The sequence below is a fragment of the Cryptomeria japonica genome, chromosome 8 (assembly GCF_030272615.1).
Source record: "Cryptomeria japonica chromosome 8, Sugi_1.0, whole genome shotgun sequence".
NCBI lineage: Eukaryota > Viridiplantae > Streptophyta > Pinopsida > Cupressales > Cupressaceae > Cryptomeria > Cryptomeria japonica.
The window spans coordinates 76,260,225-76,404,403 of NC_081412.1; the positions used below are offsets into that span (position 1 = coordinate 76,260,225).

General features: G+C 37.3%; 2 protein-coding genes across 2 annotated transcripts; one reads left to right on the top strand and one right to left on the bottom strand.

The window, feature by feature from the left end:
- The first annotated feature begins 5,863 nt into the window (after positions 1-5,863).
- Positions 5,864-112,728, top strand: LOC131046347 (pre-rRNA-processing protein ESF1). The gene is made up of 7 exons (XM_057980072.2): positions 5,864-7,499; positions 13,935-14,006; positions 54,156-54,370; positions 89,589-89,751; positions 109,870-109,998; positions 111,292-112,046; positions 112,213-112,728. The coding sequence occupies exons 1-7, from the start codon at positions 5,991-5,993 to the stop codon at positions 112,400-112,402; spliced, it is 3,033 nt and encodes a 1,010-aa protein (XP_057836055.2). The 5' UTR covers positions 5,864-5,990; the 3' UTR covers positions 112,403-112,728.
- Positions 70,774-71,882, bottom strand: LOC131055533 (uncharacterized). The gene is made up of 2 exons (XM_059209533.1): positions 71,605-71,882; positions 70,774-71,505 (listed from the first exon to the last, which is right to left on the bottom strand). Exons 1-2 carry the CDS (start codon positions 71,732-71,734, stop codon positions 70,907-70,909), a joined length of 729 nt encoding a protein of 242 aa, XP_059065516.1. The 5' UTR covers positions 71,735-71,882; the 3' UTR covers positions 70,774-70,906.
- Positions 112,729-144,179: the final 31,451 nt, after the last annotated feature.

Below are 144,179 nucleotides of genomic sequence, written 5' to 3' on the forward strand. Positions count from 1 at the left end.
TTTTCTTCCTGCATTTCACATAATGGGCATCTGTTGGGGCCCTCAAATCCTAGTTTTCTGAAGGTTTTATTGGTGAGAAGCCGGTTTTGAATTGCCAACCATGCAAACAGGCCAGCCTTCGGAAGGCACCTTTTATCCCAACAAAGTGTTAGGGGCAGGTTGGTGCTTGGGTTATTTTTCTTGATTAACGGGTGTTTATATCCCTCCTTAGTTTCATACATCCCCTTCTTAGATCCTGTCCACATCAACTTATCTTTTTTAGAGTTTAGTACAAGGTTTCTTGAGGCTAGGATACTTGCTAAGAGGGATCTTTCCTGGTCCGGTAGGTCTAAATTATTCAGTGATTTCCATCTCCATTGTTTGAGGCCCCCAATGCAGTATTCTTCCACATAGTCTTTTACTTTATCACCCCATTGCTCTTCAAGGATGGGTATAATTTTGTTGAAGTTATGAAGACTATTGATGGCAGTTTGAGCCCCCCAGGAGTCTCTCCAGAATAGGGCATCCTCCCCATTTCCTAGATGCCATGTTAGCTTGTCCATTATGATATCTATACAATCCATCATAAAGTTCCAAAATCTGGAGCCTTTATGTGGATGGGTTGTCCTAAAGATGCTTGTGGGATCCAAGTTACGAAGGTATTTGTTAAACAGGATCCTCGTCCATTTGAAGTTAGGGTTATTGTACATCCTCCAAACAAGCTTAGCTCCTAGAGCCTTGCTTTGAATTTTTAGGTCCTTGATACCTAAACCCCCAAGGTCTTTAGGCATGCATATCTTATCCCATGCTATCAATGGTAGTCTGAATTTGTCTTCAGAGCCTTGCCAGAAGAATGTCCTTATATGTTTTGTGATTTCCTTTCTCTTAGTTGAGGGTAGATCCATACAAGAGAGTTGGTATATTGGCATTGCTGAGAGAACCGCCTTAATCATGGTGGTCTTTCCAGCAAAGGATAACCATTTCCCTTTCCAAGAGGAGATCCTTTTTGTAATTTTGGAGACCATTTGATCCCATAATTTGGATGATCTTATACCTTTGTCTAAGGGAAGTCCCAGGTACTTACATGGTAATTCTCCTATATTGTATTTAAGAATATTTAAGATTTTCCTTTGGAGTTCTTTATTTGTGTTAAAAAAGATAACGTTGGATTTCGAAGTGTTGATTTCTTGTCCAGAAATCATAGTATAGTTGTCTAAGATTTTTTTAAGTGTTTTTGCTTCTGTTGTATTGCTCAGTCCAAACAACATGGTGTCATCAACAAATTGTTGATGGGTAATTGGTTGCATGTTTGAAGTAATTTTAATACCCTTCAGCTGTTGTGTTTCACTTTCCTTATTGATCATCCTTCCCAAAGATTCTACCATGATGATAAAAAGAAAGGGGGAGAGGGGATCCCCCTGTCTGAGGCCTCTTAAGATTTCAAAAAAACCTTCTGAGGCCCCATTGACTAAGATTGAAACTCTAGGTGTTGCAATGCATTCAAAGACCAGATTGATCCATTGCTTTTTGAACCTGAATGATTCAAGACATTTGCATAAAAAGTGTCAGTCTACTTTATCATAAGACTTTTTAATATCTAATTTTATCATCATGCTCAGTTCTTTATTATTTTGTACTGAATGGATTGCTTCTTGAGCAATGATTATGCCATCATAAATAGATATGCCTGGCACAAAATCAGTCTGTTCCTCACTAATGATTATGGGGAGAAGTTTGTGAAGTCTATTTGCAATTATTTTTGTGAGTAGTTTATAAAGGGTATTGCATAATGCTATTGGTCAGAAATCCTCAAAACAGTCCACTATTTCCTTTTTTGGAATTAAAGCTATGAATATGTTATTTAGTTCTCTTAGAATCTTTCCTGAGTTTCTCATCCCCTCTAGTGCTTCTGTAATTTCTTTCCCCATGAAGCTCCAGCATTTTTGAAAAAAGTGAGCTGGGAACCCATCAGGGCCAGGAGCCTTATCCAGTCCCATATGAAATAAAGTTGTTTCTACTTCTTCCAGAGATAGTTTTTTATTAAGCATCGTGTTGTGTTCTTTAGAGATTAATCTAGGAATGCACTTTAGAAATTCACTCTCTTTTGTCCTCCTAGAACCTTCTTTATTATTAAGGATATTTTCAAAATACTCTACTGCTTCCCTAGCTATACTATCAGGGTCCTCACTGAAGTCTCCTGAATTTAATTTTATTCTGTTGATTCTATTTATAGCTCTTCTTTGTTTTGTGTTGTTGTGGAAGAAGCTTGTATTTCTATCCTCAACTTCCAGCCAATGTTCTGTGGATTTTTGTTTCCAATATATTTCTTCTCTTGTGAGGATTTCCTCATACTGGGCCAGATTGGTTTTTTCCTTTTGATATAGTCTGTTATCCATCCCATGCCTAATTACCTCCTCATTAGTTCTTTCCGTTTCTATCTCAATTTCCCTTTTTTGTGTGAAGATGTTTCCAAAGTGCATTTTGTTCCATAGTGTTAACTGTTGTTTTATCTTTTTTAGTTTGGTAACTACTTTGAAAGTTTTGGATCCTATAACTTTTGTTTCATTCCACCATTTTTCTATTAGTTTTATTAGATTTTCATCCCTTAGCCACATTTTTTCAAAGCGGAAGGGGGTTTTGGTTGGCTTTAGTTCTTCTGATATGGTTAATTGGACCGGGAAATGGTCCGATCCTGAGAAAGGCAGAACTAAGGATTCATAAGACTGTGTGGGATTTCCACAAAGGAATAATCTATCCAGTTTTTCTGCAATGTTGCAGAAACCTTGTCTTCTATTATTCCAAGTGAAGGCTTCATTTTTTGTCTTGATTATTCCATCAAGTTACACTCATGAGTCCATTCCTTAAAGTCTTGGCTTGTTTGGGTCATTTTTTTTATTATCTCCCCATTTTTCCTTGGGATCTAAGATGACATTGAAATCCCCACCTATTATGTATGTTTGATCCGTGTCACTTGAAAGGAAATCCTCAATTTCATTCCACACTTGTCTTTTTACTTGTGTTTGGATGGGTCCATAAACATTAATTATAATAAATTTTAAGTTGCTTTTGATGCTTATAGCCCAACCACACATCTAGTTTGGGCTTTTGCTTATAAGTTTAAAGGATATTAGCCTAGGATCCCATATGATGGCCAGTCCACCTGAGGCTCCAAAAGCAGTTTGTCCTTCTATTTCTCTGATACCTAATTTTTTGTTGAGGTTTGTCATCTCAGTGTCATTTAATTTAGATTCCTGTATTAAGGCTATCTCTGGATTGAATTTAGCTATGCAACATTTAAAGATACGTTGCTTGTTAGGGGCATTTAGGCCCTTAACATTCCACGTAAGGAGTTTCATAACACCATGGGAAGGTCCTTCCCCTTCCCTACCTCAAAAAGGTTTGTGATTTTAATCTGGCCAACAACACATCCTGCTTTGGTTAATAATTCCACAGTTGATTTTCTCCCGAGCTTTTTTTTAGTTCAGTAGCATAATCCGGGGGTAAGCAGGTTTCTATAGTTTTAGCTATTCCCAGGTTGTCCATCTTATCCATTATTACATAATGTTTATGGTCCTGTAATTCTCCCTTGGTTACATTAAGTTTGCATAATTTTCTTGTTAACAATGCTTTTTGTAATGCCAGTTCTTCCTCATTTGCTATTTCATTAATGAATAGTTCAATGAGGTCATTTGTAACTTCATTGCCAACATACTCAAGGATACATTTGTTTTCTCTTTCCATCCTTTCTTCCCTTTCAATACTGATGTTATTGTTGGAGTTCTTTTTCTTTTTCTTTTTTTCCTTTTTTGTTCTTGTTCTTTTTCTTTTTTTAAGAGCATCTTGCCTTCTCTGTTGCGTGTGTTGTTGGATGGGTTTCTAATTCCTCATTGATATCCCCCATATAATCGATGTCTCCTATTGTTTCCTCCTGGTTGTCAGTATTAACTCCATTCATCAGGGAGCTATATTCTTTTTCATTATCATCGCTCTGTTCCTTTGAGTCATTGTTTATTAATGGTGTTGCTCCATGCTTATAGCTTTCTTTGTTCTCTATATCATTCCCTCTTTGTTCATTCACTGGTTCTTTAAGTGTGTTTTCAATCTCTATTTTATCTTTCTCATATTCAACCATTTTTTGATTGTTATCTAGTTCCTTAGCCCTAGGGTTTTGTTTGTGGAACAGAAATCCGCCTTTTGGGTCGAATTTTATGTTTATACCCTTCTCCGTTCCAGAAACTTTTTTAGTTTTAATACTTTTTCTCTCAATATTCTAAATAGGGGAGATAACTTCCTTGGCTGAGATATTACCCGTAAGGATCTCTGGATGAATCTGGTATATCGAATGGTTTGTAATGATTTTGATGGGTTCAAATTTCAGTTTGTCTATCTCCAGTCTGACTAATATTTTTATGTCAGAGGAGTCCATATAATTATCCTCTATACCCTCAAAACCTCCCAAAAAATCCCCTATTTTTTTAGGGTATGAATGTGGATTAATTCAACCGACATTGTAGGGACCCGAATCCATTTGGGCACCCTAAGCTTATCAAAATCTTTAGGCGAGAAATTAGGTTTCCAATTAAAATTTTTGAAACAATAACCTTTAAAGAATCTGTGATTATTCCTAAGTAAATGATTTTTAAGTTGACTTGAATTGCATTTAATAAACAAAAAATCATTCTCCAAACAAGTAATACTTATTTATTTTTTCGTGGCAGACTTCAACCACTGGAGGACATCAGAGGTCGACGCTCCAAATCCAAACCACTTGCCAAAGAGCCCAAGTTCATTGTAACAATCCCACAATTCATTTGTGTGATCGTTGCTTATTATCATTATATTATTCGTGCTCATGCCCGACGGCTTCTGGGTGTTGTTTAAGCATTGTTTAGGGTTGAATCCCTCCATGCCCCTGGTTTGAACGATTGACTTAGAGCCAGTCGCGGTGGGTCTTCTTAACCCTAATTTTATTCTGTTAGCCCTTGAAGCAACATCGTTTCGGGCTCGAGAGAATCTCTCCGCATGGATGTATGGTAAATATGAAATCCTACCATTGTTAGGGTACCTTTTGTCTTGAGAAGCCTTTGAGATTGAATGAAGATCCCCTTTCTGTTGTGTTAAAGGATTTGCTTGATTTTTTAATGGTGCCCTAGGGTTCCGTTGTGTCCATCTCCCAACCGGCTTTGCAATAATTGAGGAAGAATCACCTGTGTTCTTCTGGCCGGATGGGGGACCCTTTGGAACCCCGACAACTCTTTTGCATATATCATTAAGCTGTAAACAAGTCAAATTTGCTCTTGTGGCGCATGATTGAGAGGCATTCAGAGCTACAAATCTGTTTGAGGTGCCCACCGCATTTTTATGGATCCTCTGTAAATTAAATCCGCTTTGCCATATCCCATTATTCCTCCCCTGCCTTCGAGGATGTTTCGAGGATTTTGTAGAAATGTTTCTGCTTATCGCAATGTCATCTGCAGTTCGCATTTTCGCATTTTCGCATTTTGACATCTAGTCATTGTTATTAAGGTCATATTATTTTATAAACAATAAATATTAGTGTCTTATAGTGTGAAAATTACATTTCTGCGAGTATTATAGATGTTCAAAGAGAACCAAAGATAAGATTTAAGAGTTTCCTATTTTTGATAAGATTGCAAAATGAAGTACATCAAATTTGAAAAGTATATTAATCTATTCTAATTGATTAATTAATCATCATATTCATTAAACCTATTTTAATGAAGGAATCGAGTTGTTCTAGCTACAACTTCTTATGAGAGTTGGATGGCGGTTTTGTTTTATTTTTATCGGAAAATTAAGGTATCCAAAAATAAAAAAAAAGAATTTGAATTCGTATGTCGGATTTACTGTAACAGTCATGTTTTATTTTTTTTTAAGATAAAACGAGCTCTCTTGTTTTGCCGAGGGTGTAGAGGTTAAACATAGATTAGGGTTTTAACAGGGCGCAGAGTTTTAGCAATATCCCGAGCTTGCAGAAGAAGAAGAAGAATATGGCGAAGGAGAATCCGGCAAAAGAGGGCATGGATGGTGTCATAACAGACAAGCGATTTTCGCGTCTTCATTCAGACCCTCGTTTCATGCGTCTTCCTAGGAACAAATTCAAGGTACAAATCGACTCCAGGTTTCAGCGTATGTTCTCTGATAAGAAATTCTCTGAGTCTTTAGCGTTTGACAAGAGAGGCAAACGGAAGAAAAATAAAGATAAGAATAAGTTACTTGAGTATTATTATCATCAAGATCAGGAGGAGGAGGAGGAGGAGGAGGAGGAGGAGGAGGAAGAAAATGCGAATAAACATTCCCTACAAAATAACGAAGATAAACCTAATGAACAGATTGGTGAAATGGGTATAGTGCCCTGTGTCAATTCATTTGACAAAATCCAAAAGAAAAAGAATAAAAGCAAGGGGAATCATGAAAACTTTCGTACCGTATGCGGGGATGATCATGTTGTTTCTGATGATTATAATTTGGGAAATGTAACCGGCATTTCCGATTCCCATATGAAGAAAAAGAAAAAGAACAAGAAAAAGGAGCGCGAAACGGTTGACAATTCTGGTTGCTTGGGTAAGACAACGGGTAAGTGCATAGACGGTGGTGATGAGGAAATCCAGGAGATGCAGTTGATGAAGATGGAAAGCAAAAAGAAAAAGAAAATCCAAGGGATTCAGTTGATGAAGACAGAAGCCAAAAATAAAAATACGAGTGACAAGCTGTTTGATTCAAATGAAGATGTATATGCAGAAACATGTACTGACAAACGAGGTCTCGGGTCAATCAAGAAGAAGGAAAAGAAGAAAAAAAGGTCTAAATTGGTTGATTTGGATGATAATTTGTACGCAGATGAAGGAGATAATAATGGTAAACAGCCAGTTGAGTCCATTAAGGAGGAGACAAAGGAGATTAGCAGCGACTTAGATGAAAACATGTTTATAGAGGAGGCTCAGGAGAATAATAGGGATGTAAAATTGAAGAATAAAAAGAAAAAGAAGAATGCCAATAATGATCTTGATGATTCAGACAGAAAAAATTGCACATTCAAAAATGGTTTAGGAACTCAAGGTTTGGAGCAGTTTAAAGGGGATCACGAGCAATTGGGAACACAACCAGAGATTTCTGGGGATTTGGATGGATATAAGGCTAACAGTAATTTATCTGAGAAACTCAAGAGTAAAGGCAGGCTTAAGGGCATTAGAGAGAATCCGAATGCCATAGACGCATCACATTTTGTGAAAGGAACACAAACAAAGACAGAGAGCGAGGATGTTGAGAAGAAAATAGCAAAGCGGAGTTCTGTGTTTGAATCAGGAAAGAAGGAAAACAATACAGTAGAAGGGTTTTTAGGAAAGCATCACGAGAGTGAGGAGGACCAGGAATTAAGCGAATCCGAATCTTCTTCAGGCAAGGATGTGGATATTTCAGAAAGTGAAGAAAGTGATACATCTACATCCTCTGATGATGATGAAGACGACTATCAAATAGAGACTGATTACCCAGAGGAGGTATTGCGAAGTCTTTGCTTTTGTTTTCTATGCATTCAGTATCTATATGTTTGGTTTAACGCAATACTTACCCCAAGCTTATATGGCTTACAATTCAAGTTGGATTCCCAGGATTTTGCTTCTAGTGAATAAGTTATAATTATTTAAGTTCTCTAGAGTTGAATTGGATTGTTCTCTTTTAATACATGGAAATCGTCAAACCTTGGTAAAATTGCCAGATACAATAGGGACTATAATTTCATGGGACTGATGAACCGAAGCACAACAAACTGCTAACTCTATGCCAGTGTTCCATAAGGATGCGCCTCCATGAGTTCGGGGACGTTTTGAATGTTCTGGATGTCCCAAGGACTTCTGGACTTGGTGGGGATGGCCCCTCCTTGCCCCAGTATTTTTGAAAGTTTGGGAATGTCCCCCCTTTTTGTTAGAATCTTTGAATTGCTCAAATTATGTTCTGGGTGTGGCAGAGCAGCATGTTAAAAAAAATCAAATTATAGCTCACTGATTTTTTCTTAAATATGAATAACTAGAGTGAATCAAAAGATATAAAATTCATTTTAGAAAAGAACATTGCATTTAAGGTCATAGATGAGTACCAATAAGCTAGTAGTGTATGGCACATGTGTCCATTTAATTGTACAGAGAATGAAAGTTTATGGAACCGATTTCAGTCACAAAGAGATCAACAATCTAATCGAAGTCACATTGAAACTATCAATGTACAATTCTTCTAAGGTGCTGTAGAAGGTTTCCTGTTAACTAATGGTTAAGGAAACCTTCATACAAACCCCCATGTTGACCATGTTTCCATCACATGTAAAAATAATGTTGACTCTAAGAAAGCTCCCTATTCACACAGGGATCAAGACTGTATTTAGCTTTCCTAACAGCCTCAATATGGCTAGGGTCGTCTACCGACACTTCTAAGTGACATTTTGACATAAGCAAACCATGCTTTCAATCATTAAAACTGTTAGTTATTCAACATAATTATATCGTGTTTCATTCATACCATCGTTAACCTAGTGAATAATAATAAGGTAATGTACAAGATTGATTCATCAATTGCTTCTTATTTGAATGAAAGTAATTCTTGGTTAAATTGAACTCCAAACACACCATTACAACATGTATGATATCAAAAAAAAAGAAGAACAGGTGGAAATTAGACCTTGAAAACTTAAAAACTCACTTACAATAATACACATACTACATAAATGAACAAAATTTCTTTGTAGTAACAAAGATTCAATAAAAACTAACTTTGCTTGAGGACAAGCAAATATGGGAAGGGTGGACTGTCATGTCCCCACCATGACACCCCTAAAATGCACATATGTCAATAAGAGAAAGTTGTCTTGGAACAAGACTTCACAATTTCGGAAAGTCAAATTGAACTAAGCACCAGTCTGATCCTATGTAAATGTAAATAGTGGTACATGCACAGCGATCAAGGCATATATATGAGGAACGATCTTATTATTAATTAAGGCATCAACCTCATTATTGGTTAAAATTGCGATCTCAACCTTAGAGAAAGTAGCAATTTTTATTAATCTATAATTGCATGACATTGGTAAAGAGACATAAGCATAGGGAAACAATTTTATTGAGTTAATTGTGCTCAGACGGTTAAATCAAAGGCAAACACATTTAACTAAAAGATGCCACCCTTTGAAGCAAGATGACTGATGGAAAGACATAGCCTTCCATCCCATCGAGGAGATATTTATATACAACACATCATTCATTCAGGGATCATCATTGAAGGAGAAAAAGAATAAAAGACGTGGAGTCTGCATAAAGAGGAAATCAGGATTAAAATATTATCAGCAGCAGAGCAACAGACTGGTATGCTGTATTGTACTCATGATCATATGCTGGTTTACATTTATGTTATGTTATGTCGGCATTCTATCAAGAACAATGAGCATATATATAAATATAATATAAGTTGTTATAGATTCTGGTATAAATATATATAAGAGAAGTATTGTCAATAAGATTTGCATTTGTTAATAACCAGTTTGTTGGTATGGCAAAATTTTGAAATGGGGTTTGGGTTTGCTATATATATATATATATATATATATATAAAGCATGAATTAAGATTAGAATGTCACATAATATCATATAAACAACAAAAACACCATAAACTTGTAATCATAGCATCATGATCATACCATCATAGCATCATATACTTCAAGTTCAACATCAAAATATTAAAATGATAACATCAAGTTCAAGTATCATTATTTCAAAAGTCAACTTGCAATAATTGGAACTTTATACTAAGTTTAAATCATCTAATGGATTCTTCTTCATCATCATCATCATCATCATCATCTTCAATGGCATTAGTTGATTCACAAATACTGCCAAGGCCAATGGGATCGGCTGCACCGATAACATTCTGCTGTCCAAATCCTCCGATGCAGCAATTGCAAGCTGAGAAGTGGAAGCATCCAAGTCTGTATTATCTGCATTCATATCCCACATCTTTGACTCTCCTTCTTTGTATTCATTCTGCTTGTGCGAAAGGAGATGCAAGTTGGAATGGACATATACTAAGTTCTCTGCTCTTTTTGATTGCAACCTATTTCGCTTTACTGAGTGGATGAAAGAATATGTGCTCCAATTTCTTTCTGATGTAGATGAACAAGCAACCTATGAAGACAAGACTGAGTAAACAATTAAAACTAAATTATTAAAGTTATAAAATTACTAGCAACTTATGAAGACAAAATAAATTAAAATTATAAATATAACTTACTTGTGATATAATTTTGATTGTGAGGGGCTGCAACAATTGGGAATCGTTGGCCATGGAGGTACCACCAACTACGAGCATCCTTCTTAAATCGATGACGAAGAGCGTCAATACTGAGACCTCTTGCATTCACAAACTCTATGAACTCATCTGAAATCGAATCTCGCGTATCATCATTAGGAAAGAGTCTAAGGAATGCTGCTTTGTACCCATCAGACACTTATAAATCTCTATATGGTGGAAGCTTTCCTAGCATGTTAAGATATTGTTTGCCATAATATTTTGGTCTCAATGCATAGGCAAGAAGATGTAGAGGAGTGGTCATCTTGTTCCAGGTCTTGCTCTTTGCCATTTATGATTTTCTTCATCTTCTCAAGCATTGGGTTGATGCCGTCATACTACTCTCCAATGCAAGGCCTATCCATGTCAGTGTAGCAAAGCAAGCCCATAATGGGCTTGGTGAAGCGAGGAGATACTCCACATTTTCCCACCATGAGTCATCCTATATTCTTAGCCTAAGTTTTGCTGCCCTCTGAGTGCTGCTTTGCTTCCATATAGACCGATTATTGCTGATCACCATATTGCAAAGTGCTGCTTTCGCTTTCACAAGTCGTCTCAAGAGGATTAAGTTAGATGCAAGATGGGTCTCAACAACCTGTAATAGAAATTAAAGCAAAAAAATACAATTAAATAGAGACAAACACGTAAAATGAATACACATTACACAATCAAATTATGAAAATCAGAAAATGTAAACTTCTAATTTTAATTTTTTTTAATTAAATTGCTACTTCAAGTTCATTTACCTTCAATAGTTCCAAATCTGAGAATAAACTGAAAATCCCTTGAGACATGTGGTGGTTTGTGATGAACATCTGGATGTCCTCAGCCTCTACATACACCTCTTTGATCCACCCAATTTTATTTCCAATCTTTTGTAGCATAAGTGATTGGACCACACAAAGTGTCCAAAAGATATGCGGATATCGCTCTTCAACTTAACAAACCAACAGCTCTACAATTCTTTGCGTTGTCTGTTATGACTTGAACAACATTTGTAGGTCCCACTGTCTCAAAGTCAGAGATGAGAATATCAGCCACAATTTGCCCATCTTTTAGTTGCCCCTCACTATCCATAGGTTCAAAAACATTACCCCTTTAGGGGATAGTGCTATGACATTGATCAAAGGAAGGTTTCTTGAATCTTTCCACCCATTTGAAACAATGGATACCCCTATCTCAATCCATGAATCCCTTATAGGCTTCAATGCATCCTCGACCCCCTTGACCTCTCTTTCCAACAAGGTGTTGTGTATCTTCTCATAACTGAGGCCTTTATACCCTTTTGGAGCTTCATCGACACTTTTCAACATCTTCGAGTATGGGGAGCGAACAACAGTGAAAGGCAACTCATTTGCATAAATGCATCTTGCTATATCTTGGTCGACAATGTCTTGACTCTCATTTTGAAATAAAGTTTTCAAAGGTCCCTTCCTTTTGCGTGGAATGGGTGCTTGAGTTTCAGTGTCAAGCTCAGCTACGGTAGTATTAAAGGGGTGGTCTTCTATCACAATATTCAAAGATGAGGGTTGCATTCCCTTTGATTTCTTTTTAATGGGCATATTTTGTCTACGTGCTTCTATCTCCGCTTCTTCATGTTCCATGATATATTTTAATACTGTATCATTTGGTATAGGAGCTTTTTTTTTTTAGGGCATTTCTTGTCTCCTCTTCTAGGTATTCCACACTAATGGCCTGCCACCCAAAAAATATGAACTATTCCTTTCTTTATCACAACTTTGACATTTCCAACAGATTCCCCCCACCTCTTGGAAGGGGTCTTATAATATCAACATACTTCCACAAAGGAGAATCAGAATTTGGTTGCTGTTCATTATTGCCTATGGAACAAGAGGTAGATGCCATTGTAGTTCCTATGGCAAGAAATTTTATACACATTCAAAATAAAAACAAGAGAATGGAAAAAAAATAGGTAGATCTTTTGGACAATTATGAATTAAAGAGAAATGAAAAAATTGAAAAAACTTAAATAAAAACAAAATAAAATGAAAAAAAACTTACCTCTTTCACCCAATAGGAGCTTGCAAAGGTGTAGGAATGAAGCACAAACACTTGATCAATCTTCACAAATCAATCTTCCAACTCCCTCTTGCTCAACCAAACTTTTGCTCAACCACCTATTTGCTCCAGTGCAAGAGAAAACAATCTATTTGCACACCAAATGAGACATAAAACCCAACATAATTCATTTTAAAACCATTTTCTAGGGTTGTGGATGTCAAATTTTTATTAAAATTGCAAAAAAAATTGTGTTTGCTGGCACTTTTCTTGCTGGGTTCGCATGTGGTCTGTCGGAACAGGTCTGGCTTGGGTTCGAACCTGGTCCATCCAGTTTGAACCGACCTGTAGGTGGACCGGCCTTGGACCTGGACCCAGTTTGGACCGGACCAGTATCAGGGGGCCAGAGGGCCAAACCAAATCTCCTAGATAATAATAGATCAGATTTATACTTAATTTCATTTATGTACATTTACATTCATAATACATGAAAGACTATTATATTAATGGCCTAGTGTTTAATATTTCACTATTGCCTTTGAGAGGATAAGTTGGTGTGCGTAAGGAGAGGCAGAGTAAATCCTCACAAGATAGGTAAGCCCAAGATGGCGTATGGATGGAGTCCTGAAACCTTGAGGGAGCCTACTTGTAGACTGGTTTCCAAGCGCCCTATGACAGTAAATCCCCGTGCTCCATTAGGGTTAGGAAAGAAGTAAGGATGGGGCCTAAATTTAGTAATTATTGATTGTATTATGAATAATGAATTGATCTCTAGTTTTAATAATTTAATTGAAGGCATGATAAGTATGGTGATATACAGTTTTATTATGGAAACAGGCTTACTCCCAGTAGGGGACATTACACATGTATACATGCTCAAGTCATTGATGCATGATGAGACCAACTTGACTCAATTAATTTTATACTTCATCATAGGTAACCTTTGAGGCTAATGACATACAATGAAAAGTAAATCCAATATTATACAAGATCTAACAGTGACAAGCAGTTCCTTATCATTTACTTTATTTTGGCTCTGTATTAACATATTTATTTTGAATACAAGAGAAAGAACACTTCTTTTGGAGTTCGTCAATGATTATGTTGCGTTTTCTTCTTTTATCTTACATCATTAGTTTTGAATAGAATTAAAACCATAAAAGGCAAATGAAAAGCTTTGTGGATAGCAGGTCTCTCTCACATAAGCAGGTCAGGTGTAGCCAGAATGCTTAAGATGATGCTTCTTATGAGGCATAGACCTCTATCAGTCTTCTTTTTCAATCATTTTTACCAATGCTATGGGGACATCACATCTGGTGTACTATAAATTTTGAAGGATTTTAAAAATCGAATGTGTGCCAGGGATTATATTCTGATCTTGGCTTTCTTTTATTTGTAATCGATTACTCTTTTATTGTTTTTTGAATTTATTGTCTGAATTTCAGTAGTTAGGTACATTAAACACTCAAAAGGCTGTTTTGTTACATGTTTTTCTTCTGGCTTTGCTCTTGGAATATGATGGTTGTTCATTAATTGGAGCAGTTGAGCCAAAAGTCTACCTCTCAGCTTCATCTCTTTTGTTATAGGAAAATGTGCCAACTGTGGATAGTGTGACTCGAAGATTAGCTGTTGTCAACATGGACTGGAATCATATTAAGGTATGTCTTCATCTCCGCTATAATACTGCTGGATCTTTTGCCACATGGTGCAAAAGTATATTTTATAGGAGATTTGGAGTGCTCTATTTATTATTTGCTTGGAAATGATGAGGACATAACTGTGCTTTTTTGTCAATTCTTGGGACTGCATTTTAACTATTTGACCTGAAAACAATTTTTCAAATGTTTTGTATGTTTGATAACTCAAGATTTGAAAGGAATACAGGTGTTTTGGTGGCGTATGCATCTGCCAAATTGACCAGACTTTATGGAAATGGGAATTTGTGTTGGATAAGTCTTGCCAAACTTGCTAAATGCTATCATAAGCATCAAGATTTTTTTTTCAAATTTCCAACTGTCTTTTGTGGTTGCTCTCTTTGTCTCTCTATCTGTGATTGCTTTTCTGGATATATTCATTTGAAGAACACATGATTTATGATAAATTTTAAAAAAATATTATCAAAAAGAGGAAACAAGTCCCAAATTAGAAAGGTCACTTGAGACAAAACCAAACATGTAGAGAAGTAGCTACCTTCTAAAACAAAAACCTAAAACAGTAGGTCTGCATGTAGGAATTACCAAGTATGTAAAAGGCAAAGGAAACTTTCTAAAAAAGTTAGTTAAAAAGCCAGCATGTAGAAAATACTAGCAACACACGTGTTTCAGGAGGGATGCAATCTGTTCATATACATGCATGCAAAAAGCAAAAAGCATGCAACATCATCTAGAGCTTTAAAAAGCAAAAGGCATGCAACATCATCTAGGGATGCAATCTGTTCATATACATGTATGCCAAAAGCAAAAAGCATGAATAAAAAGTGACGCAAGTATGAAAATCAGTGCATACATGCAAAAAGCATAGATGCGCAAACACTATGCATGCATGCATGAGTGAGGAAGGGCCTGAACCATTTTCTTATGATCCAAATTAATTTCCTTTAGAGAAAATACTAGGAAACAGCTCTCTAGAAGGTGCCAAAGCAGAGGATTCATGTAGGGGGAGTTAAGTCCCCATAAGTCCCATGAAAACAGCTTCACCGATCATCATTGGATTTCATGGCACCCACCAAGACATATTTGATATTTTAGAAGAGATTGGTGCCAGGTGCAACATTATTTAAAGCTGTAATTTGTAGAGCTGCATACCTATTTGGTCGTCTAGCTTTATTGCTTCCCAAAACACTTTTTATCTTATAAGGAGGTGACTGCACACCTATTTCAAAGGAAATCGAGTTTCCTTTGCTACCTTGTCATTAGCTTAATTATTTTGTTTGCCAATTGTGACCTGGCTTCCAATAGATCCTGGATTCTTGTTTCTAGTTGTCTGTTTCTTCTTCAGTTTTATGAAACCCTCTATATATCCTTTTATTCTCTTCAACTTCCTTTTTATAATTCTTGGTCTTCTTTTAAAAAATGGGACATTCATGAATGAGATGACCATATTCATGGCATCCCCTGCATCTAAAGGCAATACTTTCATAATGCAGGGCTTGAGACCATTCAGAATCTTTGACTTTCATGGTTATACTTTTTGGAAGTGGGGAGGTTAGATGAAGTTATACACAGATCTGAGCATAAATCGAGAGGCCTTATCCACAATAGGGTTAAGAGACATCAATGGCCACCTTCAAAGATTTGGCAATAGTACCCTTCAGGCGAGTTGCTCTCCAGAATCATCAACATTTGCCTTGTCAATAAGACCATGTTTCCCCTTGTAAAGAGAAAGATGATTTCTCACATTGTCAACAAGAATGTGTTTCGTTCGGTTACTTGTGCAAACAAAGAAACACATGTATTAGAAGCAGACACATGGAAAACTAATGTAGCTTTCTTGAATGCATGGTATTGCCCATAAACAATGATAACAAATTGCGTGAATAGTCAAGGATTCCTCTCCATGTCCAAATATTTTATTTACGTAATGCATAAGGTAAAATGCTGCATCTGCATCATTCTATGGTGCCTTCTTATTTGTCTGTTGTGTATCATACGGATACCACTTCAAATTTATTACACAGCTGCTTACGAAGGTGCATTGAGGTGATTCCACCTGTATTGTCTCTCTTCTTTTCTCTGCATCTGCTAATACTGTGCAAGGTCTCTTCTATCTGCAATTATTTTACCCTAACATACATGGAATGAATGGTCTTATAAACTACATCAAACTAGGAGAACTTGTATTTGCACCCTAATATGTGTTAAATTTTTTATCAGATTTATATATATATGGTATTTTAAAAATTTTATTGTCACTTTAGATTTAATCCAATATTATATTTCTATATGTTTCAATTTACAGAATATAATTGTATTACTGATATTTTGATTAATCTCTGATTTTGAATTATTCACAGTAATATCTATACATATATTTCAGCATTTACTTTAATGCTGATCACACTATATATATCTGCAGAATATCGATTGCACTTGTAATAATATCAATCAATAATATTGACAGCAACTATATTGATCTTCACCTTTGTATATCAACTGCACCTTATCGTATCGACTGTTGTATCTATCTACCACCAAATGTGATAGTGCCGATATATCTATGCTTTTGCGGACCGCATAGAGTCACGGCTCTATGTGGAACTGACATAGTTCCACATAGAGTCGTGACTCCTATGTGGAGCCATGTCAATCAATAGCGATAAAAAATAAGTGACATTTAACCACAATTTGCAATCGGTATAATTAGTTAACCGATAACATGTAATGATAACAATATTAATCATAGCACATACAGATTGATATATATAAATGCAATTGGTGCTATGTATAATTATTTATATAAAGCTATTACTAATTATACATAGGATCGATAGCATGTATGATTCGATAGTTATATAGATGATTAAATTGATCATCATACAATATATTGATCTATGATCAGAATGCAAGGATAGAAGAGAAAGATTAATCATGCAAATATCTAAGGCCGTAAGGCCAATTAGACATTTTAATGGTTAGGGTCATCCGACTGTTGCTACCTAACTTCAACACTCCCTCTTAGCTAGGGAGGAATCCATCTATCCTTCAATAAGTTACACCACCTCATGGTGATGATAAAACATAATAGCTTCCACTATATGTGTGAGAGAAAATACCACCTCACTGTGATATCAAGTGTTATGGCATGTCCACAGATATCATGTCGCATGATATCCACCATAATTCTCTTAATGTAATATCCACCATTATGGCTTGTCCACGGATATCACGTCTCATGATATACACCATTATGGCATATCTAAAGATATTACTTCATGGCATGTCCACGGATTTCATGTCACATGAAATCCACCATGAATATCTCCCTATATAATATCCACCATTATGGCTTATCCATGGATATCATGTCTCGTGATATCCACCATTATGGCATTTTAAGGATATTAGATCATGGCGTGTCCACGGATATTACGTCACATAATATCCACCATGAATATCTCTTTATGTAATATCATCCATCATGGCTTATCCACGGATATCACGTCTCATGATATCCACCATCAGCAGATGTTACTTCAAGAGATATCAACCATCATGACATATCCATAGATATCATGTCTCATGATATCCATCATGATGGTAAAATCAATATTGTAAGATCGTCACCTTACAATAAAGATCACATATACAAGTGTTCATCATTGAGAGATTGTCACCTCCCAATAATGTTCACAGGGGCCCATCAAGCACTGAACCAATGAAGTCATGGAGTCACACACATGACGATAATCATGAACCATATCAGATTACACATTAAACATCTTAGAGAATACATTAGTACTATTGAAAACAAATCAATGTTGCTGAGACTCAATCTCAACTAGGGCTACATTTTCTGCCATACCAAGCTTACCTCAAAAGTATGCAAACTTTATTCTAGAGAGAGGCTTGGTGAGGGCATCTGTAGTTTGTTCATCTGTACTAATATATCTCAATTGAATAACATACCTTTCTGCTTGATCTCCGCATGCCTTGACCTTTCATGAAATACAAGGTTGGAGTCTGCATCACTCTTGGTGTATTCCAAGCTCACCAAGTCTCCATCTATCCAGGAACCTTATGGCCTAGGAGTCAATGTAAAGGCTTTCCAACCTATATATATGAGACTCCATCTCATGAAGCATAGTCTTCTGATTGATCACTAGAGAAATTAACTCGACATAGTCCACTCCCTTTGAATCAATATGATCAAGATCCTCGGATATCAATCGAAGCATATTCTCTTAGCTACTCCCTCTGTCATGGAAGCATCCCCTGCTCACATGGTCCCAATCATGGAAGATATCTTGCTTCAGGAGACTCTCATCATTTGGTATGATCTTCATACAGTTGGAAGTGTTAGATCCACAACCACCATGGATCTACTGTCATAAGATTGAGCCCTAGGCAAGAATATGACCATACTGAGATTTAGAACAAAATCTCCTTGCAGTATGCTCCCTCTCATTGGGAAAGCCTTCTTGTCTCAACTTGCTTTGTAACCCTAGATGCTATCATCATCTACATAAATGCCTCCATGGCTTTCACAAGTAAACTGTTGCACTTTTGCAGTTAAATATTTGTTTTATAAAAAAAAGGAAATACGATATCTCAGAATCTCCACTAAAGTCCTTTGTATATTCCTCCTGAATTTCAATCTCTTCATCTCAAATATAACTTCAAAACTCTATAACCTCTTCCAAGTCAGAATATGAATCCATCTGAATCCTTTTGCGGAAGAGTCTCACCAACATCTGCAATGGAAGCTTGAGACTTGGTCTTGGTTGGACATTGCATTGCATAGTGCCCATATTTGTCACATCTAAAACATTGGATTTCTGAAATATCCTTCCTTCTTTTGAATGTAGGAGCACTATTGGATTCCTCATCTTTCTTCCTTTTGAAATATCCTTTTTAAGCTTTCATCTTTGAGGAGTGTGAGGCAAGAACATGAATATCTTCATTTATGGAGCTTTGGCCAATACCTCTTATCGCCAATCTAGACTCTTCTTGAATGCAATCAGTTTTTAGACAATCAAACTTAGGAAGTTTAGATCGTGCACTTATCCCTTGAATGAATGATTCCCAAGAAGAAGGGAGACCATTGAGGGCTAACATGGTTAACTCTTTACTTTCAATTGTGTGACCAATGGTGGAGAGTTGGTCTCTCAGTTCTGTTATCCTCATGAAGTATGAGGTGATAGATTTGCCCTTGATCATTTTAACATGATGGAGTTGTTGCTTTAGGGCAAGAGCTCGGCTTGTGTTGTTTATCTCATACATGTTCTCTAATGATTTAAACAGGTCATAGGCAGTATAAATCTAGGAGATAATTGGCACGATATGATCTTTCACTGAGTCAACTAACATTTTCATGGCTTTATTGTTCTTTCTCATCCATTGAAGCTTTTTATCTTCTTCTTCTGATTCCGGTATAGCTTTCTTTACGAATTCATCTAATTCGTTTTCTCTTAAGGCAAGCATGATCCTAAACTTCCAAGATACAAAGTTGGAAGCTCCTTCAAGTCTATCCTCAAATCTAACACCGTTCACCATTTTGATGTATAGAGGATAGACTTGCCTATATAAATCTGATCTGATCTTTTTCCTATGCTGGCTCTGATACTATGTTAAATTTTTTATCAGATATATATATATATATATATATATATATGGTATTTTAAAATTTTTATTGTCACTTTAGATTTAATCCAATATTATATTTCTATATGTTTCAATTTACAGAATATAATTGTATTACTGATATTTTGATTAATCTCTGATTTTGAATTATTCACAGTAATATCTATACATATATTTCAGCATTTACTTTAATGCTGATCACACTATATATCTGCAGAATATCGATTGCACTTGTAATAATATCAATCAATAATATTGACAGCAATTATATTGATCTTCACCTTTGTATATCGACTGCACCTTATCGTATCGACTGTTGTATCTATCTACCACCAAATGTGATAGTGCCGATATATCTATGCTTTTGCGGACCGCATAGAGTCACGGCTCTATGTGGAACCGACATAGTTCCACATAGAGTCGTGACTCCTATGTGGAGCCATGTCAATCAATAGCGATAAAAAATAAGTGACATTTAACCACAATTTGCAATCGGTATAATTAGTTAACCGATAACATGTAATGATAACAATATTAATTATAGCACATACGGATTGATATATATAAATGCAATGGGTCCTATGTATAATTATTTATATAAAGCTATTACTAATTATACATAGGATCGATAGCATGTATGATTCGATAGTTATATAGATGATTAAATCGATCATCATACAGTATATTGATCTATGATCAGAATGCAAGGATGGAAGAGAAAGATTAATCATGCAAATGTCTAAGGCCGTAAGGCCAATTAGACATTTTAATGGTTAGGGTCATCTGACCGTTGCTACCTAACTTCAACAATATGTACCATGGATTTCACAATTCATCAATCAACTGTAATACAATCCAAAATGCATCATCCATAATTAATTTTTTGACACTCATGGGAAACATATCATACAAAAACTTCTCGATAGCCCACAGTTCATTAGTACTTATGACAGCTACTGCAAAGTCATGCAGGTAGAATGCAAAATCCAGCAAAATGTTTATCAATATAGTATACCCAATGCATAGTTTACTCCAGCTATCAATATAGTATATCTAATGCATAGTTTACATTTAATGGTGATTACCTATGAACTTTTGAATTTTTCTTCCATATGCAGTGGAAGGAGCAACCCAGTCAAATTTTGAAAACTTGTTCAGTGCATTGTATCTCACATGAACACAAGAAGTAAACCAAAAAATATGCTTGTATGTCAAATGGACAAGCGAATCTACAATGGCCCCTAAAGTATTACAAGGGTTAACATCCTCTATTGCTTCGTGCAACCATTGACTATAAATGCCTTTGATCTCAAGAGCAGTGCAACCAATAGACCTTAAGAAATATGGTCCAGAAGGACAAGAAACCATGATGTTGAATAAAAGTTCCTTATAATTCCAGATTCTATTCATGGTAATGATTGGACATTGCCTTAAATTGGCTCAAGGGATTTGTTAAAATTTTATTTCCCTTTGTTCCACAGAGATGTTTGACATTCAAAGGAATGGCAATTATATAACAAGGACTGGGCAATGTAACAATCTTTTTGCTCACTGTTGTCTTTGTCAAAGATTTTAATGAAGACAACTAGGAGTTTGAGTTGCAGTTGTAATTGGGAACAGTAGGTTTCTTACATTGTATTTCTCTCATGATGAGTGACCATTCATTTATTTTGTTGGCAAATTTTCACACTGTAACTTTTAAAAGACAAGAACTGAATTTTTAACTTGGGTAACACAAACCCATCACTTAATCACAAAACAAAGCAGTTTCATTAATTTTATACACCATTTTTTGACGTTCATGTATTCTTATATACACCTAATAATGGGTTATTTGTTGCATTTATTGGTAATTATCGGGGTTGAGGGGAAATATACTCATCTAAATGACCAAGCCTTGTTGTTCTCTGTAATGTCCCCTCTTGGAATCTCCCTAATTTAAACCCTAGAATAATGATTTCAGTTCAAGTCTAAGAAGGTAATTTATTTTGAATTTTATACAAATTATCAAATGTAATACATGGTTCAAAGTAATCCTAGTTTAAGTCCTATAATAATCATTTAGAAAGTCAGAAGTTACAATAATATTTTTAAATTTATAAGTATTAACATTAATCCCCAATTTCCATGATTTCATATAACAATGTAATGTCGTCAGCAAGTGGATACCTAATTTTTGCTGTAAATAGAGTAGAATGAGATTCAAAGATACCTGGTATTCTGAATGAAGCCATGTAGACAAGATAGGAGTTATAAAATTATAAAATACATGATTATAACAGATCCTAAGAACTTATTGAGTAAAGCATGAATTCATTTTAAAAGAATTTAGTCATAGAATAGGAATAGGATAGGATGACCAAGTGTGGTGCCCAAGAGATCCTCTATCCTAGGCTCAAGGGCATCTTAAACCCTTAGACCTCATGTGGCCCATGCCATCAATGAGGTGGCCTACCTAGTGAGGCGTCCTACCACTGTTCCTCCACTTGTCATACCTGTCCTATAACCCATGGTTTACATATTCATTCAGCATGATAGAAGGTATGAGGGCTGTTACAGTAAGGTGCCCAGGAAGTCTATTCCTCACAGGCCCAAGGGCAGCACCATTGTACCCCCTTGGCCTCACGGGACTTCCCAGTCTTAAACCATGAGGTGGTGTGCCTGTAATTTTATACCCTAGGTTCGTTAAACAGATTTATATGTTTGATTATGCCCTAGATTGTAATCAGATTTGTAGTATTTTAATGAGCCAACATTCAGTAAAATCAGAAATGAAGTAAATAAACAGGAGACAAACACACATACCCTGGGAAAACCTCCAAGGAGGAAAAACTCAGCATTAAAGACCCACAGGTCAGATTATATATTCTCCTCTAAAATCATAAGTACAATACTTAGCTTGCTTTTCTGAATCTGATCTTTACATATCAGATCTGCACCTTTTGCATGCTTCAAGACTGCATCAAAATACCCTATGTCCTCTTGGACAATTTCGCACAAGTCTAGATAGGTTCGCACCCTTCCTTGAGAATTAAGTTCGCACCCTTCTTTGAGAATTTGCACTTTAGCAGCAGAGCTAATTCACTTTAGCTTGAGATTGAATTGATGATTTTGACTTGTGAAATGTCCTTTATTTATATGCACCTTTAACCCTTGTTTGCAAGTCGGCCTCCTTTAAGTTTTGGCGCCAATATTATTGTGGTGTGAGTTATTTAGAATAGCGTGAGAGATAGGGCTGGGCCTAGGCTTGGGGTCACGTTACCCTTTAGGGCCCAGACCTAAAAGGGTTCGGATGTTGCCTTAAGGCAATCCGAACCCTATATAACCCTAGTTACGAACAACACTTCCTCTTAACTAGGGAAGAGGAGAATACATAATCTGAACCTTTAGAGTTCCATCTAGCACACAAGCATAGAATGGATCTAGCACACAAGCATAGAATTACATCTTCCACCTAGCACACAAGCATAGAAAGTGTAATACACAAGTGGGTCTTTACATAATTACAATCATCCATCTAGCACACAAGCATAGATTGGACATAGTTCATTCTTGCACACAAGCAAAGGATGATTCAAAGTGCTGTAGATAGAGTCACTGAGATTGCAGCTCCCTCTCAATCAGGGTTCTGTTTTCCACAACACCAAGTCTGTCTTTGAAGTACTCGAACTTCACTTTGGATAAAGGTTTGGTAAGGATGTCCGCAATCTGTTCATCTGTGCTAATGTACTTTAGATGAATGGCGCCTCTTTGCACCATGACCCGAATGAAATGATAGTGTGTTTCCACATGTTTGGACCGATCATGGAATACAGGATTTACTGACATCTTTATACAGCTTTGATTATCACAATGAATGGTGGTAGGATCACTAGCTTGACCAAATGCACAGAAATACTTATGAAAATAGTGATATATTACATTTGCTAATGTGCATAAGTTTATTATAGACATGATTGCACCATAGGAAATTCGTACTAGGTTTGTGTGACCAGGTTACTGTCTGAAGTCTACCTTTTTTTCTTTCTTTATTCCATCTGATCTTCTTCTCAGATATTTCTCCTTTTTGAGATCTTTATATCTCCTCTTTGGGAGTTGATGAGTTACACCCTTTGCTTTATTAGAATATTTAATTATATTTTAGTCACCTATATTTAGTTCCTTGTTTAATGGTCATTTAGCTTTTTAGTTAATTAGCTTTTAAGCTTTATTTAACATTTAGCTTTTTCTTTTTAGTTAATTAGCTTTTAAGCTTAATTTATCTTTTAGCTCTTTAATCTTTTACTTTAACGTTATGTTCTAATTATCGAACATCGTCTTGTAACCTCTATATATACGTGTGTATATCTTTCAATGTAATCATCCGATTATTGAATCATTTATTCAATTTATTTTTCATGGTTTAGAGCTGGAAATTAAAAATTTCGAAATTTTTTGTTATTAAAATTTTTCGAAGTTTTTTATTGAAGAGATTCTTTTTCTAAAACTGTTTTTTTTTTTAAAGAGCAGATTTTTTCTCTTCCTGGACAAATTTTTTTTGCAGGTTGAAAATTTTCCTAGGGTTTCTGCAATTTTCGACTAGGGTTTTGACCCTTCAGTTCAAGTCAAAATTTTATTTTGGTTGCAGATTCTTGGTGGGTTTTTGAGACCTCAATTGGGTCATCGTCAAATTTTTTTGGGTGCATCGTTTTCCGTGCCTCGATTTTTGAGCCGTCGGATCTGCATTCTGTTTTCAGATTCTCGGTGGGTTTTTCAAGAGCTTTTCTGGGTTGGTCTCAGATTTTTCTGGGTGCCTCGTTTTCCACACCTCGAATTTTGTGCCTGCAAATTTTCCTTGGAATTTAAAAACAATTCACAATTTCGGCTATTTCTGTGGACGTTGGGATTTTTGCTTTTTTTTTGGGCACCATTTATGTTGTTTTAAGTGTGTAGAAAATTTTAATTTTTGGGTTTCTTCCAAACCTTGAAATTCATGCTAGAATTCTCCTATAGGGTTTTAGTTTTTTCAGCAGCTGCTTCTATTATGATTTAAAAAAAAATCAAATTCTTTTGTCTCTTGCTTTCACTTAGTTGACCTTGATCAACTTCGATTTCCTTGATGGCATCATTAACCAACATCATGTTGGAACACAGTCAGAAGTTCAACGGCCACAACTACAACACTTGGAAACAACGTATGCTTACCATCTTTGAGTATCATTGCCTTGATTAGCTTGTTTTGGGCAAGGAATCTCTTCCTACAACAACAGGTGAAGATCAAGACAAACATGATGTGAAGAATCGAGAGGCTGTCATGCTTATCAAACTCTCTGTCACAGATGATCAACTCCCACAGGTGCCTTTAGGTAAAACAACAAAAGAGATTTGGGATCTTTTGAAGGATCTTCATAAAATGTCCGACAAGAGTCGAGCTTTCTTTCTGAAGAATATGTTGTTTTCTATCATGATGGATGAGAAGTCATCTATTTAGGCACATCTTACGAAGATTAAGGACATCCGTGATTAGTTAGAAACTATAGGCCGAACCATGGTGGAAGAGGATATGGTAGTGATCACGCTGAAAAGCCTTCCCAAATCCTATGAGCATTTCATTGATACTCTCAATATCTCCTCTACTAGTGTTGATTTGAAGTTTCCTGATCTTTGCAACAAGCTGCTACAACAGGATCGATGGAAGCAGTAGTTTGGAAGTAGCGCTAGTTCATCCACTGAACAGGTTTTCACAGCCTCAGCTTCACATAAGTACAAGGGTAAAGCTCCGTCCTTCCAGCAGAAAGGACAAGGACAAGGTCAACCTCAACAATCTTCAAAAAAGAAGAGCTTACAGTGTTCCTATTGTCATATATACGGCCATTTGGTGAAAGGTTGTCGGAAATTGATAGCATCCCAACAATCCAAACAGGGAGGGTCCAAGCAGAAAGCCAATTCTGCCACGCATCCTAATCAGAAGGAATCTGCCTTCTATGCGTTCATGGCTCAAACCTCCTCTGATGATGTTCAATCATCAGCGTGATACATTGACTCTGGAGCCTCTCGACATTTCACACATCGTCGGGATTGGTTTACAGAGTACATGCCTTTCATTGATTCAGTGATGTGATCTTTGGTGGAGGCGAAGAGTATATTGTTGTCAGCAAGGGCAACGTTCAGATTTCATCTGGTGGGAGGGATTTAATATTCCTCAACGTATACTTTGTACCTGGTATGAAGCTCAATCTACTGTCAGTCAGTCAGATTATGCAGCATTCACCACAACTGGATGTCGTCTTCGGGTTGCACAAGTGCAACACTGTTGACTGGGAGACTCGCACTACAGTTGCAGTTGGTATTGAGGATCATGGCTTTTATAGACTTGTTGATTCTACTGGTTCTCAGGAGCTCGCCATGGCAGCTAGGAGTACTTCCATCAGCACTCTTTGGCATCAACGATATGGGCATCTCAATGTCCACTATCTCTCTTAGTTGGTTCGAGAGGATCTAGTCGTAGGATTACCTGAGATTCAAACTCAAAATCATGGAGTTTGTGGAGTGTGTCAAGCAGGAAAGTAGCATAGGACTTCGTTTTCAGATGGAGACGCTTGGAGAGCATCCAAGGTCTTGTAGCTCGTTCATGCGGACATTTGTGGTCCCATGAACACTCCATTAGTCACTGGATGCAGGTATTTTCTATTATTTGTTAATGATTTCAGCAGATGCATGTGGGTTTATTTTCTTAAGCAGAAATCAGAGGTGTTCACCATGTTTCAGACGTTTAAGGCCTTAGTGGAAAAAGAGTCTAGCTGTCAGATAGTCACTCTTCGGTCTGACAATGGAGGGGAATTTTGTTCTACAGAGTTCACCAACTTTTGTGCATCACATGGCATTAAGCATCAACTTACCACACCTTACACCCCACAACAGAACAATGTTGTTGAGCGCAAGAACCATACAGTCACTGAGATGGCTCGATCTATGTTGGAGCATAGAAATGTTCCAAAACACTTTTGGGCGGAAGTGGTCTTCACTGCAGTCTACCTTCTGAACCGGTCTCCCACAAAGGCCGTTAAGAAGATGACTCCAAAGGAAGCTTGGTCTGACAGGAAGCCCAAAATCAGTCATTTGAAAGTTTTTGGCTCTACAACTTATGTTTGGATTCCAGATGCCACGCGCACCAAACTGGATCCAAAGAGTCAGAAATTGATGTTCATCAGCTACAGTGACAACCACAAGGCATATCGGTTGGTTGATATAGACACTAATCACCTCATATTCAGTCGAGATGTAGTATTTGATGAAGAAAGAGGGCCTTTTCGGCCAGCCTAGTAAGTATGGGTGTTCGTCTTCCCTTAGCTCCACCCGATGGGAGGGATTTAGTTGACTCTGAAGTTGTGGGGTCTCCTAGGCATGACATTGCACCCCCCTGACTTTCCTTCGGATCTTCTCGATCCACATCCAGAGGAGCTTGCTCCAGATATTCCAGACACTCTTCATCCTGCAGCAGATGTTGGTACTTCTACTCTTCGGCCTAAGTGGTGGGCCAAGACCATTGGTGATCTTCATGATGATGAGCTCATTGAGGGTAGATCCGTTAGAGGTAAGAGCCAGCAACACACAGATTATTTTGCTCTTATGGCAAACATTCACAGTATTTATGAGCCTCAAACATATACAGAGGCTAAAGGTGTACCTGAATGGGAAAAGGCTATGGCAGCAGAGCAACATAGTCTTCTGAAAAACAACACTTGGGTATTGTCTGATCTTCCTCCAGAAAAGAAGCCCATTGGCTGCAAATGGGTGTTTAAAGTAAGTATAAAGCTGATGGAAGTCTTGATAAGTACAAGGCTCGGTTGGTGGCAAAAGGGTTTTCACAAAAGGAGGGCATCGACTATGAGGAGACATTTGCTCCCACAGCCAAGATGAGTACCATTAGGCTTGTCCTCGCTCTGTGAGCTCAATTTGGATGGAAAGTCCATCAAATGGACGTCAAGAGTGCCTTTTTCAATGGTGATTTGCAGGAAGAAGTCTACATGACATAGCCTCTAGGTTTCAAGGTTGCCGGTAAGGAACACCAAGTATGTAGACTAGTCAAAGCACTCTATGGCCTCAAACAGGCTTGTCGTGCATGGTACATCAAAATTGATAAGTACTTGATTGATCAAGGCTTTCAGAGGAGTCCTTTAGATCCCAATTTGTATGTCAAACATACTAGTGATGCTATTCTATTTCTAGTAGTCTATGTTGATTATCTCATCATTACTGGCAATGCAACACATTTGATCATGCAGGTCAAACAAAATTTGTGTCAGCATTTTGATATGACAGATTTGGGACTTCTCCATTATTGTCTCGGTATAGAGGTTTGGCAGACTGATAGCCACATATTCATTTCTCAGTCAAAGTATGCCAAGAGCCTACTAGATAAGTTTCAAATGCAAGATTGTAAACTTGCATTTACACCTATGGAGATAGAGCTCAAATTATCAGCCAAATCAAATTCACCTGTAGTGGATAAGTCTTCATTCAGGCTACTAGTGAACAGCCTCATCTATCTCACCGCCACTAGACCTGACATCAGTTATGCTGTGAGCTATATTTCTCACTTCATGTCAGCCCCAAAAGTTGAACATTGGGTTGCAGCGAAGCATGTGCTTAGATATGTGAAGGGCACTCCTGATTTTGGCATTCTGTACAGCAGAAGCAAAGATCCTAGGCTGGTTGGTTTCACAGACTCAGATTGGGCAGGTTGTGTTGATGACAGAAAGTCAACTTTTGGGTATGTTTTCAGCTTGGGTACAGGTGCAGTCACATGGACCAGCAAGAAGCAACATGCAATAGCTCTTTCCTCGACTGAAGCAGAGTATCGGGGAACTGTTAAGGCAGCATGTGAGGCAATTTGGCTACATAGGATGCTTGCAGACATGCAAATGTCTCAACAAGGACCTACTCCCTTGTTTTGTGATAATCAAGGGGTTCTAAAATTAGCCAAAAATCCAGTCTTCCATGAGCGGACAAAGCATGTGGAGCTTCATTGTCATTTCATCCGCCAGCATGTTGAAGATGGATCAGTGATAGTGCAGTACATTCCTACAGAAGATCAGATTGCAGATATCTTCACCAAGTCCTTTAGCCCGACAAAGTTTCTCAAATTTAGAGGGCAGCTAGGTGTGATAGATAGCATGACCATTAAGGGAGGGTATTAGAATATTTAATTATATTTTAGTCACCTATATTTAGTTCCTTGTTTAATGGTCATTTAGCTTTTTAGTTAATTAGCTTTTAAGCTTTATTTAGCATTTAGCTTTTTCCTTTTAGTTAATTAGCTTTTAAGCTTTATTTAGCATTTAGCTTTTTCTTTTTAGTTAATTAGCTTTTAAGCTTAATTTAGCTTTTAGCTCTTTAATCTTTTACTTTAACGTTATGTTCTAATTATAGAACATCGTCTTGTAACCTCTATATATACGTGTGTATATCTTTCAATGTAATCATCTGATCATTGAATCATTCATTCAATTTATTTTTCATGCTTATGGATGTCTTGAGTTGTTAAGGAAGTGTCCTTTGCTGATCAGTGCCTCCTCTTAAATAATTAGTTAATCCTTGCATTTCACCTTCTCAATCATATTTCATTATTAATGAAACTGCTGTCAATAGGCATCGATCATTATGTATAATTACCTCCTATCCCACCTAACTTGCTAATAGTTTGAAGACGTCATATCTAGGGCCGATATCTGAGGGGAATTGTGAAGCCTTACGTTGTAAGACAATTCCCAAAATGATCAAGGTTGACTGGCATCATGACTGGGACATGACAGTCCCCATGCATACCACCAAGAAGAAGGGTGTTACTGCCTGTATCTTAATAACAATTCTGATCTGATCTGATCTGATCGATTGTGATCCCACTAGATGATTTTGATTCCTTTCCTTTATATCTCTCAATGTGAGGGAGGGGTCACACCTCTTCATGATGTATGCTGTTTGGCAAGAGACACACTCTTTCACTATTGGCACCCTTTGAAAGAGTGCAACTCTTCATTATTTCCGCCCTTTGAAAGGGGCACAACCTTTCACAATCAGATCTGCCCTTCTTATTTAAATCAGATCTGGACTTCTGATTCCCATAATTACCCCCCCCTTCGAATGAGTTTTCTTCTCCCTTTTATACCTCATATTTGGGGGAGTCACAACTTATCATTTCATGCCTTTTGACCATTCATTAACTTAATTAAACTTTAATTATATTTAGTTATATTCTTCTATATTTTAATTTTAATTTTATTTTTATTCTTTTTTATTTTAATTTTATTATTATTATTAATTATTACATTCTATTAGCAGAGTGGGGACATTACATTCTCATAAGAATAAGCTCTCCAAAACTTCCCACGGCACTAAAATATTCCACAAGCTTCTCAAAACTCAAAACATCACTCTTCAAGAAGATCACAACACCACCATTTTCCAGAGTTGGAAAATATCCCCAAGAGCTTAAAATAATAGTATATAATAATACCAAGAAAGTTTTTTATAATGTTCCCAATTTTGATAAAGTGACATTAATTAAATTAATTAATTAAGTTTTTAAATTATTCCAAATGGATAACTTAATATTAATTAATTTAGTTAAAAAAATAATAAAAATGAATAAAATAATATCTAGTTGTCACTTTATTTAATAATGTTTATCTTAGCCCCAAGCAACGAAAGGTCGGCCTATCTTCTAGAAGGCTCATGGGAGTCTTTATAAGGAAGGGTTTGTGAACGAATTGAAGATGTTCATTTGGGTGATGAATACTGGAATCTTGTCTTCAGAATTGCCAGGACGAAACCCTTGGTGATTTACTCAATGGGACGGAAACCCAACTTGACTTTTGAGGTGGATTCACGACAGAATTTACATTTGGGCAAATTTGTGAAGTCTCATCTTGGGACAATTTTGCAGAAGTTGGAGAATATTGTTAATTGATAAAGAGAGCAGCTTGGTTTCCTGGTTGAAGTGGTAATATTATTTAGAAGCTGGAAAGAATGTCTTTTTAAATATCTGTATTATTGGCATGGATTTAATTATTTGTGGTGGGCAGCTACCTTCTATCTTTTTGGCATAAGTTGCAGGGAGCAGCTGATATTATTATGGGCCCAATTCTTAGTCTTGGGATACGATTACTCATTTTCTAGTGTGAGTTTGGGTATATTATTTAGAAGCTGGAAAGATTGTCATTTTAAAATATCTGTATTATTGGCATGGATATAATTATTTGTGGTGGGCTGCTACCTTCTATCTATTTGGTATAAGTTACAGGGAGCAGCTGATATTATTATGGGCCTGATTCTTATTCTTGGGATACGATTACTCATTTTCTAGTGCGAGCTTGGGTATCCTGGGTTTTGTGGGAAATAAATTAAAAATGGTATGCACTTGAACATAGCGTGGGGTGAATTCAACAGTCATCTTCTATCCTTGTTTGGGTGTGGAAGTCTTATTTGTATTTGCGGTTCTCTATAGTTAGGCATAAGGAGGATTCAACAATATCAAATCATAATAGTTGCATTGGTTCTTATTATCTGTGTCAGTGGCTTATTGGGGGAAATTATATCTTGTCGAACTGCACATTCAATGCTGGTGGCCATTGTGGCTCTTGGCTTGGGGTGCAATCACACTGCAGGGTCGTGGCTTCTTTCTGCATTGCAGCAACCCTTATCATTGGTGGTTGGTTGCTATTAGCGTGGAAGATTACCAAGTGAGAACCTACACAACAGAGGCATCCCAGTCAGATACAACTTCCTCTTGTTGTAGCCTGAGCTTATATCCACCCCACTGCTATAGGACTGGAGTCTTCAGTTGATCATGGCACCTAGCCATGTCTTGTGAGTTGTGAGTGACTTCCCTTATCAGGCACTGTTTATATATATTAATGTTTGTGAATTCTGAGATGCTAAACATTAATAGTATCTTGTATCTGCTATCTGTGCATTATGGTTGCTTCAAATAAGAGGGCAAATTCATTTTAGTCCTGAAATTTTGATTTTCTATTGTTCGATATGTCTCTGTTCTTCTTTATACATTGAATGACATTTACCTGATTCATTATTGTAAGCATCAAATAAACAAACATAACAAACTTTGCAATCTGAAGCAAATTGGCAATGAATTGGAATTAAAGCATAAACAAACCGGAAGGTTTTCTAGTGTGAAATTTAAGGGAACTATTGTGGGGGGACATCTTAGTGGAATCAGAGCCGGAATCTTGCCAGCCTGTGAATCAATTTTGCCATGCAGATATAAATTCAAACAAAGGAGTGAGGAAATCATGGATAAGCAAGGAAAAAAGGCAGATCTTATGTTTGTCATTAGCCATGGAAACAGGGAGTCGGTTAGAGAGTTCCAATCATTATGAGAGAGTCTTGCACAGAAACAGTTCAAATCTTTAGGGAAATGAAACATCAAATGAATGCCCGTAGACCGAGTTGGAATATGGCAGATTGAAGCAATTCAAGAAATGAGAGAAACTTGGTCAATCTTCCTACAAAGACAATCAAAGCCAAATTTTTGCAAAAGGAAGAAGGTCTAGTTGAGGGGGAGCCACAACTATCATCTTTCTTTAAAGATGAAATGGTTAGGTATCAAGCACAATATAATGCTTTAAGTTGAGCAATTCATAATGATTTATCCTCTGCAAGGAGCTCAAGATTAGGAAGAAGAAGGGAGTTGAAGAAAAGGGAAGTTGCTAAGATAAAAAACCTGAGTCCAAGAATGAGGAAGACCAGTCAAAACATAAACCTGACAGTGATGAAGTCTGGGTGGAGCAAACGTTGCTTATTGAACATGAAGAGGCCAAAATAGGAATGAATGTTCCAATCCATTAATCATCCACTAATTTTTCAAAAGGTGTACCGTTACAGCAGGAAATTAAATTGCAGATTTCTCATGTTAAGGAGGATGTCTTAGTTGATTCTAATGCCGAGATTATAAGCCACAAGGATGATTGTGTTGGAGTGAATCTCCCAAAAGCATCTAACTCTAAATCTACTTGGTGCTGCAGCTCCTGAATCACATTCAGACAAGGAATGCTCAGTTGCTGATTCCATTGAAGACACAACTAGATACGCTGTAATGCCTACCTCATTAGATGAGAAATCTGGTTATGAAAATCGGATATTTGACTCTACTGATGTATTAACCAAGGAAAATGTGCTTGGGAATAATTCTCTTCCATTCGAGATGTTGCAGATTAGCCTTCAGGTGATAAAGATGAAATAATAGGAGACCTTGAAAAGTAAACCAGCCTGCAACTTCGGGTAAAAGATTCAGATGACAGTAAGGTGAAGAAAATGCAGTCAAAAACATTTCTTTGACATTTCAAAATAGTGTTGAATTTGATTCTTTTGAGGACAAACGAGGTACTTAATCCTCTTCAGAGGAGGAACTTTTAGACCTATTCAAATTAAATGAAACTTCTGACAAATTACTTACTGTGGAAGTTTCTGCGTTGGATTCAAATAGAGATACTCAATGTTTAGGGGAGGATTTTGCTTATAAATTGAGAACTTCAATATTTGAACTTGAAAAGTTTGTTGAAGTGGGTGAAATGAAGGTACTTCTAACGGAGAATTTGATTGGAGTGTTTTAGTATCATATGAACAATGTTTTGGTGAGGTTTCTGCAAATAGTTGTCGAACTTCAAATGTGCATATCTTCCATGGAGGCGAGGATGCAGCGATTTCAGCTTCAAAACAAATATCAGTAGCTGAAAAGAGTATGGTTGGTGAAGACCTCACAGAATCCATTGGTGAGGAATCTAAACTTCATGTGAAATCTCAGTATGTAAATGAAGCTAATAGGCAAGACAATGATGTCTCAAATGCAATGGCAGATTTTTTAGATAAGATAAATAATGAAACTGAAATTCCAATCATAGTACATGCAAGGTGTCAGATCCAACAAGTGATTTACATTTGTATCAGCAAAAGCAGGAGGTTGAGAATTCAGTTTTGAACTTTGGTAAGGTGTCAAATTCAACGTCAAATATCGAACTCGATTTGTGTGAGGCAAATACTGAAAGTCCCAATTGCAGGTTGGAACAGACATCAAATATAGAACCACATAAAATTTCATTAACTTCAAAGTTGGATTCTGATCTGGACTAGCCTAATGTTATGAAAAAGTTTTTGAGTTCAACATTTGAGCCCAATGCTGAGCAACTTAAGTATGAATTTGAGGGAACTATCTCTAGCTCAGCAAAGATGGTGATGGTGAAAAATTTGGAGGCGACAACATATTCTTATGAGTCTTCATTTTCTTCTTGGGAGAACATGACTCATGAGGTTGACATTGGTATGTTGAACTCGCCAAACTTTGTGTTATTGAGTACAACTGATTTCACAAGTTGGTGTTAGTGGGAGTTGGAGCATCAAAAGCATAGATCTTTCCTACAATGTTTGAGACGTCAAAAGATTATTATTTTGACGTTCCTAATTAAGAAAATCTATTCTATGAATTGTTATAAATGCTTTCTAACCTGTTTGCAGGGTCTCAATCAGGTAAGTGATATTACTAGTTCTATTCCATTTCATATTTTACTTGGAAATTGTGATTTAGGGTAGAAACTATGGCATTCACAAAAAGGGGACATTACATAGAGAGCACATTGCAAAGTTGTAGAGATAATAGAGAAAACATATGCATTCTCCTTGCCCAAATCTTGCTATATTTTCAATTTCCTTTTTGACCTGTCAACTTGAGCACCAAATAGTCTGTTCAGAGCTCAGACATTGTATAAGGTACAAGTCAATCTAGACATTCCTATTTTTAAAGGAAAATAGATGTATATACTCTGGATAACCGGCTTAACTTCATTTGCTCAGACTCTGCAGTGGAGCACTTTCCTTATCGAGAAAAAACTTCCTCTGTGCTTTTGATAGATTCTTTGTTTGTAAAGCAATAGTAGAATAGCTTCTGTACCTATGAGGATTTCATTACAACTGTAGATACTGCAATACCTAAACTGACTCTTTGAAAGAAATCTATTACTGTGTTATGAATTTTGAGGATCAATACTTAACTGCACCAAGATCATGATTAGTCTGTTCAAGAGTATACTGATATTTTCCACAGTTTGACTTCCAAGTTGGATACTGATGAATCCAAGCAAAATTTCATTTTGAAATATTGGTTATGTTGGAATTGTTTGCCGTTGGGCCAAAAGCTGAAACCGTCAATGCCTGGTACAAACGCCAAATTTAACCTGACCCACGAGAGACAGTTAAGCCATGTCGTGAGTCCCCAAGGAGGTGCTGACCACTAAGTCAACAATCTCCCCCTTAGCACCGACTGAGCCTTTAGCACCTACTGAAGGGAGACTTGAACTTGTGACCCAAGGCTCTGATACCAATTTTTGAAATTGTTTGCCGTTGCGCCAAAAGCTTGAATTGTCAATGCCCGATACAAACGCCAAATTTAACCTGACCCATGGGAGGCAGTTAAGCCATGTCACGAGTACCCAAGGAGGTGCTGACCACCAAGTCAACAAGTTATGCCTGAGACCTTATATTGAGACATATTTGTTCCTTGGGAGAGGCAGACATATATTCTTACAAATTTAAATTGAAAGCGAAGTAAATTCTATGAATGAAGATTCTAAGTCCGAGGATGAATTGTAGAATAAGAGTTCTAACTCTTGAGCCAAACAAAACTTTAATAAGGAAAATGACCTTCATGTCAACCTCAGAAGATTAGCACTTGATTTGAAGATCAAAAGAAGCAATCAAAGACAAGCAAACTTTACATGGTAAAGCTCTTCTAGTGGACATTTCAATTAGGATTCTCGTGCTTAAAATCTTTGCCTGATAAAGTTAGAAAAATAATGGACATGATGGGAGCATCTAAATCTACCACAGCAATTCAAGATAAAGGTAGACAAATAATGAACTGCGAGTCGAGTGCCCTTGTAATGATTGCCAACGTTTCCTCAACTTTCAAATAAAATCTAGAAGAAGCATGACACTTGTTTAATTCTAATATTTCTTCAATGGATAACCTGTTTGCTTATTGCAAATAACAGTAACTTACATTAACTTTGAAAGCAGAAGTAATAGAATTACACTCTATTATGCTAGCATGTATAAGCCAGCAATACCATAATTGATACACGAGCAAACAAATCATCCAGGTGCAACAAGCCATCCATCTTCAACCTTGCTAAAACAACTATCAGTTTGCATAATATCCTTAGATGTCCAATACCATCCATTTATCCCCTTAATTAATAAAGAAGGCATAATTCTAAGTTTATCTTCGAATATAACAAATTTATCTTGGCCAAGAGTCATTATTTGAGCATCTGTTCCTCTGTAGAAACATATTCATTATCAAACAATTGTTGGGTATAATGATGATGAGCATCAATATGTTTGGTTTGGCATGATAACCACTTTTCTTCACCACCTTGGGCATACTTTGATTGTTACAGAAAAGCTAAGTTTGAATTTCGACATATATCCTCTGCAACTGCATTGCCTCACAACTCTACAGACAAATGCCTAATATTTTGCCTCAGTGGAAGATAGGGTGTGATGCCCCTTTTGTAATCCATAGCACTGAGTTACTTTCAGCAGTCTCTTTAGCAGTTAGACAGGATTGTAAGCACTTTCAGTTTGGAAAGTGAACCGATAGAATAAGTCATTTGTCTTAGTTAGGAATAACCGAGTCTTTAGTTAGGATGAGGTTGAGTCCTTCAGTTCTGGCTAGTTTGTCCCTTCAATTGCTGGATGGACGTAATAGTTAGTTACCACAGTTTAAAAATTAAGGGATAAGTTGCCTATGATTGTGGATCGTAGGATTGTATGAGTATAGGAAGTGCTGGAAGGAGAATTGAAAACACTTCTGAAATTTAAAACTTTCAAATTGCATTTCCAAGAAAGTGACATTGCTACAGCAGCTGAGTGCTTTGAGATGAAATAGTACAGGTGTAAAAACCTGATCATCTTGTGGATGGAATCCCTAAGGAGTAGCATGACAAATGGATTTTTCGATCACCAACAAATTCAGATTTGCAGACTGCAGAGTGCTTAAGATTGTCAAAGGCTGTCAATGGTGTATGGTGCATGTGCCCAGTAAATTTTTTAGATTAGAAGATTTAATTTGTTTGTAATATGTATGTATATAACTAAAAAATAACCAAAAAAAAAGATGTTTATATTTAAATAGCTGTTGATTAGAGTAGTTTCAGTTCTGTTATTCTATATGTTCTCATTTCAGTGGGTCTCATGCCGATTTCCTTCCAGCCTGTGAACCATTGAAAGAAACGGTATAATTTTGATGGATGAATCTATCAAAAATCAGTTAAGCCCATGTTTATACAAAAGAGGGAAAAATCAGTTTTAGAGATAGTTACCATAGAGGAGTTAAAGACACTTTTTATGGAGTATCAAAGGAAATCAAAAGACCTCAGAATGATGGTAACTTTTGATAATTTCCTGGAGATCATTGGGAAGAAATATCAAAGCAGAAACCAATGCCAGCAATCGAAAGGATGACATGAGATATTTGCAACATAAAGTGAGGCAATTTAATGTTCCTATCTCTGATGGCAGTAGCAATATCTACAAGTTTTTGCACTAGGGAGGTATTTCTCTCAATGAACTTAATGAAAAATTGGCATTGCATGTTGAATGCAAAGGTCAAATACTAAAGAGATATTCTAGTGGCGTCTAGCATTGTGCAAGGAACATTTGTCAAGAATTCAAGCCTTGAAAAGATGGAAGCATTGCTAAGAGAGATTGATTTACAAATTAGCTATGTTGATGGGCATGGACTTGTGAAGGATGCTTCACTTGGTTTGTTTTCCATTAATAATTTTCATTTCATGAATTTTGGTAACCACTTTGATTACCTGTTGGATTAAACTTCAAAAGATTAAGGAAAAGATTAGTGACAAAGATCTGTTACACATAATGTAAAAAAGGATACAGTAGAGTACAAACACATTCTTTGGAAAGGAGGGAAGTGCTTATTGACGAAGATTCAGAACTCAGATCAGTTAGGTACACTAGCCTGAGCATAGGCTCGTGCAGACTTCATCTAATTGCTTTGATTAGAAGATGAAGGGTATGATTTGTGAAAAATGGCGCAGAGCCCTTTTCTCTTAAGTCCAAAATGACTGCTCTTGTATGGTAGTTTGGTATCTTGGTCATGGCAATTGTGCTGTATCCTAAGAACTCAAAATCAAAGACATTATGAGGCACTTGAAGGCTTCTGGAGCAACAAAAACTTATCCACAAAAGGCATTAGAAACATTTGCTATAGCAGCTCATCAGACAAATGGTGGTAAATTATCTTTATGCCCCTACTCTTCACTTTCTGGGAAGAATGTGGATTTCTCAGTTAAAGGAGAATAGAGTTTTTGACTCTTTACTTTCGGGAAACAATTAAATTTCTCAGTTGAAAGGGGATAGAGTTTTTGATGTTAATACTTGTCAAATAACTCTTCCTATTTCAAAACTAGTATTGTCAATTGAAAGTATAGGTTCAGCTTCCCTACTGGTTGGCATGAAACTCAAGTCAGGTTTGCATGGGACTCACTTTAAGTCAGTTTTCAGGATTTGTTATCAGGAGGTACTATATGGGCTGATGGTTCATCTCCACTCCAAGGTGTTATAAAGGTCACCAAGAGATCTTAATCAAATAAAATGTAGTACTATAGGTGGAATATGTATAATGCATACGTCCAGTTTCCAAAACTTTAGCTGAGCATTTAGATGGATTTTGCTGCTACTGTTTTGATACATGATGCAGAAAGATGAAATATAGGGATATTATAAACACCCTATGTGCAGTTTCACATGATCTTGGACTCAGCGATCCCGGTTTCGAGATTTAGAAGGATGTGGTTGCAGATGGTGACATATCTTTTGCACATGCTGAATGATCATCTGTTTATAGTGCAAGTATAGACCAACTTGATAGTGACAGAAATGGAATTATAGAAAATGAAGGTTTTTTCAAATCAAACATATGATGCATGGTCTCTATCATAGTTCGCAAACTCTGTGAGTACCCCCTAAGTTGCTGAGTACTCTCTTTTTTTTTTACTGTGTGAGTTTTTACAAATTTAACTTACAAGTGTTTACAGGCACAAGAAAAACACCAGTAAAAACACCTATGTGGGGAAAACACTGGTTAAAATGTGCTTTTCACGCTTTTTTGGCTCTAAAACCATGTATTTTCTCTTCACCCCCCGACTGTCAAGGTTCTTCAAAATCTACCAACCCTTCCTTATGGTTCCTGGTTTTCAAAATCTGCCTACCCTTCCTCATGGTTCTTGTTTTTCAAAATCTGCTAACCCTTTCTCATGGTTTAAGATACTGATTTTTTGCTGAGTAAAAAAATTTGGGCTTGCCAAGTACTCTCTGAGTCTGAGTCTGCAAACTATGGTTTGTATCTGGTGTCAATGTCTATTGTGGCAAGCTTTGCTCGATAGCACTTCAGGTTGTAATAGCAGATAAAGTTGATGACCAAACTTCTGACCACAATAGCTTGAAATTCTTCTTTGGCCAGTGTGATTTGAATGATTGCCAACAAAAGTGGACTTGTAAAAGATGCTGTTTTCAGTTTTGCTACAAAAGCAGGCTCAAGATGGCAATTCAATAGGTTTAAATATTTGCCTGGAAAGAGTGTTTGTCAGCACATACATTTTAAGTTTAAATGGAAGACGGTTATCTGTATGGAAACATTTTTTGACTGAAAATACTATTGCTCTGAAATATGAAGATGCTTCAATGAAAAGAACTATCAAAGAAGATTTAAAAAATTTAGTGGTGCTGAATGTGGAATCATCCTTGGCTTCACATAAAGCCCATCTACAGTACAGATATACATATCATTTACAACAAAACTAGGCAGTTGAGAAGCATGAAGGAAGCCTTGATGAATTTTCTCAAGGGGAAAGGGTACCTGTTGCTCAGGAAGCTCAACTTATTGGAGATTTTAATGGTTGGAATGGATCTGATTATCAAATAGAAAGGGATCAGTTTGGTGTTGGCTCAATTTATATTCTAGGTAAAGATGGGTAGCCTGCTATCCTATTTACTCAAGACCGAATTCCGAATGAAAACTGCTGATGGAATATGAGTTAATAGGGTACCAGCCTGGATCAGGTATGCAACTGTGGATTCTAGCACCTTTGGTGCAGCATATAATGGAATTTATTGGGATCCACCACCTTCTAAGAGGTATGAGTTCAAATATTATCAAATACGAGGGCCTGGGGTGCCAAGCGTTTATGAGGCTGATGTAGCAAAGTGGTCCAGAACCATGTGTGGCATCATATTTTGAAATTTGTAGAAAGTGTACTCCCTTGCATAAAAGCAAATAACTATAACACAATTTAGTAGATGGCTGTAATGAAGCACTCTCACTAGGGACCATTTGGATATGACGTGACAAACTTTTTTGCTGCAAGTAGTAGATTGGGATTACCAGAGAGCTTGTAAGTATTTATTGATGAAGCACAGGTCACAAGGGAACTATAATACTTATATGATTTAAAATTTGGAGATGGATTGCATGCACTCTTTGTTGTTTCAACAAGAGCAAATGAAATTATCAAGGAGACAGATGTTTTGGAAGCCATTTCCATGAAAGGAGTTGTCACTTTTCTCTGTGTCGATACATTTGCTGCAGATTGCTTGTAATTTCTCCTTCTCTGAAATTAAGGCAAGTTGAAACCTAACATGGCCATCATATATTTTCCCTGGGGGTTTGAAAATTTTGCACCAAGGAAATGGAATTAAAAATTATTATAAAGAGGGCCTCAAGTAAAGTTAAAATATAAAATAATGTCTCTTATAATTAAAGTTTATTTTAAATAATTCCTCTCTAATATCAATCAAGGATGATGAAGGAAATTTGAAGAGAATGTCTTTTCGGGAGAAACTCTATTTGAGAGCTGCCAAGCAAGGAGGAGGAGACATATTGATAAGCCATTCTATTTTCTGTTCTACTCTTTGTTGAAGTATTGGACTTTAGTTCAATTAACCTGAGGATGAAAATCCTCTAGGTCTGGAATTGTGTCTCTGGTAATTAAGTCAGATTTTTATTTATCCTTACTGCTGTTTTGTTAAATTCTGCCATACAATATAGAAGAAGGGTATTTGGTCAAAGAGATTTTTTAGCCAATTCAATATACACTTGTTACCTTTTGATCCCAGCCACTTCATATCCTATGACTGTTGTATCTATTCCAATATGCTGAAGTCTTGAAGGCATTACATTAGTTGGTGTTGCTATTGTCTAGGGGACAAACTTTGACAAATGTTTACGTAGCATATTTTATGATATATCTCTTCCATTGATATTTAATAGCAGGTATAATAGCTTGCCATACCAACTGAAGACTAATCGCCTATGTTACACGGGGACGCGTCCCCGGTATTTTTTCAGCCGTCCCCGTCCCGGGGACAGGGGACTCCTAGGGGACGTCCCCATAAATTCTGCATATAGACAATGAATTCTATAAGCAATTTGACATTGACTCTCAATTTAACTCAAATTTGCCATAAGAACTCTACTAGTTCTTATATGTTAAGGTTCTCTAATGGATATGTGCATGTTTTATCCATGTTTTCATATGAATATTTTAAATTTCATTATTTATTTTAATTTTCCCTACCTTTATATAGCCGTCCCCTAGCCATCCCCAAAATTGGCAAAAAAAATCATCGTCCCGGAAAGGCGTACCCCCGTCCCCTGCCGTCCCCGTCCCGGAAACTTGGGGTAACATAGCTAATCGCAGCTGGGAAGGGTTTGATAAACTTTGAAAGGAAAGCTGTTTTATTATTTGCTACCAATACATGATTTAATGGTGATTAGAACATATTGAGATCAGTAGCTACTGTACTATGTCAAGCTGGGGTTAAACTATGTTGTAGAAAATTAAAATATATGAGTAAGGGTTGAAGGGATATTTGTATTCAAGTGTAATATTTCACATTCTCCTTAGTGTTACCAATTGTGGGTGCCATTATTTAACTTTGCAGTTCATTAAGTGTTTAAGGGTCTAAACAAGTTGAATGTTTAATGGCAGACCAAACAATTGTCTCGTGATATTGCGAAGAGATTTTTGGTGACTTTGTGGCAGATTTATTTCATAATCTTGCCATTCAAAGAGATACAATTAACCCCAACAAAGCTGTATAATCAGTGATTTTGTTTTGTTTATTATATGTAAATCAGATAATGATCCAATAATTTCTAAGTGCATTGTTTAGTTTAATACACTACTTCAGAAATTTCTGCTGGGATGTCATCTGGGAACATGTTTCTCATAGCTTATGAAATGAAACAGTTGTATTCAGGGTTGATTGAATTTATTCTTCTAATTCAATGAATCTTAAGTTTTAAGCTTTGTCTTGCTGGTGACATATTTTTTTTGTAAATTACTTAATGCCTTTTAAGCCAATACACTCCATAGAAAGGTTAAAATTAATAATGATTCTTCTTAATTGGATTTAATCAGATTTCCCACCAGCATCGTAGCTGCATGAAATAAAATTTGCAAACACGTGCAAAGACCAAACATTAAGAACCTTGAATGTTGTTAATGTTGGAAATATTGTTGTTATGGATGTCAATGGGAAATTAATGTCAAGACGATTTATTATTGATGTCAAAGGAGGTTTAATTAGAAAATATTAATTGAGTTTCAAAGGTAAATACTTGAATTTTAAGGGTTGGTTGACCTATGTATTAATAAAAAAATAAATTTGATCATGTGCAAAAGCTGGCTGCCCTCCTTGGTAAAATAAATACTTGGGGAACTAAAATAAAGTTATTTATGTACAAAAGTTGGCTGACCTCCTTGGTGAAATTAAATTAAAATTATTATTTTCATTTGAGGCTGACCTTTTGGGTGAAAGGTGAGGTAAAGACATCAAGCAATAGAATGAATTATCTTTCAGATATAGAGTAGATTTGGAGCAGACAGCAGGTTTGGAGCAGACCTAAGAGCAGATTTTGGAGCAGAATTATGAACCAGATTTAAGGAGAATAGAGCAGATTCATGAAGACTTTGTGAAGAGTTTATTGGCAGATTTATGATAACCTTATGGGCAGATCTATGAAGATATTATGAGCAGACTTTTGAAAGATTTATAGCAGATTCTGAAGGTGATTTAATACAGAATTTATAGCAGACCTTTCAAAGTGTTTTATATCAGATTTTAAGGAAGATTTGAGCAGATTGGTTAGAGCAGTTTTTGAGGAAGACAAAGACTTTGTTGTGATTGAGGTTGGTGCCTCTTATCAAAAGAGATTGGTGTGTCTTGCTGAGTTGGGGCACAGTGGTGGGGATTGGTGTCTTTTGTGGGTTTGGAAAATTAATTGCTCAAATAATCAAATTAATTAACAAAGGAGACAAAGGCTACTTAAATAGAGATTTTCAAGGTGTTCTAAAAAGAACAAACTGTTTAACTGAAGCTTCAAACTGAAGCAATAAGCTAAATACGCTTAAAAAGCTAACTATGCCTTCTAATAAAAGCAGCAGTATTACACTAAACGAACTAAAAAAGACAACTAAGATGACTATTATAGAATAAATAAAATATTATTTTAATACCCTCCCTAATGGTCATCGTACTCAATACCCTATAGAAGACACTGCAGATCTTTTGATCACAATACCCTATAGAAGACACTGCAGATCTTTTGATCACAAATGCAAAGAAGGCTGTCCCTTCTCTTCAGAACATTCTGCTGTTGCGGAGTTCCTCCTAGGATCTGCAAAATGTTAATGACCAAGAGTACCAAAAGCTGTCCAACTGGATGTAACGCTTACACGTGAATTACAAAACCGTCACACACGAATTATTGAGCCAGAAAAATAAACCTGAAACCATGATTTTGAGGTTAAATTGGCAAACCGTCCAATGAGCAACATATACAATTTTGTCAAAAGACTGCAAAAACAGATTGCAAGATACGACATTTGCCAATGTTTGCCCCAACAACTATAGGTGCGACCAAAAACAGATTGCAAGATGGCACGCTTGTAGATGTTTTCCCTAGCAACGCTAGGTGTGACCGAAAACAGAGTACAACAAACCACAATCTTTGTAGCAAAAACCATCAAACCCTGAAATTTGAGGTTACAAATCATCGTTTTTGTGGAAAAAAATGGTAAAACCCAAGAATAACAAAATCCCACGCGAACATCGCCAATTATAGATACACGATTTTTGAGGAGAAAAATCGATCCCCAACAAACAATTTTTGAGGAAAAAATCGTGAAAACCCACAAACAATTTTTTAGGAAAAAATCATGAAAACCTAAAATAATGTTTATAAGGAAAAAATTATAAAATCTTTCCCATGATTTTTTGTGGAAAAAAAATCCGAAAAACCCATAATAATTGTTGTGTGGACAAAAAATTATAAAAACTCAATAATTTTTTAAGGATAAAAATTATAAAAAAAAAACATACAAATAATTTTTTAAGAATTTTTTTTATATGAAAAACTCACGAATATTTTTTTTAGGAAAAAAAATTATGAAAAACTCACAAATAATCTAAAAAAAAACAATCTGCACCAAAACTCTAGTTGTGTGGCAAAAAACAGACATCATGTGCAGAGGGAAAAGGCCAGGCTATATGACGTGTATAAAACAACTTGGTCGTAGGTCTCAGGAATTGCTAAAGAAAAAACCCATCGGAAAACTGTAGACAGATTACAGAGAATAAAAAATCCCTTGTGCATAGGAAAAAGAGAAAAACCCAACGGTGTTGAAATAGTCCCATTGTGACGTTTTCACACATAGCCCCATTGCAAATGGGGACCCCCTCTTGCTTGCTTAGCTTAGTTGCTTTAGTTGTGTAGGGTTTTGATCCAGCAACAACTCGGTCTCAAAATGGTCTCGATTGAAGAAATTCGCATGATTCTAGCAAACTCCCAAAACTCTAAAAGGATAAACTTTGCTCTAAGAAATTGCCTTTCTTCGTGCTAAGACTAATAAGAGTACAAAATAACTTAAGTTGATAAGAAGTAAGAAATTTCAAAGTATACGAGCCTGTGGATCAACTTAAGTTGATGGGAAGCAGAATTTTTTCTAAGTATGAGACTATGCAGATCAACTTAGGTTGGTAGGAAGTCTCTAAGTGTGCTTGCAGATCAAGTTAGGTTGATGGTAAGGTGAAATTGCTTAAGTTCAAATGTCAATCTTCAATGATAGGAAAGAGGTTGCGAATCAACCTAGGTTGGTAAGAAAGATTGATGAAGAACATTTCCACTTGGACTAATAGTGAACCCCCTATGCACCAACTTAGGTTAGTAGGAGATAAAGTTTAATCAATCAATTTTAACCCTTAATAATGAGAAAGAAGTGCGAATCAACTTGAATTGACAAGAAGGCGAATTCCTAAAAAAGATGAAAAGGTATGAATCAACCTAGGTTCATGAGTGTTGTGACCTAATCACACATCATCCCATCCCAGATAGGGACCCCCTAACTTTTAGGCCCTTTTGGTCGTTTGGTCTTGGTTTTTTTGGGTTTTGGTGGCAGTCTCGTTAGTCTCTCCACTTTGCAAATGTTCGAGGGTCATTTGCAGTTAATCTGCTTTTCATTTGAGCAAGTTTTGTGAAGTCTAGGGCCTGTTTTGTCCCTTTTTAGGGTTCTGCCTTTTGTCCTAGATTTTATAAGTTCCTGTTAGGGTTTTGGAAAAAATGAACATACGACTGGAATTAGGACCCTTCAAGGAACCTCCCAGTAAAATTTGAGACGAAACGGAGTAGAAAGTTCCTATTTTTTAGGGATTTTACCGAGTCCTGGAATGACGTCATTTTGCCTAAAATCAAACTTACCATTTTTAGTAATTTCTTTTTTAGTAAGTCATCCCTGTATCCTGTCTAGGGGTCTAAGGCTGACACTTTGAGGGTTTCTATTTTTGGAAAGTTTGTTCTGATAGGACCATTTGGGCATGGTGACATAGATCAGGCATTGGTGAATATTTCTAATTCCAGAAAGTCAGAAAGGAGATAGAGAAAGCCAGAAGATGGTTGAATGTTGGAAGCCTACTCCTGAAATGGAAAGCTCGGGAAAATTCGATAAGTCTGGGAAAATGAAGAAGGCATGGAGGATTCACAAAATCCTCCACCAAGTCAAAATTCTGCCCCAGGCAAGAGATAGGCGCCAAAATGGAGGTCCCGTGGAGGATTCACAAATTCATTGAATCCTCCACCAGTGAAGAATGCTGCCCTGCTACACATGAAGGCGCCAAAATTGATGCATCATGGAATTCACTCCGCAGTTTGTGAATCCTTAGCCAAGTCAAAAACCCGCCCTCGGAAGATGGAGGACGCTAAACTAAGCATTCCATGGAGAGCAATGAATAATGATAAAGTCCTTCACCTATGCAAAATTCCTTCCCTGAGGCAAATTTGCGCCCTAACAGGGAGGAAGGTGCCAAAATGGTATAGTCATGGATAACATACAAAATGATGAATTCCTCCTTCAGGAAGGAATAGCGCTCACGTACTAGGTGAGGGCGTCAAACAAGGATGTTCATGGAGAGTATCAAATGAATGAATATCATTCACCAAGTCAAAATTCAGCACTACTCTCCAATTGGGCGCCAAAATCAAACATCCATGGAAGATTCACGAAATTGATGGAACTCCCCTTCCAGTGAAAATCCACGCTCAAGCTTGAAATTTAAAAAAATTGTCTAAGGCATGAAAGTCAAAGGTCAAGGAGGAATTGAAAATAAAAATCCCCTTGGGCTCCTAAATTTTAGGGGAATCCCTTGAAAATAGGTGATATTGAAAAGGGCATTAAAATTCCTTCAAAGGCAGAAGACAACAAGTTAGAATGAAATCAAGCAAATCTTGAAAAACTCCTTCAATTTCCCTCCAAAGTTGGAAAGAATGGAAATTAATGAGGTGGCGAGGAGAATCTTCCAAGTATGACGCATGACTTAGTGCATTTAATGAAACTTTTAAATTCAAACTCACTCGCATGGGAAGTTTCTTTTGCATGGCGCAGTGATTGGGAAAATATGACGCATCATGAATGCAATTGCTAATTTAATGCCTCCTAACTTAGCAAGGCGTTTTGAAGAATTCTATATAAGCATGGAGAGGCATTTCATTTCTCACGTGTAGGATTGAAGAAAGAAGAGTTGGAGAAGTAAAGGGTGGTCATACTTAGTCTCTATTTTATCATTTCCAAAGTGCTTCCCGGATGGCGGAATGAAGCAAAGCAGGTACCCTCTCCAGGTAGGCATTGATCAAGGCAGAAATGAAAGGTTTCCTTCATCATTCCTGGCTGAATTCAAGGTGGGAAGAAATCAGCGATACTAATTTAGGCACATTCAAGATTAGAATGTTCGGGACAGCAAGGTACAGTCCATCACCAACAACTATCAAAATTGTCTAAAGTGGAATTGTTGTGGCAGCTGGTTTTCCTCCTGCTATTCAGTGCCCAGACTTGGTCCAGGAATGTGCAGCACATCATAATTTGGAGCGAAAGACAATCTCAACGCCAAATGGCAAGCTGCTGGCAACATTTACCCTGGAGTCAATTGGTGAGGCTTTCGGAATTCCTTCGCACTATTCCATGACATACAAGACCAACAACGAAGCTTAGGCAGTATATGAAGCAGGTCCCGCCAGGTGTGCTGATTTGATTAATAAGCAGTGGTTGCTGAAGCCTAGGGTGCATGCCTCCAAGATGCCAAAGACTCTCACTATCTTCGAGTTCAAGCAGGAGTATGTGGACCTGATAAAGATGCTGAGCAGAGTAATGGGGTGTTCACATTCTGTGAACTTTGAGGCCTGGATGTTCTTCTACATAGGCAAGATCATGAATTCAAATGGGTTAATTAACTGGGCTAGATTGACCAATCACTACTTGCATGAGTAGTTGAAAAATTTAAAAGAAAAAAGGCCCCAGTCCTTTTTCATGAGCTCTTACCTGTTCTATATGCTTGCGCGAAGGGGAGGATTTGATGGTTTGCAGACCAGCTCAGCTGAAAGTACATGAGCGTTATCTCCAGCTGCATCTTCACAATGTTAATTCTTACAGGTTGGCAAATGACTCCTTCACTATGTACTTGACATGGCTTATGCAAAAGAAGTTGCACATAAGGGTGTCGCCGCAAGCAAGTGCCTTGGTCTAGAAGTATGGAGCTGCGTTCTTGCAATTTCCTAAATTCACCTACATCAAGACGCAAGGATTCTCATTCCAGTCATACAAATTGCCAAGATATCCATCAGACAAGCTTGTATTGCTGGAGCTCATGAGATAGTTAACTGCCTATAAACAATTGCAGAAGAAGAAGAAAAAGCAATCAATTGAATTCCCAGTTGTCTTGGGTGACTTCATGGAAATATGCCCAGGCTTGGAAGCCACTGAAAGTACAGCAGGGGAATTAGCATTCTATTGCTTGCTGTTTTATACATCTAGGGCCCAGTATGATCCTTACCGCCAAATTAGAAAGGTTGCTGTTGTCAAATTCATACACAAGTTTCACTTAGAAGATTATTGGGAAGGTGTCACTCCATCCCTGCTCCAGATTGGTTGGTGGGAAGGCTGAGAAGGGAATCAGAAAGGGAAACTGATCCTGCTCGGGAGTTGGAAGAATTCTTGAAAAGGATGGATCAACCAACAAAAAGGAAGGCTCCCCGGAAATTTTCCAAGGTTGTCAGGGAAGAATCTAGATCCCGGACCTTGCACATTATTGAGCCTGCAGTAGATAAAGATAGAAACGAAATCAGGCAGGAGGATCATGTTATCAGACAGATTGATCTTGGCCATGCTTCCACAAGTCAAGTAATGGGAGACTTTGAAGAATCTTCCTCAGCCATGAGGGAAAAGATGCTGAAATCAAAGGCGAAATGTAAGCGGCTGAGGGAAGAAAACAGAGCCCTATGCGAATACATCAGGAGTTTCAAAAGACCCCTCAGGGAGGCAGGTCCATTCACTCCTCCTTCCTCCGTTCCCAAAGAAGTTGTTGATGATGCGGAAGTTATCAAACTGATGGCGCAAAATTCTAGGGATTGGATAGAAGATGTTTACATTGAAGCGGGAAAATTCATTGAGGACCTGGCTCAACTTCATTCAAAGTTCGTGGCCCTCTTGAGCAGATTAGAGACAAAAGAAGGATTATGGGAGGATGTGCACATATACCAGGACTTAACCATTCCGCGGCTCAGGGCTTTGACAAAGATTCCAAGGCAAATTCTGGTTGATGGGAAAGTAATTCACGAGAATGAAGCTTGACTTTCCCCGATGGTTCTATGCCATTTGTTTAGGAAAGAACACGTTCGATAAATTCAGCGTAGACTCCTTTACTTTTTAAGATTCCATCAGAGGGGTGTAGGAGGACATCATCAGTGCAATTGAGGCGTTGTTCGTAAGGAAACTCACTGACGGTGGAATAATAGTGAACTCCCTGAAATCTTAGTTGCACGATTTCTTCTTCGTAGGTTCATTCCCTAAGGAGCATTTTGCAAATGTTTCTTCATTTTCCGGTTTAATGAAGAAGACGCAGGAAATCATGACAAAGTGAGAAAACATCTTTTCCAGAAGCGAGGAGGAAATTGCCTTGATGGAATTCAACATTGAAAATGTGCCAAGTGTCTCCATCGGAGAGCTAGAAGCCGTCGTCAACAAATTCATTGCATATGCCATAAATGAGCGGGATAATGGTCGTCCATTCTTGGACGAGAATCTTTTAGTTGAATAGTGGTGGTGTATTTACTGTTGGGGGTATTTTGACTAAGTGTGGGTCCAATCAATGCATGTTGTCGTCGGATGAGGAATCTTCTTGCATGCAGCCTCCTCATTTATGGTTTTATGATAGATTCTTTGTGCATGTCGCCGTCACATGAAGAATGGACATTTATTCCTTGCATGGAGGTGTTTATTATGTTTTGGGCATAATCAACATCATGGGGCGCATTTAATGCACTAGTTTGCATGGCTCATACTTTTGGTGTGTAGCTGATTGTTGTATACCGTGCTAAGTTAGCCTGAGCCTTTTGATGTGTATACGCTTCACTTCGATCATTAGTAAAGATTGTTCGATTCGATGGTCTATATTGATGATCCGAAAAACCTCCACGCACCCTTTGAAGATTGCACCGCCTTTGTGTAGTTGTGCTCTGCTGGCGAAACGAAGTGTGGTTTGATTTTGCATGAGTTATCCCGTCTCCTGTTCTTGGGATTAGATTAGCTTTAGCATAGTTCTTTGTACCCCATTCTCATTTACTTTCTGCATAATTTGAAAAATCCAAAAGATCTAAAACTAGAGCTTTCATTGCAAATCATCCGTATAGAAATCCTTGAGCTTGCATGAGTTTTCTTCAATTGAACACACGTAAGGCCCCTTGGGTTATTAGCAAACCCATCAAACATCTGAGTCACGTCCACGCACTGAAGGAACCTTGGAATTAGCCGTTTGAACTTTAAGCAATCCTAGCATACGGACTAATCTTGATCGAGAGAGGATAAGGTGACCGTTGGTGACTTTATTCTATGTTAGGCACTGTCATAAAAAACACGTCAACAATGAGCAAGGTTGATGTTGAGAGGGTTTTATCTTCTTAGCAACTAAAGAATAATTTTTGCAAATTAAGAAGGTTGATCAACCTATGTCGCTAAGCTCAAGAGATTAATGAAAAACAAGATCACTTCGACTTAGGATGATAGGGAACATCATGCGGATCAACTTAGGTTGGTCGGAATTTAAAACATTATAAAGGTACGTGCACGCCAACTTAAGTTGATGAGAAATTAAACTCACTCATATAAATTCAACTCTCAATAATGAGAAGGAGGCTCAAGATCATATTCTAGTGATTGGAGGTCAATCTTCCGAAGAAGGAAAAAAGGTGCCAATCCACTTAAGTTATTGGGAAGGTCAAGCAAGAGAGATGAGGGTTGACGTCTACACTTAGTATTTGCAACTTAAACTCCTCCCTCATCCAAACCAACGAAGAAACACAAACATCAAACCTGATTTCATTTGTAATTAGGGGTGAAGATTAAGGAAATAACTTTCACAAAAGCTCAAGTTGAAATCGACTTAAGAGGAAGGCGAACATGAAGCAAAGAAGGTTAGACAAATGATGAAGCGAATTTGAAGAAGAATCAAACTAAGATGGCTGGAAGTTAAACAAAATTGGAAGATGATAGGCGATTTGAATTTCAATTCAAAAATTCTAACTTGCTTGTTGAAGTTGGCCATCAAAGGGAATGCGATTTGGTAAGTAACAAAATGTACTTCTTCCTAGCAAAGTTGACTTTTCAAGAGTTGAAAGGATGCAATTTTATTGAACAACAAAATTTTTTCTATCCTAAAGTCGGCTTGCATAGAAGGTGAAGGGGTGCGACTTCTAACCCCAAGTCATATAAGTAAAGGGAAGAAGATTTCTTGGATGACACAAATGCAAATACAGATCACAAACTCGCAGAGCAACAAGTTCACCCAGCAACAATTTCGCACATTGCATGAAAGAAGAAGTTCACTGGTCTTGGATACATAAATTTGCCTTGAATCAGCATCCCAAATTCGTTCCTCATAGTTGGAAAGAGAGAGTTTCAGGCATCAACTTGTGGAGGAAGAAATCAAAAGGCTGGTCAAAGACCAAAGCCTAAATCGCCTTGCATTCTAAGTGCTGGTTAAGCATACATTTATCTCAGAAATTGGAATATAAAGTCTTATCAAATTTTCAGAAGCATAGAGAGATATATTTCTGATTTTCTGAATGTAATCAGATCACAAAATCAGGTTTTGAAACACAAATTGAATGCACTATTATGCTATCTTCAGAATTTAACATAAATGATTCTAAGTTTTGATCTTGTAAATTTGAAAGCAACTGTATTCACTAATAAGAAAATCAGAATTTAGAAGTATTATTGGAATCAAGCTTTAAAATATTCTTTAAACCTTCTAACTACTAGCTTCATATATGAACTTGTCAGCGAAGATACCACTACGAATCAAGGCAACTTGGAGAAGGCGAATTGGCATCATAGAGGAAGGCTGAAAGCTTGAAAGTTTAGAGATAGAGAGTATCACAACATCAACACATTTGAGTTAATTCAACCAGGAGATCCACACATTGAGGTCTAGCTCAACATTTCAAGGGAAGGACATGCTTCACATTTCAACATCAAGGCTATCAACATGATAGAAGATACCTCAAAGATGCATGAAGAAAGATATACATCACATGATAGAAGATACCTCAAACATGTTCCAAGACCAAGGCAAGGAATTCCAAGATCAAAGAAGGTTAAGGAAGAAAACATTTCATGATTCTAAGGTTGAGATTGTGAATGCATCACAAGGAGGACAATTTCCAAGTTAGAGTAAAGAAGAGTGAACGTGATCAAGGAATGGAGATAGTTTCAGAAGAAGCTGATGTGGCATCCTATTCACATTCAAGCCAATCAAGCTGTACTTTCACATCAACAAGTCCAAGTTCAACGAACCTGATACATCTCATGGTGGAGCTTTATGTACCTAACCTATTCTCTCATTGGTTAGAAATCAAAATGGACATCTGTCCAATTCATTCTAATGATCTTATTGATCAGAAGGAAGTTTGTTGTAACAAACCCTAACTAGGGTTTCAATCTTGGCCATTGATTGTGAATCAATCTGAGCCATTGATTGTAAAGAGCTATCTATATAAGGCTTAATTTTCTCATTTATAAGGGTTAACGGGAGTTAATAAGAGCAAGACAACAATAGTAGAGTAATAGATAATAATTCATAGATAGCAATTTGCTGGTTGTAAATTTGCCTTGTGTGGTCAACTGGAATCCTTAAAATAACTTAATTTCAATTGCTCTTCACACTTCGATATGTATTGCCTTGATGGTATCCTTGTTGATATTGATTTGAACATCATGTATTTCCCTTAGGAGATCGCATTAAGCTTTGTGGAGTTGTTGCTTTGCATTTCAAAGCAAGGTTTAGTTGAGTTTCATCAAAGATTGTCCATTGTTCGTACATTCTTAGGATTACATTAACTTCTCAAACCCTATCTCTTTTGCCATTTTATTTTCCAAGCAAGTAGTTGGAATCAAAGTTCGAGCAACATCCAAACGTTCAACATCCAAGTATTCAACGTAAGTCCCCTTGGATTACCAACAATCACATCAACCATTTGAGCTTATCTACAAGTCAAGACTCGACAATAGAAACCTTTGAGTCTTCCAATTGATCACATAGTTTAGCATTTTGGAAGATTTTGATCAAGAGAGGATAGAATACTTTTGGTATTTTATTCTATGTTCGATTGTGCTATAAAACACATCAACAAGTCCCAACACGGGTTGGGCACACGTAAAGGCAAAATCACACCCACACATGACGTGATGTGCACAAGATTGCACACAAAACAGATGTAGGTGAAAATCCTAATGAAAATTAGTGGGATTCGTGGGTCTAAGGCTTGCAAAAAAATTGATGCCGAATAAATCAAAAAATAATTGCCGAAAAAATGCAGGAAACCTTCATGCGTATAGGATACAAAACCCTAGCCGCGAAGAAGAAAACTTGATGACGATTGTTCCATGAATTTTTAGAAACAAAGAACTGTGATTTTTAGGTCAAAACTCTCAAACTAGATGCCCACAAACATTAACCCTCAAAAATCTTAGACCCAAAAAACCCTTTGACCATAAACAAATCAGATTTTTTCATTAAAAAATCTCTTAAAAAAAATTCTGGAAATTATATTTAGGTAGCGCCTCCACAAATTTTTATTAAAAAATTCGCCAAATCCTATAAAACCCATCGACCTTCTTTGATACCATGAAAAATTAATTGCTCAAATAATCGAATTAATTAACAAAGTAGACAAAGTTTCCTTAAATAGAGATTTACAAGATGGTGTTCAAATTGAAGCTTCAAATTGAAGCTAAAAAGCTAAATACTCTTAAAAATCTAAAAAGTTAAAACTAAAAAGCTAACTATGGCTTCTAATAAAAGAAGCAATAGTTACACTAAACAAATTAAAAAAGACAACTAAGACGATAACGAAGATGACCATTATAGAATAAATAAAATATTATTTTAGTAGGTTTGGTGCCCATGAAATTTTTAAGAGAAGTTTTATATGAGCAATATTTTGCCTCGGTTTTCTCCCATAAGGGTTTTAATGTAAATCATGTGTTCATTTTGTGTTCTTCTTGTTATTGATATTGTGCAATTGATGATATTGTGATTGTTAAGTTTAGTAATCATTAAAAGATTGTATTATATTGATTTACCGTCCCCACCTTCAGTGTAATTGAGCAATCTTCATATAAGGTCCATCCCTTAAGGTACAATTTTAATCATTCTACAATTATATTTCAATATGTTGATAAGAACCTTTTCTGGACTATTTTAGCGACTGATTTTTTTCTTTTCTAATATGTATTGCTTCCATAAATAGGCTGATCATTTTGTAGATCATAATTTTTTCTCGTCAAAGCATAGTTAATGACCATTTTCAACTCTCTAAATACTTTTTTGCAGGCTGTTGATTTGCTAGTGATGATGAATTCATTTCTTCCTAAAGGTGGTCATATCTTGTCCGTATGTGTTTATCCATCAGAATTTGGGTTGAAGCAGATGGAAGAAGAAGCTGTTCGTGGTCCTGCACTTTTCGGAAGTGATGATGAATCTGATGAAGATGATGAATCCGAGATTGACAATGAGAAGCTACGCCAGTACGAGAAGGCCAGGCTTAGGTATAAGCTTGTAAATGTGTTTGAATATTGTTTTTTTTGAGATATTATATGGATTCTTGGGGTTTTCTCATATGTATGTTAATTCTTACATAAAAGCATTCATTGAAAAGCATAATTTCACAAATTGGAATTTTGGTTTGCTGGCTACGATCAAAGTCCAAGCAAATTACGAGCACAAACATGTTGAAATATAGCATTAAAAAGGATAAAGATAGACGAGATGTACTCCATGTTTTCTAGAATTGAGGTTTCACTTTTAGATTGTTTCCTTTTCGTGAGAGAATTTGTTATCGGATTAAAATATCTTCAATATTGGGCAAGTCACTTATTGGATTTTCAAAGTGCATAATGAAATATTATTCTTATTCAATATCCCACATTTTGTTCAATAAATATTTATAGGATTTTTTAGATCCTATTCTATAGGGAACAACTCTCCAAATATATTTGGTTTACAACTCAGAGTACAATCTCAAATAATTACTTTCACACCTAGAATAGCTACATGAGTTTTTATTACAACTCATTTTTACTTTATCATACAACATATTAAGTTATTCTAATTTACATACCTAATAAACTTAAGGATGCAATATTCCTAACATCACTGATGTTTAATCATCAATTGCATCTTATTTATTCTGGGTTTCTTGCAATATAATTAGAAGTTGGAGATTTAGGTAACCTTTTTGGCTTCTTAGTAGGCTTGGGACCATTATTGCAATCAGATATGCCTTTTGAATTTGCTCATTGCAAGAGATTTATTAGTATCATCCTCTGATTTTAAGCTTACACATTCATAAATTTTCTCTATTCATACATTTTCTCTGTTTTAAGAAAAGATGCTTTAGAAGCTATTCTTCTGAAATGGTACTTTTTTCCTTTGCACAAAGTTTTTCATTTTAAGTATTCCGTTTGCTAGCAGAACTGTTAAGTTGAGGGGAGACAATATGCAAAATATGTCAATAAGTTGAGTTTTTGCTACCCTTGAATGCTGCATTTTCATATTATATATATGCTGATTCTAGATGGAATCCTTGTAATCCAGGATTATTTTGCTTGGATCCATTCCCCATTTTTCCCCACATAAGTTTTTATAGTCTTGTGTTGTTCAAACTTAGCAATCAAGATGAATTTTCTTAAAGTACTCCAAATAATTGGTATCTATTTTTTCCTAAAAGTGTTTGATCTGTCTTGTTTCTTCTTGGAATTGTCTTGAAGGATGTTTCTTTAGAGGCTGTATGTAGTATGTACCGTAGTGTAACAAATATATTCTTGGGAATTAATTTTTGAAAAATCAGATTTTCAAAAATATAGAAATTAGAGACATAATTGCTGTTTTTAAATTTGAAGGCATTTTAAATCCATAGAGATGCAGAACAAATTAAAATGAGAGAATAATCTATGAAATTTGGAATCTGTATGTATGTATGTATATATATGTCTAATATATTTATTATTTATTTATGTTCCTATTGCCAAGTACATTGCATTGGACAATCTAAACTGTATACTGCATAAATGATAACTAGATGCTAGTAGTTTTCAATTTTTCAATTAGAACCTACTTTTTACAAAGTCCATCAATAAATTAATAATGAAGTCTCAAAAAATTGGATGTAGCTAATGGCTCTCGGTGCTATGGAGAGACGTACACTAGAGGACCATAGGTCTTGATTCCTTCAACCATATTGCTATCAATGTTGGCCTCCTTAAGAATATCAAAATTCTTAGAATTGAAAAGTAGGTCTGCCTAATCATTGGTTCTCCACTCAAAGTTTGAATTGATCTTGTTGAGGTTGATTGGCTTGTCTTCCTTGATGGTACCTGATTTAAATCATAAAAAAGTTAGATTTATCATAATTATTTCTCTAGGCATCTTTGGACTCTAGCCTTGAGTTTTCTTCAACTTCAAGAGGAGGTTATGATGAGCAAACACCAAGTCATTCATTTGTTATGTTTTTTGGAATATGTGTTAGAAAACACTTCAAGTATGTTCACAAGTGGATGAATTGCATGGCTGGCTTAAGGTAATATTTGTTTTTTATGAAGTAGTGGGAATTTTGTATTATTTCAAGATTATATCATGTATCATCTACTCAAAGCACAACACCTTTAATTTGTATGTGTACAATAAAGAGAAATTGTCAAAAGTTCGTATATGGAGTTTACTTGTTTTGAAGGTCATCCTACCTTGCGTGACAACCATGCTTTAGAGAAAACCCCTTGCTTGCTTGAATATTGGAAGCTATGCCATAATTGCATTCAACACTACTAGAGTATTTGAAACGGTAATTGATTGAATTACAAAGGAGAGGAATACTCCTTAAATAAGCAAATTACAAACGATTTTTTTTTTAAAACAATAATTCAGAGGACCGAAATTGGTCACATCAAAAGCTTGACAGAAATTGGTCTTCATAGAGACAATAATTCAGAGGACCCAAATTGGTCACATGAAAAGCTTGATAGAAATTCAGTTTGATCTGCTCAAGCAAATGTGCCCCACTACCAGTAATGATGATATCATTCGCATAGATGACACGAATAATGATGTCACTACCAGTGCTCTTGACATACATGTTGGGATGTAAAGGAGTTCTCTGAAAGCCTTGTGCATACAAATACTTATCAATCTTGATGTACCATGCCTTGGGGGATTGCTTTAGGCCACAAAGAGCCTTCACTGGCTTGCATACTTGGTGCTCTTTACATGCAACCTTGAAACCTTGAGGCTGCATCATGTATACCTCTTCCTCCAAATTACCATTGAGGAAGACACTCTTCACGTCCATTTGATGGACTTTTTTAGCCACGTGGTGCTATAATAGCTAGAACCAGCCGGATGGTGCTCATTATTGCTGTAGGAGCAAAAGTCTCTTCATAGTCAATGCCTTCTCTCCACGAGAACCCCTTTAGCTACAAACCGAGCTTTGTATTATGAAGAGTTCCATCAGCTTTGTATTTCACTTTGTAGGCCCTTTTGCAACCAATAGGGTTTTTCCTTGGTGGAAGATTAGATAGTGTTGCTCTTTAGAAGACTATGATGCTTAGATTCCATATCCTTTTCCCATTCAAGTTTACCTCTTGCCTCTGAATAATACTGGGGCTCATAAATTTGACAGTACTATGCTTGCTCTTACCTTTGGATGATCTACCCTCAACAAGCTCATTATCTCGAATATCATCGATGAACTTTTCCCATCACTTAGGTCCGAGAGTAGAAGCTTCTACTTCCAAATTAGGATGATCATCATGACTCGGGCTGCCTAGAATGAAATCATCTGGATGTTGATCTAGGTTGTCCTGATTGTTGGTATAGGTTCGCGCCAAGGAGATTCCACAAGTCCAGAATTGTAAGAATCCCTCCCTTTAGGTTGAGCTAATGGAAGCCTAACATATAAATCTTTAGCTTGGATAGGCTGATCTTTAGGACTTTTGATGGGGGAAGAGAGCTGAAAGGGCCCTCCTTCATCAAAACAACATCTCTACTAAATGTGAGAAGATTAGTGGCGACATCAATCAGCCGATAGGCTTTATGATTGTCGTTGTAGCCTTTAAGCATAACTTCTGGCTTTTGGAATCCAATTTGGTCCTCTTTGCATTTGGACTCCAAACATATGCCGTCTAACTAAAAAGCTCAAGATGGCTGGTTTTAGGTTAATCCCTAGACCATGCTTCCTCTGGGGTCATCTTCTTGACTACCTCAACGCAAAACTTCTTACGAATATTTCTGTACTTCATCATACAACATGCCTTTTTTGTAATAGTACGGTTTCTCCACTCATCAACACCATTTTGTTGAGGGTTATAGATTGTGGTGAGACGACGCTTGATAATGTGTTTAGAACAAAAGTTGGTTAATTTGTTGGAACAAAATTAACTCACATTATCTGGCCTAAGAGTCACAATCTAACGTCTTGATTCTTTTTTAGCTAATGCCTTAAACTTTTGGAATTCATTAAACATATCTGATTTTGTTTTTAGAAAAACACTCACATTTTCCTACTAAAATCATCAACAAATAGAAGAAAATACCTAACACCAGTGATGGTTGCAGTATTCATTGGTCCACAAACATCCGCATGAACCAAGGTACTAGCTATAGGACCTTGGATGCTCTCCAAGTTTGTCCTTCTGAGAATGGAGTTCAGTGTTGCTTCCTTGCTTGGCAAGGTTTGCATACAACGTGTGTCTGCTGCTGAATCTCAGGTAAGCTTTCTACCAGATTCTCCTGAGCCAATTGAGAGAGGTATGATAGGTTGAGATGCCTATACCGCTGATGCCAAAGAGTATTGATGAATGAACTTTTCGTAGCCATTGCATTCTCTTGAGACTCTCTAGTTCTAGGCTCTTGGCCAAGGAATCTCATTGCTCCTGATTTGGACTTGCAGTCTAAGGCACACAACCTTAGGGCAAGATACAATGGGCTTGCAAAACATTGAAGATCACTTCTTCATGGCAACATACACTAAATCTGATTACAATGAGTTATTATTGCTGAATTGAAAGAATGTGCATCCTCTAAACTGCTGATTACAGTTCACTTTTCTAAACATCTGAAACTGACTTAATTACTGCTCATCTGCAAATGCACACCTTTTCTTTCACACAATACACCATACACAATTTCTCATTTAACACATGCACTCCTCCAAAAGATCTCATCCCTTATGTATCATCCGCAACAAAAAGATACATCAATTAGGTTGACCTAATTAGATGTAACTTGTAGATTATAATCAATCAGCCCCCAAAACATTCTCCGAAGCAATGCGAAGGGAAACAAGATGTGTGAAGCATCACACCATGTTGGCACACCTACCTATCGATCCCAAATCATTGTCTTCAACTTTGCACACCATGGACCAAAATACTCAAGCTGGCTTCAGAAGATAGAACTAATAATGCAATCCAACCAAGCATACTCAAAATATGATGCAGACCTCTACAACACCTGTGGATGCACAATGTAGCATCCCTTGACACGAACAACAGTATATCAACGAACTGCAACACCAAACTTCAGAAGGCTAAGGAAGGCATTCTTGCAAACAGGTACACTATTTTTGCATGACCAACATTCAGACCATCACCACATCAATTGTGGCTCAAATAGGAACATGAAACCTAAAGATATATCATTATTTTGCATCCACCGACATCAAATTACAACTGCAAGCAAAGATGAATCAATGTGGCACAATGCAGACCAAAATATTGAAACCTGTCAGACAATTCACTAGAATAGTCATACTTAGCCATAATCTGTTACGGATACCTTAATACTTTTTCAATGCTCCGGAATAGACATGAGTCAGCTGGATATATCATTTGTAGTCATCACCATGAATCTTCATACATCAATTGACCTCATACTACTAGACCTTAGTTGATATCAATGACAACAAGTTTGACGTCAATGACAATACATATTCATATTTGCAACACCCATTAGATGTAATTTGAATGTTGCCCTTGCCGACAACTATATACTGTTCACCAGCAATGAAGATCACTGAATCAGAGCAAGCCTTGTACTCCGTGAAATGGTGAGAAGCTCTAGAATCAATGTACCACCCAAAAGAATTAACATGATATGCTGGTCTTTTGGCTATAAATGTATAAAATGCACATTCTTGCTCAATATGCTCTGCAGCATGGGCCTTTAGCGGAGACCCTCGGTTGGATTTTTGATCAGCCAACTGCTTCTTGTAGTGTTATTTTCATGTGACAAAGCTTACAACAATAATGACATGTGATAGTCTTGTTAGAACTCTCCTCAAATTTGCCTTGTCTTGTCTGCTGAAAGGACTTGCCTTTTCCTTTGTCTTTGGCAATAAAAGCTTGTTCCACACTGGCTGTCTCGCTGCTGCTCCCAAATTGCTTTTTCCTCTTTGTTTGTTGCAAGATCTTGTAGTACAGTTGATCAACCTTCAGGTCAACTTTGGTGGAAGTAATGTTGAGAGTTTCGATGAAGTGCTCATAGGATCATGGTAAGCTTTTCAGCGTGATAACTACCATATCCTCTTCTTCCATCTTGTTTGCTTCTTCGTCTTTGTTTGCTGCAAGATCTTGTAGTACAACTCATCAAACTTTAGGTCAACATTGGTGGAAGCAATGTTGAGAGTTTCGATGAAGTGCTCATAGGATCGTGGTAAGATTTTCAGCGTGATAACTACTTGTTGACGTGTATTTTGTACACGACCAAACACAAAATAAAATACCTAAAAGGTACCTTATCCTCTCTTGAACAAAGTTCCCGATTGCTGAAGATCTCGTTGAAGGATCAGTCGGAGTAACTCCAAGGTTCTGTTATGTAGGATCTCTACGTGTGGATAAGCTCTTTGTGGTATGATGTGATTTTGCTGGAATCACAAGGGGACTTACATTCGCCAACCTGAACGTCTGATTTGCTGGAATCACAAGATTTCACTAGCCAAGATTTTTGAAAAAAGGAAAAAAAGATGAGGGCGAGGGAAGGATCTAATTCTGACACTAAGAATGTAGGAGCAATGAATGACCTTTGATGAAATTCTAACTAAGTCTTGTTTTGACATCCCAGGACCATCTCCACAAGGTTAGTGCGATCTTCGAAGGAAAGCTTTATGATGTTCAGATCATCGCTACGAGCATAGACACCATTAGGCTGATGCATATCAGTGAAGAAGCGACAATTGAAGTTAGGCTTAAGCTGAATGATTCTAGTTGACTACACAAGGCAAGTCTGCAATCAACAAACTGCTAGTAGTATGGATATACAAATTTCACCATCAATCAAACACATTTCTTCCACTCATCTAATAACATGAAATGAAATCTGAGAAGTATAGAGACCATGCAAATTGTTGAATCGACCCAAAGATTTCACCATTTCTTCAATGAAGTTTACAAGTCTTTTACAACAACATCTTGGCAACAATCTTTGCCTTCCCTTTCTATTCTACTTTAATTGCTATTCTATCAACTGACTATTCACTATTTCTAACTATTCACCTTCTAACTATTGACTAACTATTAGCCTTTACAAATGAGGAGCCATGGCTTATATAGCGTCCTCAATACAAATCGATGGCTCAGATCAACTTGAAATCAATGGTCGAGATCTTACAATGAAAACCCTAATTAGGGTTTGTTACAACAAACTCAATTCCGACCAATGAAATAATTGCATTATTTGGACACATGTCTTCTCTGGAATATTCGACCAATGGATAACCGGGGTAGGTACATTGAAGTTAGTGCTATCTTTGATGAGTTAGGTACATTGAATTTGGACACGCTGAGGTGGACCAATCCGATTGGAGGAGTGATGACTGGGATGCCACCTTGTCTGACACTTGTAACTTGGTAGATATTCAATTTGATGATGCTGAGAAGCTAACTTTAATTAACTCTTCTTGAAACTATCTCCTTCTCCAACGAACCCTTGCTTTAACCTCCTTTGTCTTTGATGTGCAGGATGGATGGTGTACCTTTCCTTAAAATGCTAGACTGGAAGAGGTCATCCTTGGTGATGTTGGACTAGAGAAGGTCGTATGATGTTGGACTGGAGAAGGTCGTCCTTGATGATGCTGGACTGGAAGAGGTCGTCCCTGTCCTGGCTTGATCTTCTTTCATCTACAAAACAAATCAAAAGATGATTAAGGACACATAATAAATTCATTTGAACATAGTATTTTACACCTTAAATCATCAACAAAAGATATTAAAATGAAGTTTGTTCAAGACTCTTTCCAGGGACAGGCTCTATAAGAATTTCGCCCTAGACCCTCTGGAAGGGTCAGGAGCGAATTTTGCATTCCTGGCTCATTTAGACCTCTTTTCAACATTACCTCACAACCAACACTTTGCCTGGCCCAAACAAGGTGAAGAATAGGCTTCCCTAAGGATTTCGCCTTGGACCCTTTGGAAGGGTCAGGAGCGATTTCCTTGATTTTGCCTTAATTGTCACATTTCTTACTCCAAAATCCTCTTAAAGGTGTGCATATGCTCGTTTTAGTCCAACAAAGTCTAGGGATCCATCCTTTTAACTTCTCACTGTTATTTTTAGTACTTTCAGATTGAATAAGACTTAGAAATTTAGAATTAGGTTAATTAATTTATTGTTTTCCATACTTTAAGCATAATAAGGGAAATGAAAATGCTAAAGACATTGCACAGTTACCCTGGGAAAACCTCCTAGGAGGAAAAACCCAGCCAAAGGATCCTCAGATCTGATTTATGATTTAGAATTCAACTGAACATTACACACTTATCTGGAGTTGCAGCCACTATGTGGAAGAGATGAAATACTCTTCAATCAGTTTGCAGTCCTCCTCATCTAATCACAGTTCTTTAAAGAAGTCTTCTATATTTTGGAGATGGTCTGCTGCCTCTTGTGGAGTTCGTTGTCTACTGTTTGGGATCTACTACTGTTTGGTTGAGTTCGCTCTCTCCTATTTAGGATAGGAGTTTGCTGCCTTCAATTTGGATCTTCTGCAAGCTAATGAAGTTCGCTGTCTACTGCCACTATCTAGAGGAGTTTGCTATTCCAAATGCCTTAGTATAAAATTCGCTCTTCACCGAATATAATTTCATCAGCTTGAAAAACTTGATTATGATAATGAGAAGTATGCGCTGCATTTATAGGAGACATATAGCTTCTCAAACATGTCGGCCTCCTTTACCATTAAACAATTAATTATTGATTCCCTTTTAATTGATAGAGCCGACCCTATCAAGGAGGCGTGTTGAGTTGAGTGAAGCGTGGAAGTCTCTTTAGGTGAGGGCCGAGAGGTATTGGGCTTGGCCCTATATGAAGGGGGGGGGGCGGATTCCAATGTTGCCCAAGGCAATTGGAATCCGCTAGCCCTAATTACAAACAACACTCCCTCTTAATTAGGGAATAGAATCATAATCATAATCTTCCAGCTTGCACACAAGCATAGACTGGATCCACCTTGCATTGCTCACAAAGGGTGGAGAGGATCCTTTACTACCATCTTACATTGCCCGTAGAGGATGGTCAAAGGTTACAATACCATCTTGCATTGCTCGCAGAGGATGATTTAACAATTTACACTTCCTTTTACAATACCATCTTACATTGCCCGCAGAGGATGGTTAATAATTATACTTCTCCCTGAGAAGTTTACAATACCACCTTACATTGCCCGCAGAGGGTGGTTTAATATTTACAATACCATCTTACATTGCCCGCAGAGGATGGATAATAATTACACTTCTCCCTGAGAAGTTTACAATACCACCTTACATTGCCCGCAGAGGGTGGTTAACATTTACAACACCATCTTACATTGCCCGCAGAGGATGGTTAAGAATTATACTTCTGCCTGAGAAGTTTTACAATACCTAAAACAAATGCAGAAGCATATGGATTTCAAAGAATTGATTCATTAACAGAATGAGCAAGACGCTCATGAATAATACAAGAATATTTACAAGAATAGCAAGTTTCTAATAAGAAACTGCTGAGAAGATCGTAGACAATCTAACTAAAATAGAATATACACTATTGAGCATTAATACTAAAATTAACATTATTTTAATATTCTATTACCCTCCCTTAATGCTCAATCTATTAACTACACCTATAGACCCCCTGAATTTTACAAATTTATCAGGACCAAGGGGCTTGGTGAAGATGTTTGCTGGCTGCTCCGAGGTAGGAACATACAGCAACTGGATGGATTTGTCTTCAACCAGCTGTCGAATATAGTGACAATGAGTTTCCACATGCTTGGTTCTTTCATGGAAGACTGGATTCTTGGCGAGTTTGAGCACTCCCTGATTATCACAGAACAAGGGAGTAGGACCTGCCTGGGAGACATGCATATCCGCAAGCATTCGTCGAAGCCAAACCGCCTCACAAGATGCCTTAACTGCTCCCCGATACTCTGCTCCTATCGAGGAGAGAGCCACTGCCTGCTGCTTCTTACTAGTCCATGTGACAGCACCAGATCCCAAACTAAACACATACCCTGCTATAGACTTACGGTCATCAACCGAACCTGCCCAGTCATAATCTGTGTAGCCACTGAGTATAGGATTAGAACTCCGAGTGTACAAAAGTCCATAATCAGGAGTGCCACTCACATAACGTAGCACACGCTTCGCTGCTATCCAATGATCAGCCTTGGGAGCTGTCATGAAGCGTGAAATGTAACTCACTGCAAAACTGATGTCAGGTCTAGTGGCAGTAAGATAGATGAGGCTGCCCACTAGTTGCCTGAACAGAGATTCATCCACAACTGGTGAAGATGACTGAGCTGAAAGTTTGAGCCCGGGTTCCATAGGAGTAGAGGCAGGTTTGCAGTCCTGCATTCTGAACCTGTCCACAAGACTTTTGACATACTTGGACTGAGAGAGAAAGATACCGTTCTCAGTCTGCCAAACTTCAACTCCTAAGCAGTAATGTAGAAGTCCCAAATCTATCATATCAAAGGTGCGGCACAAATCCTGTTTGATCCCAGTGATCAAATGTGCTGAACTGCCAGTAATGATTAAGTCATCCACATAGACAACCACAAACAGAACATCATTACTAGTATGCTTGATATACAGGTTTGCATCAGATGGACTCCGCTGAAAACCATGATCTGTTAGGTACTTATCAATTTTCATGTACCAAGCCCGAGGAGCTTGTTTTAGACCATAGAGTGCTTTGACTAGTCTACAGACCTTCTGTTCTTGACCAGCAACCTTGAATCCTAGGGGTTGCGTCATGTAGACTTCTTCCTGTAAGTCACCATTCAAAAAGACACTCTTGACGTCCATCTGATAGACTTTCCAACTGAACTGGGCTGCCAAGGCAAGAACGAGCCGTATGGTACTCATTTTGGCTGTAGGAGCAAAAGTCTCCTCATAGTCAATGCCTTCTTTCTGTGAGAACCCACGAGCAACAAGACGAGCCTTATACTTGTCTAGGGTTCCATCAGCTTTGTATTTTACTTTGTACACCCATTTGCAGCTAATGGGCTTCTTCCCTGAAGGAAGATCAGAAAGGGCCCAAGTGTGATTCTTCTGAAGACTCTGGAACTCAGCTTCCATAGCCTGTTCCCACTCAGGTATACCTTTAGCCTCTGAATATGTCCGAGGCTCAAAAACATTGTGTATGTTAGCCATGAGAGCAAAATTGACTGTACGCTGCTGTTTGCTCTTATTACGGGAGGTTCTACCCTCAATGAGCTCAGTATCCCTGAGATCACCAATGGTCTTGGCCCACCATTTAGGCCGGAGAGTAGAAGAGCTAACATCTGGAGGAGCTGGAAGAGGCTCAGGATCAGGAACAGGAGCAGCAGGAGGAGGATTATTCTCTGGAGGGAACTCAGGTAGTGCATCATCGAAAATAGATTCTGCATCATCCCTCCCATCAGGCGAACCTAATGGAATAAGAACACTGTGAGGCTGATCCTCAGAACTCTGCTCAAAAGAAGGGGACTGAAAGAATCCTCTGTCTTCATCAAATACAACATCACGACTGAAGATAAGACGTTCAGTGTCTATATCGATCAGTCTGTAGGCCTTATGGTGATCACTGTATCCTGTCATCATGAGTTTCTGACTTTTGGAATCCAACTTGGAGCGCTTAGCATCTGGAATCCAAACATAGGCAACCGAGCCAAAAACCTTCAGGTGGCTGATCTTAGGCTTCCGACCAGACCAAACCTCTTATGGAGTCTTCCCCTTAACAACTTGAGTAGGAGAACGGTTAAGGAGGTAGACAACAGTAAACACTGCTTCAGCCCAATACTTATTCGGAACACTCTTGTGTTGTAACATTGAGCGAGCCATCTCAACAACCGTACGATTGCGACGCTCGACAACACTGTTTTGCTGAGGAGTGTAGGGTGTAGTCAATTGGCGTTTGATGCCATGGGTATCACAGAAGTTGGAGAATGCAGAAGAACAAAATTCCCCCCCGTTATCTGTCCTAAGAGTAATGATGCTAGATCCAGACTCTTTTTCAACAAAGGACTTAAACTTCTGAAAGATACTAAATACATCTGATTTGTGTTTAAGAAAGTACACCCACATCTTTCTACTAAAATCATCTACAATAAGCAAAAAGTATTTGCAACCAGTAACAAAAGATGTATTCATAGGACCACAAATATCAGCATGAAGTAGTTGAAGTACCTTAGATGCGCGCCAAGACTTTCCATGTGTGAATGAAGTCCGATGCTGTTTGCCAGCTTGACAGGCGCCACATACTCCAAGATGCTGAGTCTGAATATCAGGTAACCTTGAAACAAGTCCCTCCCGAGAGAGTTGAGATAGATACTGAATGTTGAGATGTCCATATCTTTGATGCCACAAAGTGCTTAGAGGAGAAACACGAGCTGCCAAAGCCACTTCAGGAGAATCACCAGTGTCAAGAAGCCTGTATAAACCATGATCCTCTAGACCAACAGCGATAGTAAGACGAGTCTCCCGATCAATGATGGAACACTTGTGAGCACTAAACACCACATCTAGCTGAGGAGAATTCCTCATAATCTGACTGACATAGAGCAGATTATGTTCCATACCAGGAACATAGTACACATTCAGGAAGATGAGATTCCTGCCACCAGACTGTATCTGAACAGTGCCTCTGCCAACAATTGTATACTCCTCACCTCCGCCAAATACAACGGAATCACTGAAAAATGAGAAGTCTGTAAACCAGTCACGCCAATGAGAAAAGTGACGTGATGCACCAGAGTCGATGTACCAAGCAGAAGACTTGGCATGATCTGAAGACCTCTTAGCCATAAAGGCATAAAAGGCAGACTCCTTTTGCTCGAAATGTTCAGCAACATGCGCCTTCTGGTGTGACCCTCCCTGCTTCTTTTGTTTAGAAGCGAGCCTCTGACGGCAATCTTTCTTCATATGGCCGTACTTGTGACAGTAATTGCACTGCACATTCTTCTTCTTAGCTCCATCCTGTGTCTGAGAAGAGCCTTTCTGCTGAGAAGACTGAGAGGATTGAAATTTGCCTTTATTCTTGTGAAAGGATTGGGCTGTGAAGGCATTTTCCGAGGAGGCTGATGTAGTACCACTACCAAACTGTTGTTTCTAGCGATCCTGCTGTAGAAGTTTGGTGCACAATTCTGAAAACTTCAGATCAACATTAGTGGAAGTAATATTGAGGGTCTCAATGAAGTGTTCATACGATTTCGGAAGACTTTTCAGAGTGATTACTACCATGTCTTCTTCCTTCATAGTCCGACCAATAGCTTCGAGCTTATCTCGAATATCCTTAATCCTCGTGAGGTGTTCCTGTAAGGACATACGTTCGTCCATCATAATGGAGAACAGCTGATTCTTTAGAAAGAATGCTCGGCTCTTATCGGATGTCTCATGCAATTCCTTCAGATGCTTCCAGATGTCGGAAGCTGTCTTGCCGGAATGAATCTGTGGTAACTGATCATCAGTCACTGAGAGTTTGAGAAGCATAATTGCCTCCCGATTGCGTTCATCAAACTTATCTTGATCTGCACCAGGTGTACCAGGACTGAGTTCTTTTCCCAAAACAAGCTGGTCAAGACGCCTATATTCAAAAATGGTCAACATACGCTGTTTCCAGATGTTGTAATTGTGGCCATTAAAGCGTTGACTGCCTTCTAACATCAGATTGGTGAGAGAAGCCATTTGCACGTTTCCCAATGTACTGAAAGATGAGAGAAAACCCAGAAGGAATCTGAAAACCAAATTCAAATCCGTTGGCTCGAAAATCGAGGCAAAGAAAACGATGCACCCAGAAAAATCGGGCAACTACCCAGATTAGGTTTTGAAAAACCCAACAAGAATCTGCAAGAAAAATTTATTTTCGATGAAAACTGGAAGGTAAACACCTTAATCGAAAAAAATTCCGAAGGTCGTGGGAGCCATGGAATTCATAGAAAATTTTGCAGAGGTTCCTGAGCAGAAATAGAAGAACACACAACCCCAAACATGGAATCCCCTGTCGGAATGGAGGTCGGGTGGCAAAACAAAATGCTGCTGGAAACAAATGTAAATCGCGCAGCCGGAAAATGCAAAAACGTGCTCTGTGAAGTTCGCGCGTGGGCCACGGAGGGAAGCACGAGCAGAAATGGTTATCGCGCGGACCAGCAACAGGACGTTTGGCGGGCCGAGACAAATCCCGCGTGGGCCAACAACAGGACGCGGGTGGATCTTACGTCGCGCGCGGAAAAAAAAATCGCGCGGACAAAGATAGACAGATCGCCAAAAGAAATCGCGATCACCTGCACCCCGTGTTGCTGGCAGACTGCGGAATGATCACAGGTCGCAAAAAAAATGCGACTATACAAACCCGCGAGGTAGTCACAGGAGCTAGGAAACTGAAAAAACCCTAGAAGGATTTTTTTTAAAACCAGAAATAATTTCGAAAATTTCCACTAATTGGAAATTAGAATTAAAAAATTTTCGAAAAAATTTCTCCTATAGCTCTGATACCATAAAACAAATGCAGAAGCATATGGATTTCAAAAAATTGATTCATTAACAGAATGAGCAAGACGCTCATAAATAATACAAGAATATTTACAAGAATAGCAAGTTTCTAATAAGAAACTGCTGAGAAGATCGTAGATGATCTAACTAAAATAGAATATACACTATTGAGCATTAATACTAAAATTAACATTATTTTAATATTCTATTAATACCACCTTACATTGCCCGCAGAGAGTGGTTTTATACAATACAAAGTATCACTGAAATTGAGACTCCCTCTCAATCGAAATTTCATTTTCCACAATACCAAGTCTATCCCTGAAGTACACAAACTTCACTTTGGATAGAGGCTTGGTGAGGATATCTGCAACCTGCTCATCAGTGCTGACATACTTTAGCTGGATAGCACCTCTTTGCACCATGTCCCGAATAAAATGATAATGGGTTTCCACATGTTTTGACCTGTCATGAAACACTGGATTGATAGACATTTTAATACAACTTTGATTATCACAGTGAATAACTGTAGAATCCCATGGCTGACCAAACAGCCCAGCAAGAAGCTTACGAAGCCACACTGCTTCTCTAGATGCTACACTTGCTGCAATATACTCAACTTCAGCAGTACTCAATGCCACTGAGGATTGTTTTCTGCAAGCCCAAGAGATCACTGCAGAACCCAAGCTAAAACAAATACCAGAGGTGCTTTTCCTGTCTTTGAGGCTTCCAGCCTAGTCTGCATCAGAATAACCTTCCAAGGTTATTGGAGTGTTAAGTGGATACTTCAGCCCAAAACCAACTGTGCCCCGCAAGTATCTTAGGATATGCTTGGCTGCAACAAGGTGAACATGCTTGGGCAAGCTCATGAACTGACTGAGAGCATTTACAGCAAAACATATGTTTGGTCTAGTGTTAACTAGATACATCAGTGATCGAATCAACTGTCGGTACTCGGATGGATCTGCAAATTCAGAGTTAGCTGCAGAAACACTTAACTTCTTTGAGTTAGATTTCATAGGAGTAGACATTGGTTTACAATCCATCATTCTAAATCTTTTCAAAATGTCAATAGTATACTTCCCTTGACTTAGAAAGATTTCGTTAGATCTTTGCCATACTTCTAGACCTAGGAAATAATGCATTAGACCTAAATCTTTCATTTCAAATTCTGAAGCTAGTTCTTTCTTTCATCTAATAATAAGTTCATCTTTACCAGTAAGAAATAAGTCATCCACATAAAGAACTAGAATTAGCATTTCATCATTGGCTACTTTAAAGTAAATGTTAGGGTTAGCATCATTTTTACAAAAACCTAGACTTAGCAAGTATTTATAGCCTGAATGCCTTGGAGGATTCACTGTATCCGACTAGCATGCCTTTCTTTCCGGAGGGTTCCAACTTTGATCGTTTTTCCTTGGGCACATGAACATAGACGGGACTTCCAAAGATTCTGAGGTGACTAATGTCTGGTTTGGATCTTGTGAAGGCTTCTTCCGGGGTCATGTTCTTTAGAGCACGATGAGGACATCTGTTCTGGATGTATACTGCTGTTCTAGAAGCCTCAACCCATAGGAAGGTCTGCAAGTCTTGATCGTGGATCATAGCCTTTGTAGCTTCCACAATGGTCCTATTCTTTCTTTCAACAACACCATTTTGTTGAGGATTGTATGGAACCAGAGAAACGAAACTCGGACTCGGCTCGGACTCGGCAAGGCCAAATCGGACTCGGACTCGGGACTCGGCGTCAGACTCGGCTCCAGACTCGGCTGGACTCGGGAAAGTGAAAAACTCAAAAAATTTAGAGATTTTTTAAGATTTAAAACTTGTTTCATGCACCCTTTATTGAATAAGACACAATAACATCATCAAACTTGGCTCATTTCATTACATAATACATACACAAGTATACATCTATGATCTATCACATAAGCATAAACGCAAATTGTAGCTGAAGGAAATAACAAACATAGATATATAAATATTGTCAAATGTATACAATATTACAAAACTCATGGAATAAAAAATCCATGTCATCATATGATCATCATCAAATGTTCCATACAAATAACAAAGGTAAATACATCTACAAGCCTATGGCGCAGAGGAGTCTGCACCCTCCGGCCCCGACGTCGGCTCCGATGAAGGCCCCGCCCCCCTACGAAGGCGTCTAAGGTAGGTCATAGATGATTGGGCAGCCATAGCCGCTCCTCGTGACACCACGCCATGCTCACCAACATCAGGAACATCTGTGTCACTGTCACCATCTCTGTCACTATCACCATCTGCCTCTGAATCTCCTCTCTCTGCTCGTGCTCTCTGCTCCTCCTCTGCCATGGCTACAGCCTCAGCCTCTATATCTACCTGGTCGATCCAATCAGTGTCATCATCACTAAAGACAGCCACAGGATCTGTCTCAATGGCCCACTCTGCCTCAGGATCAACCTCATCTAGAATGATAGGAGAGATGTCAGCTAATGCATTCTTTCTCATTCTCAGGCGGAGGTTATAGTGAACAAAGATAAGATCATTCATCTTCTCCACGGATAATCTATTGCGCCTCTTGGAGTGTATGTGCTCAAACATACTCCAATTGCGCTCACAACCAGATGCACTGCATGGTTGGCTCAAGATGCGAATGGCCAACTTCTGAAGATTTGGTGTCGTTGGGCCAAAAAAGTTCCACCAATTATCTGAGTTTGAAATGAGAAAAATAAATAAAATCAGTCTCTCATAAACTCATTTAACAATATACAATAAAACTAAAATTAAGCCTTACAATTTATTTTTACCTGGCATCATAGTTGTCCTACTTTCTTTGGCGATAGGACGAGAAAAGGTCTCCCCTTGTGCATTTGAGAACAACTGTAGCTCTCGCATAAGATCTGACTGAGTACAACCAACAGGTGCCATCTTCTCCATGACTGAGTATAGCCCATCAAGGACCTCCGCATCAGCCCTGAAAGTAGGGCTAAAATGGAATGCCGGATTCAAATAATAGGCTGCTGCATGGATGGGCCTATGAAGCTGATGATGCCATCTCTTATCAATGATCTGCCAAATGGGACCATACTTGTTCTCATCTCCTGCATAGATAGATTTGATGCCCTCTTTCGCCCTATCCATGCCCTCATATATGTAGCCCATTGCGGGCTTTTCTCCATCCGCAACTCGCAACAAAACCACCAAGGGCTTAACAAACTGTAAAATTGAAAATATTGTGTAATTTAAAACATGAGCAAATAAGAGAATATGATGAATAAGTTATAAAACAAAAAGTTAAATAAAAATTGTAGAATTTATAAAAAAATTACCTTCACTATCTCATCACAAGGGCTCCAAAAGCCTCGCTCATCAAAAATGCAGTCTGCCATATCTTTTCCTGCTGGGGTGGCAGCATAGGATGAGGAAGACCACTCCTCACCAACAATCATACGTCTCAAGGCCATCTTACAACGAAGCATGGACTGCAATGTGATGAAGTTTGTGGCAAATCTTGTGATTCCTGGACGAGCTAACTCCTTATGCTCTGTGTATTGTCTCATAAGAGCCAACACCCATGAATGATTATATACAAATTTGCACACATTTCTTGCCTTTTCTACACATGTCTTGACCCATGGAAGTTTTCCAATATCCTCTAACATGAGGTCAATGCAATGGGCGGCACATGGAGTCCAAACTATAGATGGGTGCCTCTCCATCAATAGTCTGCCTGCAACAACATAATTTGTTGCATTGTAATTAATGAGGTTACAAAATAGAAATTAATTTGCAAACAAAATTAGTTTGTAATCAAAAGTTTACCTGCAGCAACATAATTTGGTGCATTGTCAGTCACCACCTGTACCACGTTCTCTTCACCCACCTCATTAATCACCTCCTCTATCTGCTCACATAGGTAGGTGGCATTCTTGCAATGGGCGGAGGCATCAATAGACTTGATGAAAACGGTGCCCCCTGAAATAAAAAAATAAAGCAAGATCAATGATCATTCAATAAATCATTAAATAAAAAATAAAAAATTAATGCCTAAATGAAACTAAAATTAATCAATCACCTGCGGAAGAAACAAGAAAATTAAGGAGAGTTCTATTTCTCCTGTCTGTCCAACCATCAGTCATGATGGTGCAACCTTTAGTGCTCCATATTTGGCGTTGATCACCCAATTCTTTCTTCACATCATTCACCAATTCAATCAAAATGGGTTCGCTCAAATCAAACTCAGAAGGGGCTTTGAACCCCGCCCCACAAATGGTAAGGGCATCAACCATTTCTTGCCAATAAGGTGACCTGTCACAAATAATTTTAATGAGATAAGTATGTACTATGTATAATGAACTATATACAACAAAAATTAATACGAACAATCAAATTATAAAAATTAAAACAATCAAACATAAAACATTTACCTGGCTGTGAAGAATGGAATATTGCCATAGATCCAAAATCTGCCAACTGCCATTTTAGCAGCATCATGGACCTCCTTGTTCCAACCCATGCTCTCAAGTGACTGTTGGGACCCAGGAGTAGTGCGAGGTGCAAAAAAGGTATCCAACCTAGATTTACGAATCCTAGGTCCAATGCTAACATTCCCACTACCACTGCCAGTGCTAGGAACATGAGAAGGGGCAGAGGCACTGGCACTAGCACTGACACTTATAGAAGCAGAACCGGAAGCATGAGTAGTAGCAAAATGAGTGGGACGATATGAAGGTAAGGAAGAAGGCCCTCCAACACAACCTAATTGTGTCCCTGTTCCTAAAGGTGCATGTCTCCCAATGACTGTGAGATCCTCTTTTTCTTTCCTTTTCCTTTCAATTTCTTCAACCATTACATAGCAATCACGTACGGCCTCAGTGACTGCTTTTGTGCATGGGTCGGCATCATGCCCACGCACACCAGCAATATGGTATTTCAATCTATATATGCCTCCATGGAATATTGTTTTGCAAAATATACACTTTGTTTGCCCTTTTCTTTGCCCTGGAAAATCCTCATGATATTTCCAAGCAGGGTCCTTTCTAATGGGAGGTCTAGAAGAGGACATTGTATGATTGTTTTGTGAAACTTGAGGCAAATAAGAATGTGAAGGTTGCTGCAATAAAACATTACAAATGCAAAAATAAATTAAGACATTCATTCTATGTTGTGCATTCATAATTTCATTCTCATTGAACATTTTTTTCAAAAAAGCTAAAGTAGGGTAACTAGGGTTTGCAATTTTATTTTTTTTAAATTGTAGGGTTTGTCAAACCGTACTTTAAAAAAAATAAAATTACAAACCCTGGGCCTACATAGTAACATAGAAAAGATTTTGGAATAAAATGTAAAACTTTCAAAAAAAAAAGAATAGAAAAATGAATTTTTGCATATAAGAAACAAAAAAATCTCAAAAAAACAATGTTACCAACTTACCTCTTAGAACTCTTGAAGAAAATTGAAGAAATTGAAGAAATCTTCCTTGCTGGTTTTTCTTCAATGCACCCTTGTTATTCTTTTTATCTCACTTTACTCCTCCTATTTTTGCAAATGAATGAAATGAAAGTCACTTTTAGGTATAAAACAAAAATAACACAAAAAAAAAGAGTCAAAAAAACCATTTAAAATTGTTTTTTTTTTAACTTATCTTTCACATCGCCGCCGGCCGAGTCCCAGGCACGGGACTCGGCCAAACTCGCCAAACTCGCCAAACTCGGCGAGTCTGGCGAGTCTGGCGCCTGGACTTGGCCGAGTCCGAGTCCGAGTCCCCAGGACTCGGTGAGGGTGACTCGCACTCGGACTCGCCTAGTCCAGGCGAGTTTAGGCGATTTTCGTTTCTCTGTATGGAACACAAAACTCTCTCTTAATTCCTGACTCAACACAAAAATCATGAAAGCTACCGGAGGTGTACTCACCTCCATTGTCAGATCTTAAACATTTGATTCTTTTACCAGAGAAGTTTTCAGTTAATGCTTTAAACTCCTTAAATTTACTTAAGACTTCATCAGATTCTTTAGATTTCAAGAAGTAGATCCAAGTTTTCCTAGAGAAATCATCTATGAAGATTACATAATAAAGGAATCCACTAGGAGATGCTACAGACATAGGACCACATAAATCAGAGTGAACAAGTTCTAGTTTGTCTTTAGCTCTATTTTCACTTTTATGAAATGGACTTTTAACATTCTTACCAATAGCACAACCTTTACAAGTGTTATCATGAATTTGACTGAGTTTAGGCATACCTTTAACTAACCTTTCAAGAGATGGAAGGGCTTGATAATGTAGATGTCCAAGTCTTCTATGCCATAACTCACAGGATTCCGGAGCCTCATTAATGAGTGCTTGAATAGGGTTAGTAGAGAGCTTATAAAGACTATCATATCTATGGCCAATTATACGAGCAGATTTAAAACTATCTTTCTTAGACCAAGCAAGAACTTTTCCTTCAAAAAATGCAATTTGATAACCTTTATCTTCTAGAACAGAAATGGAAATTAGATTTCTTTTAATTCCAGGAACAAACAATATATCACTGAGATGCAAGGAAATACCGAAATCTAATTTTAGAGAAGTAGAGCCAGAACCTCTTACCGAATAACGAGCGTCATCACCAATTACCACGTGAAGGCTGGTATCTGAGGGAACACTGCTAGATAGAGTGGAGATGAATAAGAAGTCATTTGTTCTGAGACTTCATTTAGGTTTGCTTCACTTTGGTTAGGGTTAAACTGACATTCCTTAGCTTAGTGACCGAATTTGTCACATCTAAAACATCGCACACGCGAAGTATCTCTTGGTTTTTTCCAAGGGTGTTGGGAACTAAAAGATCTGGATTCCCTATTTCTTTTAGGATAAGGATGCTTTCAATTTCCCCTTTTCTTGCATTGAGCTGCAAGCATGTGATGGTCATCTACATGGGGGCTCTTGGATTGACTCCTTGTGATGAGGCAAGACTCTTCTTGGATGCAATCATTCTTAAGGCGATCAAGTGAAGGTAACTCAGACCGACCACTTATGGTTTGGATAAATGACTCCCATGAGAGAGGTAGACTATTAAGGGCAATCATGACAAGGTCTTTGTCTTCCATGTTATGACCAATTAAACCTAGCTGAATCTTTAGTTTTGAAATTTTCATGAAGTAGGAAATCATAGAATCTTCCTTAGCCATTTTTATATTAAGTAGTTGTTGTCTTAATGTAATTGCCCTACTAAGATTATTAACTTCATATGTACAATTAAAAGGGAATCAATAATTAATTGTTTAATGGTAAAGGAGGCCGACATGTTTGAGAAGCTATGTCTCCTATAAATGCAGCACATACTTCTCATTATCATAGTCAAGTTTTTCAAGCTGATGAAATTATATTCGGTGAAGAGCGAATTTTATACTAAGGCATTTGGAATAGCAAACTCCTCTAGATAGTGGCAGTAGACAGCGAACTTCATTAGCTTGCAGAAGATTCAAATTGAAGGCAGCGAACTCCTATCCTAAATAGGAGAGAGCGAACTCAACCAAACAGTAGCAGATCCCAAACAGTAGACAGCGAACTCCACAAGAGGCAGCAGACCACTCAACCAAACAGTAGCAGATCCCAAACAGTAGACAGCGAACTCCACAAGAGGCAGCAGACCATCTCCAAAATATAGAAGACTTCTTTAAAGAACTGTGATTAGATGAGGAGGACTGCAAACTGATTGAAGAGTATTTCATCTCTTACACATAGTGGCTGCAACTCCAGATAAGTGTGTAATGTTCAGTTGAATTCTAAATCATAAATCAGATCTGAGGATCCTTTGGCTGGGTTTTTCCTCCTAGGAGGTTTTCCCAGGGTAACTGCGCATTGTCTTTAACATTTTCATTTCCCTTATTATGCTTAAAGTATGGAAAACAATAAATTAATTAACCTAATTCTAAATTTCTGAGTCTTATTCAATCTGAAAGTACTAAGAATAACATGGTATCAGAGCTAATTGGTTAGATCAATCTTCAGATTTAAAATTCAGTACACCTTTATTTTCAGTTTGCTGTAGCTTTTGCAAATCAGGTCAATGGGGCTGAAAGTTGAAGATAGGCTTGATGGGAATCTAAATTTTACTGCATGGAAAGTTATAATCAAGTTGGCTCTTGAGGAAGAAGACCTTCTTCAATTCATAGAAGAAAAGGAGCTAATTGAGCCTTCGGATGCAGCTGAGTTGAAACAATTCAAAAAGGATGCTATCAAGGCCAGGAAGATTCTCATTGATTCAGTCAAAGACCACCTCATCACCTCTATCGCCTCATTCACCACTGCTAGGGAAATGTTCAGCCATCTACAAGGTACATATGAAGTTAATAATCTTAGTAGGGCAATTACATTAAGACAACAACTAGTAGAATATTAAAATAAGTCACAGTTCTTTAAAGAAGTCTTCTATATTTTGGAGATGGTTTGCTGCCTCTTGTGGAGTTCGCTGTCTACTGTTTGGGATCTGCTACTGTTTGGTTGAGTTCGCTCTCTCCTATTTAGGATAGGAGTTTGCTGCCTTCAATTTGGATCTTCTGCAACCTAATGAAGTTCGCTATCTACTGCCACTATCTAGAGGAGTTTGCTATTCCAAATGCCTTAGTATAAAATTTGCTCTTCACCGAATATAATTTCATCAGCTTGAAAAACATGATTATGATAATGAGAAGTATGCGTTGCATTTATAGGAGACATATAGCTTCTCAAACATGTCGGCCTCCTTTACCATTAAACAATTAATTATTGATTCCCTTGTAATTGATAGAGCCGACCCTATCAAGGAGGCGTGTTGAGTTGAGTGAAGCGTGGAAGTCTCTTTAGGTGAGGGCCGAGAGGTATTGGGCCTGGCCCTATATGAAGGGGGGGGGGGATTCCAATGTTGCCCAAGGCAATTGGAATCCGCTAGCCCTAATTACAAACAACACTCCCTCTTAATTAGGGAATAGAATCATAATCATAATCTTCCAGCATGCACACAAGCATAGACTGGATCCACCTTGCATTGCTCACAGAGGGTGGAGAGGATCGTTTACTACCATCTTACATTGCTCGCAGAGGATGGTCAAAGGTTACAATACCATCTTGCATTGCTCGCAGAGGATGGTTTAACAATTTACACTTCCTTTTACAATACCATCTTACATTGCCCGCAGAGGATGGTTAATAATTATACTTCTCCCTGAGAAGTTTACAATACCACCTTACATTGCCCGCAGAGGGTGGTTTAATATTTACAATACCATCTTACATTGCCCGCAGAGGATGGATAATAATTACACTTCTCCCTGAGAAGTTTACAATACCACCTTACATTGCCCGCAGAGGGTGGTTAACATTTACAACACCATCTTACATTGCCCGCAGAGGATGGTTAAGAATTATACTTCTCCCTGAGAAGTTTTACAATACCTAAAACAAATGCAGAAGCATATGGATTTCAAAGAATTGATTCATTAACAGAATGAGCAAGACGCTCATGAATAATACAAGAATATTTACAAGAATAGCAAGTTTCTAATAAGAAACTGCTGAGAAGATTGTAGACAATCTAACTAAAATAGAATATACACTATTGAGCATTAATACTAAAATTAACATTATTTTAATATTCTACTAGTTGTTGTCTTAATGTAATTGCCCTACTAAGATTATTAACTTCATATGTACCTTGTAGATGGCTGAACATTTCCCTAGCAGTGGTGAATGAGGCGATAGAGGTGATGAGGTGGTCTTTGACTGAATCAATGAGAATCTTCTTGGCCTTGATAGCATCCTTTTTGAATTGTTTCAACTCAGCTACATCCGAAGGCTCAATTAGCTCCTTTTCTTCTATGAATTGAAGAAGGTCTTCTTCCTCAAGAGCCAACTTGATTCAAACTTTCCACGCAGTAAAATTTAGATTCCCATCAAGCCTATCTTCAACTTTCAGCCCCATTGACCTGATTTGCAAAAGCTACAACAAACTGAAAATAAAGGTGTACTGAATTTTAAATCTGAAGATTGATCTAACCAATTAGCTCTGATACCGTGTTATTTTTAGTACTTTCAGATTGAATAAGACTCAGAAATTTAGAATTAGGTTAATTAATTTATTGTTTTCCATACTTTAAGCATAATAAGGGAAATGAAAATGCTAAAGACAATGCACAGTTACCCTGGGAAAACCTCCTAGGAGGAAAAACCCAGCCAAAGGATCCTCAGATCTGATTTATGATTTAGAATTCAACTGAACATTACACACTTATCTGGAGTTGCAGCCACTATGTGGAAGAGATGAAATACTCTTCAATCAGTTTGCAGTCCTCATCTAAGCACAATTCTTTAAAGAAGTCTTCTATATTTTGGAGATGGTCTACTGCCTCTTGTGGAGTTCGCTGTCTACTGTTTGGGATCTGCTACTGTTTGGTTGAGTGGTCTGCTGCCTCTTGTGGAGTTCGCTGTCTACTGTTTGGGATCTGCTACTGTTTGGTTGAGTTCGCTCTCTCCTATTTAGGATAGGAGTTCGCTGCCTTCAATTTGGATCTTCTGCAAGCTAATGAAGTTCGCTGTCTACTGCCACTATCTAGAGGAGTTTGCTATTCCAAATGCCTTAGTATAAAATTCGCTCTTCACCGAATATAATTTCATCCGCTTGAAAAACTTGATTATGATAATGAGAAGTATGCGCTGCATTTATAGGAGACATATAGCTTCTCAAACATGTCGGCCTCCTTTACCATTAAACAATTAATTATTGATTCCCTTTTAATTGATAGAGCCGACCCTATCAATGAGGCATGTTGAGTTGAGTGAAGCGTGGAAGTCTCTTTAGGTGAGGGCCGAGAGGTATTGGGCCTGGACCTATATGAAGGGGGGGGGGGGATTCCAATGTTGCCCAAGGCAATTGGAATCCGCCAGCCCTAATTACAAACAACACTCACATGGGCAAATTAGGTGATAATGGGAATTTCGGCCTGGACCCTCTGGAAGGGTCAGGAGCGAAATTCCTTCTTTAGGCTTCATCTTATACTTTCTTTACCTCAATTCACCCTACAAGGCTCAAATAACCTCCCTCCAGTCTTTTCATTCCTTATGAATCAAAATCTTGTCTTGACACAAAGGGGAAATAGTGATTTTGAAGAATTTCGCTTTGGACCCTTTGGAAGGGTCAGGAGCGAAATTCACTTTTTGCTTGTCTATTCACACTAAATTTCACTTTCTTCACCTCACTTCACCTAGACTCCCTCACATTGAATCCACTTCCCAACTTGGCATCATTGGTTTGATCTTCACAAGGCCTAAAAAGTCAAATTCGCTCAAAAACCTAGCCAGGGACATGACCTATCTAGAATTTCGCTCTGGACCCTTTGGAGGGGTCAGGAGCAAAATTCCAATTTTAGCTCAAAAATTGCATCTTTGGTGATCAAACATCTTTCCAAGGCATTCCAAATAGCTTCTCTCACCCTAGTCCATGCTTGACTTAGCACAAAATTTGGAGAAAAGGATGGTTTTAGTGTTTTTCGCTCTGGACCCTTTGGAAGGGTCAGGAGCGAATTTCTTCTTCTAGCCCAAAATCATCATTTTTGGAGACAAAAATCCATTCAAGGGCAATCTCAAGGGCTTCTATCATCTTTGTCTAGGCCTGGCTTGGCACAAATGTGAGAGGAATAGGTGGATTTTAGAATTTCGCTCTAGACCTTCTGGAAGGGTCAGGAGCGAATTTCTTAATTTAGGCTTATTCTTCCATCATTTCAAGTTGAATTCACCTCAAAAGGCTAGAAAACACTTCCCCTCTCACATCGAACCCAAGTTTGACTTGATTTTGCAAGGGAAAATAGGTGGTTGAAGAATTTTCGCCCTGGACCCTATGGAAGGGTCATGAGCGATTTTCATCATTTGGCTCAATTCCTTCAAACTTGATAATTATTGACCATTCAAGGACATGCCTAAGGACAACTCTATTCTTGACCCACACTAGACTTGGCATAAATTTGAGGGAAAAGATAGGTTTTGCACAATTTCGCCTTGGACCCTTTGGAAGGGTCAGGAGGGATTTTCCTTTTCTAGCCCAAAATCATCATTCTTTCAATCCCAATCTTCTTTGCAAGGTAAAATTTCATCTCTTTTCGCCTAAGGAACAAGGTTTTAAGCCCTAGCAAGGTTGAAAATATAGGTTTTCAAGGAATTTCGCCTTGGACCCTTTGGAAGGGTTAGGAGCGAAATTTCCTTTCTTGGCCAAAACCCTCATTCTCCAACGCTTTCAAACATCCCCAAGGATTTCAATATGCCCATTCTCTCTTTCAACATGCCTTGGACATCAAAATTGGGTCAAACAAGGAAGGAAAAGCATTTTAGGTAGATTTTCGCTTTGGACCCTTTGGAAGGGTCAGGAGCGAAAATCTACCTAAAATGCTTTTCCTTCCTTGTTTGACCCAATTTTGATGTCCAAGGCATGTTGAAAGAGAGAATTCTAGGCTTGATATTTCATCTTTTATTGCTTTCCATCATTTCTCAAGGCAAGAATATGTCTATCCCTCCTCCATCATGCCTTGGACACTAAGAACTTGGCCTAACAAGGAAGAGAATGAGGTCCATGAAGATTTTCGCTCTGGACCCTTTGGAAGGGTCAGGAGCGAAAATCATGTTTTGAGGTTGATTTTTCATTTCTCCAACTCCAAACCACCTCAAGAGGCAAAGACATGCTATCTCACTTCCTTCCACGCCATAAAAACCCAAGGACTTGACCTCCTCCAATGGAAAAGTAGGTGTTTCTACGAATTTTGCTCTGGACCCTCTGGAAGGGTCAAGAGCGAAATTCACTATTTGGCTCAAAATCCTTCACTTTTCAATGCTTTCAAACATTTCCAATGGCAAAAGATGTCCATCCTTCCTTTCAAGACGCCTTGCAAATCAAAATTTGGTCAAACTAGGGAGGAAATGAGTCTTAGGAGGATTTTCGCTTTGGAGCCTTTGGAAGGGTCAGGAGCGAAAATCTTAGTTTAGGCTTGATCACTCACTTTTCAAACTTCAAACCACCTCAATAAGCAAACTTAGATCATTTTCCACCTAAGGAACAAGGATTGATGCCCAAATCAAGTAGCAAATGAGGTTTATAGTGAATTTCGCTCTGGACCCTTTGGAAGGGTCAGGAGCGAAATTCTCTTTTAGGCTAAGATCTTGATCTTCCAAAGCATCCCACTCCCTCTTAGGGCAAGAACATACTAATTCCTTCTCCATCATGCCAAAGCTTTAGCCAAAATAAGGAAGAAAATAAGAGCTACAAAGATTTTCTCTCTGGACCCTTTGGAAGGGTCGGGAGTGAAAATCATGTTTTGGGTTTGATCTTTGACTTTTCCAACTCTCATCCTCTTTGGGAGGCAAACATAGATCCCTCTCCTTTCATTTCCACCTTGGTCCCGACTCTGGCTAAAGGAAAAATGAGTGTTTTCAAGAATTTCGCTCTGGACCCTTTGGAAGGTTCAGGAGTGAAATTCACCCTTTAGGCTAGAATCCTTCATTCTTTTCACCTTTACTCATCTCCTAAGGCTAGAACATGTCAAAACACCTCTATACATGCCTAAGGAACTATGAATTTGATCTTGACAAGTGAGAAATTTAGGTGCATAAGGATTTTCGCTCTGGACCCTCTGGAAGGGTCAGGAGCGAAATTCCTAATCTTGGCCAAAATCCTTCACATTTTCACATCCCATCACCTCAAAACTAGAATGTTGGTCTAAACAAGGGAGAAAATGAGGTTTTCAAGAATTTCGCCCTGGACCCTTTGGAAGGGTCAGGAGTGAAATTCCTACTTTAGGCTAAATTCCATCATTTTGTCACCTCAAATCTCCTCTCAAAGACAAATGTGCATCAAAACCTTCCCATCACGCCCCAGAAGTCAACAAACTTGGTCATGTCAAAGAGCAAAGTGGAGAAAAAGAATTTCGCTCTGGACCCTTTGGAAGGGTTAGGAGCGAAAATCATCCTTGGGCTCAAATCTTGACTTCATTTTCAGATTTCCTCATTTAAACAAGCGTTTTTACCTTCATTCAAGCCTGGGAATGCGTTAGTTCTAGGTTTTGGTCAAAGTAGAATGTCTTATGGAGAATTTTGCTTTGGACCCTTTGGAAGGGTCAGGAGCGAAATTTGACATTTTGGTCTCTCCGTCAGGATCATTTTATGGAATATAACATTTAAGTATAAGTGACATTTCCTTATATCTTTCTTCGTTCTTATACTTTAAGTTATATTCCATATATACTGTCAGGATGTTTGAGAGTGGTTTCGGACCTCTAGGAGTTATATTGCAAAATCTAGTTTTTGGAGGATTCTTCAGTTTTCCAGACTTAGTCAAATTTCAGGATCAGGACATTCCAGACTTAGCCAAATTTCAGGATCAAGACATTCCAGACAGCCAAATTTCAGGGCATTTGAAGATCAGGATGACATTCCAGACTTCATCACTCACCAACTTGATCTAGCTCGGACCTTCAAGAATGATACTCACTCACCAAGCAAGACACAATCAGCAACAAGAGCAAAACCAGGCCCTAAGGAAGACTTTCAAAGAAACCCTAATTCTGGGGCCCCAAAGACTCAACCTAGCTCAAGCAGAGCCTGCTATCCAGGTGATCCCCCTGGTGACACTCGAAAAGAAAAGGCTAACAGACAAAACTCTAAAAAAGTAAGCAAAACCCCACAAAGCGAAAAAAGTAGGGGTCCCCATTTGCAATGGGGCGATGTTTGAATATGTCACAACACTACCATATCCTCTTCTTCCATCTTGTGATCAATGGCCTCTAGTTGATTGCTAATGTCGTTGATCATCATGATATCATCCTTCAAAGACATCTTGTCATCCATCATACTTGAGAACAACATATTCTTAAGGAGAATGCTCTGCCTTTGTTTGAGTTCATCAAGTGAGTCCAGATTTGTGGAGCAATCTTGCAATATGGCACTTTTGGAAGCATCTGGTCGGTGACAGATAATTTGAGTAACATAACTTCTTCACAGTTACGCTTATGAAACTTGTCTTGGGGTTTGCCTGCTGCTGTGGGACAAATAGAATTACCCAAAACAATTTGATCTAGGCATAGGTATTGGTACTCTTGAGTATTCACTATTTCTAGGTATTGTAATTTTTGCCATCAAATCTTTGGTTACCTTCCAACATGCTGTTGGTCAAAGATGCCATCCCTCCTGTTTTTCAAAGGCACCAAAAACAAGGTCAAAGTCAACTCCAGCAATAAACAATAAAAAATTGGGAAAAACTTTAACTTTTTTGTCAAAAATCAGTCAAACCCTTTGGTACAAATCCCTAGGTGCATATCACAACATGAAAAACCCTTGATTTGTCAAAAATTAGTCAAAAATAGGTGCTAGCAAAAATCACATGATTTTTGTGGAAAAAATCATCAAAAAATAGAAACCCTAGTCGAAACTTTGAAATCCACGATTAAAAAATTGTTAAAATTGTGGATTTGCAAAACCCTAATTATGTTGTAGAATCACGATTTTTGTAAAAAAAATCATCAGAAAACAAAAAAATGTCGGCCATTGTAGGAAACCCACGAATAACAACGATTTTTTTTTTCAAAAAAAATTGTCAAAAATGTTGTAGTGATAGCTGTGCATACATAGGGTTTCTTTGTTGTATTTTTTTTATGGTTTGTAATGTTCACTTGAAGGTAATACTCCAAATCGGGTAAAGCATCATGAAGCAAGGATGGCCGCAGCAAATTTTTTGGTATTATAATATATGGTTTCTTTTGCAAGATGCCAATATTGTGAGTTGTTGGTTTATGAATTGATAGTTGTTGAGAGAGCATCAATGCACCTAGTTGGAGTAAATTATCAAAAAATAGTGAGGTGACAATAGAATATCAAAAAAGAATCTGGCACAAAAGGCCTTGCAATAGTTTTTTTGATGAGTGGATGGATGGTAGGAACTACACATGGGTCAACTTTCTATTGAAGCTAAAGTAGGCAATTTCTAGTTTAGAAGTTGATTGATTTTTACTACATAGAAAAAAAAAATGCTAAGACTTTGTGCAATATGTTCTTGGAGGTGATCATGGAAGTAGGTGTTGATAATGTTGTCTTGTTGTGAGTGGAAATGTAACAACGTACCTAACAATCAGAATACTTCTTGAGAAGAAACATGGTCTTCTTTTTTGGTGGCCTTGTGGTGCCCATTACATTGATCTCTTAATTGATGAAACATGCTTGGATGGCTGACAATTGTGTTTGAAGAAGTGAGGAACATTACCAAATGTAGCTACAACCATCCTTGGGTACTAAACTTGATGGAAGAGCACACCAAATGAAAAGAATTTATACAATTGGTAGCCAATCAATTTCACCACCTACTTATCACATTATAACAACATTTCTTAAGGAGATGTTTATGAGCACTTAATGGATGGAGTCTCCATATATGAGAAAGGTTGAATTGGAAAGGGCCGTGAAGATCGTTTCTGGTGTGTTAGCAAAGACCATAGATAAGATGCGAGGTAACTTTTAACTCATCATTTTCAACCTAACAAAGTAATCAACTCCATTACTTTGTAAGTTTAACGTATTTTGTTTTAGGTAATGAAACTATTGGTCAAGGTTTTGAGTTTGGTGGATGGGGGAAGAATGCAATGGGTTGTCTTTACGAGGTCATGGGTGGCCAAGAGGACCATCCGACATTGCTATGGGAAAAATATAAGAAAATATGAACCCTTGTGATGTATAATTAATTAGAGTTGGGACAAGCAGCTGGATAAAGTTAAACACATACATGCAGTGATCCCTTATGTGGATCTCAAATTTTTCTTCTATTATTTATAATTTTATTTAAGATTAATGAGTACGCTTTGGATGAGCTCTACATGTGCATAGAGAGGATCATAGATGAACTACTCGCCACTCGGCAAAGCTCGCCAAGGCCTGAAAAAAACTCGGGGAAAACTCGACAAAAACTCTGCGAAAAACTCGACAACTTAAAAACACGCTTAAATTTAATTAAAAATGCATTTTTTTTGCAAAATTTGATGAGAAGATGCATCCAATGAGTCAATAAATGAGAACACAAAAGAAACAAGTTGATTCTAGATATATTTAACTGCAAAGTGTCTACAAAATCGCATCCTCATGAGGATTGCTGATGGCTGGAAGCCTAGAAGCAAAATAGTAAATAGTTTTTGTAAAACCAAAAGTAAATTCATCATTACAATTACAACTTCCTCTTCCCACTTCCCAGCTCTAGCAAAAACTAGGGGAGAGGTAGAACTAGAGGGTCTAGTCCTAAAAGTCTGCAGTGGGCGTAATTGTGCCTCCTCGCTCGGTATGGTTGGCTTGTCCTCCATCTTGGATGAAGCTATGACCCCACCTGCTTCTAGCATTGGCAATGACTCCTCATCCTCATCCTCTTCCTCCTCAATGCCATCCAGTGTGAAACCAAATCCACCCCCCTCCTCCTCCTTAGCCTGCCTCTCCAAATCAGTGATGTCATCCTCAAACAACAATGGAGGCTGCTCCTATGATGTCCAATCACTGTAAGGATCTATATCATCCAAGTCAATTGGACCACCTTCTACTTCCTCTACCTTCCTTACGCGCAATCGAAGATTATATTGCACGAAGACAAGGTCATTGAGGCGTTTTTGCACTAACTTGCACCTCTTCTTCGTGTGATTTGCTTCAAACAAGCTCCAATTGCGCTTACAATTGGATGAACTACGAGGTTGACATAAGATTTTGAGGGAAATTTTTTTGAGATGTGGGGTATTTCCACCCCAACTTTGCACCAAACATCTTCAAATTAAAATTAGGTTGAGACTTGAGAGTAGCACCCCTCGCCAGGGTTTGAGGGTGAGAAAGAGAGGGGTAGAGAGATAGATCTAGATCTTGGGGGAGAGAGGAGAGAGTGAGATGGAGTGTGGTAGAGAAGGGGATAGAGGAAGAGTGATAGGGAGATAGACAGGTCTAAAATTCGGGGCAGATAAAGTGAGTGAGATAGAGAGAGTGAGAGAATGTTGATAGGAGCATACTGATTATTGAAATTTGACCAAGATCGAAAAATTAAAAGATCTTCTAGAACCTAGAATTTGCATTATAACTCCTAGAGATCTGAAACCACTCTCAAACATCCTGCCAATATATACATGAAATAAAGTATAAGTTCAACATGTCTTTTTTCTTTCTTATACTTAAATGTTATATTACATGTATATATTTTGATGAAGAGAATGAAACTGACCTGAGAAAACAAAAATACATAATTTTTTGATGTGTTTGGGCCTCTTTTTTTAGTGTACCCGAGTTTTTAATAGAAATTCACTGAGTTTTTTGCAAAAACTCGGCGAGTTTAAACTCGTCGAATACTCTACGAGTTTGCCAACTATGGAGAGGATGATTCTTGATTAACCCCGTAGAGACAATTTGTGATGAGTTGTAGATTTACAAGTGTATGCAGGATAGGCTGTTTCCTTCATCTCTATTAATTTCAAAGAGATCAAGCCAAGAGTCATGTAAAAAGTAGAGCCTTTCAAAAGTTCAATTGTAGTTTTGTAGATGGTGGATTTTTTTTAAGAAGTGCAATTATGTGTTTACTTACGAAGGCTAAATTTCGCCATTAGAGTTCCCATCTGAACCTCCATCAACTCATCAAACCACACAACTCTCAAAGAGATTCCTTGTAGCCTTTTGAAGAGCAATAGTTGCTAAAATATTACCATCACTTGAGAGATAAGATGCCTTAATCAGGGACTCTATGCAGCCTATCATTTATGGGACTTAATGGAATTTTCTATTATATAGTGTAGTTCAATAACCCTAACCCTAGCCCTTGGTAAGCTCTTGGTAGTGGTTCTCATTCCTATGGGCCTATTAAATATGAGGATGAAGATTCCTTTCCTATCCACTTACCCTTCCAAAACCACCCTGAAGGGACTTGCCATGGGAGGAGAGCAGCACTATTCCATTTCCTGTCAGGGTCTGGCCAAACCTTCTCTTAACCTGAATGCCCCTAAATATTAGTCTGCAAGAATTTTTACATTAGAGAATTCATAGTAGATCCACATGTTTCTTCAGCTATGGCATCAAACCTAGCAGGCCCATCAATTCCCCATCCCCTATCAGCATAGTAACTTCTCACTAACTGCAGGTAGCTTTCAATCACAACCCAACTTCGCATCTTGACAGGCCCATTATCAATTACTCCTTATGCAATGGATGCTTGGCCTTCCGTCTTAGCTTCATAACCTTCTAAATACCCCCTTTCACCCCGAGACACTTTCCCCACACACCACAATCATGGGCACATAATCAATGCTGCTACTATTGATAATGTCTCATAAACTTAGATTGACTAAGGAAGTTAAGGAAAATCAGTCAATACTCCTGTTTTGATAAATTGTATCCTCTGCATGGCCTATAGCAATGATCTCTAGGTGGTTTGCAACCAACTTTAGCAGTACTGTATCTATATCATTGTAGATGTTCTTACAGGGATCTAGCAAAAAAATATGCTAATGCTCCTTATGAAGGAGAATATCACCCACAGCCCTGAAAAAGACACCACACTGATTCATATAGTGCAACAAATTGAAGGTCTCTCTCTGTGTTTTCATCACCTTAAGCTCGAATGCCTCACTTTTAAACTGATTCAAAGATCTGGGAAAAGGGATCTTCCTAGCTCAGGAGATCCTTATACTGTTTGTGAAAACTGATAATATGCTTTATTATGGTGGCTTGTGGTTATCCTATGATACTTCTTCTTTGATTCTTTGTTTCTTGTGTATCTTTATGCTGTCTAGGAAGTTTTTTGTTGTCTTGTAATGCTTGATTTCTGTGATCTTGCTTTATTGATTTATATTGGATTGCTGAAAATGTGGAGCTCATGTTTGCCAAGGAGATCAGTAAATTTGAGAGTATAGCAGTTGAAGGGGCATCGGAAACAGAAATGTAGGGATCAGTGGAAGCATAAGAGAGGGGGGCTCACTAGATGATGATATTCTTGATGAGGAATCTTTACCATCCAGTTCAAAGCTGGAGTTAGTGACGAGCTTTAGTGAGTGGAGAGATTTGTATATTATTTTATGGTTTTAATTTTCTATGATGAAGATCAATCATAATATGATAGTACTCCATTTTGTTCCAAAATTAATAGAACATATACCCATGCATTCTCTAAATTCAGTTTTGATGATTTTTAATAATATTATGTTAACAATTATTTAAGTTCATCTAATGAATTATATATTCTTCTAATATACCGAGTTTCTGCAGTTGAGTTCTAAAACTATGGTTCACACACAAAGTGCGCATATCCCACTAGTTGAGGATTCCGTTCTGCTATAGTACTCCAAATTCAAAATTTGCAATTGGTCTTTGTGTTAGTTGTACTGCTTATATTACAGTTGTAGGAAAGAGGTTTATAGTGGCATTATTGACACCAAAGGCGTTATCAAAGTGAAAGCATGACTTTGAGATGAAATTCCTTGGGTTGATGTGTTAGCATCTTTCTTTGAGTTCCTAACATTGCTAGTGGTTTCTGAGTAATACCTTCTGAACCTTGTATTGCTTGTGGTTGTTACTTGTTACTGTGTAATAAAATTTGTATGTTTCTAATTTACAGGCAGTTTGTGAACAAAGTGGCATATCCCTCTAGTTAAGGATTTCATTCTTCTATAACAATAACTTCTAAGAATTATTATTTTTGTAGTGTGAAGCAAGGGTACTGCCTTTTGCCAGTGTATGTCGTATTGAAATCAAAGTGCTTAGAACTTAGAACCACCTATGTTGTATGCTGTGTTGACAGATATTATTACGCTGTTATTGATTGTGATAGCGCAACAACGGCAGATTATCTTTACAAAACATGTGATGGAGCAGAGTTTGAAAGAACATCGAATGTTATGGACCTGCGTTTCATTCCTGATGATATGGAATTCAATCAACCTCCTCGAGATGTTGGGACTGAGGTAGTTTCTTTATCCAAAATAATTCTATTCACTTGTTTTATTCAACCAAGTGCAATATAGTCAAGTAGGCTTTACTTTGAATGGCAATGTTGAGTTCAGAATAAATATCTGAAATATTGTTAAATTTGAAATTGTTTTTAGGGAATCTCTGTAATTGAATTCAGAATGTCTTTTATCAAACTTGCCTCTTGTTTGTGTGAAGAATATTTTATTTTCAATGTAAATGCATATTGTGTAATGAGGGACATGATATCTAATAGTGGCTTATCTAATGGTTATGAGTTTCAACCCAAGATTATGAAAAAATATATGTTCCCCAGGGATGTGCCCCCTGCCATATATGACCTTGCCCCCCATAGGGGATGTTTTGGGGATGATGGGACGGGTAGGAAACATCCACACATTGCCACCTATTTTGCCAAAAAGAAAATAAAAAACGTCCCTAGGATGCACAATTTTTTTTAGGGGATCCCTGGGTATGCTAGCCATCCTAGGGATGGCCAGATGTCCCCCAATTATCTTTGGGAGCACTAACCATCCCTTAAGGAATGCGCTAGGAGTGTTGTCCCCAAAACCTGCGAGAGGTGCTACCCCTCAACCTTGTTGGGGATGTAGCTCCCAGACTTGCACAATGGTTGCTACCCCTTGACCCCTCTAGGAGTGTTGCCTGTAAATCCCTACCAAACTATAAATTTGACCAAGTATTAGATGAATGATTGATCACAATCACACAATCTACAAAATATATATCCCTTGTTATGGACCTTTATATCTTCATAGTTGAAGTCACAGTCAAGGATTAGGTTGTTTCATACATTGATCAACCTATTTAGTATACAAGGATTGCCATAGACAAAGGTTTTATGCCATAGACATTATATTGCTAAATGTGAGTTAAGTCATAGTTCACAAGAAATGCTACTTTGTCAATGCAAGAATGTATCAATCATGCACTACACATACAACTCATGGAACAATCCCATCTATTAGTATCCTAGTTGAGGTCAAACTAGGTCATTACCAATAATATTTTTACTTGTTTGTTCCTTTTTGTCAACGAGTTTGACAACAAAACATACAATTTTGAAGGCTTCAAGAAAACTTTAATAATAAATCTCTCACCTACATATGCACTTCATAATTCTCATAAAGGTTCTTTAATGTCTATGATGATTGCTTGATCAATGTTATCATATGAATGTTGAAATATCTTTATATTTAAAAATTTTCTCTATTTTTTAATAGCCATTCTCTACAATCCCCTACCATATTTTAGGCACCTTGTCATCAAGGGATTAGTTTACATGTCTCCATCTTTAGGTTAATCTTTAGGTTAATGTAATTCCAAATTTCCTCATTTAGCAATATGTTAAAGTTATAATGATCTTACTTCACTGGATCCATCAATCTTTCCTGAGTCTGGATTCCTAATTTGCACATGTTAAATTAGAATGACCTCACTACACTAGATTCATTCCTATTAATTTTGACATCATATATATATGATGGGATGAATAAACATTTTCCCGTTGTGTTAGGGGCTGGTATATCTTTGTTGTATCTTTTTCATTAAATTTCTTTGTTTGATTGGTTTTATATCTCTTAGTTCATTCTATATAATGAATGGTAGGTTTGGGGCTTTGTCTAAGCTTCGAGTTTTGGTTCTTTTTCTTGCTTTTTCATGTCCCTTTTTTTGAGAAACTTGGGGCTTTGTCCAAGTTTGATTAAGAAGGCAAAACATGTTTTGAAAGTGAGGGGAATCTTTGGAATAGAGCTGGACAAAGATGCTGAAATTGCTGTTGTGTGACTTGAAGAAGGTATTGAAATTCTTTTAACATATAGCTCCCAAATGTGGAAATGCAAGGGTAGAATTTTGTGAGGAAGCTCAAGTTGTTATAGGTTGGTCTCCAAAAAACTTCCCCAACATTTTTTAAATTCATTTGATATATTTTGATACTATATTTTACATAAATATAATTTTTTAAAGAAGATTTATGTACTTTTAAAGTAGTTAAGTTTTGCCAAGTTGTCAAATCTGAATCAAATTTGGGTCAGTTGTATTTTTGTGGAGTTTGAGTTTGCAACTTATGGATTGATTAATATTTAAAATACATGATTTAAAAAAATTCTCTGTTGGAGCTTGTTGCACCCCTATAAAACTTTCAAGAGCATGTCTTTTCTTGCATGCTTCATCATGTCTGTCTATCAAATTGTTGCATATAGAAGATGAGTTTTATTCAAGACTTATTAATGCTTGTGTAATTATAGATCAGTCCAAGAAAGTTGTGATACAATTGATTTTTTTATCAAAGTTAGAATCTGCCCAAGAGAAACAAAGTGATGAAGTATTGTTCATTTGAGGTAAGTGGGAGAGGACACTTCTAGGGGGCTTGCAATGGAAGAAGGATATCAATAGTACACTCCCAAACAAGGACAACAAACATGGTGTATCAAGTGACAAACATGGCTAAGAGGCAGTCTGAGACAGTGATAAAATGTTTGATTGCAAGAAATAGGGAATGATGCCCTAAGAATGGAGAAGAAAGACTTAAGTGACAATTGCGACTGAAGGGCACACCTAGCCAGGGAAAAATGGAGAAGTGGAGTGGCATAAAGGATTGAAAAGCACATCAATAGGTGTATTCACATGACTTAAGTGACAAAGTCGATTGGGAGGCGGGCCTAAGCTAGTTTAGTAGTGGTTAGGTGTCAAGGTGACCAAGATAAGTGCTTGAATGTGTCTTGACATGAGTGAAATGACAGAAGTGCATGCTAAGCACACTTGAGTAGAAAGAATGTTTTGAATGGCAAGGATGGTGAAAATGTTTGTTTAGGCTTATGAAGTCCTTTTGAGTGACGAGAGTGGGATAAAGGTATGCTTGATTTAGTCTAAACAAGTTCAAGTGGCAGAAACACTTAATATAGGCACAAAGATGGTCTTTATGTGATAACAAGCACCTAAAAGTACTCTTGAATGTCATAAACCAAACACTTAGGTGACAGACATGACTGAATGAAGTGCCTGAATTTATTACAACTTGTTTTTAAGTGGTAGATGTGGGGAAAACTTAAGTGTTAAAGGACAATGCTTAAGTGGTAGGAGTAAGTTGTAGGCATGTTTAGGTCTAGTATGATGGGTTTAAGTGGAAAAAATTGGCTAAAGTGTTGCAAGCAGGCATGCAATGCTCCTTTTCAATACTTATATAAACCTTGCAATTTTTGAAATTCCTATCTACACAATACTTTAATAAATATGGGATTCTGAATGGCAACAACTAAACATCAATATTTATTATTAAAACCCTTGGCAAATTGACATCATTATTGTTGGAGCAAGTTGAGCACTTATAGAATATTGATATAAGCAACAAAGTTACAGCCAAAACCTTCATGCATAAATTGTTTAAAATAACACAGATAACTGGAAGCAATAGGAAAGATCTAACTCACAAATTTTTGTGAGTTAAACAAGGATAGGACTACCAACTTATGATAGATACGAGAAAAACCACGAGTTTAATCATTGTTGTACTTGTGGTTTGAAACAACACCAAATTCTTACTACAAACTGCTGTTATAAATACAATAATTGTGATACAAATTGCAGTTATAAATACTTATATCAATGATACGGTACTGTGGTACTGAAATGGTGGTATTGTAGCAAAGTGAAAATTGAAACATATTTGCAGTCTTCTTTGCATGACTGTGATTCTTGGGTGAAACTGCCTTGAAGAACAAAGAGTTTTAGTCCTCCAAATATCTACACTTGAAGGGTTTTTTCCTTACAAGAAATAAACACAAATGCTCAAGCTATTTAAAAAGGAGTTTTGATTTCATAAATTGGATGCTTAACTTTGAGAAATTCTCTTTCTTTTATAGTCTCTATTTTGGCTCTTTTTAAAAGTGATTTTCTTTTCCATTCGAAAAGTCCCTTCATATGCTCATTTAAAACATTTTAATAAATTATTACATAAGGCATTATTATGCTCTCACATTCCCCAATGGGGGCTGTGCCCTCCATTGAGGAAGATTGTGATCTCCTCGACGGGGGATGCAGTTCTCCATTGGTGTGCCCCTTCCAGAAAACAACTTGAGTAAATTTTAGTTCTTTTAAAAAAAAACCCTATATATATAGATTGGTGGGACATGCATGTTACTCGCACGGGTAGTTTTGGGCCATTTTTTTAGGGGACAGCAGGGGACGACTATTAAAAAAAAGGGTAATGACATTGTAAAAGCTTAATACACACCATTAGACTTGAATTGAGATTCCACATGAGAATCGACAAACAAATTAACAAAATTGAAATGATTTTATTGTCAATGTACATACATATTAATATATTATATAAGAAATTAACAAAAATGCCTAAAGGCTCCAAGTTTCAACTATGAAATGACATAAACTGTAATCAATAAACATAGAACTAAGAAAATATTTGGCTGTCCATAATCAGCAGATGGTAGGTCTAAGAGTCTAAATCAATACAAATCTGACCTTGTAAATTTGCAGACCAAGGTTGACAACATAGCACATAGAGTTTACACAACAACTTCTGAAATGAAAAGTAGACTGAAAATGTATTGCTGTAGTATTAAACCCCTTTGCACTCTTAGGAATCGTATCCCTTCAAGACCCCATAGTCCTTCATCTCAACCCTAGTGTTTATAAAGTAGTTTGTTCTTGTGGCACTCCCTGTATTGGCTAGATAGGTCGTTCGGTCAGCACCAGAGTCAAAGAACATTGGATAGACATTAGACATGAGTATCCAAAAATCCACCCTTGCCGAACACTTGTCAAAGACCAAACACCACATTCCTTTAGAAGACACCCAAATCATAGCCAAGGAAGACGCTAAACATACTGATCTACAATCACCCCTCCAACATAATGAAAATAAACCCTAAAAAATGGTAGAAAAATGCAATATGTGCAGAAATAGTTGCAGGCATATCATTCCTCTGTTGCTCATCACCTCCGTCTGCCATTGCTTTTTTGGGATTTTCATTAAATGTCATAAGCAAATCAAGAATAGCTTTCAAATATGCTGCAAGCTTTGGCTGTGAGTGATGGAACAAGGGTTTTGGGTGATTTAAAATCATGAAAACACAGATAGAAACCATGAGTTTCAATTTTTAATGCAGGTGCGGCATTTTTCTGTAATATTCTGGTTTTGGGGCTGTCAATCTCATATCAAATGGGATCCCATCGTATCTCCATTTCTCGCCGAACAAAACCAATGGGCTAACTTAAAACATCCATTATTTTTATTTTTTAATGTCTGAAATTGCTTTCAATTGTATACCAATTATCTATATTAAGGATGGTTCAATAAATATTTGTAAAATCTACTAAATCTTATAGTTTAATTGGTTGAGTATAATTAGCAAGAGTGATGGTATGTTTTTTTAATTATACTATCAACTTCAACAGGTTTGACGAGGGAATTCGAGCCTGTTTGGTGCTGGATTTATAATAAAGAACGAATCAGGTGACTTGGTTTGGGGTGGATTAGTAAAACTTCCGGACCAAACGAACAATGACAGGAGTTTGCCGGCCTGTGCACTATTAGAGATGTGTTCAGGGAAGCTTATATGGATGCTGACTTTCTTTCTAATCACATCATTGAGCAGATTGAGCCATCAATCATTTCCAGTGACCCGTAGGCATGGGATGGATCTATGAATAGATTTTCGTAAGTTTATGGAAGGTACACGCTTGCCCAACATGCTTTGAGGAGATCCACACTGCCTATTAGACAGATTTGAAATGATGCGAAAGGACTTATTGATGGCGAGGGCCTCAAACTCTGATTACAAAACAAGGCATTATATCTGTAATGACTCATTGTTGGTTGGATTGGTGAAATACGACGGCCAGTTCATCTGCTTTCAAGAAGGGGGAGTTGGAGTTCATCTCCATTCCCAAATGCAAATGCAGCTGTAAACAAGGGTTGGTTGAGGAGCAGCTGAAGGAGTTGTTTGTCATAAGTGGCGTTGTGGAGGAGGATCTAGTCTGGAAGATCATCGGTGACAAGTTGCTGGGAGACTCACACTCACACAACTCTTTTCTCCTTGACTGGTTTGTCTGCAATGTAGCAAGGACCACTGGGAACTATATAGTCACAAAGAAAGCCATTAATTGTATGGTGATTGCAAGCTTATGGGAACCTGCCTTGAGGCTCTGATGAGTTTAGGGAAAATCTCTTTCTTCAGTTTGGTGGCGAACGCTTTCAGGATCGAGGAGGTCATCAAAAACCTGGATATGGTTGATACTATTGCTGTTATGAGAAATGATCTGAAGAAAAACAATTTGGAAACATACGAATATATGATAAGTGAAAATGAGGAGTTGTTTTCTGCTGAGTAGTTCGGGAGAGCCCAAGAGGTCATTGAGGCCATTAGGATCTTGGGTTTTTCCCTCTACTAATCTATATGTACTCTTTTTGTGTTTAATGGAATCAGTGCTACCCCTTTGGTAGCAATTTTCCAAATATATATATTCTCAATACTAGCTTATTTTTTAGTTTATTATATATTATTTTATTTTGTTTTGTTTGCATTTCATAGAGTATATATAATTTTACATATAAATTATAAGTAATTTTAGTGATAAGAGTTTTAGTCAATATTTACATTCTTGTATTTTTATTAGTTTTTATTTATATTTGGTGTTTTTTTAGTAAGCTTCCTTTTTTCAGCTTCGTCTAACTTCTAGCTTCTTCTATATTCCAGATTCTCGTGCTCATTGTCCTGAACCTCCTGTTCTTTTATTTATTCTGCTTGGTCTGCTAACAATTTATCATTTCTCTTCTTTAGCTATCTGCCCTGATGACGGATCATAGAGTTTGATCCAAAACATTGGCAACAAAGAAACATAAATAGTCAAATCCAGAAGCAGAATCTTGATATCATTATGGACTGTGGAAATTTCATGAATTTGATCCATTTTCTGATCATACCTCTCTATTTAGGGAGCTTTTGATTGCTGAAAGTTTAGAAATTCTATGGGTGAGGGCGGAGGAGCAATATGCATGCCACTTCAGCTCACATCACAATATTAATCAAAGCAGGACTTAATACTCTTCTTTCTCCATTTGTTCTGATGATAAAATGAAAGTTTTCTTGAACAATGAGTTACATTCTCAACATTGCCTTTGTCAAAACACAAGTGCTGCCACTCATCTTTCCATGAAAATTGTCTTAGAAGACTACCGTATGCCATGAAAAACATACAACATGAAAGATTTTGCCATTTTTGATGACCTGGTATTTGTTCCTCCACCTATAGAAAATGCTTTAAAGTCATACAAATATGGGCTGCGTAAAACAGTCCACAAATGTCTATAGGAGCAGCATCTACCAAAACCTCATAAACAAACTAACCAACATCAAATTTTAACTCACATTTCTTCTCAACAGTAATTTGATTTTCTTACTCAATCCAACCCAACCATTGCTTTTATGGTGCTGAAATGTTTTAAACAAAATTTTGTTACCTAGCAGTTTGCAATCAAGTTACTTTGGGAACATGAATTGAACAAATCATCAACCTCAACATCATTGACACAAACCATTGTATAGTTTCCTATAACAGTTAATGATCTAGAGCAATATGGTCTTGCACTTAACATAAAGGATAAAAGTTATTCTAGAGTAGGAAACCATCAATTATCATAGGATACTTTAACTTATCAACCAAGGATGCAAACTTGAGATGAGACCTGGACTCTATGTACGCTAGGAGGTTTTCTGGGGTTTCTACTATGCTTCCAAATTGAAAATTCAAAAAATTGTTGACTCTAAAGACAAACGTTACTAAACTTACAAGTAATTAGCAAGATTAAACAATACTTCTATTGTTCCTGTTACAAGTCACAGCTATAGGTAAATACTAAATAACAATTTCAGCTGAATGTATTGTACAGAGTTCTAATCAATCAGTTGCTACATGAACAATTAACATGTCTAATAACTATTGAATGCATTGAATATCAGTTAAAATACAACAATATTAGGAAACTAAATTACAGAGTAGCGCCGTACCTCAAGTGGGCCCTTAGGGTATGTGCACCTGTTATGCAAAGTAATTAGCTACAGTCAATGCTTTATGTGAAATCATTCATAGAGATGAAAAATTTCCTCAAAATTGATTGCTGAAGTGAAAACAGAAAAGTACACAGAATGCTTGATCTCTCGATCTATTGTTCTTTGCAATATTTATAAACTCATCTAGTTCCTAACTTAGACTGATCATACTAAATCTGTTGCTCATCTCTGTTAATTAAGGAGAGGGTTGTTTGCTGGAAGAACACAACTGAAAAAAAGAGTCCTAATCATAACTCAGCTAACATCATAGAAAAGGTCTGATTATGGAGGTATGTGAAGATAAATATGGAACAGAACAAGATTAATAATAACTTAGTAGAAGAGTCCTTAATTCTGAAATTATTTGTTGGCAGTTGGAGTCTTATGCAGCTACTCAATGGACAACTCAGCACCTCTTCACATGTTGCTGCAGGCTTGCATTCCACTGATGTGGAATATAAGTAGGAGAAAAAATGAGACAATTCAAATGCACATCTATATCCCTAACTTTATTATACTCATAAGTCCAATTAGAAGTAGGTGGAAAAAAAATTATAGGGATAAGAAGACATTGGTGCCTAGATTTGTTGCTCTACGAATTCGCAACAGTAGGGTGTGAAATATCAAAATTATATATATTGGATGGATTGAGACACTTGAGTAATTAAATATGGCCTCCCTTAACATTTGCCCACCCACCCTAATGTGTTAGCATAGTTAGTTCATTCCCATGGGGTGAAAAATATAAACAATGGCTCTTGGAAACATTATGCTTAACTTAAATGAGGTAATTTATAAACTGCATTTGGTGTTGGCACATTAAAATAGTTTTGAGTTGATAAAGATTTAGAGAGATTATTGTGGAGGGACATAACATCCATTTGTAAGTCTAGATATCACAACCTAGGCCTCATGAACTTTGAGAATTGCTATATCAAATTGTTTAGCCGAAATGGATTAATGATAAAAGTAAGGCAGCGATGGCTCCTGAATGTGCATCTATGCATAAGGAAACAATGATTCGATTCAGTATTCACTATATCTGAGCCATACAAGAAGTTCGACCAGCAAATAGGCCACTATAGACGGTGAGTGAGGGCATCCAGATGAGGGCAGTATTCACGCGACTCATACATATATAAATTGCAGCAAAAGTTTAGTTCCTAAAGAATCCATGTATCATCACTCTAGCTACACCAGACAAGGATGAATCACGCCAAAGTAATCTGCCAATGAATATAATGATTATGTCATAGAATAAGATTTCCCTCTTCTCCATATGATCAACAAGTTGTTGAAACATAAGATAGTTATCTCAAACAAATTATAAGCAAGCCTTAATAACAAACAAGACACAATTTATGAAGGGACAGCAATTTAGAAGGGGCACGTCTTTATGAAGGGGGATATTCTCAGCAAGGTTTGTGACCCTACATCTCCTCTTGAGGGCTATATAAGGCAGATCCTCGTTTGGAGAAAAGGTGGGCATCACACTTGGGAATCGATTATCCAAAACACACATCTTCAGAAACAACAATAGTTGATATCAGCAAATCATTAAATCAGTCCATCAGACTGAAACCTTCAAAGCAGGTCAAGTCCATTAAGCAGATCACACAGCAAAAGCATTTCCTATAAGATAGGGAGCAGCAATCACAAGGGAAACCAGTCCAATTCATCACAACAGAACTCTAATCATTTTTTATTATTATTATCAGATATATATTCAGTGCTATACTTGATATTGCTGCCAATCATTGTCTTATATACGCATACGTGTTGTTTATGCATAATAAAGAATGTTTTTGTTCTTATGATAGAATATAAAATATGCTCGTTTGACTGAAATCCACCTTATTGGAAGGACTTGGGGTGTAAGCAGGAGTATATAAGGCTAAGTAAGTAGGCCATTCTAGAGTTGATCGTAATGGCTCCTAGGACTAGAGGGCACTTACGTATAGAGCTAAGTAACCCACTTACGACCCCCGCCCAACTCCACAAGATGGATAAGTGTCTCTAGGGAGATGAGACATTGCTGGGGAAAGCAGGTACAAGCCGCGAAGCAAGAGGGCTGTGGTAGACATCCACTCTTGGGCTTGATGTAGAAATGGCTTCGGGCAGACCCATCATGTCTCTTCATCCAAACCCTAATGTTCTTGTGTGGTATTATTGATAATCTATGCCTAACCCCAATGATTCAATATATATATATATATATATATATATATGTATATGTATATTTGCATATGTTGTATCTGTCATGATTGCAGGATTCAAATCTAGAATCGCATTATTAAAGATAATATTTACTTGGTAAGATGTAACACTAACCCTAATTTGTTGTAACTGTGATTTAGGGCAAGTTCTAGGTCAAATTAGGAAGGAGACATTACAATTAAGACACTTGGAGAATGAGATGTGGCATTTTATATCATTCATGTACCCAATTTGACATATTGTCATAGTTATTTTGGTTGCACAAGGTAAAGAACATAAATATGGCTCTTGGCAACATTATGTTGAGCATAAATGTGGCATTTTGCAAAAATGCATTAATTCTTGGCACAATCAAATGTTTTCAAATTTTAAAAAAATATGAGTTTATTATGGCGGAACCCAACATGCAACTATAGGTTCAAATGAAATATTATTAGGTGCCACAAACTCTGAGAAATACTCCATCAAAGTTTGCCAATTTTTTGCTCTTAGGTCTCTTAAAAGACTACGGGCTGCAGGAATATTGCTGTTGCTGCTCTTCTTTTTGCTATATGAATATCCATGTCATCATGTCCTTACTTCTTTTGCTGCAGAACAAGTTAGTCATTTTTGAAAACATTTGCTTTTCATGATAAATTATACCATTTCATCACATTTTAACTAATAAGCATGCGCAAAGGTAAATATTTATCATATCATTGTTAGGAATCCCACAGATACTGAGAGGGGGCGGTGAATCAGTATCTAACCGGTGAATAGAATTTCTTAACTTAAAACATGCAGAACATAATATAACAGTGTACCGGTATGCAAGAAATAATGCAATAAACAGAATCAAGAACATCCACATGAAAAACACACCATAACACAAGATTTTAACGAGGAAACCCGGTGTGGGAAAAACCTCGGTGGGATTTGTGACCCACAATATTCACTCACTGGCCAATAAGAGAATATTACTTACAATAGGGGCCTGCACATGCAGGAAGGCCAACTGCCTAGAGCTCACTGCTCAATGGGAAGTCTCATTGACTTACAATGAGGATTATACAAATCCAACAACTTGTACTGCTTTACAATAGCATCTTCAATGCGAGATTCAGTACCGGTTCCTGCTCTATTCTTTACATATACCCCTTAACCTGTATTTCGCACAATAGGTCTGCCTAATATTTTCCTTATGCTTATCTCTCTTTACAATGATGTCTACAATGATCTCTTTTATATATAATAGTCATTTTACAATTTGCCAAGTCGGCTTACAAAGTTTTCAATAATAAACAAAATATAATAAAACAAAATCCTGTCAGCCTTTGTGCCGGTATACTTCCTTTCTTCTGTGCCGGTGCCGGTGTCCTGAGTGCCGGTGTAGAGCGTGATCTGCTGATGCCGGTATAATGCCTTTGCCGGTACCATAGGATTGTAAGGTTGCCATCAATGACAAAACCTTCAATCACATACAATGTCTCATTGGAGTGTGCATATGCCAACAATCTCCCCCTTTGGCATTGATGGCAACGCTCATGAGAAATTTCAAAAATGATTCAAAAATGTGAAGTCAAAAAATGTTACCAAAAATGTGTGTGCTCCCCCTGAGCATATGATTCCTGTGATATTGAATTTTCTCATCCTACTACTCCCTCTTTGGCATCAATGACAAAGGTTGTCAAGATGTCAGTAGAGTTTGTAGTTTCAACCTTGTAATTGGGTGGTTACAATTTGAAAAAGATCTCCCAAAATCAAGTTTATACTGTCCATAAACTTTTTGCTATCCTTTATTGCTATCTCTGTTCTCTTCACTGTACCGGTGAGATGCTGCAAATGCTCTGCCGGTGTTTTCTTTCCCTGTATTAATGCCTCAGATACTTCCTTCTGTAGAGATGCTAGATAGCCCAATCTTGGACTTAGCTTTGATCTCAAATGCTTTGCCTTATTTACTATTCTTTCTTTCTCTCTTTCCAGTTTAAGTAGTTCTTCCTCAAAATTTGTTATCTTCTCCTCAAAAATTGATAGTGTATCAGGTGAGTTGACAAAACTATCTGCAAGTTTATTGATTTCATCCTGTACCTTGCTCATTTTCTTGTCTATATCTACAGTCAAAAAGTTTGTTTTATAGGTATCTTTGTACAGATTTTTGTACTCTTTCAACAAATTACATAATTCCGGTAGAAGTGTGTCAAAATCTCTGTTACACTTCTTTATTTGCTCATCAAAGAATTTCTGTTTTTCAATTTCTACCTTATCCTTCAATGACACTTCCTTTATTTCTCAATGTTTTCTGTGATATATTTACAGAGTGTATCAAGTTGTCCTAAAGAATCTTTGTTGTCTATATTACAGTTAGGAGCAATTACCTTCAAAATTGGTATGGTATCATCAATTGCTTTGTAAGCTTGTGAGTTGCAGTCAGTTATTTTCTTGATTGAATCTAATAGTACCTCAGTCACATTAGTTGATTTGTATCTTGATGATGAATCAACAATCTGAGTACCGGTGGAAGTAACCAAGCTTGTATTGACCTCTGGTAGGTCTGTTTGTGTTTGTATTTCTTTAAGCAATGGTTTTTCTGCTTCACTAGTTGCCGGTGGCACTGTTTCCTTATGTACCTGTTCTTGTTGCTGTTGTTGTTGTTGTTGCTGTTCCAGAGCCTTTTGCTCTGTTTGTTGTATTGTCTCAGTCTGTGTCTAAGTCTCTACCTTTTGCTCTTTATCTTTTGCCGGTTTCTCCTGTGTGTTATCAGTTTCCTCAGCTACCGGAGGCTCACTAGCCATATCAGTCTTATCAGTTGTATCTTTGTCTACCACTATGTTGATCTTTTGAGTATCAACATCCATAGTATATAAGACTTCAGGATTAGGATTATTATCCTCTACATTCATACTCTCAGCTGCCGGTTGATCATCTGTAGTTGTTGTTTTTACCGGTGGAGTAATTAAAGGAGGTGGAGGTAAGTTGTCTCTAACCTTGATACTAGGTGGTCCACCAACTTTTCCTTTCCCCTTGTCTCTTATCTTTCTAATAAACTTTTATGGGTTTGGGGTTCCTGTATTCTTCTTGTTTTTCTTTCTCAACTAGGAATATGTCCCATCCATTTTCAGTCTCTTCAGTCACCTCATTAACTCTTCCAACCATTAAAGCAATGTGCCGGTGTGCAGTAAAAAATACTGTTTGGTTGGCTTGAGCAATTAGGTCATCAATTTCTTTGGGAGAGTTTACCAGATATACAACAAGTAGCTTTTCAATTTTTATTTTCTTATCCAGTTCTATTACTGCTTGTCTTCTTGCTTCTAGTCTTTTGAATAGTTCATCTGGAATTTCATTGACTACTTCCATTAAAAACTTCTTATACATATCCATGTGCACTATAACACTATTTTCAACTTGCTCTTTTTCATCAGCTGTTAAGGTGTCATATATTTTCTCTATGTTCTTCAATTTACCTTCCTCTGTGATCTCATTCAGCAGTATATCAAGAGGGGCCAAGTCTTTGTTTGTCCTCTTCTTCTTGGGTGTCAGTTTCTTCTTTGGTGTGGCCTTTCTTACCGGAGATCTCATTGCTTGTTGTTTTTGCCTTGTCCTCCTGGGTGAGGGTGTGGTTGTCGGTGAGGGATCTCTTTTTCTTACAACTCTTTTGAAAGTTGCAGGCATGTCACCTTTTGAAGAAGTACCTACCGGTGATAGGTGAGTTTCAGGTTGTGGAGCTGCTTAACTCATCCTCTGTTATACTGGTTTTCTTCAATACATCTTCTTTGATGGCTTTTGCTTGTCTTGAACCTTTCCTTACAACTGCCTCAACCTTTTTCACTCTTTTATTTGATTGTATTTGGCTTTCAATGGTTTTTGCACTACCAAATATTTCTTCCTTAGGTTCTTTGGGGGCTTCCAGAAGTGCTTTAGCATATGTTTCAACTATGTGATCATCTATTTCATAGCCCATCTTGGTTACCCAAACTGTCCTAGGGATGACTGCTTCCATCCAGATTTCATCTTTCTTGATTACAAAGTATATTTCATCTTTGTATTTGTCAACAATCTTTTGTGATAACCTTATTCTTTTCTTCATTTTGGCCTTTAATGTTTGAAAAAAGTCATGAATATTGTTTTCCTTGTCTTTTCCCATGTTATTAAATAGTTCTGTTAACTGTTTGCCTACCGGTATATCATATCTAAGTTCTTTGTAGCCTATACCGGGAACTTGTTTTGTTATATGTAGCATCAGACATACTAACAGATTTCCAAACCTGAAAGTTCCTTGTCCTTCTTGATCTTTCCAAGGTTGTCAATTAATTCGTCTTTTAACCACTCACATACATCAATTTTTGCATTATCTGTGACCATATCATAAGCACTCTTAATGCATAAACTTGAAACTAAATTGAGTCTATTTGCATGAGTAGCTTTATACCCTAATATCATGCTGATGAATCTCACATTAATGTTTGTTACATCATTAACTCTTAGGGACCTCTTGTCGAATGTTGCACCAGTTAGGTTTATAACTAGGTCATTGGAAACCTTCTTGGTTTTATCTGGTCTTTTACCGGTGGTCGGTAACCTTGTGACAACTTTCACAGCTTCCTTGGTGATTTTGTGGACTGCATCTAACCAGAAAAACTCACCATGTACCCTGCTTAAGACTATCCTAATCACATCCTTGGGAAATTCAGGAATGCTAAGGATCTCTGTAAATCCTAGGGTCTCAATGATTTTGTGTTCATCTTTTACATTGCCGGTTTTATCACATATCACAGTTTTAAACATGGTTTTAATTTCTTCATCTCCTAGTTCCTCATTGTTGCAATGGATGTACATTCTGGGATCTTCAGCATAAACAACTCCCTTAGGAATTTGAGAAAAAGCACCTAAGGTATCATCTTTCTTTGCTATCTCGGGAACCAACTGAAATACGGGCCTAGGTCTTTTTATCACTTCAACAACAGTAAGGTTTGCTATATATTCAATTGTAGAGGTGGATGCCATGATTAAATACCTTTTACTGCCTTTAGGATGGATGATTGCTTGGAGTGTTCTTGCTTCTTGCTCGAAATGCCTTAGCTCGAAATCTTTGCGCTCTTCGTAAATTTGAAATCTCGGTGAAATGAAATGGAGCCAAAACCTTAAATTTATAGTGTCTATTCGCCATCTACCACATTAATTGTATGCCGGTTAAGTATTCACTTAACATTGTTTGCCGGTAATAAGTAATTTTCAACTTCTTCTCTCTAACCGAGGGAATAATAATACATGTGTCATTAGATTGCCAAACTCTCAAAGAAACTTTCTTCAATTGGATGAAGAACTTCCTGTCGGTGGAGCACTGCTCTGTCCTTCCGGTGAAGCATCACTCTGTCCTGCCGATGAAGCATTGGTTTGTTCTACCGGTGGAGGAGTATTCCCAATATTTAGATCAGCTTTTCTAATCCATTGTTTTGAGAATTCTTGCTTAACCTCTTCAACTTTTTCTTTACCTTTCAAGCTAGAACTTTTGTTGTCTACCGGTGTTCCTTTACTTCTACAGAATTTAGCAATATGCCCAATCTTGTTACATGCATAACAAGTTACATTATTCTTCTGAATAGCTTTTCCATAACCTATGCCGGTTTGTGTTCTGCATTGATTAGATAAATGTCCAAATTTTCCACAAACATAACATCTCACATTCATTCTGCAGTTTTCAGAGTTGTGACCAACTTTGTTGCATTTAGAACATTGACCGGTGGGTGTGTTGATATTCCGATAATTTCTATATCTACATTCATTTGCTCTATGACCATACTTATTACAGTTAAAGCATTTTCCATTGAATTTATAAGCATTAGGTTGTCTTACCGGTTTGCTGTGATCCTGAGTATTTGCAGTACCGGAGCTTTCACCAATTTCAAAGCCAATTCTAGAAGTGTCACCTTTAGGTTTTTGATTCTTCAGCAAGGTGCCAAGTTCCTCTGAGCTTTTCTTGAATTTTTCTTTATGTTGATTTGCAGTTTCTAGTTCTCTTTCTAAGACTTCTTTTTGTCTCACCAGTTCATTTGAGTCATTCTGAGTATGCATCAGATCTGTCTTTAACATGCCATTATCATAGCTAAGTCTTGTGTTCTCATTTGCTGCATCACTTAGTCTAGTGGTCAATTCTTCTTCCTATCCTCAATCTCTTTGCAAAATCTCATAGTCATATCCCGCATCTCATTCTTTGTTGTCATGATCTCTTGTTTCAACTTGCTTATCATATCATTAAGTGATTCCTTTTCATCATTCTCATTTTGCAATTTTTCACAAAGTTCTCTTCTCTTATTTCTTGCAACAGTAAAATTTTCTTGAAGTGCCTGAATGATATCCTGAGCTGACCTTAAATCATCTTCTAGTTTGATATTTTTCAATTTCTCTGCATCATAGTTTGTAAGAGCTCCTTCAAGTTGTTTCATTAGATTTTCCATCTTTACCGGTGTCAAGATCTTCTTCAAGCTGTTAGGCTTCTGAAAATAGAGGACTAGGCTCTGATACCAATTGTTAGGAATCCCACAGATACTGAGAGGGGGGGGGGGGGGGTTGAATCAGTATCTAACCGGTGAATATAATTTCTTAACTTAAAACGTGTAGAACATAATATAACAGTGTACCGGTATGCAAGAAATAATGCAATAAACAGAATCAAGAACATCCACATGAAAAACACACCATAACACAAGATTTTAACGAGGAAACCCGGTGTGGGAAAAACCTCGGTGGGATTTGTGACCCACAATATTTACTCACTGGCCAATAAGAGAATATTACTTACAATAGGGGCCTGCACATGCAGGGTGGCCAACTGCCTAGAGCTCACTACTCAATGGGAAGTCTCACTGACTTACAATGAGGATTATACAAATCCAATAACTTGTACTGCTTTACAATAGCATCTTCAATGTGAGATTCAGTACTGGTTCCTGCTCTGTTCTTTACATATACCCCTTCAACCTGTATTTCGCACAATAGGTCTGCCTAATATTTTCCTTATGCTTATCTCTCTTTACAATGATGTCTACAATGATCTCTTTTATATATAAGAGTCATTTTACAATTTGCCAAGTCGGCTTACAAAGTTTTTCAATAATAAACAAAATATAATAAAACAAAATCCTGTTGGCCTCTGTGCCGGTATACTTCCTTTCTTTTGTGCCGGTGCCGGTGTCCTGAGTGCCGGTGTAGAGCGTGATCTGTTGATGCCGGTATAATGCCTTTGCCGGTGCCATAGGATTGTAAGGTTGCCATCAATGACAAAACCTTCAATCACATACAATGTCTCGTTGGAGTGTGCATATGCCAACAATCATTAGTAATTATATTCAATGCTTCATATATATCATAAACCTAGGAAAGTGTCATGAGGTTTGTATGAAAGTTCAACAGTTTCTAAGGAATCACAAAATCAATAGTGGTAATCAAAAGACAATTAAAGGGCTCATCAATCATAATGCTAAGCAATGCTTCTCTATCCATCAAGGTAGATGTAAAAGTTGATGTGTAGCTCAGTTCATCCATCTGCAATTTTATAGATGAGGTTTAATTGCAACCTCTAGCAACTTGTAGTTGTTGGAAGGTAAACTGTTTCATTTTCTCGATTGGTTGTTCTTACCTTCAGTAGCAGACAAGAACCATGGAAACAAATATTCATCTGCCAAAATGAGGAAATTTGGAAGTGAATGAGAGCAGCTTGCAATGAGATGGCCGAATAGTCAAGTCAATTTCTGTGTGTAAATTGTGAGTTTATAAATTGAGATTGGATTTATAAAGTGGAAGTGTGGGTTTTAAATATTCTATGCAGCATTTAATGTAATGAAGTTCTGAGTTGTAATCTACTTCTTGAACATGATTTGTCTAATCTAGTTGTTTGTTTGTGTATTTCTGTAAAGTCAATGTAGTGGAAGATCTTTCTGGGTATGAATTTCATTTTGATATTTTGTTTGGGCAATCTGACCAGCTGAATGGTCGATAGTTACTTATTTGATCCTTGGGATATGTCGTTAGACATTTGAGGCTGTAATTCTTATTGGATGATAATTTGAATATAATTTCTTATATGGGATTTTATTTGTCATGTCCCATGATAAATGTACAGAATGTTAACATCTATGTAATACGATCTCTGTTCCAGATTTTAGATTTTTTGTCTTAAATTAATCTTTTATTAAATAAATTAATGTAATGATGACAAAGCTAATTCAATTAATCATTATTCTTAATTTAATAAATAACTTGAAGTTTATTATATACGATGCCTAAAGTATTAAGCATCGATTACTAATTATGGTGTTTAAAACAAAAGTCACGATCGTAGGAAGACATGCATCTTTCTGACTAGTTGTGACTTTCTAATACGATTTATGAAGGAATATATATATCGGGTTTTGGTGAATTGGGGAGATGATACGGAGAAAGGAAGAAAGAGAATTGAATATTGCGGGAGTGAAACAAAATCGCAGTTTTGATTCATCAGACAAGACAATCATCCCAGGTATGACGCATACTCAGAAAATATGCCGATTAGTTTTAACGTTTCAGGCTGACTTGTAACGTGCGCAGTATTTAGATTCATGGTTATGATATACAACGGTAATTTGCATCAATTCCAGATTCATGTGTTCTGGAATCAACCCGTAAATATCCACCATTCAACTTGCATAATATGTTAAACTGTAACTATTTATATGATTCGATAGAGCTGTGCATATCAGTTAATTAAACTTAATGTCATATGTGTATTTATGATTACAAACAGTCACAATCTGATACGTATAAGCAGTTACAATAGTAATAAAGTATGAATAATGTTATGCTAAGGAATTGGCAGTCTTTCACAGTACGTCTGATATATTATGATATACATAACTAGATTACTGATAAAGTTAAACCACTAATGGCATAAGTGAATTCCTTAATGAGTACATTTTCTGTTCACCGGGTATAATAACCATAAAATTATACAAAATTTGGATAAAACGTTCTGCTGTAATACCGACAAATTATTTTACAAATCAAAAACTAAAACTTACTGTAGAATCTTATGTCAATAACAATGAATCTATTCACTAATTTACTAAAAATCCCGGGAAGGCAGAGTGGTTGGGAGAGGAGGATAAGTCTGTCTCAGTTGTCCACCTACTAATCCATGTAAGATCAGTAGGCTAGTAGGGCATATGACTGCTACTGGGCCTGGGACTGGCCATTAATAAGCCCCTCTACAATCTGAAACTTCCTTGGTTTAATAATTTTAGGGTGAGACAAGGAATGAATTGCGGGGATAAGACCCACACCACTAATAGTAAGCCAAAGGGGCATCATGACTGCCTTTGGATCTAGAGTGGGATGGATGGGCTAACCGGATCATTCCCTGTGCTACCAACTATGGTTATTAAAGAAAAAAATGTTATAAACCATATAAATTACAATTGAATAAATCTTGTTTCCGCTGCATCTGTATAATCTGTAAAGAAAAGTAATTTCTGTATGTTTTAATATGATATTTCTTTTTATACGAGCCATGATTTCATTTCTGATTTTTTTTTTTCTATCTTTATCCCAGGCAGACATATTGATACTTATATTACTAGTAAGGGACATTACATTATTGTATTATACATATTTCTAATTTTAGATGATGCTAGCATTAGAATCATCTTGGAGGCCTCAGCTAAAGTCTTCGTTTCTGAGTTCAGTATTTTGGAGTTTTGGAAGAAATGATTAAATAGGGATGTAAGATATTCTCTTTTTTTTTGGACTTGTTATTTTGTCTGTCAAGTGCAATTTTTTATGGTCTGTTATTTTGTATTTCAGGTTCCAATTGGGTATGAAGCACCAGACTTCCACACTCGTGCATTGCAGCATAGCAGAGTGAATATTTCTTGGGATGATGATGAACCACTTCGTGTTAAGACATTGAATCGGAAGTATGATCCAAAACAGGTTGGGAGCATTTACTTCACTTTATTCTTTTTGTAGTTGGAAGGCTTTGTCATTCTGGTCTGTTTATTTGGAATCTTTATTAGTCCAATTTCAAGAATAAAATGGCATATGATGCATTGATCCCCTATTTATGGAAGTGAGCTGATAGAGAGGACCTTTTACCCTTTTATCTACTTATACCTAATTGTAAGATGACTTTCCCTAGGTGAGTACAACACTTTGGATTTGCAAAGAATTTCATCGTATAGGCCTCGGTTGATGGTCAGTGTCAATAGTGACCCTTCTAGGAAGCTACTCCAGTTACAATTCACTATCCCAAAGTGGAAGGAATGGGGACTTAATAAATATAAATAGTGATTATTCAACGTGACATATCAACATGATCGAAACACAGACACACCTTTATGAGATGGGATTTGGTTGATTCAACCTTTACAATAGAAACATAAAATATTAAACTCCTTTGAGAGCATAAATAGGGATCTTGTATCAAATGTTTCTTTACCAAGTAAAATGATTTGCATGTAATTTCATATCAAATGACTTCCCTTTTTGATTATGGATTATTTATTTGAAAGCTTTATTAGTACAATTTCTTGGAATATGATTCACACACCTTCTATTTATGAATGTAAGCTGGCAGAGAGGGCCTTGTGACCTTTTTATCCACTTATACCTAATTGTAATATGCCTTTCTCTAGGTAATATGACACTTTGGTTTTTGCAAAGGATGTCATTATATTGGTCTTGCTGGTTAGTCAATTCCCATAGTGACCCTTTTAGGATGCTACTTCAGTCAACTCGCTATCCCAATGGTGGAAGGAAAGGACACTTAAATAAATAAAGAATGATTATTCTATTTAATTTATCAAAATGATCAAAACATCACATGCAACCCTTTATGAGAAGGGATTTGGTTGATTCACCCTTTTCAATAGAAATAGAAAGTAGTAAAATATTGAACTCCTTTGAGAGTATATATATGCGATCTTGTATCAAATGATTTCTAACCAAGTAAAATGACTTAATGGAATTTCGTATTAAATGACTCATGCCACATTTAAAGTATGTCTGTTCGAAAAATAAGTGTATCTGTTCCCTCCATAAGAAAGTAAGGGGCGACAAGTACGCATGAATAAAATCCTATAAGGATGTCACTATCAGTTTTCTTGTAGATGTCCTCTTATGCTTTTAGACAAAGTTTGAAGGATATATTTGCTGTAGTATAGGGTTGGGATGAAAATAAAAATGGGTAATCATTTTGGTTATTGTCTGTTTACTTTTGTTTTGCAGCTAAACGAAATGGACTTTAAGGCATATCTGGCGTCAGATGATGATGTATCTGACGGTGATGAGGATGAAGAGGGAGAAGATGCAGTGGATGATGAGAAGAAGAAAGACTTGAGAGAAAAGTATAGATCCCTTCTTGATTCTGGAGATCCTTCAGAAGGCAGGGAAGATAAAGATGACAAAGATATGGAAATAACTTTCAACACTGGCCTAGAGAAGCTAAGTAAGCAGATTCTTGAAAGGAAAAAGAAAAACAACTCAGAAGAGACAGTTTGGGAGGCTTATTTGAAAAAAAGAAGTGAAAAGAGGAAGGCAAGGAAAAACATCACAACAAAATCTTCTGAAGAAGAAACTGGTAGTTCTGATGGAGAGGATGCAAGTAATATAGATGGGGATAATCAGTCTGATGATTTCTTTTTAGATGATGACTCTGGAGATGATGAAGATAACATTATTACTGGGTCCAAGGTAGAGAAGTCTGCTAAAAAGCATTCAAAATCAAAATCTTTATCAAGTGAAACAAAAAGTGAAGAAGATGCAAGTAAAGCTGAGCTAGAGCTATTGCTTGCTGATGATCATGGGTTCGAAAATTCTGTTCGAGGATATAATTTAAAATCAAATAAATCGAAATACCAAAAACTCAAAGAATCTGCAATTGAGGACAAAGTACCTACTGTTGATACTGATGATCCAAGATTTTCAGCTCTCTTCACATCTCATCATTTTGCCATAGATCCAACAGATCCACAGTTTAAGAGGTATGTTGTGAGAATAATAGGAATATATTGAATTAAGACTGAATGATTTGAAAGCTTATTGCTATCATTTAATGTTGTTACTATATTATATAAAAAGAGGTGGCCTCTTACATGGTATCCCAAGTAAATTATCTAATTATCTTCTTTGTTTAACTTATTCTTGCAGGTCAGCAACTTACAGTCGTAGCATAGTTCAAAAGCAGCAAAAGAAGTTTGCAGATAAAACAATGGATGATTTAATGCCTATTGTGCAAAAGGAATCTATAGTAGATGATTCTTCAACTAAAAAGAGGAAAACCGAACTTTCATCCCTAATTAAATCAGTCAAGCGAAAAGTTGGAACATTACAGTCCTAAATTATGTTACTGTTTTCCTCCATGAAGAATGTTGATAGGGCTTTTGAACTCTAGTATCATCCTCCCTTTCTTCTTGGGAGAAATGGGTTAGAGTTCAACAGTGATCTCTGTTATACTTATATTATCCTTGCTACAGGTTGAGATATATAGCAACGGCTATTGGTAAGTTCTCTTTTTGAAGCAGTAAAAGCATTGTCCTCAGCCATATCTTATGGTGAGGTGAAATATTTTGATTGAACAAACATAAAAAAATAGTGTTCCATTTATTTTAGTAATTGCAACTGATCAATGCTATTTAAGAATTTGTTAGTGTTTTATTGTTCTAAGGATGTGTACAAGTAAGTCAGTTGTCCTGAAAATTAATGGATGAGAGCATTACTAATAGAGGCAGCTTCAATCAGTTAGACTGGTGCGTATGGTTTCATTATAAACTTTCTATGAGCATTTGCTGATAATAGTGGCTTGTTAGTCCCTGCCTATATAGGCAGGAAACTAATGTTTTCGTCTCCCTCAAAAGCATATTAATCCTTCCTCGGAAAGCACGCCAGTAAACAATTAAACCATTTTTCCTATGGTATGTAGCGTTGGCATTTTCTTAATGAAATTTTAGGTATTTTTTTCCTTTTTCTGATTGGCCTTTGTTATTTTTGCCAGTGGTTTTTTTATTTTTCAATTAAAAATTGAGGATTTTTTTTCTGTTGAATACGCAACGAGCAAGAAAAAATTTAAGGCATTGGCTAATGTTTTACTTTTAGGGTATAATGGACAACAGCTGGCATTCTAGAAAATACTTCACATGCCTTATTAGGGTTTAATGGACAACAACTGCCATTCTGGCATTCTGGAATATACTTCCTTGGTCTGTCAAGACACTCTTTATGGAGTATCAAAGGAAATCAAAAGACCTCAGAATGATGGTAACTTTTGATAATTTCCTGTAGATATTTGGGAAGAAATATCAAGGCAGAAACCCATGCCAGCAATCCAAAGGATGAAATGAGATATTTGCAACATAAAGAGGCAATTTAATGTTCCTATGTCTGATGGCAGTAGCAATATCTACAAGTTTTCGCACTAGGGAGGTATTTCTCTCAATGAACTTAATGAGAAATCGACATTGCATCTTGAATGCAAAGATCAAATACTAAAGAGATATTCTAGTGGCGTCTAGCATTGTGCAAGGAACATTTGTCAAGAATTCAAGCCTTGAAAAGATGGAAGCATTGCTAAGAGAGATTGATTTACAAATTAGCTATGTTGATGGGCATGGACTTGTGAAGAATGCTTCACTTGATTTGTTTTCCATTAATAATCTTCATTTCATGAATTTGGGTAACCACTTTGATTACCTGTTGGATTAAACTTCAAAAGATTAAGGTAATGATTAGTGACAAAGATCTGTTACACCTGTCCTACACCATGTCATTACAAAGAAAACCTTCAAGAAGGGAACATAATGTAAAAAAGGATACAGTAGAGTACAAACACACTCTTTGGAAAGGAGGGAAGTGCTTATTGACAAAGATTCAGAACTCAGATCAGTTAGGTACACTAGCCTGAGCATAGGCTCGTGCAGACTTCATCTAATTGCTTTGATTAGAAGGTGAAGGGTATGATTTGTGAAAAATGGCGCAGAGCCCTTTTCTCTTAAGTCCAAGATGACTGCTCTTGTATGGTAGTTTGGTATCTTGGTCATGGTGATTGTGCTATATCCTAAGAACTCAAAATCGAAGACATTATGAGGCACTTGAAGTCTTCTGGAACAACAAAAACTTATCCACCAAAGGCATTATAAAAATTTGCTATAGCAGCTCATCAGACAAATGGTGGTAAATTATCTTTATGCCCCTACTCTTCACTTTCTGGGAAGAATGTGGATTTCTCAGTTAAAGGAGAATAGAGTTTTTGACTCTTTACTTTCAGGAAACAATTAGATTTCTCAGTTGAAAGGGGATACAGTTTTTATGTTAATACTTGTCAAATAACTCTTCCTATTTCAAAACTAGGGTTGTCAATTGAAAGTATAGGTTCAGCTTCCCTACTGGTTCGCATGAAACTCAAGTCAGGTTTGCATGGGACTCACTTTAAGTCAGGTTTCAGGATTTGTTATCAGGAGGTACTATATGGGCTGATGGTTCATCTCCACTCCAAGGTGTTATAAAGGTCACTAAGAGATCTTTATCAAATAAAATGTAGTACTATAGGTGGAATATGTATAATGCACACGTCCAGTTTCCAAAACTTTAGCTGAGCATTTAGATGGCTTTTGCTACTACTGTTTTGATACATGATGCAGAAAAGATGAAATATAGGGATATTATAAATACCCTATGTGCAGTTTCACATGATCTTAGACTCAGCGATCCCGGTTTTGAGATTTAGAAGGATGTGGTTGCAGATGGTGACATATCCTTTGCACATGCTGAATGATCATCTGTTTATAGTGCAAGTATAGACCAACTTGATAGTGACAGAAATGGAATTATAGAAAATGAAGGTTTTTTCAAATCAAACATATGATGCATGGTCTCTATCATAGTTCGCAAACTCTGTGAGTACCCCCTAAGTTGCTGAGTACTCTCCTTTTTTTTTACTGTGTGAGTTTTTACAATTTTAACTTACAAGTGTTTACAGGCACAAGAAAAACACCAGTAAAAACACCAATGTGGGGAAAACACTGGTTAAAATGTGATTTTCACGCTTTTTTGGCTCTAAAACCATGTATTTTCTCTTCACCCCCCGACTGTCAAGGTTCTTCAAAATCTACCAACCCTTCCTTTTGGTTCCTGGTTTTCAAAATCTGCCTACGCTTCCTCATGGTTCTTGTTTTAGAAAATCTGCTAACCGTTCCTCATGGTTTAAGATACTGATTTTTTGCTGAGTAAAAAAATTTGGGTTTGCCAAGTACTTTCTGAGTCTGAGTCTGCAAACTATGGTCTGTATCTGGTGTCAACGTCTATTGTGGCAAGCTTTGCTCGATAGAACTTTAGGTTGTAATAGCAGATAAAGTTGATGACCAATCTTCTGACCACAACAGCTTGAAATTCTTCTTTGGCCAGTGTGATTTGAATAATTGCCAACAAAAGTGGACTTCTGAAAGACGCTATTTTCAGTTTTGCTACAAAAGTAGGCTCAATATAGCAATTCAATAGGTTTAAATACTTGCCTGGAAAGAGTGTTTGTCAGCACATACATATTTTAAGTTCAAATGGAAGACGATTATCTGTATGGAAACATTTTTTGACTGAAAATGCTATTGCTCTGAAATATGAAGATGCTTCAATGAAAAGAACTATCAAAGAAGATTTAAAAAATTTAGTGGTGCCGAATGTGGAATCATCCTTGGCTTCACATATAGCCCATCTATAGTACAGATATACATATTATTTACAACAAAACTAGGCAGTTGAGAAGCATGAAGGAAGCCTTGATGAATTTTCTCAAGGGGAAAGGGTACCTGCTGCTCAGGAAGCTCAACTTATTGGAGATTTTAATGGTTGGAATGGATCTGATTATCAAATAGAAAGGGATTAGTTTGGTGTTGGCTCAATTTATATTCTAGGTAAGGATGGGTATCCTGCTATCCTATTTATTCAAGACCGAATTCTGAATGAAAAGTGCTAATGGAATATGAGTTAATAGGATACCAGCCTGGATCAGGTATGCAACTGTGGATTCTAGCAGCTTTGGTGTAGCATATAATGGAATTTATTGGGATCCACCACCTTCTAAGAGGTATAAGTTCAAATATTATCAAATACGAGGGCCTGGGGTGCCAAGCATTTATGAGGCTGATGTAGCAAAGTGGTCCAGAACCACATGTGGCATCATATTTTGAAATTTGTAGAAAGTGTACTCCCTTGCATAAAAGCAAATAACTATAACACAATTTAGTTGATGGATGTAATGAAGCACTCTCACTAGGGACCATTTGGATATCACGTGACAAACTTTTTTGGTGCATGTAGTAGATTGGGAGTACCAGAGAGCTTGTAAGTATTTATTGAGGAAGCACAGGTCACAAGGGAATTATAATACTTATATGATTTAAAATTTGGAGATGGATTGCATGCACTCTTTGTTGTTTCAACAAGAGCAAATGAAATTATCAAGGAGACAGATGTTTTGGAAGCCCTTTCCATGAAAGGAGTTGTCACTTTTCTCTGTGTCGATACAACTGCTGCAGATTGCTTGTAATTTCTCCTTTTCTGAAATTAAGGCAAGTTGAAACCTAACGTGGCCATCATATATTTTCCCTGGGGGTTTGAAAATTTTGCACCAAGGAAATGGAATTAAAAATTATTATAAAGAGGGCCTCAAGTAAAGTTAAAATATAAAATAAGGTCTCTTATAATTAAAGTTTATTTTAAATAATTCCTCTCTAATATCAATCAAGGATCATGAAGGAAATTTGAAGAGAATGTCTTTTCGGGAGAAACTCTATTTGAGAGCTGCCAAGCAAGGAGGAGGAGACATATTGATAAACCATTCTATTTTATGTTCTACTCTTTGTTGAAGTATTGGACTTTAGTTCAAGTAACCTGAGGATGAAAATCCTCTAGGTCTGGAATTGTGTCTCTGGTAATTAAGTCAGATTTTTATTTATCCTTACTGTCGTTTTGTTAATTTCTGCCATACAATATAGAAGAAGGGTATTTGGTCAAAGAATTTTTTTAGCCAATTCAATATACACTTGTTACCTTTTGATCCCAGTCGCTTCATATCTTATGACTGTTGTATCTATTCCAATATGTTGAAGTCTTGAAGGCATTACATTAGTTGGTGTTGCTATTGTCTAGGGGACAAACTTTGACAAATGTTTACGTAGCATATTTTATGATATATCTCTTCCATTGATATTTAATAGCAGCTATAGTAGCTTTCCATACCAATATTTGTATTCAAGTGTAATATTTCACATTCTCCCTAGTATTACCAATTGTGGGTGCCATTATTTAACTTCACAGTTCATTTAAGTGTTTAAGGGTCTAAACAAGTTGAATGTTTAATGGCAGACCAAACAATTGTCTCGTGATATTGCAAAGAGATTTTTGGTGACTTTGTGGCCATTCAAAGAGATAGAATCAACCCCAACAAAGTTGTATAATCAGTGATTTTGTTTTGATCATTATAAGTAAATCAAATAATGATCCAATAATTTCTAAGTTCATTGTTTAGTTTAATACACTATTTCAGAAATTTCAGCTGGGATGTCATCTGGGAACATGTTTCTCATAGCTTATGAAATGAAACAGTAGTATTCAGGGTTGATTGAATTTATTCTTCTAATTCAATGAATCTTAAGTTTTAAGCTGTGTCTTGCTGGTGACATATTTTTTTGTAAATTACTTAATGCCTTTTAAGCCAATACACTCCATAGAAAAGTTAAAATTAATAACGATTCTTCTTAAGAGGATTTAATCAGATTTCCCTCCAGCATCGTAGCTGCATGAAATAAAATTTGCAAACACGTGCAAAGACCAAACATTAAGAACCTTGAATGTTGTTAATGTTGGAAATATTGTTGTTATTAATGTCAAAGGGAAATTAAACCTTGAATGTTGTTAATGTTGGAAATATTGTTGTTATTGATGTCAAAGGGAAATTAATGTCAAAGACAATTTATTATTGGTGTCAAAGGAGGTTTAATTAGAAAATATTAATTGTTTCAAAGGTAAATACTTGAATTTTAAGGGTTGGTTGACCTATGTATTAATAATAAAATAAATTTAATCATGTGCAAACGCTGGCTGACCTCCTTGGTAAAATAAATACTTGGGGAACTAAAATAAAGTTATTTATGTACAAAAGTTGGCTGACCTCCTTGGTGAAATTAAATTAAAATTATTATTTTCATTTGAGGCTGACCTTTTGGGTGAAAGGTGAGGTAAAGACATCAAACAATAGAATGAATTCTCTTTCAGATATAGAGTAGATTTGGAGCAGACTTAAGAGCAGTCTAATTGCAGATTTTTGGAAGTGATTTGTAGCAGGTTTGGAGCAGACCTAAGAGCAGATTTTGGAGCAAAATTATGAACCAGATTTAAGGAGAATAGAGCAGATTCATGAAGACTTTGTGAAGAGTTTATTGGAAGATTTGTGATAGCCTTATGGGTAGATCTATGAAGATATTATGAGCAGACTTTTGAAAGATTTATAGCAGATTCTGAAGGTGATTTAATACAGAATTTATAGCAGACCTTTCAAAGTGTTTTATATCAGATTTTAAGGAAGATTTGAGAAGATTGGTTAGAGCAGTTTTTAAGGAAGACAAAGACTTTGTTGTGATTGAGGCTGGTGTCTCTTATCAAAAGAGATTGGTGTGTCTTGCTGAGTTGGGGTTCAGTGGTGGGGATTTTTTGTCTTTTTGTGGGTTTGAAAAATTAATTGCTCAAATAACCAAATTAATTAACAAAGGAGACAAAGGCTCCTTAAATAAAGATTTTCAAGAAGGTGTTCTAAAAAGAACAAACTGTTTAATTGAAGCAATAAGCTAAATACGCTTAAAAAGCTAACTATGCCTTCTAATAAAAGAAGCAGTATTATACTAAACAAACTAAAAAACACAATTAAGATGACCATTATAGAATAATAAAATATTATTTTAATACCCTCCGTAATGGTCATCGTACTCAATACCCTATAGAAGACACTGCAGATCTTTTGATCACAATACCCTATAGAAGACATTGCAGATCTTTTGATCACAAATGCAAAGAAAGTTGTCCCGTACCAAAAGTTGTCCAACTTGATGTAACGTTTACACGTGAATTACAAAACCATCACACATGAATTATATTGAGCCAGAAAAAGAAACCTGAAACCATGATTTTGAGGAAAAAATGGCAAACCCTCTAATGAGCAACATATACAAATTTGTCAAAAAACTGCAAAAACAGATTGCAAGATACCACATTTGCAAATGTTTGCCCCAACAACTACAGGTGCGACCAAAAACAGATTGCAAGATGGCACGCTTGTAGATGTTTTCCCTACCAACGCTAGGTGTGACCAAAAACAGACTACAACAAACCACAATCTTTGTAGCAAAAACCGTCAAAACCTGAAATTTGAGGTTACAAATCATCGTTTTTGTGGAAAAAAATGGTAAAACCAAGAATAACAAAATCCCACGCGAACATCGCCAATTATAGATACATGATTTTTGAGGAGAAAAATCAATCAAAACCCAACAAACAATTTTTGAGGAAAAAATTGTGAAAACCCACAAACAATTTTTAGGAAAAAATCATGAAAACCTAGAATAATGTTTATAAGGAAAAAATTATAAAATCCTTCCCATGATCTTTTGTGGAAAAAAAATCCGAAAAACCCATAATAATTGTTGTGTGGACAAAAAATTATAAAAACTCAATATTTTTTTAAGGATAAAAACTATAAAAAAAACGTACAAATAATTTTTTAAAGAATTTTTTTTTATGAAAAACTCACGAATATTTTTTTAATAAATTTTTTTATTAAAAACTCAGAAATAATCTAAAAAAAACAATCTGCACCAAAACTCTACTTGTGTGGCAAAAAAACAGTCATCATGTGCAGAAGGAAAAGACCAGGCTATATGATGTGTATAAAACAACTTGGTCGAAGGTCTCAGGAATTGCTAAAGAAAAAACCCATCGAAAAATTGCAGACAAATTATAGAGAATAAAAGAACCCTCATGCGCAGGAAAAAGAAAAAAACCCAACGGTGTTGAAATAGTCCTGTTGTGACGTTTTCACACATAGCCCCATTGCAAATGGGGACCCCCTCTTGCTTGCGTAGCTTAGTTGCTTTAGTTGTGTAGGGTTTTGATCCAACAACAACTCGGTCTCAAAATGGTCTCGATTGAAGAAATTCGCATGATTCTAGCAAACTCCCAAAACTCTAAAAGGATAAACTTTGCTCTAAGAAATTGCCTTTCTTCGTGCTAAGGCTAATAAGAGTACAAACTAACTTAAGTTGATAAGAAGTAAGAAATTTCAAAGTATACGAGCCTGTGGATCAACTTAAGTTGATGGGAAGCAGAATTTTTTCTAAGTATGAGACTATGCAGATCAACTTAGGTTGGTAGGAAGTCTCTAAGTGTGCCTGCAGATCAAGTTAGGTTGATGGTAAGGTGAAATTGCTTAAGTTCAAATGTCAATCTTCAATGATAGGAAAGAGGTTGCGAATCAACCTAGGTTGGTAAGAAAGATTGATGAAGAACATTTCCACTTGGACTAATAGTGAACCCCCTATGCACCAACTTAGGTTAGTAGGAGATAAAGTTTAATCAATCAATTTTAACCCTTAATAATGAGAAAGAAGTGCGAATCAACTTGAATTGACAAGAAGGCGAATTCCTAAAAAAGATGAAAAGGTATGAATCAACCTAGGTTCATGAGTGTTGTGACCTAATCACACATCACCCCATCCCAGATAGGGACCCCCTAACTTTTAGGCTCTTTTGGTCGTTTGGTCTTGGTTTTTTTGGGTTTTGGTGGCAGTCTTGTCAGTTTCTCCACTTTGTAGATGTTTGAGGGTCATTTGGAGTTAATCTGCTTTTCATTTGAGCAAGTTTTATGAAGTCTAGGGTCTTTTTTGTTCCTTTTTAGAGTTTCTGCCTTTTGTCCTAAATTTTAGGGGTTCCTGTTAGGGTTTTGGAAAAAATGAACATACGACTGGAATTAGGACCCTTCAAGGAACCTCCCAGTAAAATTTGAGCCAAAACAGAGCAACTTTCTATCTTTAGAAAGTTCCTATTTTTTAGGGATTTTACTGAATCCCGGAATGTTGTCGTTTTGCCTAAAATCAAACTTACTATTTTTAGTAATTTCTATTTTTAGTAAGTCATCCTTGTATCTTGTCTAAGGGTCTAATGCTGACACTTTGAAGGTTTCTATTTTTGGAAAGTTTGTTCTGACAGGACCATTCGGGCAAGGTGACATAGATCAGGCATTGGTGAATATTTCTAATTTCGGAAAGTCAGAAAGCAGACAGAGAAAGCCAGAAGATGGTTGAATGTTGGAAGCCCACTCTTGAAATGGAGAGCTCGGGAAAATTCTCTAAGTCTGGAAAAATGAAGAAGGCATGGAGGATTCACAAAATCCTCCACCAAATCAAAATTCTGCCCCCGGCCAGAGATAGGCGCCAAAATGGAGGTCCTGTGGAGGATTCACAAATTCATTGAATCCTCCACCAGTGAAGAATGTCGCCCTGCTACACATGAAGGCGCCAAAGTTGATGCATCATGGAATTCACTCCGCAGTTTGTGAATCCTTAGCCAAGTCAAAAACCCGCCCTAGGAAGATGGAGGGTGCTAAACTAAGCATTCCATGGAGAGCAATGAATAATGATGAAGTCCTTCACCTATGCAAAATTCCTTCCCTGGGGCAAATTTGCACCCTAACAAGGAGGAAGGTGTCAAAATGGTATAGTCATGGATAACATACAAAATGATGAATTCCTCCTTCAGGAGAATAGCGCCCAAGTACTAGGTGAGGGTGCCAAATAAGGATGTTCATGGAGAGTATGTAATGAATGAATATCATTCACCAAGTCAAAATTCCGCCCTACTCTCCAACTGGGCGCCAAAATCAAACATCCATGGAAGATTCACGAAATTGATGGAATTCCCCTTCCAGTGAAAATCCATGCTCAAAAATTCTAAGGCATGAAAGTCAAAGGTCAAGGAGGAATCGAAAATAAAAATCCCATTGGGCAAATTTTTGAATTTTCTATTTTTAGACACCGAATCTTGTCAGAATGTGGGAAATTTTATAGATTCAAAATCATGGTGAAATTCTCTATCCAATGAACCTGGTTCCTAAATTTTAGGGGGATCCCTAGAAAATAGGGGATGTTGAAAAGGGTGTGAAAATTCCTTCAAAAGCAGAAGACAACAAGTTAGAATGAAATCAAGCAAATCTTGAAAAAATCCTTCAATTTCCCTCCAAAGGGAAAGAATGGAAATTAATGAGGTGGCGAGGAGAATCTTCCAAGTATGATGCACGACTTAGTGCATTTAATGAAACTTCTAAATTGAAACTCACTCGCATGGGAAGTTTCTTTTGCATGGCGCAGTGATTGGAAAAGTATGAGGCATCATGAATGCAATTGCTATTTTAATGCCTCCTAACTTAGCAAGACGTTTTGAAGAATTCTATATAAGCATGGAGAGGTTTTTCATTTCTCACGTGCAGGATTGAAGAAAGAAGAGTTGGAGAAGTGAAGGGTGGTCATAATTAGTTTCTATTTTCATCATTTCCAAAGTGCTTCCCGGATGGCGGAATCAAGAAAAGCAGCTACCCTCTCCAAGCAGGCATTGATCAAGGCAGAAATGAAAGGTTTCCTTGCTCATCCCTGGTTGAATTCAAGGTGGGAAGAAATCAGCGATACTAATTTAGGCACATTCAATTTGGCTGCATTCAAGATCAAAATGTTCGGGACAACAAGGTGCAGTCCATCACCAACAGCTATCAAAATTGTCAAAAGCGGAATTGTTGCGACAACTGGTTTTCCTCCTGCTATTCAGTGCCTAGACTTGGTCCAGGAATGTGCAGCACATTATAATTTGGAGCGAAAGATAGTCTCAATGCCAAATGGCAAGCTGCTGGCAACATTGACCCCGAAGTCAATTGGTGATGCTTTTAGAATTCCTTCGCACTATTCCATGACATACAGGACCAACAACGGAGCTCAGGTAGTATATGAAGCAGGTCCCGCCAGGTATGCTGATTTGATTAATAAGCAGTGGTTGCTGAAGCCTAGGGTGCATGCCTCCAAGATGCCAAAGACTCCCACTATCTTCGAGTTCAAGCAGAGTATGTGGACCTGATAAAGATGCTGAGCAGAGTAATGGGGTGCTCACATTTTGTGAACTTTGAGGCCTGGATGTTTTTCTACATAGGCGAGATCATGAATTCAAATGGGTTAATTGACTAGGCCAGATTGATCAGTCACTACTTGCATGAGTAGTTGAAAAATTTAAAAGAAAAAAGGTCCCAGTCCTTTTTCATGAGCTCTTACCTATTCTACATGCTTGCGCAAAGGGGAGGATTTGATGGTCTGCCAGCAAGAGGAATTATGGGTTGCAGACCAGCTCAACTGAAAGTACATGAGCGTTATCCCCAGCTGCATCTTCACAATGTTAATTCTTACAGGTTGGTGAATGAAACCTTCACTATGTACTTGACATGGCTTATGCAGAAGAAGTAGCACATAAGGGTGTCGCTGCAAGCAACTGCCTTGGTCCAGAAGTATGGAGCTGTGTTCTTGCAATTTCCTAAATTCACCTACATCAGGATGCAAGGATTCTCATTCCAGTAATACAAATTGCCAAGATATCTATCATACAAGCTCGTATTGTTGGAGCTCATGAGATAGTTAACTGCCTATGATCAATTGCAGAAGAAGAAGAAGAAGAAAAAGAAATCAATTGAATTTCCAGTTGTCTTGGGTGACTTCATGGAAATATGACCAGGCTTGGAAGCCACTGAAAGTGCATCAGGGGAATTAGCATTCTATCGCCTGTTGTTTTATATATCCAGGGCCCAGTATGATCCTTATTGCCAAATCAGAAAGGTTGATGGCGTCAAATTCATACACAAGTTTCACTTAGAAGATTATTGGGCAGGTGTCGAGGATGATCTTGAGGTTCGGAAGAGAATGCATTCCAGATTTCCCCTCAACACCATTAGGTTAAGTGAAATTTATCAGGTGCCAGGTTAGGTGAAGGAGGATTCAGATTTGGTACAACCTGAATTTGAGAAATTAAAAGATCAGCCCATTCAGTTGCCAAATTGGTCAGAGATCGAAATGAATGATTTGAGTGTCTTAGCTAGGCTAGTGCTGAAATTCTCTAAGCACTGGATTGACAGGAAGATAAGGAAGCTGGTGGAAGGGAATGTTCATCTGACATATCAGTTAATGGAAAGTCTAGATTACCACAGTGAGGCAATTGAGGGTTCTTCACAGGTTCATGTAGGAGGGGAAGTTCAGATGGATAAAGGACAAAATGCCCCAAAGAGATCAAGGATAGCAAACAAGAAGGATATCCAGTAGGAAATCCCACAAGAGGTTCAACAGGAAGTCCAGTAGGAAGAACCTCCACAAAAGAAAACAAGGACAGAGAGGGAGCATTCACCAACAAGTTCCTCGAGTGTGCAAGAGGTAGAGATGTTTCCACATCCAACAGGTCCACTTCTAGAGAGCATTCTGGCACCAGATCTACTCAGCATTAACGCTTCACAGGGACACCATCAGCCAAGAAGTCAAAGGCAATAAATTCCCCCACATCAAGAAGAGGCTCGCTAGGGTAACTTCATGGAAGCTATCCTTGGTGAAATGGAGGAAGAGTCATAGGAACATGGGCACGTAGAGGATCATAGTCACTCCATCCCCACTCTAGATTGGTTGGTGGGAAGGTTGAGAAGGGAATTAGAAAGGGAAATTGATCCTGCTCGGGAGTTGGAAGAATTGTTGAAAAGGATGGATCAGCCAACATAAAGGAAGGCTCCTTGGAAATTTTCCAAGGTTAATTTGGATCCCAGACCCTGCACATTGTTGAGCCTGTAGTAGATAAAGACAGAAACAAAATTAGGTAGGAGGATTATGTTATCAGACAGATTGATCTTGGCCATGCTTCCATAGGTCAAGCAATGGGAGACTTTGAAGAATCTTCCTTAGCCATGAGGGAAAAGATGCTGAAATCAAAGGCGAAATGTAAGCGGCTGAGGGAATAAAACAAAGACCTATGCGAATACATCAGGAGTTTCAAAAGACCCCTTAGCGAGACAGGTCCTTCACTCACTCCTCCTTCCTCCCTTCCTAAGGAAGTTGTTGATGATGCAGAATTTATCAGAGCGATGGCGCAAAATTCCAGGGAATGGATAGAAGATGTTTACACTGAAGCGGGAAAATTCATTGAGGACCTGGCTCAACTTCATTCAAAGTTCATGGCCCTCTTGAGCAGATTAGAGACAACAGAAGGATTATGGGAGGATGTGCACATATACTAGGACTTAACCATTCCGCGGTTCAGGGATCTGACAAAGATTCCAAGGCAAGTTCTGGTTGATGGGAAAGTAATTCACGAGAATGAAGCTTATGAATTTCCTCGATGGTTCTACGCTATTTGTTCACGAAAGAACACCTTCGATAAATTCAGCGTAGACTCCTTTACTTTGAAAGATTCCATCAAAGGGGTGCAAGAGGAAATCATCAGTGCAATTGAGGCATTGTTCGTAAGGAAACTCAATGACGGTGGAATAATAGTGAACTCCCTGAAATCAGTTGCATGATTTCTTCTTCATAGGTTCATTCCCTAAGGATCATTTTGCAAATGTTTCTTCATTTTCTGGTATAATGAAGAAAATGCAGGAATTCATGATGGAGTGAGAAAATATCTTTTCCAAAAGCAAGGAGGAAATTACCTTGATGGAATTCAACATTGAAAATATGCCAAGTGTCTCCATCAGAGAGCTAGAAGTCATTGTCAACAAATTCATTGCATATGCCATAAATGAGCAGGATAATGGTCATCCATTCTTGGATGAGAATCTTTTAGTTGAATAGTGTTGGTGTATTTACTGTTGGGGGTATTTTGACTAAGTGTGGGTCCAATCAATGCATGTTGTTGTCGGATAAGGAATCTTCTTGCATGTAGCCTCCTCATTTATGGTTTTATGATAGATTCTCTATGCATGTCGCCGTCAGAATGAAAATTTATTCCTTGCATGGAGGTGTTTATTATATTTTGGGCATAATCAATATCATGGGGCGCATTTAATGCACTAGTTAGCACTATTTTTGAATTAATTGTATATGGGTGTGATGGGTTATTAATTGCCGATTCCCACCTTGTTGCATCTTGAGTGGGGAATCTTCTAGGGTGAAACCCTAATTAGGGTTTGCATGGCTTGAGGCCTATATAAGGGGGTGACCCCCTTCATTTGTAAGGGAGGAGAGATTATTATATGAGATTGTTGCATCAGGATTGTAAAGTATCTAACTTAATACATTATTCAATTTTGATGGTGTATTCTTGTTCTATTTTGGCAATTTGCATGGTCTTGCTCTCTTCAATTAGATTAGATTTTCTTATATGTTGTTACCAGAATTGGATTTGATAGGATCACTTGTTGCAGAATACGAGCTCTTACTTTTGGTGTGCAGCTGATTGTTGTATACCATGCTAAGTTAGCCTGAGCCTTTTGATGTGTATACGCTTCACTTTGATCATCAGTAAAGATTGTTCGATCTGATGGTTTATATTGACAATCTGAAAAACCTCCACACACCCTTTGAAGATTGCATCGGCTTTATGTAGTTGTGCTATGCTGGCGAAATGAAGTGTGGTTTGATTTTGCATGAGTTATCCTGTCTCCTGTTCTTAGGATTAGGTTAGCTTTAGCATAGTTTTTTGTACCCCATTCTCATTTACATTCTGCATAATTTGAAAAATCCAAAAGATCTAAAACTAGAGCTTTCATTGCAAATCATCCATATAGAAATCCTTGAGCTTGCATGAGTTTTCTTCAATTGAACACATGTAAGGCCCCTTGGGTTATCAACAAACCCGTCAAACATTTGAGTCACATCCACGCATTGAAGGAACCTTGGAATTAGCCGTTTGAAATTTAAGCAATCCTAGCATATAGATTAATCTTGATCAAGAGAGGATAAGGTGATCGTTGGTGACTTTATTCTGTGTTAGGCGCTATCATAAAAAACACGTCAACAATGAGCAAGGTCGATGTTGAGAGGGTTTTATCTTCTTAGCAACTAAAGAATATTTTTTGCAAATTAAGAAGGTTGATCAACCTAAGTTGCTTAGCTCAAGAGATTAATGAAAAACAAGATCACTTCGACTTGGGATGATAGGGAACATCATACGGATCAACTTAGGTTGGTCGGAATTCAAAACATTATAAAAGGTACCTACATGCCAACTTAAGTTGATGAGAAATTAAACTCACTCATATAAATTCAACTCTCAATAATGAGAAGGAGGCTCAAGATCATCTTCTAGCGATAGGAGGTCAATCTTCCTAAGAAGGAAAAAAGGTGCGAATCCACTTAAGTTAGTGGGAAGCTCAAGAAAGAGAGATGAGGGTTGACATCTACCCTTAGTATTTGCAACTTAAACTCCTCCCTCATCCAAACCAATAAAGAAACACAAACATCAAACCTGATTTCATTTGTAATTAGGGGTGAAGATCAAGGAAATAACTTTCACAAAATCTCAAGTTGAAATCGACTTAAGAGGACGACGAACATGAAGCAAAGAAGGTTAGACAAATGATGAAGCGAATTTGAAGAAGAATCAAACTAAGATGGCTGGAAGTTAAATAAAATTGGAAGATGATAGGCGATTTGAATTTCAATTCAAAAATTCTAACTTGCTTGTTGAAGTCTGCCATCAAAGGGAATGCGATTTGGTAAGTAACAAAATGTACTTCTTCCTAGCAAAGTCAACTTTCCAAGAGTTGAAAGGATGCAATTTCAAAAAATTTTCTATCCTAAAGTCAGCTTGCATAGAAGGTGAAGGGGTGCGACTTCTAACCCCAAGTCATATAAGTAAAGGGAAGAATATTTCTTGGATGACACAAATGCAAATACAAATCACAAACTCACAGAGCAACAAGTTCACCCAGCATCAAATTCGCACATTGCATGAAAGAAGAAGTTTGCTGGCCTTGGATACACAAATTTGCCTTGAATCAGCATCCCAAATTCCTTCCTCATAGTTGGAAAGAGAGAGTTTTAGGCATCAACTCGTGGAGGAAGAAATCAAAAGGCTGGTCAAAGACCAAAGCCTAAATTGCCTTGCATTCTAAGTGCTTATTAAGGATATATTTATCTCGGAAATTGGAATATAAAGTCTTATCAAATTTTTAGAAGTATAGAGAGATATATTTTTGAATTTCTGAATGTAATCAGATCACAAAATCAGGTTTTGAAACACAAATTGAATGCACTATTATGCTATCTTCAGAATTTAACATTAATGATTCTAAGTTTTGATCTTGTAAATTTAAAAGCAACTGTATTCACTAATAAGAAAATCGGAATTTAGAAGTATTATTGGAGATAGTTTCAGAAGAGGCTGATGTGGCATCCTATTCACATTCAAGCCAATCAAGTTGTACTTTCACATCAGCAAGTCCAAGTTCAATGAACCTGATTCATCTCATGGTGGAGCAAGTGACACATGTTGCTTCATCAAATGCTATTTTATGTACCTAACCTATTCTCTCATTGGTTAGAAATCAAAATGGACATGTATCCGATTCATTCTAATGATCTTACTGATCAGAAGGAAGTTTTTTGTAACAAACCCTAACTAGGGTTTCAATCTAGACCATTGATTGTTAATCAATCCGAGCCATTGATTGTAAAGAGCTATCTATATAAGGCTCAATTTTCTCATTTGTAAGGGTTAACAGGGGTTAATAAGAGAAAGAAAACAATAGTAGAGTAATAGATAATAATTCATAGATAGCAATTAATAGTTAGCAATTATAATAGAAGTTAGATTAGGAGAAGGCAAAGATTGTTGCCAAGACTTTGTTGTAAAGAGCATATGATTTCATTGAAGCTATGGTGAATTTGATGTGTTATTTCGACAAGTTACATGGTTTCTATTTCTCAAATTTCTTTCATGTTGATTAGATGAATGATTAATGGTGAAATTCATTTATCCACACCACTAGCAATTTGCTGGTTGTAAATTTGCCTTGTGTAGTCAACAGGAATCCTTAAAATAACTTAATTTCAATTGCTATTCACACTTAGATATGTATTGCCTTGATGGTATCCTTGTTGTTGATAGTGATTTGAACATCATGTATTTCCTTTAGGAGATCTCATTAAGCTTTGTGGAATTGTTGCTTTGCATGTCAAAGCAAGGTATTGCATTAACTTCTCAAAACCCTATCTCTTTTGCCATTTTATTTTCCAAGCAAGTAGTTGGAATCAAAGTTCCAGCAACATCCAAACGTTCAACATCCAAGTATTCAACGTAAGTCCCCTTAGATTACCAACAATCACATCAACCATTTGAGCTTATGTACAAGTCAAGACCCGACAATAGAAACCTTGGAGTCTTCCAATTGATCACATAGTTTAGCATTTGGGAAGATTTTGATCAAGAGAGGATAGAATACTTTTTTCTATTTTATTCTATGTTCGATTGTGCTATAAAACACATCAACAAGTCCCAACGCGGGTTGGGCGCATGTAAAGGCAAAATCACACCCACACATGATGCGGTGATGTGCACAAGATTGAACACAAAATAGATGTAGGTGAAAATCCTAATGAAAATTAGTGGGATTCGTCGGTCTAAGGCTTGTAAAAAAATTGATGCCGAATAAATCAAAAAATAATTGCCGAAAAAATGCAGGAACCCTTCGTGCGTACATGATACAAAACCCTAGATGCGAAGAAGAAAACCTGATGACAATCGTTCCATGAATTTTTAGAAAAAAAGAGTTGCGATTTTTAGGTCAAAACTCTCAAACTAGATGCCCACAAACATTAACCGTAAAAATTCGTAGACCCAAAAAACCCTTTGACCATAAACAAATCAGATTTTTTCATAAAAAAATCTCTTAAAAAAAATTATGGAAATTATATTTAGGTACCGCCTCCACAAATTTTTATTAAAAAATTCGCCAAATCCTATAAAACCCCATCGATCCTCTTTGATACCATGAAAAATTAATTGCTCAAATAATTGAATTAATTAACAAAGTAGACAAAGGATCCTTAAATAGAGATTTACAAGACTCTGTTCTAGAAAGAACAAACCATTTAATAGATGCTTCAAATTGAAGCTAAAAAGATAAATACGCTTAAAAAGCTAAAAAGTTAAAACTAAAAAGCTAACTATTCCTTCTAATAAAAGAAGCAATAGTTACACTAAACAAATTAAAAAAAACAACTAAGACGATAACGAAGATGACCATTATAGAATAAATAAAATATTATTTTAATAGGGTTATTGCCCACAAAATTTTTAAGAGAAGTTTTATATAAGCAATATTTTGCCTTGGTTTTCTCCGATAAGAGTTTTAATGTAAATCATTTGTTCATTTTGTGTTCTTCTTGTTATTGTGTCTTGCCCAAACTTTTGGGCAAAAAAAAACGGACAACAAATTTTTTTGAACAACATAAACTCATAACATATCCTACATTAAAATGAAATCAATAGAGTTTTGTCTTAACTAAGATGTAAATAAAATTGTTTTCTAAGGTTGAATTAATTAACCAACTCAAATGAGCGACTTTATTTAGTGGAGATTAATTAATGTCACAATCTAGTTAGTTAGTTCAATTATCTTAATTAAGTTGTCGCTAATTAAAAACGAGGGATAATTAGTTATCTCAAATGCATTTAAATCATTCCCGACCAAATAATGATAATGCTATTTAAAAAATTAATTAATTGAAACACACACAAATTCATTATTTAAATCTAATTGATAAGGGTTCGAAATTCTACATTGTCATTGGTCAACTAAATCCGATATAAGCTAAAGTCAATTTTAATTTTCCCTAAACCTTGAAATTTGACGATATAATTAATCTGGCCAATATTGGCCTCAAGGACTAAGAATTCATAAAAATAATTAATAATCTTCAATTATAAATGTTTCCCCAATTTTAACCTTAATGTCTATATATAATCAAGTATATTAAATAACTATATAATTTCCCTAGTTGAATAAATTAAATCAACTATGCGATTAATGTAAATAACATTAATCCTCCATTTTAAATTATATAAAATAGACTATATTAAAATTTAATTCTCTTCCAAATCGAATTAGGGAGTTTTAATTAAATAACACTTATGGCCAAAATTATATGAGGGAAATTCTTTTCAAATTTGAAAAGCATTCCCCACCCTTTTTCTTATTTTAACTTAAATTTTAAATCTTAAACCCTAACTAGGGTTGAGTAATTTTTTTTTTTTCTTATACTTTATTTAAATTCTATAAAAAAAATCTTTTATTCTTAAAATGCTAACCCTAACCTGAAATTAGGTTAGGGTTGCATTTTCTTCTTATTTAAAATCCTCTTTTTTTTCCTATTAACTTATACCCTAACCCGAAATGGGTTAGGGTTTAATATATTATATATTTTTTTGTTTAGTGGTGCTAGGGCACGATGACGACCATGGAGAGGCGGAGATGGTGGCGCGAGGCTCCTCCAAAAGCCACTGTGCATACACCCAGTGGCGGCGACGCCGCCCACTGTGTCCACACACACATAGTGGCGGTGGTGTCGGGCCGCCCACTGTGTGTACACACAGTGGCGGCCGCGGGCCGTCCACTGTGTCTACACAAAGTAGTTCGGCCCTTCGCCCCTCATTTGTTTATTTTTTATTTTTTGTATTTTAATATATATATATATATAATCAGGTCAAGACATATCCTAATGTTTTTATTTATGAGCATTTCTAAATGCATATATATATATATATATATATATATATATATATATATATATATATATATATATATATATATATATATATATATAAAGTTTTTAGGGTTAGAAATCTCTCTTTTTTTTTGAATAAATTAATACATAAGCATGCCGTCTTTTTTTTCATCTTTTTTTTTAACAACAATATGTATATCTATTTTTTCTTTTCTTTTAAAGCTTGCAGGAATGGATGAAATAATGACAACATTTCAGTGATGTTATGTTTCATTTCCTAGGTATGATTTATTTTAATATGCAACATTAGGAGTTTATGACAGTAACTAAAATACAGAGCATGCTAACTATTTCATATAGTTCATTTCAATAAAAATTATTACATCTAGGTTCATTTTCTGCAATACTAAGGAGGAAGAAAAATGACAGAATTTAAAAGTAAAAAAAACAACTCCATAAGCCTAGAAATCATTTACAATAACTTTAGAGATAAATTTTAAATTTATCTAACCATATTCTGTTTTAGGAATGAATAAATAACTGGAACTAAGCAATAAATTTTTATTTTACTACCTTTAAACTTCCTGCTCTTTTTTTTTTTTAAATAAATGACAGAATTAAACAAATGCCAGTAGCATATTATATTCCAAAAAACACTTGAAACTTACAAAGGAATGCAAAAACTTTTATTCTTCTATTATACATTTATTCATGAATTGCAATTTCAACTAAAAAAATGAAGTTCATTGTTTATAAGAAAAAAATCTGAATACAATAAGTCACGTTTACAAATGGGTAAAATACCCAATTAGTCTCTCATCCCTAAAGGATGAGGACTTAACTAAAATAATACATTCCTTTATGTAAAATTAAAAACAACATAAAGCTTCTTATTTACATTTCTGCTACAAAATACAATATTGCTTTTCCTATTTTGTTTGTCTGCAACTAAATAATTATGCAACTCCTAGCTTTCTTTTCCAAGCAACCTGCATTTAAAATTTAGGGCTGTGACCATGGGGTGCTCACCTCCCAGCTTAGGCTTACTAGAAGCCACCCTCGAGCTTGGAGAACCAAGTCCTAGACAGGATTACACTCAAACAAACACATATAAGCAAAAGGGGAAAACATAACACAACAATCACATTCCCTTCCCAAGCTGAAACTTCATCACCAAATGTGATGTTTTACTAGGGTGGAAGTGGACCAAGTACCCTAGAGGAGATTCTGCTAGATAGTAACTCACAGCCAACTCATGGCATCCAAGAAAACACAACCAAAACTCATTCTTAACCCCTACATCCTTATGACCCCCAAAAGGCAAACTCCCCTTATGACCCCCAAGTTAAATAACACAAAAATGCAATAAGGGTCACATGGACAAACCCTTGAGATCACTCTCATAATGAGAGTGATGCAAAGCATCATGAAAAACCCTTCAAGAACCCCAAATCAACATGGAGTTCCAATCTTAACACAACATCTTCACTTGTATTAGAGGCATAATCTGATCATAATCATCATTCTATAGTCCAAAACAATATTAATATCAACCAACCAATCCAATATCAAATCCATCATATCATTTTATAACCCTTTAAACATTAATCAAAACCAAAACAATGCATTATGTTATCCCAGTTAATGACAACCTTGTATACCCGTACTCAGTTATTAATAACTTTCAAACCCGAGAAAATTTTGAAGATCGCTTTGGTGAAGCTGTATAAAACTAGGTTTCTAAAGCCATATCAAAAATGGAGAACGATCCAATGGTTAATTTTAAAGTTATTCCCTCTGCACCGAAACCTTTTTAACTGTTATAGAAAAAAAACAAGAAATGTGCATACCCAGTCCGCCTATGGCATCAAATATCTCATGAAATACTTAACCAATCACATTGAAACTGAATTCATTTGAAATATAGTTAAAACCTCTATCAAACACCAAAGTTACAACAATTTCCAATGGTGAAATCAAAATATTTTAGTGAAACTCTCCACAAACCCCAATTTGGAGGGTTTTTTGGCAGTTTTCACCAAATCTTGCATAACTTGCTTCAAAATGATTGAAATTGAATGAAACCAAAGGGAAATTTTTTTTGACTCATGCCATTATCATATCCAATACATTTCCAATGGATAAAAATTATTTTTCATAAAGAAAAACGTGAATGATCAGACTGCAATACCCAGAAAAGAATGTGGAGTGTGTAAAAACTTCAAATGTTATTCATTTCCTTCCTCCAAGCTTACACACACCCCCTTGGATTCAACCAAATGATGGTTTTTATAACTTACACACATCCATATGGAAGTTACAACTACCCAAGACCAATTAAATTCTTGGTTTGCAACTTTATGATGTAATTTGTGCTTGACAACGTTTTTGACACAATTGACAATTTTGAGATTTTGATAAATATGACCCCTAATCTTTGCTTGTGCACTTGAAATACATTTAGGTGGACTCAAAACAAAAATTTTCATCCTATTTACCCTTCCATGGGCATATTTGCACAATGTGACCTCCTAGACCATATTAGGACTCAAATACACATCTTGAGCAAATGTCTTACAATGCTTCATAAAATGACTCAAAATACATTAAAATAACCATATAAACTCAAATATGAGCGAAATGATTCATTGCATGATATTTAACCTCCTGGTGTATGTTTGGGTTAGGTGCTCCTACATCAGAGAGCTTCTCACTCTAAGGCTGTCAAACTCCTTCCACCCCCAAGACCATGCTGCCCTCCCAAGGGAAGGATGGTCTTGGACACTCCCAAAACACAACAATGCATAAACAGAAAATAAGCAAGAAATCACATAAATATTTCACAAATACAATACAAATAAAATACAATATTTTCCATTCAAGCATTCTACAACAGATTTTCAAGTACACAAGTAAGAAAAGAAAACACCAACCTTGACTCTGCCAAGGGTATTCTAGGGGAAAGATTGAAGAAGAGCAGCCCAATCCACAATCTTCTCTGCAACACTTAGCCAAATTTCTTATCCCAAACTGGTTTTCCTCTAAAAATTGTCCAAAATCTTTAAAGATGGAGAGTGGGTGATTAGCTCACTAAGCTTCAATCCCTAGCCTAAGAAAGCTTCTCTCACTCCTTCCAACCTCTTGGATAGAGTGAGGGACTCCCATTGGTTGGTCTTCCCTAGGTCTTACACACTCCCTAACCAAAGTACCTAGAGAAGGGGAATGAAATGGGGAAGAGGAATTACACCTATCAAGAAGGTCATCTTACCAAGGATGGCACTCCTATAGATGGAATTCGTCCATCTTGGGAAACCCACTTTTTTGGGTGGTTAAACAAGCCCTAAGGGAAAGACACATGGCCAATTTTGGCCTTCACCCATAGGTACCCCATGAGGCCTAATAAAAATGCTCTAAAATTGACTCTAGGAGTTGATTTAACCCTTAGAAAGTCCACCTAAAGTTAACCTATGAGTCAACTCTGAGTTGACCCTCCTTGTGGCTCACTAACCTAGATTTCTTGGTTCCTTCAAGGATAATTAGGAGATATAACAATTAATGAAAATAAAACTCTCCAAAAAGGTGACATGACAATTGCCAACACAACATACAACATATGTGTCAAGTGACACTACAAAATAATTCCACATCACAATTACACACATGGCAATTGTCCCTTGAATGATTTAAACAATTTAATAAATACAATTTACACTCATGCAACATTTTACGTTTACGAATAAAATACAATACATATGGGGTGTTGTCTCTCCAAATAGACAACCTCTGGTTTTACGAATGCACATAGGCCTAGGCTTGATTCTCCATAATATTTCCATGGTCACATGGATAATTTCCTGTGCATCTCAATTTAAACATTAGTACTTTCCAATAGCCTCATATAATATAAAACACATAATAAGAATACAATACAATCATTCTGCATAGAATTGACATTATACAATACAATTGCCACATATCAAAGCAATTCACATAAGCAATTCATCATAATCCTCATAATTTGATCCATTTACAAGATATGCAAACATACTTCTAGCATCATAATAAAGTCGTGCAAATCAGATAATGACATACATCGTCTCAATGTTACCCTATTCTAGGATCATATAAAATTCTATATCCACAAAGCATAGAAATGAAGCATCCATATATCAATGTTATCAAATTCATGGGATCATATAAAGTTCTATATCCATAATACATAAAAATAAAGCATCCATAATAGTTCCAACATGAAAATCACTGAAAAGATAGGATGGGTCGGGGTTGGGCCTCACACCCTCCCCCTCTAGGCATGAACGTCCTCCTGGAGTTCATAAAAAATATGATGGTATTGTGATCTCATTTGTGCTGCATCCTCCCATGAAGCTGTAACCTCATCATAGCAATCCCACTAGACCCTAACTTGGTCCAGCTCTCGCCCTCGAAGGGCCAACATCCGGTGAGCCAAAATGCGAATGGGCTCCAAAGCTAGCTGTCTGTCCGACTCCACCTGCAAGGCATCCCAATCTAAAATATGAGACTCATCATAGATATACTTCCTCAAAATTGATACATGAAACACATCTTGGATGCGTGATAGGCTAGGTGGCAAAGCTAGGTGATAAGCAATTGGTCCTATCCTCTCAAGGATCTCAAATGGCCTGACAAAGCGAGGTGCGAGCTTAGAACCCTTTCCATAACAGATTGGACTCTTATGCGGTTGCACTCTCAGAAAAACTTTGTCCCCAACCATGTAACTCTGGTCTATCCTCTTTGCATCTGCATATTTCTTCTGCCTATCCTGTGCCTCTCTAAGGCGTTGTCTAATCAAAATTACCTGCTGCTTCATATCACGAACCATCTCAGGGCCTCTGGCCACTCTATCCTCAATATGATCCCAACTCAAAGGTGTCCTGCAAGGTCTTCCATAGAAAGCCTGAAAAGGTGGCATCCCCAAAGAAGTGTGATGCCCATTATTGTAGGCAAACTCTACTAAATGAAGGTACTCCTCCCATCTGGTCTGATGATCCATGATGTACATGTGGAGCATATCCTCTAACACCTGGTTAACCCGCTCTGTCTGTCCATCCATTTCTGGATGATAGGCTGTGCTGAAATTGAGCTTGGTGCCCATAGCTCTGTAATGCCTTCCAAAAGGAAGAAGTGAAGAGGGAATCCCTATCAGAAATAATCTTGCATAGAACACCATGAAGTCTAACAATGTCTTGCAAGAGTACCTGTGCCACTGTTGGAGTTGTGAAGGTACTCCACACTGGTGAAAGGTGAGCCACTTTGGTCAACTTGTCAACTGTCACCAAGATAGCATCATGGCGATGAGACGACATGGGAAGACCAATGATGAAATCCATGGATATAGTATCCCACTTCCACTCTGGTATAGCATGAGACTGGAGCAACCCACCAGGATGGGGGTGCTCCGCCTTGACTCTCTAACACTCAAGGCATCGGGCTACTAACTCAGCGATAAGCTGCCGCATACCTGGCCAATGATATAACTGCCTCAAATCTGCATGCTTCTTCTTAACCCTGGGATATGCTGCATAAGGAGCTCTATGAGCCTCCATGACAATGAACTCTCACAATCCTCTGGGAGAAGGTACATAGATGCACCCTCTATGGCGTAATAATCCATCGGACTCTAAAGAGTAATCCACATACTTCCCCTCCAAGATCTCTTGAGATCAGATCCTCTAACACACCTCTAGATACCATCCATCCTCTGGCAACTGTTGCAATATATGGTCTCTCAAATCTGTGCTCATAGATATAGTGTATACCTCATGTCGTCTCCTACTCAAGGCATCAACGACTACGTTCTCCTTCCCTTTATTGTAGTGGACATCAAAATCATACTCACAAAGGAACTCCATCCATCTCCTCTGACGGGAATTAATATTAGACTAAGTGAATATGTACTGCAAACTCTGATGGTCTAAATGAAGCTTGAAGTGATGACCCAAAAGGAAGTGTCTCCACCTCACAAGTGCATGTACTACTGCTGCAAGCTCTAGGTCATGCGTAGGGTAGTTAAGCTCATGAATCTTAAGTTTCCTAGACTTGTACGCTATAAATCTACCCTCCTGCATAAGGACTGCTCCTAATCCATCTAAGGAAGCACCGGTGCATACCATGAAATCAGCCGTGGGGTCTGGCACAATAAGAATAGGTGCACTAGTGAGTACCCTTTTTAGATCCTGGAAATCCCTCTCACACTTCTCTGTCCACTCGAATTTCTTTCCCTTTCGCTAAAGGGATGTGATGGGGTGTGCAACTCTGGAAAATCCCTCAACAAAGTGTCTGTAGTATCCTGCTAAACCCATGAAGCCCCTGACCTCTATCACATTGGTTGGCACTGACCAATCCATGATAGCTTTGATTTTTGATGGGTCAACTAAGATCCCATCACTAGATATAACATGCCCAAGGTACTTGACCTCCGATCTAAAGAAAGCACACTTCGACAAACTATCGAACAACTAGTTATCCCTCAAACACTGCAAAACCTGCCTCACATGCTCCTCATGTTCCTTCTCATTCTGAGAATATATCAATATGTCATCGAGGAACACAATCACAAATCGGTCAAGGAAGGTACGGAATACCCCATTCATGAGACTCATGAATATAGCTGGAGCATTCATAAGACCGAATGAGACCACAGTGAACTCATAGTGGCCATATCTGGTGTGAAATGCAGTCTTGTGGATATCACTCTCCACAATCCTCAACTGATGGTACCCTAACTTCAGATCTATTTTGGAAAACACTTTAGCACCCTGAAGCTTATCAAACAAATCATCGATCCTGGGCAAGGGATAATGGTTCTTAATCAAGGACACAATGAAAAGCATAAAAGAAGAGACAATAGAATGATAAGAACAAACTGTATTCTCATCAATATGAAAATGATCAACTGGATTAACCAATACAATGAATATAGGCTTGCTTATATTGGCAAGGCCATATGGATGTACGAGCACACAATTATGACATGTGGCTCAATGGGAAATAAGGGCAAGTAAGAAATACTAGGGGTAGGTAGGAGAAATAATATAATATTCCACAAGAGGTGGATGACCCACCGAATGTGGAGTGTAACAAAAAAATAAGACCACAAAAGGTGGAATTTCTCCTACAAGGTCTATCCCTATGTGCACACTTCCCTAAGTGTCTCAAATCCAAACTACGAAGAGATGCATTATCCTAAGTTAACTTAAGTAAAGTGTAATAATATCCAAAATGAATATTTATTTACACCAACACCCCCCCTTAAGTGCAACTTAGGGGAATGAAGACTCAAGTCAACAATGCAAGATGGGTCCCGATGACTAGGCCATGATAGGTACCCATGTACAATATGCAAATGCAAGAAAAAACTATGCAATGCAATCTCTCACAAACGAAGAAAAGGAGAAAACCCAGTGGGAAAAAACTCCCCCCCAAAAGAGAGATGAAAGTACAAAACACTCTCCAAGAAGAAGGACAAAAACTCAAAGAGGAAAAAGTCCCCCCCATAAGAGAGGAAGGAGAAGTCAGCTGACCCCCCCTAATGACACATCTCGCACCCCCAAGAGAGCTCGCAACTGCCAGAATTTGCTTTCGATGAAAGGTTTGGTGAATATGTCAGCAACCTGCTCCACTGTAGGACAATATTGCAAATCAATGACCTGCTCCTAAATGAGCTCTCAGATATACTGCATATGAATCTCAATGTGTTTGGTTCGCTGGTGCTGGACTAGGTTCTTCGAGATTGCAATAGCACTCTAATTGTCACAATGTAGAACTGTCGGCCATGGAGTGGTGAATCCAAACTCTATGAGAATCTGCTGGAGCCAAATGGTCTCAGTCGCTGCGTTAACAGTGCCTCGATACTCAACCTCAGTCGAAGAGAGAGCAATAGCATGTTGCTTCTTGCTCTGCTAACAAATGGGGCCCGAACCAAGGTGAAAACTGTAACCAGAAGTAGACTTACGATCATCAAGATCGCCAGCCCAATCGGAGTCTGTGTAACCAACCAAGCGAAGTCCTGTGCCTACTGCATAGTGAATCCCATAGTGATGTGTACCCTGGATGTAATGGAGGATGCGTTTGGCGGCTTTCCAATGACGCTCATGTGGTTCTTGCATGAAGCGGGAAACCATGCCAACTGCAAATGAAATATCATGGTGTGTATGGGTCAAGTAGATGAGACTACCCACAAGCTGACGATACAAAGTGGCATCAACTGGTGGAGAAGAACACTGAGCCTCAAGCTTGACTCCTGAAAGAAAGGGAGTCGGGGCAGGCTTACAATCAGCCATATGAAAGCGTGCAAGTAGATCAAGAGCATACTTGGGCTGCGATAGTGTAATCCCGGAAGGGGACTGTGAAATCTCTATCCCAAGAAAGTAGTGCAAAAGACCTAAGTCAGTCATAGCAAATCTGTCATGCAATGCAGATTTGACCCTACTAATGATGGATGTAGTACTCCCTGTAATGATCAAGTCATCAACATAGAGCACAAGTATAAAGTGAGAGTCACCCTGTCGCAAAATGTAGACATTCGGATCAAAATGACACCTGGTGAACCCTGCGGAGAGAAGAAAGGAATCCATCTTGGCGTACCAAGCCCTGGAGGCCTGCTTAAGGCCATAGAGAGATTTCCTTAGTCTGCAAACCAAGTAAGTATCTTGGATGAAACCCTATGGCTGCTCCATATAAATCTCCTCATCAAGATCACCATGAAGAAAAACACTCTTCACATCCATCTGATGTACAACCCAACCATGAGCTGCAGCAATAGCAAGTGTCAAATGAATGGAGTTCATCTTGGCTATGGGTGCAAAGGTCTCAGTATAGTCAACACCAACAACCTGAGAGAAACCTTTGGCAACAAGCCGAGCCTTATACTTATCCACACTACCATCCGCTGCAAACTTGGTCCGATAGATCCACTTACTTCAAACCATCTTTCTCCCCTTAGGGAGATGGACTAAATCCCATGTGTTGTTCCTCATCAAGGAACTATACTCTTCCTCCATAGCTTGGTCCCACTCAGGAACCCCTGATGCTTTCCGAAATATCTGTGGATCGGAAGCGGTAGCAATGAATGCATGTGGAAGATCCTGATGTTGTGATCGAGTTCTTCGTGTATTTGAAGAATCCCCAACAAGAGAACCCGCGGACTCAAGTGTCTGTCGAGCCTAACGAGGTCTAGGTGGAGGTGGAGAATGAGGCTCCTCAACTGCAAGTGGACCCTATGGAGGTGTAACCCTGCAAGTCGGAGTTGAAGGAGTCTCATCATCTGAATCACTAGCATCACTATCCACAATGGAGGAAGGTGGAGGAGGTAGAGAGGCTAAGCTAGGAGAGCTTTCCTCAAAGTGAACACTCCTCTCAATGAACACCTCATGTGTCTCAGGATCCATCAATCTATATGCCTTAACACCCTCAGGATATCCAACAAATATGCAAGGTTGACTCTGTGGTTCTAATGCCTTGCGTTTTTGTGGAGGTATGCGAGCCCATGCTGGACACCCAAAGACTCTGAAATGTCTCACAATCGGTTTCCTACCAGCCCAAGCCTCAAAAGGAGTAATACCTTGCAAAGCTTTGTGAGGAACCCGATTCTGGATGTGTGTGGCACAACTAATAGCCTCTGCCCAAAAGGCGGGATCAAGAGAACGTACATGTATCATACAACTAGCCATTTCTTTGAGAGTTTGATTCTTGCATTTTGCAACTCCGTTCTGCTGTGGAGTGTATGCAACAGAATGCTGAAGGTCAATCCCCTCAAATGTACAAAAATCCTCAAGTCTTTTGTTCACATATTCCCTTCCATTATCTGTACGAAGAATGTTGACCAGTTTTCTTGATTGCTTCTCCACACGAGTCTTGAAGTCCTGAAATCTGTCAAATACTTCACTCTTATGAATAAGAAAGTAGACCCAAGTGAAGCGGGAGTAGTCATCAATGAAGGTGAGGACATAGCGGGCCTTACTAAATGAAGGTGTTGGAAATGGACCTGCTACATCGCTGTGAATAAGTTGAAGAACTTCCAAAGCTCTCCAAGCTTTCCCCTTATCAAACTTCTCCTCGGGATGCTTGCCCATGGAACAACCTAAACATACACCCTCTGAAAAACTGATTCCAGGTAGACCTATGACCATGTCTTTAGTGCTGAGCTGCTGAAGATAGCGGTAGTTGAGGTGACCAAACCACTCATGCCATAGCTTACTTTCTAAATTTGAATGAGTAAGCAAGGCCCTAGAAGGTGAACTTGGCACAAAGTGGGAGAATGAATAAAGCCTTGAGTTGTCATTGACTTGTCCCACTGCTACCAAGGCATCATCATCAAGTTCCTTTACCACAACTGAATCTGGTGTAAACTCAACCTTTTTCCCATTTCCATAGTGAGTGATTTGGTAGATAGAGAGAAGGTTGGTAGACAAGTTAGGAACATAGAGAACATTCTCAAATGTTCCATCATCCATGTCAACTGAACCTTTCCATTCAACCTCTACTTGTGTATCATCACCTATGTAAATGTGAGGTACCTTAGATGGCTCCAATGAAGAAAACTGCTCCTTTGTAGAACCCATGTGATATGAGGCACCCGAGTCAAGTATCCATTGCTGTGAAGAACTTGTTGTAGCCACAAATGCTTGCCCTTTTCCCTTAGAATGTGAGGAAGAGGAAGGAGATGAATCCTTCTTTGTGTAGGCGGATGGCAAGTTGATGTTGTTTTTCTTAAGAAGATTAGTTAACTCATCAACTTGCTTTGCGTGGCATCGATGCTCATCATGACCATACTTCTTGCAATATGCACAAGTTGGTTTATCCTTCTTAGGTGGTGTCCCCTTCTTGGAAGAGGATGAAAAATCGCCTTGTGATGGAGAGGATGATTGTCCTTTTTCCTGTTGTGGCTTAGACTTGGATTGCTTCTTCTTCTTGTTGGAATTTTTGCCTTGACTTCCTTGATTCCCTTGATTAGCCACCAAAGCCTTGGACTTTGAAGACTTGAGAAGTCCCATGTTCAACAACTTAGATTGTTCCAATATCAACATTTTTGTGAAAGCATCAAATGAAGGCATAACATAGGAACTCCCCACTGTCAAACGATGAGTTTGGAAGCTAGACACAAATGCTGCATATTCTGGTTCAAGCTTGTCCAACAAGTTGAATATCAACTGAGCATCCTTTTTGTCAATTCCACAATCCTTAAGCTTTGCTCTTAGCTCATTTGCTTTGGTGACATAATCTTGGATTGTATCAAAACTCTTGGGATCCAGGTTGGTGAGCTCATTGTCAATCTTATAACCTCTGAATTCATCAACTTGACCATACAATTTTTGAAACATATCCCAAGCATCTTTGATTGTAGTACCCTTTTCAATATGAAAGATGAGATCATTTGATACATACTTGCGCAAAGTTCCAAGCCATGCAATTCTTAGTGAGCCATTCTAACTGAGCATTAGGATCAGCCTTAGGATCAGGTGGTGCTGCTATTCTTCCATCTGTGTAATGCGTGAGACCCTTTTCCATTAATTTACTCCATACTTTAATTTTCCATGATGCATAATTATGTGGAGTTAAAGGTGGAAATTTATGAGGACTCATTGCAACAAAAATGGAAGAGCACAAAGAGAGGCACAATCACACAAGACACCCCCCCAAATTCACTCAATCAAAGAACCCCCCCAAAAGTGATGATTTGACACTTTATAATTAGTGCGTATACAATGGGCCACTTGCAAAAAATGGCAAAGTGGGTTTCTGATTACAATTTTACAACTGTCTCAATAAGGCCAAAAAAGACTCAAACTAATAATGCAAGAGATCTAAACTAAGATCCAAGCACTTTACAAGTACCTAATAGGCCAAATAAGACCAATATTTGAAAGTACAACTTCCACTTAAAATCTCTGAAATCTGATCATAGATTATGAAAGTAGACAAAAAAACATACACTTTCAAAAAAAACAGCCCCTGAAAAGGAGGTCGTATGAGCTCAAACGAGGCCTTTGAAGTTGCAGAATTGAGGATTAGACAGGTACAACTGAGAGAATCTGAAAATTTTGAAAAACCAGTGCACCAAAATAAGAAAATAACCACACCACTGCGAAGATCATGAAATTTTATCCTATTTGAAAAGAAATTGCACCAAAAAAGGAGCAAAAATGAGCAAGATATGGCCTTTCAAAGTTGAACTACAAAACTGAAAAGTTCAATGAAGAGGGGGTCAAAAAATTTCAAAAGTCTACTGATGTGGCGCTGATGTCAGCAAATGACGGGCTTAAATTTGATGCCCTTCTAGCCATCACAAAAATGTCATCTCCCCCG

Excerpts from the sequence above, each read along its gene's own strand:
- LOC131046347 (XM_057980072.2), top strand. The coding sequence starts at position 5,991 with ATGGCGAAGGAGAATCCGGCAAAAGAGGGCATGGATGGTGTCATAACA. Across the intron at positions 7,500-13,934 it reads AGACTGATTACCCAGAGGAG|GAAAATGTGCCAACTGTGGA; the intron begins GTATTGCGAAGT and ends CTTTTGTTATAG. Across the intron at positions 109,999-111,291 it reads GGAAGTATGATCCAAAACAG|CTAAACGAAATGGACTTTAA; the intron begins GTTGGGAGCATT and ends TTTGTTTTGCAG.
- LOC131055533 (XM_059209533.1), bottom strand. The coding sequence starts at position 71,734 with ATGGAGAAGATGGCACCTGTTGGTTGTACTCAGTCAGATCTTATGCGA. Across the intron at positions 71,506-71,604 it reads TAGGACAACTATGATGCCAG|ATAATTGGTGGAACTTTTTT; the intron begins GTAAAAATAAAT and ends TTTCAAACTCAG.